At 39.8% G+C, this 144,179-nt stretch overlaps 1 long non-coding RNA gene across 1 annotated transcript; it reads right to left on the reverse strand.

Moving 5' to 3' along the window:
* Positions 1-125,406: 125,406 nt before the first annotated feature.
* On the reverse strand, positions 125,407-128,428 carry LOC107971298 (uncharacterized). Its single transcript, XR_001714248.1, has 3 exons — positions 128,359-128,428; positions 127,339-127,494; positions 125,407-125,576 (listed from the first exon to the last, which is right to left on the reverse strand). It is a non-coding gene; the product is annotated as an uncharacterized LOC107971298 (long non-coding RNA).
* Positions 128,429-144,179: the final 15,751 nt, after the last annotated feature.

Consider the following 144,179-nt stretch of genomic DNA (forward strand, 5'->3'; position numbering starts at 1 on the left):
CTTTTGCCTTGGCCCAGGCCACAAGGAGATTGTGACGTATTTCCTGAGCACAACACCGGTGTGAGGCCTCTCTACAGCTTTGTTACTGCACAGAATAGACATTGTGACATATATCTAGGCCAATTGCCTTGGTGAAGTGAGTCTCCCTTCTTGCCAAAGTCCTGCCCAGATAGGGAATTTTGATATGTCACTGAAATCCATGCGATGTAACTATTACAACAGGTTCCTGTCCCCTAGTTGAATTTGTGACATCTCACTGGACCCGGACCCACGTAGGCGATGGGACTTTCTTGTGTTTTTTCTGGCCACATACCAGAGACCTAAACAAAAGCCTAATAACAACTCACAAGACTGGAGCCTAGGACTTGTGCAGGATGGTGACTTTCAGTCTTAAGTCTTTCCACAAGTCTAATTGTGACATATACATTTGCCTAACTCCTGAGTGATTTAATAATTCTGCCTAGGTATAGCAAATGAAATTTTGACAGATAGATGGGCTGAGCACCTTTGTGATTTGACTGATGTATCTTAAAATGTCCTCAGGGGATATTGTAACATATTTCTGGATGCTTCATCTAGGTTACATGACTCTCCTCTCCTGACTGTACCCTGCTTCTGTTGGTGATTTTAGTATTTATAAACACTGCATCCAAATGATATGACCCTGTTGCCTGGGCCTTGTCAATAGGAAGCATTTTGACATAATTTTGGGCCCATCCTTTAGGTGATATTACTCTCTTCTCCTGCCTGGACACTGCCCACAAGGGGTATGGTGTCACAGAGCTTGACGTAGCATGTACATTATGTGATATTTCTAAGACAGCCCTGACTACAAAAAGCATATTTGAGTATTCTGACCCAGCATTTATGTGATGTGGCTGTTAGGCCTCCTTCTTAACCGCAGAGGGAATTGTAACGTATACCTATGCATGGTTCACAGCCATGATAATGACTGTCATATGTGGATTCAGTCAATAGAGAATATTTTGAATCTTAGAACTCAGTTTAGGGACATACATGGTGTCCTTTGTCTCTTTCTTGTACAAAGGTCAAAAATTATTACAAAACTCATACATATTTTACAAAGTCTTTGGGTTATACAGACAAAATCAAAGCAGGACTCAGCACATAGGTGAAATTGTGAGTCTTGTATGTACACCCAGCTGAAAGTAAGGACAACTTATCGCACATAGATGAAGGGATCTGTCACACATGAAAACAGGACATGTGTGGTATTGTAAATCTCATCTTTGGAATTTTCTGACAGTGTTATGATGACGTAAATTTTTGCTAAGCACCTGTGTAATTTGGTTCTCCGGACTTGTCCCTTCTTATATATGGGGTTATGATATCTACCTAGGCCAACCTCTACGTGATATGACTTTCCTGTCTTACTTGCCCTATCTCTCAGTAATGATTGTGACATATCACTGGATATAGCACCCAGGTAACGTTACATCCTTACTTGGGCCATGACCACCAAAATTATTGTAACATATTTCTGTGCTTACCTCATAGCTGATGTGAGTCTCCTCTCTGCAATGGGCACTGCACAACAGAAGAATAGTGACATATTGCAAGGACTGACACACAGGCAAATTTCCTCCTTATCCTGTGGATGACCAGCGGAGGGCAATGTGACATATCTCCAGGGCTATCATCTATGTTATGTGGCTCTTCTGCTAGGGTCCTTCCAACCTTGAAAGTGACATATTTCTAGGCCAGGCACACAGGTGATGGTACTCTTTTCCAGGGTTATGCTTCATACAGTACACTGTGACATATCTCTGGGCCTATCACCTAAATGTAGTGACTCTCTCCTTGGGTCCTAACCAGATGAAGGATTGTGTTATAAGCAAGTGACCTGCACCTAGTATGAAGTATCTCTCTTGCCTAGGTGTTGTGTTAAGAGAGACTTATGACATATCACAGGACCCAGCACCCAAGTGATATAGTGCTTCTACCTGGTTTCTGTCTACATGTTAAACTGTGACATATTCTGTGGGAAAAACATAGCTGATATTACTGTCCTCATCTACCTGAGCTCTGCCTACTGGGGGCATTGAGATGTATCTCTGAGCCCATGACCTAAGTAATGTGACTCTCTTTTTCTTCCTGGGCCTTCACAATAGGAGGATTTTGTCACTTTGCTGAGCCCAACACTCAGGATATGTGACTCTCCACTTTCTCCTGAACCATGCCCACAAAAAAGAAATCTGACATACAACGTTGCCCAGCACACAGATCATGTTACTCTTCTGCATGGGATCTGCATAAAGAGATAATTACGGCATATTGTATATAGCTGGGCCCAGCAACATTAAGATGTGATGTTTCTGCGTGTGCTGCTGATACTGAATGTATTTTGACATATATTGGGCCCATTATGTAGGCATTTTGACTCTCATAACTTGGCTGGGTTTTTTCCACATATGAAATTGTGTCATATTTCTGGGTCCAGCACCCAGTTAATATGATTCAATTTTGTACACCCTGCATAGAGAAGGTATTGTGACATATTGCCTAACACAACATCTAAGTGCTATTGCCCTTCTGCATAGTGTTCTGCCCACATATTTGATTATAACATATACTCTGCTTCAGTTCACAGCCATGATGATGAAACTCATATTGGGATTCAGCCAATAGAAAATATTTTGCTTTTCATTCTTAGGCTTGGGGAATAGGAAAGGTCCTAGGTTGCATATTTGTAGCAAGCTCACAGAAGCTTACACAACTAACTTATACTTTATAAACTCTTTTGTAGTAGAAATTTTCATAGCAGGGGCCAGCAAAAAGTTCAAATTGGGACTCTTGATTACACACCCAGGTGAAATTAAAAGTTGCTGCCATCCTACATTTAGAAAGCCAACAGTTGAGTCTTATTCCTAAACCTTTCCACAAGTGTAATTGTGACATATATTTTAGTTCAGTTCCTGAGTGACTTAATAATTCTGCCTAGATATAGCCCATGAATGAGATTTTGACAAATATCTGCATCAAGCACCTTGGTGATTTGACTGTGCTGTCTAAAACTCTCCTCAGGCAGAATAGTCACATATTTCTGGACCCATTATCAAAGGCATATAACTCTCCTCTTTGACCTGTACCCTGCTTCCTTTAGTAATTGTAGCATTTCTAATCACTACATTCAAAGGACATGACTCTCTTTTTTGGACCTCCTCAACAGGAGCCATTTTGATGTATGTTTGAACCCAGATTTTAGGTTATATGACTCTCCTCTCCTTCCTAGACACATCCCAAAATGAACACTGTGCAACAGAACTGGATTTGGCACACAAGTTATGTGATATTTCAGACAGCACCCTGCCTGAAAAAATAATAATGGAATATTTCTGGCCCAGCATTTAGGTGATGTGATTGTTTGGCCTGATTCATAACCACAGAGGAAATTGTAACAAATACCTAGGAATGGCTCACAGGAATAATAATGACTCTTATTAATATATGGACTCAGCCAATAGATGATATTTTGACTCTTATAACTCAGATTACAGACTTGTGGGATGTCCTGAATCACTTTCTTGAACAAATGTCACAGAAGATTACAACACTCACACATATTTTACAAAGTCTTTGGTTTACAATGAAAAAGTCAAACCAGGGTTCAACTCAAGTGAAATTGTGAGTCTTGTATGCACACCCAACTGACAGTAAGGACTGCCGTCATCTCTCATGGATGAAGTCAATTGTCACACATGAAAACAGGACATGTGTTGTACTGTAAACTCATCTTTGGAATTTTCTGATAGTGTGGTTGTGATATAAATCTTTGCCAAACACCAGTGTAATTTGACTCTCCAGACTTGTTCCAGTGCATATATGGGACTGTGATATCTACCTAGGCTAACCTTAAAGAGATGTGACTCTCCTGCCTGGGCCCTTCTCTCAGTAAGTATTGCACATATCACTGGATCTAGCATACTATTGATGTTGCATTCTTGCTTGTGCCATGCCAATCACAATTATTGTGACATATATTTGTGTGCACCTCATAGGTGATGTAAGTCTCATCTCTGGAATGGATCCTGCACAAACGAAGGATAGTGACATATTGTGAAGCCAGGCATACAGCTGTGGGTATTGTTTGCCAGAGTCATACCCAAACTAGGACATTGTGACACATCTCTATGCCTATCACTTAGGTTAGGTGGCTCTCCTGCTTGGGTGCTGACAACCTGGAGAGTAACATATTTCTAGGCAAGACACACAGGTGATGATACTTTTCTGCCAGGACTATGCTTCACAGAGGACTTTGTAACCTATCTCTTGGGCCTATCAACTAGTCGATGGGATTGAATGCTTTGGCCTCATGCACATAGAGCATTGTGACATAAAAGAGAAACCTACACCAAGGTGATGTAACTCTTTTGCCTTGGTTCTGTCCTAATGGGGACTTGTGACATATCTTAGGACCCAGCTCCCAGATGATGTGGCTCTTCTGCCTGGTTTCTGCTCACGTGTTGGATTAGGACTATACCTAAAGAAGCCTCTTCTGCCTGAGTTCTGCCTACTGGGACATTGGAACATATCTCTGAGCTGATGAACTAAGTGATATGACTTTCCTCCCCTGCCTCAGCCTTTAAAATGCTGAGAGTGTGACATATTTTTGAGACCAGGATTTAGGGTATGTGACTACTTTCTTTTTTCTAAACCATTTGCACAAGTGGAAATTTTGACCTATTGCAGTCAGATGATGTTACTCTTCTACAAGAGTCCTGAATAATGAGGGAGTTACTGCTTAATGGTGGGTCCAGCACCCTAATGATGCTACTGTCCTCTCAGTGCCAGAGCCATAAAGAGTATTTTGACACATTTTCAGTCCATTCTGTAAGTGTTGTGGCTTTCTTCCCTTGGATACGTTGTTGTACAATTAAAATTTCATCATATTGTTGGATCCAACACCTCGTTAATGTGACCCTCCTTTCTATATTCTGCCTAGAGAAGTCACTGTGACATGCTGCATGCCACATCACGTGCCACATCACCTACGTGATGTGACTCTTTTTTGCCGAGAAATGGGATTATGAAATATAGCTTGCTTCAGTTCACAGGTATGATGGTAAAACTTATATTTGATTCAGCCAATAGAAGATATTTTACCTCTCATCACAAGGCTTAAGGCAATAGGTAAAATCCTGGGTTGCATACTTGTACAAAGCTCACATAAGTATACAACAATAATCAATATTGTATAAACTCCTTGGGTGGTACACAGACTCTCCTCACAAGGCCCAGCAAAATGTTTAAGATTGTGACTCCCAATTACACAGGCAGGTGCAAATAAAAGTTGTCACCATCTCTCATTTACAAAGCCCATTTTTGAGATGCTGACTCTAACAAGTGAAAACAGTACAAAGATGGAATTGTGATTCTCATTTGGGGATTTTGCCACAGGCTCAATAGTGACTCATTTTTAGACCCATCTCACAGGCATAAAAATAAGTCTCATTCCTGAACTAAGCGTAAATGAGAGATGTTGACTATCATATCTGGGTTTAAGGCAATATACAAGATTCAGAGTTGATATGACCGTGTAGACCTCAGAGTAGTTAGCAAATCTCATGCATGTTGTATAAAACTTTCAGATGTTCTAGAGGGTATCATGTAATGGTTCAGCACACACGTGACAATGTGACTTATATACACACAAAGCTGACAGTTAAAGGTGTCATCTAAAAGATGAGGAGATTCTGTCATATCACTGGGCCTAGTATCCAGGTGTAAAAACTGACTTAATTGTTTGCCATGTGTGCATTGTGACATATCGTTAGGTCACAGTCATAATAATGTGACTCTTTTGCCTTAGTCCTGCAAGGTAGGGACATTATATATATCTGAGCCTGTCTGCTAGGTGATTTGTCTATTTTGCTTGTGCTTTTTCCCCAAAGAACATTGTGACATCACTGGGTGTAACATCTAGGAAATGTGACTCTTCTCTGTGGCCTAGGTCCTGCCCGCTAAAAGAATTGTGACATGATGCTGAATGCAAAATCTAGGTAATGCAGTTCTCCTCTTTATTCTAGATTCTGCCAAAATGGGGATTATTCCATATTGCTGAGCCCAGCATCTAGGTGGTGTGACTCTCCTCTATTTCTTTAACCTTGTTCACATTTGACATGGTGTCACATTACTTGAGGCTGTAATCAGGTGATGTGACTCTTCTGACTTGGCCCTGCCTGCAAAGGAGATTATAATGTATCCTGAGCTCACCTTCCAGGTGATGAGACTCTCCTGCCATGTTTCTGCCCACAGGTAAAAGTTTGACATACACCTGTGTTCACCTACCATGCACAAATATAACTATCATACCTGGCTCCAAAAACGAGACATATTTTGATGCTCCTACCCAGTCTTATAGCCATAAGTAAAGTAATGAGTCTCCTAGTGGTATAAAGTTCACACAGTATTATGACACTCCAGCATATCATATAAAGTGTGAGAGGCATACATAGTGTTATAACAGGGAACAGCAACCCAATGCTATTGGGATTATTGGATTCACACTCATCAGACACAATTTTCATTGCCTCACAAGAACATGGCCTCCAAATAAGGTACTAAATCTCACCAAAAGAGCAGTCAAAGTATGAAATTTTTCCTCTCATATGTTGATCTGACCTACAGGTGATTTGGGGATGCATAATTCAGTGCACATATGAGGCTGTGACTCTCCCACTTCACACTCATCTCCACTTGACAGTCATCAAGTGGGATTGCCATCTTTTACATGGATTATGCCCATTGTTGGGATTGTGTCTCCTCTGTTTTGACCCACCTCACAGGAGGTGTTTACTTATGTACACAAAGCCAGGACTTGTGTGGGATTGTGAAACTTATTTTTGAATATTTCCTGGTGTGTGATTAGGGCATAAAAGTTAGCCCAGCTCCTGAGTAAATTGACTGTCCTTCTTAGGCCATAACCTGAAATGAAATTGTTATATACGTGGACCAAACACCTAAGAAAAGGTACATGTTCCTGCCTACAAATGGCACTTTTACATATCACTGGGACAGGCACCCAGGTAATGTGAATTCTTTGCCTGATTCCTGCCTACATAAAGCATGTGGCTTATATCTAGGTCTATCACATAAGTGATGTGGCTTACTTCTACTGCCTTTGCCTGCAATTATGGTGAATTGTGACACATAACTGGGTATTACACCCAGGTAATATGACACTCAATTTTGTGTTCTACAAACAGAAAGCTTTGTAACATATCACTTGGCTCAGCACCTAGGTGATGTTTCTACCTTCTTGCCTTGCCCTGACCACAGGGGAGATTGTGACATATTGATAAACCCAGTGCCAAGGTGAGGTCACTTTCATACCTCAGTTCTGCACATAGCAGCCACTGTGACATATATCTAGGCCAATTGTCTAGGTAAAGTGATTCTCCTCACCTTAAGCCCTGCCCACAGAAGAAATTTTGATATATCACTAAAATCAACATCCAGGTGATGTACCTTTTATTCCAGGGTCCTGGCCACAAGAAAAAAAGTGACATCTCACAGGATGAGCACCCTCACAGGTGATGTGACATTTCTGCTTTCTCTCTGCCTATAGATTACATAGTGCCATATAGTTGACACCAAATGAGAGGACTAATCAAGATGCTTAAACCTGAAGCCAGGTCATATCCAAGATGGAGACTTCCATTCCTGGAGCTTTCCACCAGTGTTATTGTGACATATTTCATTTCCCATCTCTTGAGTGGCTTAATAATCCTGCCTAAATGTTGCCCACAAATGATATTTGGATATATTCCTCAGCTGAGCACCTTGACGATTTGACTCTCCTGTCTCAACAGTATCCTCAGGAAGGATTGTAACATGGCACTGGACTCATAATCCATCTAGTTATCTTACTCTCCTCTCCTGTCTGGACCCTCCTTCCACTGGGGATTATAGCGTTTCTAAGCATGCCATCCAAATGATATGACTCTCTCGCCTGATCCCTTTAACATGAGACATTGTGACATATCACTGGGCCTAGCATATAGGTGATATGAGTCTCTTCTTCTGTCTGGACACTGTGCCAAAAGGGGCATTGTGCCATATATATGGGTGTAACCCCCAGGTGATGCAACTTTTCTGCCAGGACTATGCCTACAAGGAGAATATTGTAACACATCACAGAGTAAATTGTTACATATACCTAGGCAGAACTTACAGGCATGATAATGACCGTTATATGTGGTACCCATAAATAGGAGTAATTTTGAGCTGTATAACTTGCTTCAGAAACACAATGGATTGAATCACTTTCTGGTAAAGAAGAAGACAAGGAAGGTTATAACAGCCTCATATTTTGTAAAGAACTTGGCTCATACAAAGAGTTTCAGAACAGAACCCAAGAGAAAGGTGAAACTGTGAGTCTTATATGTACACCCACCTGACAGTAATCACTGCCACTGTCTCACATATACGATGCAAACTGTCAATCATAAAAACAGGACATGTGTGGTATTGTACATCTCGTCCTGAGAATTTTCTGCCAGTGTGACTGTGACATAAATCTTTGCCAAACCCTTGAGTGATTTTACTCCCAGACTTGTTCCAGCCCACATATGCTATTGTGATATCTACGTGAGCAAAACTTTAGGTGATATGATGCTCCTGCCTGGGCCCTGCTCTCAGTAAGAGTCACTACATATCACTAGATCCAGTACCCAAGTCATGTTACATTTTTGCCTGAGCGATGCATACAGAAATCATTGGGACATACCACTGTGCCAACCACTTAGGCAACAAAACTCTCCCCATTAGAGTGGGTACTGCACACAGTGAGTGATAGTGATATATGACTGGGCCAGGCACAGAGGTGACAGTACTCATATGCTAGGACTATGTCCTAAAGAGGGCATTGTGACAAATCTCTTGGCCTATCACCTAGGTGATGTTGCTAATCTGCTTGGGTCCTGCTTACTCAGATAGTGACATATTGCTAGGCTATGCACACAGGTGATGGTACTCTTTCACCAGGGCCATGACTCAAGGTGGACATTGTGACATATATATATGGGTCAGTCACCTAGGTGATGTGACTCCCTGCTTGTGTCCTGTCCTTATGGAGCATTGTGACATTTTTCATACTTATTTTTTTTAACTCTGTTGCCTGTGTGCTGTCTTAAGGAAGCCATGTGACATAACTTAGGACCCAGCATCAAGATGAAGTGACTCTTCTGCCTGGTTTCCCCTCACATGTTAAATTGTGTCATATACCTAGGAAGCACCTAGGTGATATGACTCTTCTCTTCTGCATGAGCACTACCTACCTGGGACATCATGCCTTGTATCTGAGCCTGTGTCTTAAGTTAAGTGAACCTTTTCTTCTGCAAGAGGCTTTAGAATGGGGTGATGTGACATATTGCTAAGCCTAATACTTAGGTAATATGACTTCTTTTTTCCTGAACCATGACTATGAAAAGGAACTTTGGTTTATTGCTGGGCCCAGCATACAGATGATGTTTCTCCTCTAACTAGGTCCAACATAAAGAGAGAGTTATGGCATATTGCTGGGACTCCCACCCTGATTATGTAAATCTTCTGCCTGTTCCAGAGTAGCAGAAAGTATTTTTACATACCATGCGCCTATTCTGTAAATAATTTTGTTCTCATCATTTGTATGTGTTTGTTTTTCCTACATTTTCTATGTTTAGAGTTGTGTCATTCCACTGAGTCCAGCACCCAGTTATCATAACACAATTACTAGACCCTGCATGGAGGGGACATTGTGACATGTTTCTTGACACAGCATGTCAGTTTTCTACCTTTCTGAAAAGTTTTTTGTTTTCTACAAATGGTGTTATGAAATTTACATTGCTTCAATTCAGAAGCATCATGATCGAACTGAAATTGGAATTTCACCAATACTATATGTTTTGCCTTTCACTGCTACACTTAAAACAACAGGTAAGTTTATGAGGTGCAAGTTTGTAGAAAGTTCACAGAATGTTACAACAATAACATATAACCTATAAACTCCTTGCTTGGTACACAGAGTTTTATAACAGGGCCCAGCAAAAGTTAAGATCGTGACTCTTGATTACACATGAAGGTGAGAGCAAAAGTTGTCAACATCCCACATTCACAAAGCCCACTGTTGAAGCACTGAGTTTAACAAGTAAATAAAGTACAAAGATAGATTTGTGAATTTCACATATGGCTCTTGCTACAGGTGAGATGGTGACTTACTTCTGGACCCAAATCACAGGCATAATAATGGGTCTCCTGTCTGAACATAACCTGTAAAAGGGATGTTGATTATCATAACCAAGTTTAAAGCAATACATACCTTTGTGAGTCAATAGGAGCATGTAGTCCTCAGAATGGATTGCAACTCTCATGCATGTTGCTTAAAGCCTTTGTAGGTTGTAGAGTGTCATGGGATCAGCCAGAACACATGAGATTGTGACTCTTATATACTCACCAAGTAAAGATTCAAAGTTGTCACCCTAATACATAAAGAGATTGTTCCATGTCACTAGGACTAGTACCTCCAGGTGTTGAGAATTTTTGGCTTAAATTCTTTTCAATGGTTGTATTGTAAAATATCCCTGGGTTTGAATTACAATAATGAAACCCTTTTGCTTGAATCCTGACAGCAGGGGATATTATCACATGTCTTTAGGCCTATCAGCTAGGTTGTGTAGCTACTCTCCTGCCAGTGCCCTGCCCAAAGAGGACACTGTGACATATCGCTAGATGAAGCATCTAGGTAATGTGAATCTCCTCTCCTGCAGGATCCTGCCCACTGAAGAAATTGTGACATATGACTGAGTGTAAAATCTAGGTGATGTGACCCTCCTCTTTGTCCTGGACTCTGCCAATAGAGAAAATTATAACATATTACTGAGGCCAATCCCAAGAGAATGTGATTATCCACTACTTTTTCAACCCTGTATTTACAGTGGGCATAATGACATATTACTTAAGACTGTACCCAGGTGACATGACTCTTTGGACTGGATCCTGCCTATGAAGTAGATTAAAATGTATCCCTGGATCAGAGCCCAGATGATAGGACTCTTCTGTCTTGTCTCTGTCCAAAGGTGAGATTGTGACATATACCTGGATTCAGCTTATGTGCATAATAATAACTCTCAAAACTACTCCCAGCCTGGGAAGGTATTTCAACTCTCATATCGAGTCTTACAGCCATGAGAAAAGTCCTATACCACCCACCTGTAAGAATACACAGAAAAGTATCCCACTGAGGCATATCATATAAAGCCTGAGTGGTCCAAAGTGTGTCATAAGAGGCACCAGAAGCCAGGGTGTCTTGGATGTACACCCAGCTGACACAACTGTTTTTTTCACACATAAACAGATCCTACCAATGTGATACTAAATCTCACTCACATAGGCCATCAAAGCTTTAAATTGTTACTCTCATATATAAATCTGATCCGCAGGTGTTTGTTTGATGATGTTTGAACCACGATTAAGCAGAACTGTGGTGTCGTGTCTCTCTTATTGGAACACAATCTTCAAGTGGGATTGGGGTTCTTACACATTGACCTTCCCATTGTTGATTGTGAGTCCTGTACTCCGACCCAACTCACAGAACGTGTTAATTCTCATACCTGAAGCTAGGATTTGTGTGGACTGAAAATTATTTCTGAAACTTTCTGAAAGTGTGATTGGGTCAGGTAACTCTGCCCAGGACATGGGTAGTTTGATGAACTTTTCTAGGCCCAAACCACAGATGAAATTGTGCCATATGTGGAAAAAGCCCCAAATCAATACATAACATCATACTTTGTTCTGCCTACAAAGTGCAGTTTTATATATCACTGGGACCATCACCCAGATGATGTGATTTACCCACCTGAAAACTGCCTACAAAGAGAATTGTGTGTTATATTTAGGTCCATCACATAAATTACGTGACTCCCTTCTACTGTCTTGGCCCTCCAGTTACAGAGTATTGTGACACATAACAGGGTTGTGCACCCAGGAGATGTGATTTCTTTTTGGTGGGGGGGTTGCCAATAGGAAGCATTGTAACCTATAACTTCTCTCAGTACCAAGGTGATGTTTCTTTACTTTTCATTGTGCCCTGACCTCAGGGAGCATGTGACATACTGCTGGGCACAGCACCAAGGTGAGGTCACTCTTTAGCCTTATTCCTGCAGTTAATGGTCATTGTGACATATATCTAGGCCAATTGCCTAGATGAAGTGGGTCTCCTCTCATGCCAAAGTCCTTACCTCAGAGAATGGTTTTTATGTATCGCTGAAACCAGCATCCAAGTGATGTGACTCTTCTGGAAGGGCTTTGCCCACCAGGTGGATTGTAACATCTCACTGGACCCTCACCCATGTAGATGATATGAGTTTCTTGCCTTATCTCTGACCACAGGTGATATTATGCCATATAACTGAGACCAAAACAAAAGCCTAAGAAGAACTCATATGCCTAGAGCCAAGACATGTGCAGGATGGTGACTCTAATTCTTAAATCTTTCCACAAGTGAAATTGTGACACATATCTTTGCCCAGCTCCGGATAGATTTAATAATTCTCCGTAGGTATAGCCCACAAATGAGATTTTGACAAATACCTGACCAAGTAACTTGGTGATTTTATTGTGTTATCTTAACAATGTCTTCAGGGGACATTGTAACATATTTCTGAACACACCATCTAGGTTACATGACTCCTCTCCTGCCTGTACCCTGCTTCCTTTGGTAATTGTAACATTTCTAAACACTGCATCCAAATTATATGACTTTCTTTCCTGGGCTCTGTCAACAGGCAGCATTTTGACATATATATCAGCCCATCATTTAGGTGATATTACTCTCCTCTTCTGCCCAGACACTGCCCACAAGGGTCATTATGCCACAGACCTGGCCCTAGCACAAAACTTATGTGACATTTCTGACAGGACCCTGCCTACAAAGAGAATATTGAAATATTTTAGGCCCAGAATTTAGGTGATGAGGCTGTTCTGCCTGCTTTATAACCAAGATGGAATTGTAACATATACCTAGGCAGGGCTCACAGGAATGATAATGACTTTTATATGTGGACTCAGCAAATAGAGAATATTTAGGCTCTTATAACTAGGTGTAGTGACATGTGTGATGTCATGGATCACTTTCTTGTACAAAGGTCACAAAAGATTACAACACTCACACATACTTTATAAAGTATTTGGGTTATATAAGCAGAACTAACGTAGCACTCAGCACACAGGCAAAACTGTGAGTCTTGTATGAAAACCCAGCTGACAGAACTGTCATCGTTTCACATGGATGAAGCCAACTGTCACATATAAAACAGAACATGAGCGGTATTGTAAATCTCCCCTTTGACATTTTCTGACAGTGTTATTTTGATACACATATTTGCCAGGCACCTATGTAGTTTTACTTTGCAGAAAGGTCCGAGTTTATATATGAAATTGTGATATCTACCTAGTTCAACCTCGAGGGGATGTGACTCTCCTACCTGGGTGCTTCTCTCAGTGAGGGTTGTGACATATCACTGGATCTAGCAGCTTGGTGATGTTACATTCTTGCCAGTGCCATGTCCATCAAAATTACTGTGTCATATTTCTGTGCCCACCTCATAGGTGATGTAACTTTCATCTCTGCAGTGGGCCCTGCACAAAGGAAGGATAGCGGCATATAGCAAGGCCAATCAAGCATGTGAGGATACTCTTTTGCCAGAGCCAACCTGAAAGAAGGACATTATGACATATATCCGGGCCCATCACCTAGGCTATGTGGTTCTCCTGCTTGGGCCCTGCCAACCTTAAGAGTGACATATTTCTAAGCCAGGCATACAGGTGAGGGTACTCTTTAGCCAGGTCTATGCTTCACAGAGGACATTGTAACATGTCTCTTGGGCTGTCAGCTGACTGAAATGACTCCCTCTCTGGGACCTACACTCACGGAACATTGTGGAATAAACAGAGAATCTGCACATAGTTTATGTTACCCTCTGTGCTTGATGATATTCTAAGAAGGCCTTGTGACATATCTCAGGACCCAGCACCCAAGTGATGTGGTTCTTCTTCATGATTTCTGCAAACATGTTACTTTGTTCATATATGAAGGGAAGCACCTAGGATATGACTTTCCTCATCTCAATGAGACCTACCTAATGGAAACATTTGGACATATTTCTGAGCCCATAGTTTGAAAATATGACTCTACTTTTTGACTGGGCCTTCACAGTAAGAAGATTTTGGCACATAGCTGATCCCAGCACTCAGAATATGTAACTCTCCTCTTGTTTCTGAACATGCCCACAAAAAAGGAATTTTGACCAATTGCACGGACCAACATCCTGATGATGTTACTCTCCTGCCTTTGTTTTCCATAAAGAAGAAATTATGGCATATTGCATATTGCTAAGACCAGCATCCTTATGATATGACTTTTCGGCCTGTGTTGGAGCCACTGAAGGTATTTTGACATAGCTTCAGCCCATTATGTAGATGTTTTGGCTCTCATAACTTGGCTGGGTATTTTCCACATGTGGAATAGGGTCATATTACTGGGTCCAGCACCCAGTTAATGTGACCTTATATCCTATACCCTGCCTAGAAAAGGTATTTTGACATATTGGCTGGCACAGCATATAAGAGATATTTCCCTCCTGCATAGTTATTTGCCCACATATGGGATTAGGACATACACCTTGCTTTAGTTGACAGGCATAGATGATCAAATTTATGTTGGGATTCAGCCAATAGGAGATATCTTATCTCACATCATTAGGTTTAGAGCAATAGGTAAGGTCCTCTGTTACATATTTCTACCAATGTTACAGAAGCTTACAACACTGACTTATATTTTTCAAACTCCTTGGTGGTAGAGTGTTTCCTAACAGGGCCCAGCAAAAAGTTCAGATTGAGACTCATGTTTACATACCTAGGTGAATTTAAAATTGTCACCATCCAATATTTATAATGCCCAATGTTGAGGTCCCGAGTCTAACAAAGGAATACAGCACAAAGTTGGAGGTTTGACTTTTATATGTTAATCTGACAAGAATTGGGATGGTATCTCATTTGTGGATCCAGCTCATTGGCATAATAATGGATTTTTTTCTTAACCCTGCCTATAGGAAAGATGTTGACTATTAGATCTGAGTTTGGAGCGATATGTAAGATTGTGAGTCCATAGGAGCATGTAGACTTCAGAGAACTTTGCAACTCTCATACAGGTTTATAAAACCCTCAGCTCCTGTAGACAGTGTTATATATTGTCCTGCAACACATATAAGACTGTGACTCTAATATACTTTCTCAGGTAAAAGTTAAAGCTGTCACACTCAAAGATGTGGAGATCGGGTCATATGACTCATCCTGGTACCCAGGTGTTGAGACTTTTTGGCTCATATTCCTTCCCATGGGTTCATTGTTACATATTGATGGGTCAGAATCATAATAACATGACTCTTTTGCCTGGGCCCTGTCAATAGGGAGTACTATTACATATTTCTGGGCCTTTCAGGTAGGTGATGTGTCTCTGCAGCCTGTGTCCTTCACCCAGAGGACATTTTGAAATATCACTGAAACTAGCATCTACGTAATGTAACTCTGATCTCCTGCCTGGGTCTTGCTTATTGAAGGAATTATGACATATGGCTGAATGAAAAACCTAGGTGGTATGATGTCTCTCCTGTCTATTCAAGAGTTTATATCTGTGCTGCATTTTATTTCATTACTTTGGTGTTCTACCTTTATACTGGTAGCAAAGTCCTTTGTTACTGTAGGTTTGCTTAGTGTTTGGAAATTGTTATATGTAATGCTTCCAATATTTTTTTTCTTTTTTTTTAAGATTGTTGGACTTTTCATGGTTTCTTGGAATCTTATGTAATTTCATGGGTTTTTTCTATTTTGGAAAAGTAAAATTAAAAATTGAAAAATGTTGTGTTGCGGGTTTGTGTCACTTTGAGCAGCGTGGACATCTTCACAATATTTTATCTTCCAACCCTAGAAAAACAGCATGCTTAAAAGTGTGCTGTTGGCTGGGTGCAGTGGCTCATGCCTGTAAACCCAGCACTTCTGGAGGCTGAGTAGCATGCATAGAAAGATCAGGAGATACAGGTGGTCCTGGACAACATAATGAAACCCCATGTCTACTAAAATAAAAAAAAAAGTTCTGGGCTTGTTGTTGCACGCCTGTAGTCACAGCTACTCTGGAGGCTGAATCAGGAGAATCACTTGAACACCAAAGGTGAAGATTGCAGTGGAGCTGAGATTGTGCCACTGGACTCTAGCCTAGCTTCAGAGTGATACTCCATCAAAAGATAAATAAATAATAAATAAATAAATAAATAAATAAAAAATAAACAAACAAACTCTTGCTTATTTTTTATATTTTTGGGGTTTTTCTGCTCTTCTTTTGTTATTGAATTCTAGTTTCATTCAACCTGGGCTATAAATAATTTTCTGTAAAATTTCTACTAAAAATTATTAAGGCTTCATCTGTGGTGTCACAGATCATCCATCTAGGAAAATGTTTTATGAGCTATTGAAAAGAGTGTCTATTCTGTTGTCTGCATACATTTGTTAGGTGTAATTATTGTGTAGTGCATTCCAGTTTCTTGTTCCCTTATTGATATTCTGTCTTGCTTTATTTATTACTGAAAGTAAGATATTGATGTATACATCCATTATTATATTGCTGCCTATTTTTCATTCAATTCTGTCGATGTTGGTTTATGTGTTTGGAAGAACTGTCTTTATAGGTGTTCAGTGAATTAAACCTCTTACTATATTTGAATGTCTTACTTTGTCTATTGTGAATTTTGACTTAAAATAATTATAGAAAATATAACAGTTTTCAACTTAATAAATAATTACCTGTTCTAAATAGTTAGTTCTTGATACAGATTACGGTGTAGTCAGATTTGTTTTTTCATTTGGATGGCTACTTTTGGAGGCTATAGTATTCCTGCTTAGGCTTTTTTTTTTTTCAGTGTTTTAACTACATCATCTTATACCCTTCATGCCCAAAAGATTGACGTTCATAAATTTGTAGTAATCTGGCAGAAGCATACATACACATCTATTTTTTCTTCCTGAATTCCAGATTATCTTCTTGTCTGTGACTTTCACAACATTGCTTATATTTTGTCCATTAGAAATATCTTTCTGTTAACCTTAGTTAAAATTAGCTGAGCTTCTTGATTTTCTTAAACTTTTCTACTAATGTTGAAGTTCATATTAGCCTGTTTTTGTACTTCTACTCCACAATTTTTATTTATTTTGGGATTTTTATCTTTTTGTTGGTTTCTTTTCTTTTTTTATTTTTTCTTTATTTCCATTTTACTGATTAACATCATTGAGATGGCGATTTTAAATTTTAGCATAATTTATTTATTTCTTTTTAAAAATAAACCTAGAATTTAATCCAAATTGCCTCTGGTAATTTTTACATCTCTTTTTTCTTATAGTTGATTTCTGGATATTCATTTTTATCTTTGAGCCATATTATCTTGATGTTTTGTATATGTTGTTATCTTAGGTTGCAATTTGTATAATAAAAAACAACATTTCAAAATCTCCATTAAGTGGCTTTGTCTGGGGGAATATGGTACCAATTTATTAGGCTAGAGGTTCTTGGAGTCTCTCAAGCCTGTTCTTTGGATGCTTTCTCTGTTTTTTGTTTGTTTGTTTGTTTGTTAAAAAGATTTCCTCATTTTTTTTTCTTGTTTTCTTCTTTCCTTTATTTTTATTTTTTATTTTTGAGTTGGAGTTTCACTGTTGTTGCCCAGGCTGGAGTGCAATGGCATAAACTTGGCTGACTGCAACCTCCACATCCCAGATTCAAGCAATTCTCCTGCCTCTGCCTACTTAAGAGCTTGGATTACTGGTTTCTGCTGTGGCTAACTTTTGTATTTTCAGTAGAGACAGGGTTTCACCATGTTGACCTAGCTGGTCTTGAACTTTTGACCTCAGTTGATCCACCCTCCTCAGCCTCCAAAGTGCTGGAATTACAGGTGTGAATCAACGCTCCCAGTAATTCCCCATATTTCTCATTGAGATCCTGCAGTCAGCTGGATGCCCATTGTCTGTCTATGACACTGAAGATTTTTTCTTTTGATGGTCTTTTGTCTTTAGTCACAACTGCGCAAAACTGTCAAAGTTTACCACCTTTCCTTTAAACACTGTTGTGGAATATACAAATTAGTCTTTGATAAGGTCTCAGAAAGCCAGAAGCATGGACATAAGTACCACTATTTTATTTATTTTTGGAGGGTCAGATAGGAGTTATCAGTCTCTACATTTCTCAGGATAAAAAATGTCCGTGGTGTGTAAATATGAAATAGTTTTGTTACACTTCTATACGGTTCTTGGCATTTTGCTCACTTGGGGTGCTGCAAATGCTTAACTGATTCTTAGACTTCTCACAAAGGCATTTTGGTAAGTATATTACTGTTAAATTTATATGTCTGTAAAGGAATTAGGGACTATGGTATTCTATTGTCACTTTGTTAATGTGATTTGTATAATTACATTGTAAAATGTACTCACCTGAGTCTGATGAGGGAGAAATTTTTTTCTTTTGTCTTCAGTTGGCTCTTTTCATTTAACTGCAGAGATATTGACAGACCACAAAAGAAAAGATTCATTCCAAAAAGTGATTCTGATAAAATATGAAAGCTGTGACTTTACTGATTTTCATTTAAAGAAAGACTACCAAAGTGTGGGTAATTGCAAAGGGCAGAAAAGCAGTTTAATGGATTTCATCAATGTTTATCAACTATCCATAGCAAAACTTGTCAGTGTAATAAATGTGGCAAAGCTTTAGAGTTGTGCTCAAACTTCAGTGAGCATAAAAAAAATTTAGTGGAGAGAAATGCTACAAATGTGAAGAATGTGGCAAAGACTGTAAGTTGTTCTCAGATTTTACTATAAAAAAGATAATTCATATTGCAGATAAATCCTACAAATGTAAAGAATGTGACAAAGCTTTTAAAAAGTTTTCAAGCCTTACTGAACATAAAAGAGTCCATACTGGAGCAAAACCCTACAAATATAAAGAACGTGGCAAACATTTACATGCTCCTCAACCCTTATTTAAACACAAGAGAAATCATACTGCAGGTAAACCCTACAAATGTGAAGAATGTGGTAAAGCCTTTAAGTACTTCTCAGACCTTACTAATCATAAGAAAATTCAAACTGGAGGGAAACCCTACAAATGTGAAAAATGTGACAAATCATTGAGCTTGTTTTCACAGCTCATTAGACATAAGATAATTCATAGTAGAGAGAAGGTCCATAAGTGTTAAAAAAAAAGTGGACCTTTAACAAGTCCTCACATTGTGTTCAGCAACAGAGATTTAACACTGAACAAATGCAATATAAAGGTAATGACTGTTTAAGACCATTTAATTTGACATCTTGGAGGGTATCTGAGAACTTGCTTTATAATCCGGATGCTTTTGCATTGGATGTATATATAGCACTTTACTCTTATGGAATATTCTTTTTTGTCTTTTTTTAATCTATGTTAACTAAAAGCCTGTTGTACAAGAAACTATAATTGTAACCCCTGCTTTTTTTCTGCTTTCTATTTGCTTGGTAGAATGTTCTTTTTCCCTGTATTTTGAACTTATTTTAGATGGGTGTCTGGATTACAACATACCATTAAATATTAAACCTGCATTCAACTGTTTTTCAATTGGGGCATTTAGCCCATTTACATTTAGCATTACTATTTATGAGTGTGGATTTGATTCTGTCACTATGATCTTAACTGGTTATTTTGCACATTCATGTAGTTGCTTTAAAGTGCTAGCTATTTATGTACTTTAGTGTATATTTTTTTTTTTTTGTAGTGACTGCTAATAGTCTCTTATTTAATGCTTTTTTCGGAAGCTCTTGTAGGACAGGTCTTGTGGTAATAGATTTCCTCAGCTGTTGTTTATCCAAATAGGATTATATTTATTATTTATTTTGAAGCTTACTTTGGTAAGATATAAAATTCTGGTTTGGAATTCTTTTTTTTTTAAGAATGTTGAATATTGGCCCCAAGTCTCTTTTGACTTGTAGGATTTCAGCTGAAAGATTTGTTGTTGGATAATATCTGGAAATATGTATTTCAAGTTGTTTTCATTCTCCCCCTCACTTTCAGGCACTCTTTTTAACCATAGATTTGGTTTCATTACATAATCTTGCATTTCTTAGCGACTTTGTTCATTCCTCTTTATTTTCTTTCACTATTTTTCTCTGTTTTATCTCAGAAAGCCAGTCTTGAAGCTTTGAGATTCTTTTCACTACGTGGCCCATTTTTCTGTTAATACTTGTGATTACATTATAAAGTTTTGTATTTTGTGTTTTAGCTCTATCCAGTTGACCACATCTTCCTCCTGATTGGCTGCTTTTTCTAGCAGTTCCTACAATTTTTTCCCTTCATTGCATTGTGTTACAAGTTACATTTGTAGCTCAATAAAGTTTATTTCTATCCAAATTCTGAATTCTCCTTCTGTCATCTTTGGCCTTCTGTCATCTTGACCAAATTATGTAATTTTGGTCATTTGCATAAAAGAAGTCACTGTGGCTTTTTTTGTTTTCAACATTTTTGCAGTGATTTTTGCCTAATCTTTGTGGGCATAACTTTGAGGTTGCTGACCTTTGAATGGAGTATTCTTTTTTTGATCCTATTCAATTGTCTTTAATATTTGACTGTGGTATAAGGTGGATTAAGCCAACAGCCTTTGTTCCTGGAATATTTTTGTTTGTTTGTTTTTTGTTGGTGTGTTTGGCAATGCTCAGCTCACAACTCATAGGCTGCATGCTCTTGGGCAGTTGTATTTTTTTCCAACTGTCTTCTGTGGCTCCTTGATATTTGGAGTCCATCACTCTGTATGACTAACCTGCCACAGCTGCAGCAAAGTGCTAGTGGATATGGGTTTTCTGCCTGTCTTTGGGCATTTACCTTACTGGCAGGAGCAAAGAAGCTGGAAGGGGAACTGGAAGTTACCTTCTGGAGACTGTGTGTGCTGTTGCACTAATGGTGATGTTAGCTTGGGGCAGCATGCTGCCCAACAAATGTTGTGATGCCTTCTTTGTGCCCCACCAATAACACAGTGATGGTTCAGAGTGTGGGAGAATACACATTTCTCTTCACAGTGTTAGCACAAAGGCAGAGTTGTGGCTTTCTGCCCACCAAACTTCATCTATAATGGCAGCTGCTGTGGGTGGCAGGGGCATACTGCATTCTCATTTGCTGGTGGGGCAAGGAAAGCCAAACCCACCTTTGCAGACATGTGCCACCAAAGTAATATCAGGAGTTGCTATGGTCTCTGGAGAAGCTGCATATGGGGAGTATAAATGTGGGCTGGTGCAGTCATAGGGGCTGCCTTGCTGGAGCACAGAGGGCTGAGGCATGGCCCACCAATGCAGATGCTATGGTATGGTAAACTACTCTTCTAGGGGAGCTGAGACTACACTGTAAGCAGCTGCAGACAGACTGGGATCCTGGGAGAGCTGAGCAGACTTAAAAGTGCTCACTTGGAGCAGTTTCCTCTCATTTGTAAAAACATCCTGCAGAAGTTAGGTCCAACAGGTTCTCTAGGACTAAAGCCTTTTATGAGAGAAAGTTTAGCCTAGAGAAATTGCCATCACTGGCCACACTTTAATACAGATGCTCTTGTGCCAAACCCACTGGACACCACATAAGCTGGCTTGCAGCCCCACTTCTTTGCTTCTCTTCTGGGGGCTGAATCTCAGAGGGATGTAGGTCAGCAATCCCGCAGTGCAGTCAGCCCAGGATGGAGGATCTATGCTTTTGGCCAAGTTAGAGGTTCACTTCTGGTGAGCAGCTGTGAGTAGTGTGTGGAACCCATGGAGGATGGACTGTCCTCCTCTCCTTGGGTAAACTGCAGCTTGTTTAAATTGTGAATAAAGCACTTAGATTTTTGGGTTTTTCATTAACCTGAGGGAAGCAAGGACAGATCTACTGCAGAAGTAGTGGCAGAAATATATTCAGTTGGTGCTGGAGCCCCTGTCCAGGGAATTGCTAATTTTCTACTGGTTCAATAGCTCTGGCAATGATTGGCTAGTGGCCCAGTCCTGGAGAATCTTCCCAGTGAGAATATATGAGAACAGCTGCTTATGTAACAGTCTGACTACTTTCTGAAGGGCTGCTGCAGGATGCTGAGGGTGCACTACAGTTTCTAGTCACCTCAGATTTTCCAGTACCTGAAGTTATCAACAGTAAATGCTGCAAAGCAGCAACAATGGCAGCATGCCCTTTTTTCTGGGCACTCTATCCCAGGGAGGTATAGACCTGTTTCCAGGACAAAAGCACATATAGGAGGTAGCTAAAAACCTCTGTTGAAAGGTTTAGGCAGTGAGAATAATGTGATTGGGGACCCACTTAAAAAGCAGTTTAGCCACATTTTTGTAGGACAGCTTTGCTGGACAGAGGTACCACTTTTACACTCAGTTTATCTGGATTCTCAAAAGCCAGATGGCTGGAACAGCTAAGTCACACAAACAGCAAATGTGGCAGCTCACTCTTCCCTCCAGGAACTATATCCCAAATATGTTTCAAAATTCCATCTACAAAATAGCACAAGCGGTGGTAGCTGGACACGCTGGTTGGAAAGCAGTTTCCAGTGAGGAGGAATGAGATTGCAGACCTGCTTTAACAGGCAGTCTGACCATGTCTTTTTAGAGCACCTGTACCATGGTAGGAGATTCTTTCTGTTCCCAGTTGGCTTGGGCTCTTCTCAGCCTGAAGGCTGAAATGGCTAACTTGCACAGGCAACAAAGATGGCGGCCCAATTTTCTTTCTGGTAGCTCTATCACAAGAAGGTGAAATTCTGTTTCAATGGTTGGCTGGAATTCTAAGCCAGTAGGTCTTACGCTGTGAGGAATTGTGGAAGTGAGTTCTACAGACCATCACTGCTCAGCACCATGGATTCTGCCTCTTTCCTGTGGGTATGGAAAAGCATTTAACCTCCTGCTTTGCTGGAGTTGCAGCTAATTTTTCTGGGAAGCCTTGGAAGACAGATTATCTAAGACTCTTGAATCTCTGCACTAGCCTGAGTGGCTGATCTTCTGAGACTTTATGTAACTCTGTGTGTTAAATGGAAGGCTATGATGAAGTGGGTTCATGAGGGTATCTCGTTACCTGAGGGCTGCAAAGATCTGTGAGAGAATCACAGGTTGTTAGGGCCACATAAGCAATTACTGATTTACTGGGTGGGGAATTTCCCTTGGCTTCATGTTTTTCCTGGGTGGCCCATTTTCTTGCCTTGTTTTGTTCCATTTTCCATTAGATACATTGTTTCTTTGATTGATCCCAACATAAGTACCTGGATGTTTCGGTTGAATGTGCTGTATTTCTGAACATTTCACATTTCTCTCTGTGAGAACAACAGAGTCTAGAAGTTTCTAGTTGGCAGTCTTGATTACTTTTCTCTAAAAGAAACCTAATTAACTATTTTAAAAGAAATTAGGTCTGGCCCGTGGCTCACACCTGTAATCCCAGCAGTTTGGAATGCCCAGGACAGATCAGGAGGTCAAGAAATCCAGACCATCTTGTCCAACATGGTGAAACTCCATCTGTACTAAATATACAATAAAATTAGCTGGCCATAGTGGTGGGTGCCTGTATTCCCAGCTACATATGAGGCTGATGCAGAAAGATCCCTTGAACCCAGGAGGTGAAGGTTGCAGTTAGCTGAGATCGCACCTCTGCACTCCAGCCTGGTGACAGAGTGAGATTATGTCTCAAACAAAAATAAAAAATATAATGTAATTTTTAAAGCAATTATTGATGTAATTTAACTCATACATTTGATGATCTCTTAATTTATAGAATTTACATGAAAGAACATGTTCAATGATTGCTGTACCAGAGTTATGAGAGGTTTTCTATATTATATAGATAAATTTACATTCTTTTCTATGGAAGATTAAGGCAAGTGAAATCTAAGATACATGAAGAAAATCTAAGTAGAAATGTCACTTAGTGGTTGGTTTGCAGCAGTATTATAAGTGTCAGGATGACAGGAGTCTGTTAAGTGATCACGTTAATATACACAGTAAGAGAAACAATATGAATTTTAGAAGGAAATTGCTTTACCATTTGCAAATTAAGGTAATTAAAATACAGTTAATTTAAAAAGTCCTTTTTAATGACAAGTGTGAACTTAATTTGTTTTAATAAATCAAAATTGTTATTATTGTATTAAGGCTATTTAACATTGAATGTGTATCTTGCCACTGATGTTAACTTATCCCATTTTACCCAAGGTTGTAGGTAACAGATGGTAACAATGTACTATTGGGTGACAGTGGAATAACATCTCTAGTGATTACTTTGTTGTGGTCTTTAACTGAAAATAATGTGGAGAATATGGTTTCTACCACTTACATTTTTGTTTTCCTTGTAACTACAGATTATTATGATGGTTGCAATGAAGATTATGAATATAATGGAAATATATGTTTTGGGATTCTGAACAACTATTTACAAAATTTTATCCCAATTTTTTTTGGAAATACAACTTCTCTGGTCTGCTAAACATATACACATCTTCAGTTTTGGTTTACATGGATTTAAATATACAAATCTATCACTGTAAAATGAACTTTAGGTGTAACAGATTTATAAAGAATAATCATATTTTTTATGATCGTGTACCTAATTTTACAAGAAAAATATTATAATGAAACAATTTTACAAGCACTGATAAATTATCAGCAAACCAAAATCTTCAAAGATTTTGAAAGCAAATTTATTTTCTCTGCTTTGTATTAAATTTATTTATCTAAAATGTCATTGCTGCTGGCTTAGAAACATCTTGTGCAAATTCTTTTTTTATATCAGTTTGCATGTTGTTAACCACAAATATAATACACAATTTGGTGTTTGTTTAATTTTATAAAACATTATTTGTATAATTTCCTTGCAGATTATGAAAATAGCTTTGATAAAATTTAATGGTGTTCACAAAATAATTTTCATATATGAGTAATTTCACAGTGTATTACTGTATGTTATTTATTTAGTACATTTTATAAGTTGTTTCAATTAAAAATCCTATTAATCCATTTTTTGGTTAGTTATAATTCATTTTATTTTATAAAATTTATATAAATGAGTTTATTAAATGTAAAGGACCAATTCATTCAAGTGAATAGTTGAATGTTTTATAAGTCATACGGTCTTTTTGGCATATACATGAAGTAAAAAAAAACAAAATTAGCTATGTAATAGAAGCTACATAATTGGAAATAAATATTCTTTCTGAAATTAGCCTGTTGTCTCAGGTGAAAAATTAACAATAGCTGTAGTAAAGAAATGACATTAATTGTTCACAGGAAGAGTGCATAATTGAATTAAAAACTTGTATTTTTTTTTGGTTTATGTTTCTACATTTGAACATTTATGTTTCTACATTTGAACATTTACTAAGGAGGGCAGATGGTAAGCCTATGGAATGGCTGACACATGTTAAGGGTATTCAGAACAGATATTGAAACCTAAAATGTCCCGTAGTCTTTTCATTTAGATTAACAAAACATGGTATTAGTCTTCCCCCTCTATAATCTGGCTTAGACAGAATTATCACTCCATTTTTTTACATTTAACTCTAGGTTTTTTTTTTTTTTTCCTTTGAGATGGAGTCTCCATCTGTCACCCAGGCTGTAGTGCAATGGTACAATCTGCAACCTCTGTCTCCCAGGTTTGATTCTCCTGCCTCAGCATACTGAGTAGTTGAGAATACAGGCACCCTCCACAAAGCCCAGCTAATTCTTTGTATTTTTTTAATTGTTATTATTATACTTTAGGGTACATGTGCACAATGTGCAAGTTAGTTACATATGTATACATGTGCCATGCTGGTGTGATGCACCCATTAACTCATCATTTAGCATTAGGTATACCTCCTAATGCTATCCCTCCCCCCTCCCCCCACCCCACAACAGTCCCCAGAGTGTGATGTTCCCCTTCCTGTGTCCACGTGTTCTCATTGTTCAATTCCCACCTATGAGTGAGAACATGTGTTGTTTGGTTTTCTGTCCTTGTGATAGTTTACTGAGAATTATGATTTTCAATTTCATCCATGTCCCTACAAAGGACATGAACTCATCATTTTTTATGGCTGCATAGTATTCTATGGTGTATATGTGCCACATTTTCTTAATCCAGCCTATCATTGTTGGATATTTGGGTTGGTCCCAAGTCCTTGCTATTGTGAATAGTGCCACAATAAACATACGTGTGCATGTGTCCTTATAGCAGCATGATTTATAGTCCTTTGTGTATATACCCAGTAATGGGATGGCTGGGTCAAATGAGATTTCTAGTTCTAGATCCCTGAGGAATCACCACACTGACTTCCACAATGGGTGAACTAGTTTACAGTCCCACTAACAGTGTAAAAGTGTTCTTATTTCTCCACATCCTCTCCAGCACCTGTTGTTTCCTGACTTTTTAATGATTGCCATTCTAACCGGTGTGAGATGGTATCTCATTGTTGTTTTGATTTGCATTTCTCTGATGGCCAGATAGTAGAGATAAGGTTTCACCGTTTTAGGCAAGATGGTCTTGATCTCCTAACCTTGTGATCTGCCCACCTTGGCACCCTAAAGTGCTAAGATTACAGACATGAGCCACTACTCCTTGCCTCGATTGTAGATCTTGACACAGCACATCCTCAACTTATTGTCTCTGAGGATAGAAATACTGTGTGATATGGAAGAACAAAACCAAATAATTGTTATAACCCAAGGAGTCTTTATTTCTGCCCTACTCTCCTGGGCTCTTAGAAGTGTAGTTCTGGCAGACATTACTGGAAGGTCAATGTAGGCAACAAGCCTAAATGAAAATGGTTTTGTGTCTGAAAACTGTCTTTTTAGGAACTGGCAGAATTAGCCTTCAGTTCTGGGTAGATTTTGGGCAATTAAATAATATATAAAGAGTGGTTATGTTGTGTCAGGTCATTAAGAAAACATGCCTTCTGCCAGTAGTAAAACACAGTAAGAATGGTATTTTTAGAACTATGAATTGGGCAATTTTTTAAATATTATAAATAATCAGTTTTTTCTGTATATTTTTAATAATTCTTTCAGAAGAGTTGTTTGGCTTTATTTCTATACTGAAGCAGATTCTGAGCCTCTTAAAATCTGTTCATTATCAGATACTGAAAGATAAAGAGTAAGTAAATTAATCTGTTTCAGTTTTTTGTGGGTAATTTAGCCGGTCAACATAATCTCATTGCTGTAATCTTAAAGTTTTACTGATGAAGACAAGAATAGATTTTTTTCTTCTAAAATTTTGGAAACTATAAAAGCATGTTTATAATGCCACTTATGTAGATACTATCAATATCAATTGTCAAGTATATTGGTTTCTAAGAAAAAATATTTGAGAATTAAACTACTCAACATGTCTAATAAAATATTTTTATGTTGCCTATTTAAATCATCCCTCAATTTTGAACTGTGTACCTAGCTAAATTTTTTTAAGATTAAGGATAAGATGAAAAATAATTTATATAAGTAACATAAACTAAGTTTATTGAAATTATTTACTAATTTAAGAAATTTAATTACTTCTCAAATAAATTGTTGTCACTTTTTAGTATTTGTGTATCACATTCTTTAAATATTTGGCTCTAAATCAGGTAACAATTTGAACAAAGAAGAAAACAAAAATTAAATAAGTGTCATGAAAATAAATTTGAAGAAAATAAAAGGTTTGTTTGATGCCCTAATTAAAATAATGTAAAGGATAAACAACTTTCTTTTACACATTATTTGGCAAAAGTAATCTTGACAAAATAATGTGCAGAAAACATATTAATTATAGCCTTGAGACACTCTTACTGACTTTGGCAGTATGACAACCTCCAGCACAGTCTCAAGATTCCCTAGGAATTTCTTCTAGGGAAACACCCCTGGAAATGAAGCAGAAGGCCATGTCCACACACACACACTCACACACACACACACACATACACACATACACACAATCTCACCCCTCAGAAACCAGAGATTGCAATTTGCAGAAAGAGTAGGCCCTCCTTGGTGTTTCAGGAAGGGTCCATAGTTATCATCCTAGAAAAGGGAGCTGGACCTCCACTAAGGCCTCCTATCTGCAGGGACCTCAGAAGGCCCTGCGCGACTCCAGCCTAGGAGTTCGGTACTGTTCCTGGACCTTGAGTCCTGCCTCACTTGCTAGCTTTTTTGAAAAAGAAATCAGGATGACAACCCCAATTCAGTCCCACTAGAGGAAGGAGATTAAGAATATCAAGGCCCACACCCATCTTTTCCCATTAAGTGACTTATTGATTGATTAGTCAAGAAGTTAGAGAAGATTTATTAGTGAATAATTTAGTGCCTTCTAACCCCCTAAGATTACACTTTAAAAGAAAACCTGGGTGGCACCTGCATGAGGTTGTGCATTGGAGAAAGTATAGATAGTTCACCTGGGCTTCTGTGAGCACGTTCCCCTAGCCAATCAGTGAAGCCCTGGGCTTGGCAAAAGCAGACAATAAGGTTGGCATATAGCAGACATGCTCAGCTGTCATGTGGATATAAAGGGGCGGGCAGGAGTGCTCCCAGAGTGGGAGAACCCTCTCAGGGCTGTTAACTCAGCCCAGAGTTTCCCCAGCTTTTTGAAGCACAGGATGTACCTAGAGCTGCAGGGTGGGCACTCTGCAGTGGCCTGGTAAATGTGGGGTGAGCAGCCAGTCACCGAGGGGCTTTCATTGCCCATTTTTGGATGAGCAAATAGAGCCTCCAAAGACACAACACAGGAGGGGCAAAAGCAATGGCCTGAGGCATTACCTTTTTCCTTCACTGGCACCTGTACCCTTCAGATCTCTCTGGGCTTGCCTTGAGGAAGGAGATGCCTCTTCTTCATGAGTGTAGGCACAAAAGCAACCAGTCACTTGTGGTAGAGCCATCCACAGCCCCTTTTGTGGGCTGATTTGGGCCTCCTTAATCCACTGGCCTGTGAAACGCAACTGGAATTCCAGAGTCCAGAATTCACATTTGATTCTAGAACAAAAAAGTTTAGCACTCAGGCCAGAGCAGAAGTGGGCCTGTTAATTCCAAGACACAAGGCTCAAATCAGAGAACTGACTTGACTGTTCAGCAGCACCTAGGCAGTATGTGTACTGGTGTAAGCAGATTCCATTCTCTTCCTGTCTCCAATTATTTCATCTGCAACTTGTTATTTGTACCAACCATTTCTCTACCCCCCATATACGATTTTTTTTTATTTCTGTGAAGAATACATGAACTAAGTATTAAGGGTCACAGTGCTGTAGCCTACTCAAGCTGTGCCAGGAAGACAGTTCTCTCAACTTTTCTTGACACTTAGGAGTCATGAATAAATAGTACCACTCTATGAGGAGGGCTGTCACATACTCACTCTTTTCTGGTCTCCATACCAAAATAGTCCTTTCTGGTCTCCTTATCAAAAGATACACTGGAATGACAAGGAAAATAAGACACCAACTTTGCAGTTCTTTCTTTTAAAGGGCAGTCTCAGCCTGGTCACACTGAACCACAATTTCAGGGTCTGGTTCAGCATGTCCCACCTTGGAAAATAGTGGAATTGGGGCTCCAGAATGTCACGGTCCAATGAAAATCTGGAGAAGGTCACCTCAGCAACCTGTAAACACACAGTCACACCTGTAACAGACAGAAACTCTACCAACTAAGAAGTCATTGTATTAACTTATACAACTGTACCTGCAAAGTTCACACACATCAGGCCTTTTAGATAAACTCCTGTCAACTCAAAAATTCAAGTAAAAGCAAAAACTATTTTGAATCTAGAATCTCAGGAAGAAGAAACTCCACAGCCTGAACCAGCCTGTATGATGGACAAAACTGACAGGGTTGACTTGGGAATACCTGGATACTGACCCTGCATAAATAAATGCTTTTGATTGTTCATAGTTCCAATGCTAAAAAGTCTAGTTGTAGTCAACCTGGAGATTACTATTTATCTATAAGGAATGTCTGAGCATCTGTTCTGTCTCATCTTATGACATGGAACACAGGCCACACATGGAATTGAGGCTATTCCATTTTTATTAAATGAAGGCTGACAGGTGAAAGTTTCTTCAGGAAAAAAGTGCCAGATAAAAAGGCTATACAAACTGCAGACTTTTTGCAAGTGGGCACGGTTATTCAGTTAAGCCCATTGACACTGTACTTTCTGCCCTCTATAGAAGTTTCCACTAAAAGTCCATATCTCATGTACTGGTTCTGAGTCTCTTCTTTGGCATCTTGATCCTTGTGCCATTTCAATTGGTGTTGAGTTTGACACAACTTATCCCATAGTGAGGAAGAATTTCAGACTCTGCTCAATGTGCTTCACAGCTCAACAAGCTATCAGCTATAGAAGGATGCAGTTGTTCTTTTTACTACTTTCATCCAGGCCTCTTTTTATAGATGCACAATCAGTGGAATACCAAGAAAGATCAGTAAGAAACACATCACGGTCAGAAGCAAGATTAATGCCAAAATAAGCAGTGACCACTTGGGAAGTAAAAGGGAGCATTTTTTTCTTTATCCTCTGGGCAGCCCTCAACTTCTTTTATTACTTTTTTGTTTCAGTAATGGTTTTTAAGCTCCATTTTGCCTCTGGAGGAACCATAAGCCATGATTGTTAAACACCTTTACTTAATCCTGATGCAAGAAATCTTTCTATTGACAAATACGGCCTCTGTGATTGTGAGCTTATAAGAAATCTAAATAATGCACCACTTTAAAATTTACTAAAGGGAAATGAGTAAGTCTGAGGGAAACAATTTTCCTCAATTTCCGTTGGCAAGTTCGAAAAGTTGTGACAGCAGACAAATGTATAGAAGAGGACAGCATAGTATAACTCCTCATCGTGTGAGTATACAACCAAGAGTTTTTAATCCTAGCTGTAAGAACTCCAAGTAAAAACCAGAAGTTAACTCATTGCGTCTATCAATGATCAGTTAAACAACATTTTGTCTATCATACTGAGGATTCTTCATTGAGGATTTTCCCATTGAAAATATAGAGATAAAGACCAGAAAAAGTAAAATAGCAACACCATGAAATCATCAGATGAAATGTAGAAATGTCATCTCCTAACATCATTAGCATTTTTGCAGAAATTTGCATGTGTATCTACCAATAAAGCTGATATTTTCACAATAAACCAGTTATATGTCAAGTGAACATATATTAAAAAAAAATCAACTGGGAGTGGTGGCTCACACCTGTAATCCCAGCACTTTTGGAAGCCGAGAAGGATGGATCACTTGAAGTCAAGAGTTCAAAACAAGCCTGGCAAATGGTGAAGCACCATCTCTACTAAATATTTAAAAAAATGACAGGCACTTGTAATCCCAGGTGCTTGGGAGGCTGAGGCAGGAGAATCACTTGAATCCATGAGGCAGAGATTGCATTGAACAGACATCGTGTCATTGCACTCCAGCCTGAATCATAAAGCAATTATCTGTCCAAAAAAAAAAGATACTCTTTTTAAAAACACAAAGACACACTTATGGTCTAGATATGCCCTGATGTGGAGTGGAGTGGGTGTGACCCCGTTCTGGGAAAAAAGAAAGAACAGTCAGGATCCTGGATTATGTGTGGGGGATCCATTGAGACACAAACAAAGAGGCAGTCAGGGCTTTGGCCTAGCAACACTGAGGCTTGCAGGGGCCTTCTGAAAGCAGCGGAAATGACCCATGACACTGAATGCTAGATGGGCCTGTAGCAATGGAAGATCCGTCCAGGGATCTTAGCAGTCTTGCTAGGATGCCCTGATCATACTTTTCATTGAAGACTCCTAGGGTACAGTAGCTGTCAGAGAGCCACAGCAAACATGAGTCTTGACTGCTATGGCTGAGCCAATCTAAAATATCTCATCTCTTCTGTTTTACAAAGCAAAATATAGAAAAATACATAAGAAAAATCAAGAGAAATAAAATATAAAAATAAATTTAAAGTAAGTGAAAAATGTAAGGACAAATAAAATAAACTGAAATAAAATAGAGAAAAATAACGAGAAATGCAATTAAATCAGTGAAATAAAAATTAAGATTAAGATAAACAATAAATACAAAAAAGAAATAAACAGAAATGAAATAATTTGCAGTAAAAATTTTCAGAATAAAGAAAAAATAAAAATTAAATAATAAAAATTAATATGAAGGAATATGAAGAGAAATAAATAAAAGTAGCAATATAAAATTAAACTGCTACAAACAAGATACAACTTGGAGTATACTGGAGATGAAGAGAATAAACGAGAAATAATATAAACTAAATTAAATTAAATTAACAGAAAAAATGAAAATAAATAAAAATAAAGAGAAACAAAATAAAGATGACAAATGCACAAAGAAATAGAAATGTTGAACAGAGAAATAAGATGTTAAGTTTATCTACAAAACACTTTACCCAACAATAGCATAATACATAACACTACTAATTGCATATGACACCTTTTCTAAAATAGGCAAACTTCTAAGGTAGCATACTATTTTTAGCATATTTAAACAGATGGTATTCACAAAAAGTATTATTTCTGACTACAGTAAAATATAACTGGAAGTTAAAACAAAACTAGCGTGTTTGCATGTATTTGAAAAATAGATATATTCTTTACCATACTATTTTTCAAGAGTTAGAACATGCAAGATTTTTAGATGTTAATGATATACAAAGTGATCTACAGATCAGTGAGAACTCTTTAAAAATCATAATTTTTGCAGAAATACTAAATTATGATAAAATGTTTGAATCAATATTTACCTTTGTCACTCAGGCTAGAGTATAGTGTCATAATCATTGCTCACTGTATCCTTGAAGTCTAAAGTTCAATTGATTCTCCCACCACAGCTTCAGAAGTGCTGAAACTGCAGGTTCACGCCAGTAAGCTCAGAAAGTTTTTGTATTTTTTTTTTTTAAGAGACAGGGTTTCACTGTATTTCCCAGGCTGGTCTCAAACTCCTGGACTCAAGCAATCTACCTACCTTGGCTTCCCAAAGTTCTGGGTTTACAGGAGTGAGCCAACAAATATTGCCCTATAAACACTCAAAAAACCACAAGTAAGAAAACAACCTAAAAAAATCTCAGAGGAATAATTGTTTTGTATTTCCAAACATATTGCAAAGTTACATTAATCAAAATTGTGTGGTGCTGGCATAAAGACAGAAAAATAATTGTTGAAACCAATAAGAGAAGCCAGAAAGAAATCCACATGCTTATACTCAGCTTACCATAAATGAGGATTCACAATCCTCATTTTGCAGAACTTTCTCCTCACTTCAGCAAAATTGGGTTCTTCTCACATGACTATGGAAGATGAGGCTCAGGGATACTCTGAAGGATGAGGAGTAGAGTTGATTGGGTAAAAAGATTAAAAGAAGAAAACATAAACTGTCAACAAAGTGAGTGGGAGTCCTAGGAGGAGGCCCCACCTTCCAGATACACTAAACTGTAACACAAGAACTGCAGAGGCCAGTCTTCTCCTTGAACAAGAGTGAACACTCCGTGGCTCCATGGCTCCAATCACTTCCCCCATTGTGGAGGTGGACATTATTCAGAATGAATCAGTTGAAAAAAGGGTGGCTTCCTCCAGGAGAAGCAGTCTGATTTTTCAGTCATTATGGTGTTTTAGGCTTGAAGGTGGGGTTTCACCCAGGACCATTTGGCTGTTTTCTAACTCTGTAAGTTCCCCATATAAAGAGGTATATCTAACTGCCATTAGAATAAGGAGAAGTATCAGGACAAACACCACTTTTAAGAGCTTCCTGCTAACAGGGGGCACTGTTTTGGAAAACCAGCAGTCAGTTTTTCCTAAAAGCCCTATCTAAATGTCTCTAGTGAAAGGGGCCTTGTCTGAGCCTCTGGTGGCATGAGTGTCAGAAGTTTGGTAGCCTAAATGTGAGAAGAATCAAACTGGATTATTAAAAATCATGTATTAAAATGAAACAAGGAGAAGGTGTAAAGTACAGCGCAAAAATTCCAAGATATTTTTTCCAGTTTGCACAGGAAGAAGGGCAACGAAAGCACAACTTCAAAAGAAAAATTTTTTTTTTACCCTTTTGCAAGCATGTCTGGCTTCTGTGTTCTTCTGTCCTGAGTCCAATCCTAAGCTAAGCCAACCAGTCTAAGCTTTGGGAAATTAACTATTCCAAACTTCTAGGATGCATCTGAAGTGACTGTCTCGTAGTATAAAGACATGAATACCTGTCTATAAACAGAGGACAGAGGAGAAAAAAAGGTAAAAAGTAAGCACTTTTTCATAGGAGGCCCAAAATTTTAGGATGCATTTAAAAGGAATATAGACTGAAAATGAATGACTACACATCTAGAAAGAGAGAGAAGGTATTCTTGATTCCTTTATCTTTCTACCAAATATCCAGTGTATGTTGAGAGATAGAAGAAGGAAGAAGGAATGTTGTCTTTCCCCCTTGCATCCTTGTATCCTCAAATCCCAGTGATTGTGATAGGGTGCAACCCATGGATGTCAAAGCAGCTTTCACTCATGTTAACATGGACCCCTGTTGGGGGTGGAAATATCTGCTGTTACCTACATATGTCATATCTCCCCTGCTGTCAGTAGTTCTGGAGTTCACTAGATCTCATTTACGTAACAGATAGTATCATGACCTTTATCCATGAAATGTGAGGCTTGGCTTAATCCACTGGAATTAGTCATGCCCTCCTCCACTGTGAATTTTAACCCCCATAATCATCTACTTCTGGGTTTCTCAGCTCCAGTATACTTTCTTAGGACTTCAACTGGAGGCTAGGAATTGAGGTTGGGACAAAAATGTTTCTCAAGGGATTGCACGGACTCCTTATTAATAGCTGAATGCTAAGATAAAGTTGTGGAATTGAGTCCTCTTTCCACAGGAAGAGAAAATAAAAATGTCTTGTGACAAACCCAGATAACTAGTGACAATAGTTAAACTTGCTAAGATGTGGGTGGGCATCCTATTTATTTTCACTACCTGAAAAATTTGCAGGATAACTGCCCAGAACCAGAATATTAAACCAGACTTTTACATTACTCATCCCTTTTTGTTTCTTCTGAGCTGCAGTTGAAGATTGCAAGTTATTTCACAGGAACAAGCACGGTTGATCTAAAATGTGGGCAAAAATTCAAACTCATGGTTTTAAAATTTAATGACAAATGCATAGTAAGTTTTGATATATAATCTTTCTCTGTCCAGTCCTCTAATTTAAAAAGACAAATCACAATAGGACTGATTTGTTTGTGAAATAAACTTTAGTCTTATATAAGGCCTAATTATTTGCATAAAGTGCAGCAAGAATAATTTTGTATCCGTAGGTCTTTTATGTTAGATTTGATGGAACTCTGTTCCAGAAGAAATTTCAGATAGGACTTTCAAAATTCATGCCAAGCAATTGGCTTGTATCATCAATTAATTATGACTTGGGTAATCTCCTGCTATGATCCCAAGAGAAACTTGGAGCTACTGGGCCTGTCAGAAAGTTTCATTCTTTACTTACCACAGATCAGGAACCCTGTGCAAGGACTGTGAAGACAAGGTATAAGCCCAGTTCTTCCAAGGGACTTTCATTGGCTCTGCAAGTAGAACTTGACTCCTTAAAGGAAAGCAGACCATTTTAGTCATGGCTTTGGTAAAACAATCAGTTTTTTTAGTTGTGTCCTGTTGCAAAAGAAAAGTTATTATTATGGCACTGATGCAAATAGATACATTGTCTAAAGTTAAAAATAGTCACAACTATTTTTCAAATTGTGCAGAAGCCAGGCAGAGAGAGAAAAACATGCTCTAAATTGTGGTCACAAGAGTACAACTTAGTCAAACATTAAAGGCTATAAGAAACTCAAAATATGTTTCCTTGACTATGATAAACAATACAATGATCATTAATGGTACAAGCAAAAGTGAGAAAGATTATTTTGGTTCTCTATTCTTCCAGTCTATTCAGTTAACTCTTGTTTTGTTTCATAATCATGAACACTTTAGCTCTCCATGAGTCCTGTACATTTTTTCTGTTTTCTAATATCACAATCTTTAACTTTAACTTTAATTTTACTTTAACTTCAAATTTAATTAATTTAACTTTAACTTTAATTTAACTTTTATGTAAATCTACAAAGTTATCAGAAACCTGTATTTGAGAGCATCTGTGCAAAGTTCTATAGCTGATTCATCCCTTTTTTGAAAAAAATCAAAACAGGAAAAGAACTATCTGTGTATAACAAATGTCAAGGGTAATTACAGTAAGAAACATGATTGACAAAATATTTTGGCTATTTCTTTGACAAAAAAAATTATTTCTGTGGTTCCAACAACTTAACATAACAACTTTAATTGTGGTTGATAGCATATACTTCAGATATTAGAATTTTAGAAATCCCATACAGTTTTGAAACATGTACTAGCATTACTCACCAAAACATCATCTAAAGAATATTGAACACCATTTTGGCAATTTAATGTAACTAATCATGTCATATAATCCTGTTTGCCTCTCTTGTGGATACTCCATGGGCCCTCTGTATCATCTAAAAGCCAGAAATTCAGAATGACAATTTTATAACAAACATTGGTTTTGAGAAGCATGTTACATGTTAGTGGTTTAAAACACTTAATGTTATGAAATAAAATTCCAGATTATCATAAATAACTTATTTAACCAAAATGATGACTTAGAAATGTAAAAAGCAGAAACTTTTAATAATTCTTCAAAAATTATGCTAAAGAGCAGATTATTGCATTAAGACTACTGTGCTGTTTTTATTTCAATGTTTAATTTATAAAATCTCCATATAATACCTTTAGAATTTAATTAATGTTCACATGAAGAATTTCTTTGTCATCATTCAGTTTTACAATACTTCTACAATTTGTTTGAACTGTTAACTTCATCTTATCTATTTCAAAACAATTGTTCAAGCCTAGTCAAGAATTTATATTACCATGACTTCTTATAATCTAAGTCATTTGTAAATATATTTCCATTGGTTTTGATTACATGTTGTAATGGCAAATTCTAGTAATTTTAACTTTAATGTAATGCCAGGTAAATTGTTGTTATTATGTACTAAGTGCAGCCAAGGTTTTGTCTCCTTTCAGCTTAAGGGTGTGGTTAATTCCATTTGTTCTCAGGCCTTATCAATTGTAAAGCAAAGTTGAACTGTTCTCTAAAACCAAAAAATCAGTTTATAACCTTAAAATATTTAGCAAGCCTAGTATCTGACCTGCATAATTTAGTGCACCTACTCATACATTGATGACATTTGTGTTTTTTTTTTTTTTTTTATCATCTTTAAGGCTGTTTTTATGTCTCTAAGATGAAAATCATGTGAACTTAAAGGTATATAGCTTTTATCTTCCCGTCAGAAAATGTTTGATCCAAGGTCTTATCATTCTTTAAGTGAATTTATTAGAGCTCTTCTTTATAGATGTCACTCACATAGCACATATATAACTACATAGACTGGCAAACGAAAACCCAGTAGCCAATATGTTTTTTATTTGCGATTTTCCTGATAGAATTACTGGACTCTCATTTATGCAGGAGAGTGGCAAGCCCAAATAAAGAAAAATAATTCAGTTAGCTGAGAAAATTCCTTTCCCCAGCCAAACAAGAACCCAGAAGAGAAAAATATAAATGTCTTTTAACCATACCTATTATTTGGATATGTACTTTTAATTGAGTTGAGTACTGTTTAAGAAAATCCTTTTACATGCATATTACCTGATGCAAGAAGTACCAAGTAGCCAGTATTTCTGGCTTTCAAACTTTATCAGAGATACCTTACCAGGTGCTCAGAGAAAAAAAAGGTTAAGGTAGTTTGTGAAGGGGAAGAGAATCTGCAAATAGCAAAAGTCACATGCTGATGTGAAACCAGAAGAGACACATTCCCTAAGCCAGAATTAAACCTGGGCCACCATCATAAAACTGAAGAGGCCAAAATAAAACATTACAACCTGGTGACAGGTCATGTTTCTAAAGCATAAAACAAGATGGAGGCCTGCTGCAAAATTTTCTAACAATCATAGAGAATCACATAGAAAGCATACCAGATTGGCCACAGCTCAAGATCAACCTCAAAAATACCCTTTCACGATTAAAACACTACAAAGAATATAAGCAGTGATCGTTGGGGTCTTATCCCAGCAAAACATTTTCTATGAAGAAAAATTAAAAGACCCTTTTGTTTAAAAGGAAACTGCAGACAGTGTGAAGAAAAACAACAATAAGACAATACAAACAATAAAAGACACAAAAACTAAAATGAAAGGCTAAAGTGTAGGGGAGGGAAGAAAATATTCATTCTTTTGCAAATGGTTTTTATCAACAGAGAGAAAAACATAATTGTTTTTAGAGGAGACTGAATCCCTTGGCCAGTGAAGGGGTAGACAACATGAATGCTTGGCATTTTCCATCCCAGAGGAGATAAGGATAAGGGCCACCATACATGGGATGTGCCTGGGGCTTGTGGGGTGAGGTGGTGCAGTTTCCTCTAGCCTCAGGAGAAATCCAAGGATGAAAAGTCTTATAAACGAAATAGATTTTTTTTTTTTTCTTGGTATACCTATTACCCCTCCTCAAGCCCCACATCTAGACACTGAAATGTTTTACAAGTTTTTTTCTTTCTTTTCTTTATTTTGTTTTTTTTAATTATTATTTGTTTTTTGGAAAGCTAAAACCAGGATCTTGTCACATGATCAGGAGTGAATAGGCTAAAAGACACACTGAAGGGGGAAGAATAAAGTTCACTGGGCAAAAAGAAAAAAATACAAACAAACAAAGAGAAAGAAACCTGTCAGCAAAGTGAGTGGGACTCCTTTTAACAGGCCCCTTTTCACAGGTTGATGAATGCTAGTTCACCACATGCCAACGAAAGAGTCCAGGCTCCTGCCCTGCCAAAAGGTGTGAATTTAAATGTCTCCACTTCCTTTTCCCAATGTAGAGGTAGATATTACTCAGTGAGAAGAGATTAGAAAAGGGTGAGTGTGAAACAAGCTACCCAGTTTTTTAGGCTTCAGGCTGTTTTAAGCTTGAAGACGGAGTTTTGGCCAGTACCTGTGACTATTTCTTGTCTCCATCACTCAAAAAGAGAATAGGTCCCTTGGCTATCTCCTGTCTTCATCACTCAAAATAAAAATTTCCCTTGACTATCACATGTCTCCATTACTTAAAAGGAGAAAAGGCCCCTTGACTAGCTCCTGTCTCTATCACTTAAAATGAGAAAGAAACAGTCTTTTTACCAAATTGGTTGGAGCGAGAGTGCTGTAAGTCCGAATTACAACAAATAAAGTTGAACTGGTTGGGTGCGGTGGCTCACACATGTAATCCCAGCACTTTCAGAGGCTGAGGTGGGTGGCTCACGAAGTAAGGAGATCGAGACCATCCTGGCTAACTGGCGAAACCCTGTCTCTACTAAAAATACAAAAACATTAGGCAGGAGTGATGGTGAACACCTGTAGTCCCAGCTACTCAGGAGGATGAGGCAGGAGAGTGGCGTGAACCTGGGCAGTGGGGCTTCCAGTGAAGCGGAATCATGCCACTGCACTCCAGCCTGGGTGACAGAGAAAGACTCTGTCTCAAAAATAAATAAATAAACAAACAAACAAACAAAGGTGAACCTTTCCACAAACATAAAATTAAAATTAAGTAAAACATATATTATAGCTCTTCTAAATATTTTTTCTTTAATTTTTTTTCAGACGACTTATTGGTGGCATACCAAAATGCTTCTGCTGCAAGACTCTATCTCAAAAAAACCCTGTTTCTACTAATTTTTTTATGTTAATTTGGTATTCTGCCACTTCATCGAATTTTTTATTAATTCTCAAGATTTTTAGTGCAGTATTTTAGGTTTGCTATAGAGACAATCATATGATCTGCAAACAGAGAAATTTTGATGTTCTAATTTTTTATTTGGATGTGCTTTATTTCTTTATCTTGCATAAATGATCTTTCTTGGGCTTCCAGTACTCTGTTGAATACAAATTGTAAAAGTTGACATAATTGTCTTGTTTCAGATCTTCAGTAAAAAGCATTTTCCTTTCCCGTTTGCTGTGATAATATGAGACAGGACTAGTTGGATTTCCTAGGCTGATTAAGAAATTCCCAATCCTAGCTAGGGAAGGTGACTTCACCTACCTTTAAACATGGGGCTTGTAACTCAGCTCACACCTTACCAATCAATTAGTAAAGAGGGCTCACTAAAATGCCAATTAGGCAAAAGCAGGAGGTAAAGAAATAGTGAAATCATATATAACCTGAGAGCACAAGGGGATGGACAATTATTGGGATACAAACTAAGGCATTAGAGTGGGGGTGTCAATCCCCTTTGGGTCCTCTCCCACTGTAAGGGAGCTCTGTTTTCACTCTATTAAATCTTGCAAGTACACAGTCTTCTGGTCTGTTTTCTGGCTGGAGCTGAGCTTTTGCTCACCATCCACCACTACTGAATGCTATCATTGCATACCCACTGCTGAATCCCATCTCCCCAGATCTAGCAGGGTGTTCACGGCACTCCTGATCCAGTGAGGATCCCATTGCCACTCCTGATTGGGCCACAGGCTCATCATTGTTTCTGCATGGCTAAGTGCCTGGGTTCATCCTAATCTAGCTGAACACTAGTCACTGGGTCTGATGGTTCTCTTCCATGACCCATGGCTTCTAATAGAGCTATAAAACTCACCACATGGCCCAAAGTTCTGTTCCTTGGAATCTGTAAGGTCAACAAACCCAGGTCAGAGAACAAAAGGCTTGCTGTCATCTTGGCAGCAGTCTGCCCCATCTTGGCAGTGGCCCCCCACCATCCTGGGAACTCTATGAACAAAGACCCACTGGTAACATTTGGTGACCCATATGGGGCTTTTCCAAAGAGGCGAGTAATATCAGACCACTTTCACTTGCTGTTTTGTCCTATCCTTTCTTAGAATTGGAAGAAAATACTGGGCACCTCTTGGCTGGTTAGCGTAGCTGCCAGACTAAAGACTCAGGTGTGAGGCTTTTGGGGAAAAGGCTTTCTAATAACCCCCAACCCTTCTGCATTGGGAGCATTGGTCTGCCTGGAACCAGCTTCCACTTTCACAATTATCCTGGGGAAGCTGAGGATCAACTAGAGGCAGAAAACTGTCGTCCCAAACTCCTGGCATTGGTTGGTCAAGATCATTTCACATCCAGAAGTCTCTACTCAGCAGTCACCCATGCATGCACCCCTACCTCTCCTGACCCATACCTCCTGGGTCCTGACCATGATTTCTTGAAAATGTATCAGCAAAATTCTCATTACCTCTGAATCTATTTCCTCTGATCCCTGCCTCCTAGATACTAATGCTTCAGACTTTCACTTTCTTTCCCAAATTGAGTAATTAAAGGGTGGCACATATTCCTATAGTGGCAAATTGGAGCAACAAGCAACTGTACTTCTACTGTGTTTCCAAAATCCATCTGCAAAGAGAGAAAGGAGAGAGAGAGGAGAAAAGAGAGAGAGAAGAGAGATAGAAACAGAGAGGAATGAGAGAGAGACACAAAAAGAGATAGAGACAGAGAGTAGACAGAGAGATACAGAAAGGAGAGAGAGACAGATGAGAGAGAGAGACAAACAGAGTGGAAAGAGAGAGACAGAAAGAGAGATAGGAGAGAGAGAGAGACAAAGAGGGAGACAAAGGGAGAAAGAGAAAGATAGAAGTAGTAAAGAAAAAACAGTGTGCCCTATTTTAAAAGACAGGCTAAATTTAAAACCTATAATTGATAATAGAAGGTCTTCTCCATGACCCTATAACTCTCCAATTCTACCTTGTTGTCAGTATAAACGAGGGCATAGCTGGAAAACACTTAGACCACTGACAACCCGTAGCCTTCCTATCAAAATTCCTTAACCTAGTAATGTACGGATGGGCCAAATGCATTCAGCTGGTATAAGCAACTGCTTTGCTAAAAGTAGAAAAATAACCTTTAGAGCAAACCTCATTGTGAGAACACCTCACCAGTTCAGAGCTATCCTAAATCAAAAAAAAAAAAAAAAAAAGGCAAAAAGTTAACTTACTAACTCACAAATCTTAAAGTATGGGGCTATTCTGGTAGATAAAGGTGATTTAACATTAACCACTGAAAATTCTGTTAACCCAGCAGATTTTGTAACAGAGGATTTAAATTTTAATTACCTTACAAAGATCCGACCACATCTAGGAGGAACTCCCTTCAGGACAGGAAGATAGACAGTTCATCCCAGGTGTTTGAGAAAAAAAAAAACAAAAAACCACAATGGGTATTCAGTAATTGTGGAAACAGAGTTAGGAGAACTACCTAATAACTGGTCTGCTCAAACGTGCAAGCTGTTTGCACTCAGCCAAGTCTTAAAGTACTTACATAATCAAAAAACTCTATCTCAATCCTGACTCAAAAAGCTTACCTACACCCTCTCTGAAGTGAATTTCCATAATAACTGTTTATGGGAATGCATCTTGATTGGGCAACTGGGTTGTTGTAAAATACTCAGGAACTCAGCCTAGCTCTAGAACTCACCCCTGAGTACAAAGGCAATGTTGGGTATGCTGGCAAAGGACCACTAGAATCCAGCAGCCTGGTTCCCTTTCTCTGCAGTCAAGAAAGGCAGGAAAAGGGGTTCAGAACTTCTACATCAGTGAGCATAACTAATCTGATAAGCAGAGGTCCATGGGTGGTTACACACCGTGGATAGAAACTCACCTCTGAGCACAAAGGCAATGTTGGGCATGCTGGTTAAAGGACCGCTGGATTCCAGCAACCCAGACCCATTTCTTTGTGGTCAAGAAAGGTGGGAAAAGGGGTACAGTACTGCTACATCAGTGAGCATCACTAATCTGAGAAACAGAGGTCCATGTGTCATTATGCACCCTGTAAAGGAATAAGCATTAGGACCATAGAGGATGCTCTAGGAACTAACGCTTATCAGAAAATGACTAGGGGTGTTGGCATCCCTGTGTTCTTTTTTCTGATGAGAATCATTCCCCCCAAGTCAAAAATGCCCGTATGATATATACTGGAGAATTCGGCCCAGTCAGAGTATCTGTACCTTTTTCCCTTTCAGACTTAAAGCAAGTCAAAATAGACCTAGGCAAATTATCATATAACCCTGATGGCACTATTGATGTTTTATAAGGGTTAGGGCAATCCTTTGATCTTACATGGAGAGACATAATGTTACTACTAGATCAGGCACTCGCCCTAAATGAAAGAAGTGCCTCCATAGCAGCAGCCAGAGAGTTTGGTGACCTCTGGTATCTCAGTCAGGTCAATGATAGGATGATAACAGAGGAAAGAGAACAATTCCCCACAGGCCAGCAGGCAGTTCCTAGTGTAGATGCTCATTGGAATGCATAATCAGAACATGGAAAGTGGTGCCACAGACATTTGCTAGCTTGCATGTTAGAATAACTAAGGAAAACTAGGAAGAAGCCTGTGAATTATTCAGTGATGTCCACTATAACAAATGGAAAGGAAGAAAATCCTACTGCCTTTCTGGAGAGACTAATGGAGGCATTGAGCAATCATACTACTCTGTCACCTGACTCTATTGAAGGCCAACTAATCTTAAAGGATTAGTTTATCACTCAGTCAGTTGCAGATATTAGAAAAAAAACAAAAGCCTGCCTTAGGCCCAGAGCAGAACACAGAAACACTATTGAACTTGGCAACCTCTGTTTTTTTATAATAAAGATCAGGAGGAGCAGGCAGAATGGGACATACATGATTTAAATAAATAAATAAATAAATAAATAAATAAATAAATAAATAAATAAAAGGCCCCCACTTTAGTCATGGTCCTCAGGCAAGTGGACTTTGGAGGCTCTGGAACAGGGAAAGCCTGGGCAAATCAAATGCATAATAGGGTTTGCTTCCAGTGCAGTCTATGAGGACACTTTAATAAAGATTGTCCGAATAGAAATAAGCTCCCCCTCATCCAAGTGCCTTATGTCAAGGGAATCACTGGAAGACCACTGCCCCAGGTGACAAAGGTCCTCTGAGTCAGAAGACATTAACCAGATGATCTAGCAGCAGGACTGACGGTGCCTGGGGCAAGTGGAAGCCCATGCCGTCACCCTCACAGAGCTTTCACTTGTCTTTCGATTAGGTACACCATTTGTTGTACCTTACTTGAAGAAGGAATTAATCTTGAAGTCTGGGCAACAGAAGGACAAAAAGGACAAGCAAAGATTGTCCATCCCATTAAAGTTAAACGAAAAGATTCTGCCTCCTTTCCCTACCAAAGGCAGTAAGCCCTTAGACCCAAGGCTCAACAAGGACTCCAGAAGATGTTAAGGACCTAAAAGCCCAAGTCCTGGTAAAATCATGCAATAGTCCCAACAATGCTCCAATTTTAGGAGTAAAAAAACCAAATGGAGAGGGGAGGTTAGTGCAAGATCTCAGGATTATCAATAAGGCCATTGTCAATCTATACTCAGATGTATCTAACCCTTGTACTCTACTTTCCCAAATACCAGAGGAAGTGAGTGGTTTACAGTCCTGGATCTCAAGGATGCCTTTTTCTTCATCCCTGTACATCCTGACTCTCAATTTTTGTTTGCCTTTGAAGATCCTTTGAATCCAATGTCTCAACTAACCTGGACAGTTTTACCCGAGGTTTCAGGGATAGGCCCCATCTATTTGACAAGGCATTAACCCAAGACTTGAGACAGTTCTCATACTTGGACATTCTTGTCCTTCGGTATGTGGAAGATTTACTTTTAGCCACCCGTTCAGAAATCTTGTGCTATCAAGCCACCTACATGCTCTTGAACTTCCTTGCCACCTGTGGCTACAAGATTTCCAAACCAAAGACTCAGCTGTGTTTGCACCAGATTAAATACTCAGGGCTAAAATTTATCCAAAGGCACCAGGGTCCTCAGTGAGGAATCCATACAGCCTATACTTCCTTATGCTTATCCCAAAACCCTGGATCAATTAAGAGGGTTCCTTTGCATTATCAGGTTTCTGCTGAATATGGATTCCCAGGTACAGTGAAATAGCCAGGCCATTATACACACTAATTAAAGAAACTCAGAAAGCTAATACCCATTTAGTCCTCCATGCCCACGCAGCAATATGAAAAGAAAGGGAATTCCTAACTTCTAAGGGAATACCTATCAAACGTCAGAAAACCATTAGGAGATTATTATTGGCTGTACAGAAAACTAAAGAGGTGGCATTCTTACACTGCCAGGGTCATCAGAAAGGAAAGAAAAAGGAAATAGAAGGGGACTGCCATGCAGATATTGAAGGCAAAAGAGCCCCAATGTGGGACTTCATTAGAAATGTTTATAGAAGGACCCATAGTATGGGATAATCCCCTCTGGGAAATCAAGCCCCAGTATTTAGCAGAAGAAATACAATGGGGAACCTCATGACGACATAGTTTCTGCCCTTTAGGATGGCTAGCCACTGAAGAAGAAAAAATAATTTTGCCTGCAGCTAACCAATGGAAATTACTTCAGACCTTTCACCTAACCTTTCATTTAGGCATTGATAGCATCCATCTGATGACCAAATCATTATTTGCTGGACCAGGCCTTTTCAAAACTATCAGTTAGATAGTCAGGGCCTGTGAAGTGTACCTAAGAAACAATCCCCTGCACTTCAGGCCATACATTTCAATCCCTGTACCTTTAACCACCTTGTTAAGTTTTTCTCTTCCAGAATCGAAGCTGTAAAAACTACTAATCATTCTTCAAATGGAGTTCCAGATGCAGTCCGTGACTAAGATCTATCTTGGACCACTGAACTGGCCTGCTATCCCATGATCTGATGTTAATGACATTAAAGGCACCACTCCTGAGGAAATCTCAACTGTACAACCCCTACTACACCCCAATTCAACAGGAAGCAGTTAAGAGCCATCATTGTCCAACCTCCCCAACAGCACTTTGGTTTTCCTGTTTAGAGAGGGGACTGACAGATAGGACAAGCTGGATATCCTGGGCTGACTAAGAATTCCTAAGCCTAGCTGAGGAAGGTGACCACACCTACCTTTAAACATGGGGCTTGTAACTCAGCTCACACATGACCAATCAGATAGTAAAGAGGGTTAACTAAAATACAAATTAGTCAAAAGCTGGAGATAAAGAAATAGTCAAATCATATATCACCTGAGAACACAGACGGGAGGGACAATGATTGGGATATAAACCCTGGCATTAGAGCAGGAAGGGGCAACCATGTTTGGGTCCCTTCCCATTTTATGGTAGCTCTGTTTTCACTCTATTAAATCTTGCAACTGCACAGTCCTGTGGTCTGTATTTGTTCCTGCTGAAGCTGAGATTTTGCTCTCCGATAATCACTGCTAAATGCTGCCATGGCAGACCAGCCACTGACTTCCACTCCTCTGGATCCAGCAGGGTGTTCATGGTGCTCCTAATCCAGCTAGGCATCCATTGCCACGCCTGATTGGGCTACAGGCTCACCATTGTTCCTGCATGGCTAAGTGCCCAGGTTTGTCCTAATCGAGCCGAACACTATTTGCTGGCTTCCATGGTTCTCTTCCATGAACCACAGCCTCTAGTAGGGCTATAACACTCACCGCATGGCCCAAGATTCCATTCCTTGGAATCCCTGAGGCCAAGACCCCAGGTCAGAGAAGAAAAAGCTTGCTGTCATCTTCGGAGCTGTCTGCCTCATGTTGGGAGCAGCCTACTACCATCTTTGGAGCTCTGAGAATAAAGAAGACCCACCAGTAACAATAACTGCTATTGATTTGTCATATTTTGCTTTAGCTGTGTTGAAGTACATATCATCTATACCTAATTTGTTAACTTGTTTTAATTACAAAGGCATGTAAAATTTTCCAAATACTTTTTGTTTATCTAGAATAAAAAATAAAGGTGTGTAGAAGTAGACTTAATTAAAAAGAGAAAAAGTCTCTACACAATAAATTATAAAACATTGGTAAAAAAGTAAAAAAAATAGATATTTTTCTCATGAGTTATAAAAAATATAGGTAGGATAGCTATGCTACACAAGAAATCTACAGATTCTATGCAAACTCTCTAAAAATACCATGAATATTTTTGTATAGAAATGAAATAAAGAGGCACAAAATTTATGTGGAACCAAAACAAACAAACAAACAAACTCTTGAAATAGCTAAAGTAATCCTGTGAAAAAAGAACAAAGCTGACAACATCAAACCACCTGAATTCAAAACATACTGCAAAGCTATAACAAGCAAAACAGCATGATAATGGCATAGAAAACAGACACATAGACCAAAGTATCCAGTGATCCCAGTAATAAAATTCATAAACCTAGAGCCAAGTAATTTTTGAGTGGTTCAGAATACACATTTAAGAAAAGACAATCTTTTCAATGAATGGTATTGGGAAAATTGATTATTTAAATACAGAGGAATACAACTAGGTTCCTACCTGTTACCATATTAAAATAATTTAAATAAAAATAAGTAGAAGATTGAAATGTAAACTCAAATGTATAAAACTATTTGAATAAAACATAGAGAAATTCTTTACCAAATAGGACAGGAAAAAAAATTTAAATAAGACCTCAAAAGAACAGGCAAGAAAAACAAAAGCAGACAAATAAAATTACCAGATTCTAAAAAAAATAATAATAATTACATAGCAAAAATAAATTAACAGAGTGAAGGGACAACTTACAGTGTGGGAGAATATACTTGCAAAATATACATATGGCAATGGAAAAATATAAAGAATATATAAGAAACTTAAAGCAAAAATAACAGAAAATTTAGTAATAGGCAAGAGACACCAAGTAACATTTCTCCAAAGAAGACATGGAAATGGCCAAACGTGTGCAAAGATGCTCAACATTATTATTAGAAAAATGCAAATCAAAGCTACAATAAGACACAAAATGACTATAATTATAAATGATACCTGCCTAGCCCTTTCAACAGGTGGCATTGTAACATATCTGTGGGCCTATCATTTAGGTGATATGACTCTCTTCTTCTGCCTGACATTACCCACAAGAGACACTGTGCCATAGAGTTGGGCATAGACCCCAAAGTTATGCGATTTTTCTGTGAGGAACCTGCCTACAAAGAGAATATTGGAACATTTCGGTCTCAGCATTTAGGTTATGTGACTGTCATGCCTGTTTCATTACTACAGAGTAACATTTGACAAATAGCTAGGCACAGCTCACAGGCATGATAATGACTCATATGTGGACCCCTGAAATAGGAGTAAGTTTGACTCATGTAACTTGGTTTAGCAATGCAAGTGATGTCTCAGATATCTTTCTGGTAAAAAGTTCATAGAAGATTATAGCAGCCTGAGATATTTTACAACCTTTGGCTTGTGCAGATAATGCCATAACAAAACCCAGCCAAAAGATGAAATTGGGAGTCTCATATACATACCCAGCTGACAGGAAGTATTGTCTGCATCTCATAAATATGAAGCCTACTGTGAAACATGAAAACAGGACATGTATGTTATTGTAAATCTCATCTCTGCAATATCCTCCAAGTGTGAATGTCGTTCATATCTTTGCCAAGCATCTGTGTGATTTGACTCTCCAGACAGGTTCTAGCACATATATGGGATTATAATCTCTACCTCATCCTGATCCAATATCTAGGTGATGTGATTCTCCTGCCTGGTCCCTTTTCTCAGTAAGGATAATGACATATCACTGGATCTAAAATCCAGATGATGTTACATTCTTGCCTGGACCACACCCACAGATATCATTGTGACATATTACTGTGTTCACCACTTAGGTGATGTAACTCCTTTCTCTGGAAGGTGCCCTGAGCACAGAGGATGGGGTGACATATTGGTAGATCAGGAACACAGGTAATGATACTTTCTGCCAGGGCTATATTTCAAGGAGGTCCTTGTGACATATCTCTGGGCTTATCACCTAGGTGATGTGACTGAATACTTGGGCCTCACCTGTATAGATCATTGTGACATAAAAGTTAAACCTGCACCAAGGTAATATAACTCTTTCACTGCAGTTCTGTCCTGCCTATGCCAGAGCCACAGAGAGTATTTTGAAATATCTTTGGCTTATTCGTAAGTGTTTTGGCTCTCATCACTTTTTTATGTTTTTCACCATGTGGAATTGACATATTGCTGGTTCCAGCACCCAGTTAATGTGACCCTCCTTCCTAGATTCTGCCTAGAGGGAACACTGTGACGTGTTGATTGCCACATCACCTAAGTGATGTTACTCTTTTTCTAACTTTTTGCCCACTAATGGGATTATGGAACATACCCTGCTCAGTTCACAGGCATGATGATCAAACCTATATTGGGATTCAGCCAATAGAAGATATTTTGCCTCTCATCACTAGGCTTATGGCAATAGAAAAAATTCTGGGTTGCATATTTGTACAAAGCTCATGGAAGTTTACAAAAATAATTCATTTTTGTATAAACTTTATGGGTGGTACAGAGAGTTTCATAACAAGGCCCAGCAAAAAGTTAAAATTTTGACTCTCAGTTGCACACCCAGGTGAAAGTAAAATTGTCACCATCCCACAATTACAAAGTATACTGTTGAGTTACTAAGTTTAACACGAGAAAACAGTACAAAAATGGAACTGTGACTCTCACATGTGCATCTGGCCTCAGGTGCGATCGTGACTTATTTTTGGACCCACCTCACAGGCATAAAAATGGTTCTCCTTCCTGAATGTAGCCCAGATGAGAGATTTTGACTATTGTACCTGAATTTAAGGCAATATATAAGATTCTGAGTTCATACAAGCATATGGGCCTCAGAGAAGTTTGCAAATATAATTCATGCCATATGAAGCCCTTGGATGTTGTAGACAGTGTCATTTGGTGTCCCAGTACACATGTGACCGTGTGACTTTGTTATAGACCCCAAGCTAACAGTTAAAAGTGTCACTCTCAAAACTTAGGATATTGGGCTGAGTGTGGTGGCTCAGGCCTGTAATCCCAGCACTTTGGGAGGCCAAGGAGGGCAGATCACAATGTGAGGAGATCAAGGCTAACATGGTGAAACTCTGTCTCTACTAAAAATACAAAAACTTAGCCAGGCATGGTGGTGGGTGCCTGTAGTCCCAGCTACTCGGGAGGCTGAGGCAGGAGAATGGCATGAGCCCGGGATGCGGAGCTTGCAGTGAGCTGAGATCATGCCACTGCACTCCAGCCTGGGTGACAGAGCAAGACTCTGTCTCAAACAAACAAACAAACAAAAATTAGGATATTGTGTCATATCACTGGGCCAAGTACCCATGTGTTAAAACTTGTGCTTACATTGTTTCCCATGTGTGTATTTTGGCATATCATTGAGTAAGAGTCATAAAAATGTGACTTTTCTGCCTGGGCCCTGATAGCAAGGGATATTATCACATTTCTCTGAGCCTATCAGTTAGATGATTTGCATATTTTTCCTTTGCTTTTGCCCCAAGGCACATTGTGACATTGCTGGTCATAGCATCTAGGAAATGTGACTCTCATCTCTTGCCTAGGTTCTGCTCACAAAAGGAATTGTGACATACTACTGAGTGCAAAACCTAGGTAACGTAACTCTCCTCTTTATTCTGGAATCAGCCAAAAGAGGAAATTATTACATATTGCTGAGCTAAGCACCTACATGGTGTGACTTTTTTTTCTTCAACCATGTCTACAGTTGACATGGTGCCATATTCCTTGAGGTTGTTACAATTTGACATGACTCTTCTGACTTGGCTTGCATGTGAAGGAGATTATAATGTATTCTGTGCTCAGATTCCAGGTAACGTGACTATGCTGCTTTGTTTCTGCCCTCAGGGGAAACTTTGACATGCATCTGGGTTCAGCTTACAGGCACAAATTTAATTATCTTTCCATTACCCAGAAGGGAGCGATAATTTGACTCTCATAGTCAGCTTCATGGTCATAAGTAAAGAAATGAGTCACCTAATTGTATAAAGTTCACAAAGGATTATGACACTCAGGCATATCATATAAAGCCTGAGTGGTACAAAAACTGTCATAACAGGGAACGCTAACCAGGTGTGATTGTGACTCTTGGATACACACCTGGCTGGCATGATTGTCATTTTCTCACAAGAATATTATCTACAAATAAGGTACTAAATCTCACACAAATGAGCAATTTAAGGTTGAAATTATTTCTCTTATACACGGACCTGATTCATGAGTGATTTGGTTGTGCATGATTCTGCACACCTGTGAGGCTGTGACTCCCCTACTGGAACACAATCTTCAAGTGGGATTGGGCATCTTATACATGGATCTTGCCAGTTTTTGAGACTGGGACTCCTCTGCTTTGACCCAACTCACAGGAGGTGTTAACTCACATACACAAAGCCAGGAGTTGTGTGGGACTGTGAAACTTATTTCTGAATATCGTCTAGTGTGTGATTAGGACATAACAGTTATCCCAGCTCCTGAATAATCTGACTGGTTTTTTTAGGCCATGACCACAGATGAAATTGTGATCTACTTGGACCATACACCTAAGCATAGGTTCTTGGGCCTATATAAAAAAGGCCCTTTTACATGTCAACTAGGACCATCTCCCAGGTGATGTGAATTATTTGCCTAATCCCTGCCTATAAAAAGCACTGTGGCTTATGTCTGGGTTCATCATGTAAGTGATGTTATCCAATTCTAATCCCTTGGCCCTGCATTAATGGTGCATTGTTACACATAACAGGGTACTGCTGCCAAGTGATGTGACTGCATTTTGGGTTTTGCCATCAGAAAGCTTTGTAACACATAACTTGGCTCAGCACAGCACCTAGGTGATGTTTTTCCTCTCTTGCCCTGCGCTGACCACAAGGGAGATTGTGACATATGGCTAAATCCAGCACCAAGTTGTGATCTCTTCCAAACATTTGTCCTGCACACAGTGGCCATTGTGACACATATGTACACCAATTGCCTAGGTGAAGTGAGTCCCCTCTCCTTTCTAAGCCCAGCCCAAAAGGGGAATTTTGCTAAGTCAGTTAAACCAGCATCCAGGTGATGTGACCCTTCTTCCAGAATTCTGCCCACGATGATTGTGACATCTCACTGGACCAACATCCACCTAGGTGATGTGATATTTTGCTTCCTCTGCGCTCACAAGGGATATTGTCCCATATAACTGAGATCAGATAAGAGGACTAATCATGACTCTTAAACCTAGAGCCAGGTCATAGGCATGATGGTGACTCCTATTCCTGGAATTTTCCACTAGTGTTATAGTGACATATACTTTTGCCCATCCCCTGAGTGATTTAGTAATCCTGCCGAGGTGCAGCACACAATTGAGATTTGGACATATATCTCAGCTAAGCACTTTGGTGATTTGACTCTCCTGGCTTAACAGTATCTTCAGGAAGCTTTGTAACATGTCTCTGGACCCTCAATCTAGGTGCCTCACTAGCATGTCCCGCCTGGATTCTACTTCCACTGGAGATTGTAGTATTTCTAAGGACTGCATTTAAATGATATGATTTTCTTGCCTGGTCCTTTCAACAAGTTACCACTATAACTTATCTCTGAACCTACCATTTATTTAATATTTCTCTCCTCTTCTGTCAAACACTGCCCACAAGGGGTGTTGTCTCATACATTCGGGCGTAGCCCCAAAGTTATGTGATTTTTCTTCTAGAAATTTGCCAAAAAAGAATATTGGAAGATTTCTGCCACAGCATTTAGATTATATGGATCTCATGCCTGTTTCATTACCAGAGTAAATTGGGACATATACCTAAGAAAAGTTCACAGGCATGATAATGACTGTCATATGTAGACTCCCTCCACCAAATAGGAGTAATTTTGACTCTCTTAACTTGTTTTAGAAACACAAGTGATTAAATCTCTTTATGGTAAAAAGGTCATGGAAGATTATAACAGTATAAGTGATATGGAAAAGGCTTTGTCTTGTATAGAAAGTGTCATAACAGAACCTGTCAGAAAGGTAAATTGTGAGTCTCATATGAACACCCAACTGACAGTAAGGACTGTCACCATCTCACATATATAAAGCCAATTGTCACTAATGAAAACAGAACATGTGTGGTATTGTTCATCTTATCCTGGGAATTTTCTGCCAGTGTGATTGTGATGTAAATATTTTCTGAGCATTTGTCTGATTTGACTCTCTGACTCTTTCCAACCCAGTTACGTTATTTTGAAATCAATGTGGGACAATCTTTAGGTGATTCGACCCTCCTGCATGGGCCCTACTCTCAGTAAGAATTGCCTGAACCATGCCCACAGAAATCATTGTGACATATTTCTGTGTCAACCACCTAGGTGATGTAACTCTCCTCAGAATGGACCTTGCACACAGTGGGGAATAGTGACATATGGCTGGGCCAGGCACACAGATGACAGTACTCTTTGGCTAGGGCCATGTCATAAAGAGGGAAATGTGAAAAATCTGTGGGCCTATCACATAGGTGATATTGCTCTCCTGCTTGGGTCCTGCTTACCTAGATTGTGACATATTGCTAGGCTAAGCAAACAGGTAGTGATAGTCTTTCAGCCCTTCCTTGAGGCCATGCCTCAAGGACGACATTGTGACATATCTCTGGGCTTATCACCTAGGTGATGTGACTCCCTGCTTAGGCCCTATCCACATGTGGCATTGTTACATAAGGGCAGAACATGCACTTATTTGCTGTAACACTCTTGCCTGGGTACTGTCCTAAGGGAGCCTTGAGACATATCTTAGGTTCCACCATCAAGTTGATGTGACTCCTCTGCCTGGCTTCACCTCACATGTTAGATTTTTTCATATAAGGAGAGAAGGACTTAGGTGATATGACTCTTATTTTCTGCCTGAGCCCTACCTACTTGGGACATTAAGCCATATATGTGAGTCTGACTCATAAGTGATGTGACTCTTGTTCTGCCAGCCTTTGAAATGGAGTTATGTGACATATTGCTAAGCCCAATGCTTAGGTAATATGACACTGTTTTTTGTCCCAAGCAATGCCCAAGAAAATGAATTTTGATGCATTGCAGGGCCCAGCACTCAGATGATATTCCTTTTCTGCCTAGGTCAGGCATAAAGAGATAATTATGGCCTATTGCTGCCCACACCACAATCCTGATGATGTAACTGTCTTGCATGTGTCAGAGAAACAGCATTTTTATATACCCTGTGCACACTCTGTGAGTGATTGTGCTCTCATTATTTGGGTGGGTTTACTTTTTCTATATTTGGGATTTTGTCATATTGCTGGGCCAGTACCCAGTTAAGGTAACCCTCATTTCTAGAGAATGCATTGTTACATATTGCTTGACAAGTCCTAGATTTCCCACCTGTAGGAACTGACAGAAAAGTATGCTACCAGGCATACCATATAAAGCCTGAGGGATACAAAGAGTATCATTAGAGGCACCTGCAACCAGGTAGTATTCTGACTTTTGGATGTACACCTAGCTGACACAATTGTATTTCTTACACATGAACAGAGCCTACCAGTGAGGTACTAAATCTTACACACATAAGCAGTCAAATATTGAAGTTGTGATTCTCATACATAAATCTGATCCACAGGTGGTTTTGTGACATTTCAACCGTGATTCATCAGACGTTTGGTGATTTGACTCTTCTACTGGAACACAATCTTCAAGTAGGATTTGGGCTACGATACATGGATCTTGCTCATTGTTGAGACTGTGACTTCTGTTACCCTTCAAGCCAACTCATAGGACGTGTTAACTCTCATACCAAAAACCAGGACTTGTGTGGGACTGTGAAACTTATTTCTGAACGTTTTCAAGGATACAATTGAAAAGTATGACCTTACCCAGCATCTGAGTACTTTGACTATCATTTCTAGGCCCAGAACACAGTTGAAATTGTGACATAGGTGCACCAAGCACCTAAGCAAAAAATAACACTTTCTTTGGCAATGTGACAAAGGGCACTTTTACAGACCACTTAAACCAACACCCAGCTGATGTAAAATCTTGACCTTAACACTGATTCCAAAAAGCACTATGGCTTTTATCTAGGTCCATTACATAAATTATATGACTTTTTTCTACTGCCTTGGCCTTGCACTTAGGGTGCACTGTGACTCATAACTGGTTATTCAACACAGGTGATGTGACTCTTCTTGGAGAGGATTCTCCCAACAGAAAGCTTTGTAACATATCACTTGTCTTAGCACCTTGGTGATGTGTCTTCTATTTTTTCTGGGCCCTGACCAGCACAGAGATTGCGACATATTGCAGAACCAAGCACCCAGGTGAGATCGTTCTCCTGCCTTGGTCCTGCACATAGGGGCCACTCTGCAACATATCCTGACCAACAGCCTAGGTAGAGTTTGTCTCCTTCACTGCCTGAGTCCTACTCACAGGCAGGATTTAGATATATTACTGAAACCTGCATCCAGGTGATGTGAATCTTCTACCAATATCCTGCTCACAAGGAGAATTGTAACATTTCACTGTACCAGTACCCACTCAGGTGATGAGGCTTTCCTTTCTTCTTCCAACCCATGGGTTATATAGTGCCATATAGCTGAGACCAGATAAAAAGCCTAATAATGACTCTTGTACCTGGAGCCAGGATACGCAGGATGGTGACACTCATCTCTGAATCTTTCCACAGGGGTTATTGTGAGTTTACCTGTCCCCATATCCTGAGTGATTTAATAACCCTTCCTAGTTTCAGCCCCCACATGTCATTTTGACATAAACCTGGACAAAAAACCTCAGTGATTTGATTCTCATGTCTTAACACTGTCCTCAGATGGGATTTTAACATATCTCTGAATCAATAATCTTGGTTATGTGACTCTTCTCTCCTGCGTAAACCCTGCTTCCAGTGAATAATGTACCATTTCTAAGCCTTACATACAAATTACATGATCCTCTTGCCTAAGCCTTTTCAACAGGAGGCATTGTCATATATCTGTGGGCCATCCTTTATGTGGTATGTCTCTCCTCTCCTGCCTGGACACTTTCCACAAGGGACATTACACCTTAAAGCTATGCATAGCCCACAAGTTTTGTGATATTTCTCTTACGGCCCTGCCAACAAAGAGAATATTGAAATATTTGTGGCTTAGGATTTAGGTGATGTGTTTGTCCCGCCTGTTTTATAATCACAGCGGGGATGTGGCATATTCCTAGGCACAGTTAAGAGGCATGATAATGACTCCCATATGTTGACCCAGCCAATAAGGCCACTTTTATAACAAGGTTGAGGGACATGAGTGATGTCCAGGATCTCCTTCTGGTAAAAATGTCAAAGAAGATTAAAACACTCACACATATTTTATAACACTCTTGCATTGTATAGAGAGTGTCATAACAGGGTCTAGCACACAGAGAAAATTGTAAGTCTCTTATGCACACCCAGCTGACACTAAAGGCTTTCTCCATCACAGATGGATGAAGGCAATTCTCCTACATGAATATAGGACTTACATGGTATTATACATCTAAGCCCTAGAATTATCTTCCATTGTGACTGTGATATTTGCCAAACACCTGTGTGATTTCACTCTTCAGACAGGTGCGAGCCTACAAATGGAATTTTGATATTTAACTTGGTCAACCTTGAAGTGATGTGATTGTTCTTCTTGGGCCCTGCTCTCAGTAAGTATTGTGACATCACTGGATCCAGCACACAGGTGATGTTACATTCTTGGCTGCACCATTCCCACAGACATGATTGTGACATACCACTGTGTCCCTCAGTTATGAGACATAACTATTTTCTGGAATGGGCCCTGCACACAGGGCAAAATAGTGACATATTCCTAGGCCATACACACAGGTGATGATATTCTTTTGCAAGAGCCATTTCCAAGATATGACATTTTGACATATCACAGGGCATATCATGTAAGTTATATGGCTGTTCTGTTTTGGAATTTCCTACTTGAATAGTGGCATAATTCTACGCCAGGCACTGAGTTGATGGTACTCTTCTGACAGGGTCATGCTTTAAGGAAGGCTTTGTGACTTATCTCTGGGACTATCTCCTTGGTGACGTGACTTACGGCTTGGCCTTGCCTACATGAAGCATTGCGATATAAGGATGAATCCTGCTCTTTGGTGGCATAACTCTCTTGCCTGGGTAATTTTTTTAAGAGGGACTTGTGAATATCTCAGGTACCTGGGCCAGGTGATGTAGCTCTTCAGCCTGGTTTCTACCCACATATAAAATTGTGGCATATACCTAAATAAGCACCTAGGTGATATAACTCGTTTTTTCTGCCTGAGCCCTGCTTACTGCTAGCTTGGCCTTATGTCTGAGCCCATGACCTAAGTGATAAGACTCTCTTCTTCTATCTTAGCCTTTACAATGGCAGGACTGTAATATACTGAGGAGTCCAGCTGCAGCACTTAGGTAAACTGACACCTGTCTTGTTGCTGAACAATGCCCACAAACAGGACTTTTGCTGTATATTTCAGCGCCCAGAATCCAGATGCTGTTTCTTTTCTGCCTTGGTCATTAATAAAGAGGGAATTATGGCATATTGCTTCACCCTGCTCCCTAATGATGTGACTCTTTGGCTTGTGCCAGAGCCACAAAAGGTATTTTGAAATATCTTTGGCCCATTCTGTAGGTTTTTTGGCTGTCATCAATTTGTTGGGTTTCTTCCTCGTGTGGTTTTTATTGCATTGTTGGCTGAAGACCCCAGTGTCTCTCCTGCCAGTGTACTACCTACAGGGAACACTATGACATATCGATAGATGTAGCATCTAGGTAATGTGACTCTCCTCTCCTGCCTGGATTCTGCCTGCTGAAGAAATTGTGACATGCCACTGAGTGCAAATCCTAGGTGACATGACTCTACTCTTTTTCCTTGACGCTGCCCAGAAAGAGAACTATTACATACTGCTGAGCCCAGCACCCAGGTGTTGTGATTCTGCTTTTTTTTTTTAATCTTAAAATCTGTTTACATTGGGTATGGTGACACATTACATCAGGATGCACCCAGGTGTTGTAGCTTTTCTGTCTGTTTCTACCCACTCATGAGATTGTGACATGTATCTAGGGAAGCACCTAGGCAATATGACTTTCCTTTTCTGCCTGGAACCTTCCTATAGGGGACACTGGGATATATCTATGAGCCCATGATATTAGTGAAGTTACTCTTTTCTCCTACCTGGTCTTTACAATGGGAGGATTGTGACATATTGCTGAGCCTAGCACTCAGTTTATTTGATTCACCTTTTTTTTTTCTCAAACCATGCCCACAAACACAAGTTTTCATGTATTGGAGGGCTCAGCATGCAGTGTTACTCTTTTATCTGCATCCTGCACATAGAGAAAATTAGGGCATATTACTGGGCTCAGCAACCTGAAAATGTGATGCTCATGCCTGTGCAGGAGCCACAGATGGTATTTTGTTATATCTTAGGCCCATTACATAGTATTTTGGCTCTGATAACTTAGCAGTTTTTTTCCACATGTGGGATGGTGTCATATTGCTGAGTCCATCACCCAGTTAATGTGACTCTAATTCCTATACTCTGCCTCAAGAGGGCATTGTGACACACTGCTTGGTACACCACCCAAGTGATAGTACCCTCCTGCCTAGTTTTTTGCCCACATATGGGACTATTACCTATACTTGACTTCCGTTCACAGTAATGATGGTCAAACTTAACCTGGGATTCAGCCAGCAGGGGACATTTTTGCCTTCATCATTAGACTTAGCACAATAGTTAATGTCCTGATTTGCATATTGCTACAAAGCTCACAGGACTTTACAGCACTAACTCATAATTTATAACCTCCTTTGGTGGTACAGACAGTTTCATGACAGGGACCAGCAAAATATAACATATTAATATAACATATAAGGTAACATATATATAGGCATGGCTCACAAGCATGATAATGACTCTCATACGTGGGGTTAACCAATAGAGGATATTTTGACTCTTACAACTAAGTTTAGGGACATATGTGATGTCCTTCATCACCTTCATGTACAAAGTCATGAAATAATATAACATTCATACATATTTTACAAAGTCTTTGGTTTATACAGACAGAGTCAAAGCAAGGCTCAGCACACATTTAAAATTCTGAGTCTTGTTTGTAAACCCAGCTCACAGTAAGTACAGTCATCATTTCACATGCATAAAACCAACTGTCACACATACAAACAGGATACGTGTGGTACTGTAAATCTCATCTTTGGAATTTTCTGATAATGTGATTGTGATATAAATCTTTGCCAAGAGCCTGTGTAATTTAACTCTCCAGATTTATTCCAGCTCATATATGGGATTGTGATATCTACCTTTGCCAACCTTGAGGTTATGTGACTTTCCTACCTGGGCTTTTCTAACAGTAAGTATTGTGACATAACCCTGGATCTAACATCCAATTGATGTTACATTCTTGCTGTTCCATGCCTTCAAAAATTATTGAGACTTATTTCTGTGTTCCCCTCATAGGTGTTGTTACTCTCCTCTCTGGAATGGGCCCTACACAGATAAAGGATAGTGACATATTACAAGGTCAGGCAAACAGATGATAGTATTCTTTCACCAGAGCCATACCCAAAGGAGGACATTATAACATATCTCTGGGCCTATCACGTAGGTTTTTCACTTTCCTGCTTCAGCCTCGCCAACCTGAAGAGTGGCAAAATTCTGGGCCGGGGCAAAGGTGATGGTACTCATTTGCCAGTACTATGCTTCATAGAAAACATTTTGACATATATCTGGGCCTATCACCTAGGTGAAGGGACTCCCTCCTTGGACTCTACCCACATGTATTATTGTGGTTTAAGCAGAGAACCTGCACTGAGGTAATGTAATTCTCTTGTCTGGGCTTTTCCTAAGAGTGGCTTGTGACATATCTCAGGACCCAGCCCCCAAGTGATGTGGGTCTTCTGCCTGGATTCTGCCCTCATATTACACTGTGACATATTTCTAGGAAGCACCTAGGTGATATGACTCTCCTTGTTGACCTGATTCTTGCCTACTGGGGACGCTGATATGTAACTCTGAGTACATAACCTAAGAGAAGTGACTCTCTTTTACTGTCTGGGCCTTCACAATAGAAGGATTTTGACACATTGTTGAACCCAGCATTCAGGGTATGTGAGTCTCATCTTTCTCCCTAATAATGACCACAAAAAAGTAATTTTGATGTATTACAGGGCCAAACACCCAGATTATGTTACTCTTCCACCTGGATTCTGCATAAAGAGGAAATTATGGCATATTGCATATTGCTGAGTGCAGCATATTTTTGATGTGACTGCCCTGTTTATGCTGGAGCCAGGAAACATATTTTGACATATCTTGGGCCCATTATGTAGGTGTTTTGGCTCTCATAACTTGGCTTGAATATTTTCCCCACGTGGAATGATGTTATATTAGTGTGTTAAGAATCAAGTTAATGTAACCCAATGTCCTATACACTGCCTGGAGAAGGCATTGTGATTGATATATTGCTTGGCAAAACATCTAAATGATGTTACGCTCCTTCCTAATATTTCTACCTACAATGGGATTATGACATATACCTGTCTTCAGTTCACAGGCATGATAATCAAACTTGTATTGGGATTCAACCAATAAAAGAAATTTTGCCTCTCATTGTTAGGCTTAGGGCATTTGATAAGATCCTGGGTTGCGTATTTGTAACATGTTCACAGAATCTTTCTACATTAACTTATATTGTATAAGCCCTTTGGTGGTAGAAAGGGCCTTTAGAGAAAGCAGGGCCCAGCAACAAGTTTAGATTGGGACACTCAGTTACATGTACATGCAAAATTAAAGGTTGTCATCGTCTGACATTTACCATGCCCACTGTTGAGGTCCTGAGTCTAACAAGGGGATACAGCACAAAGTTGGAATTGTGACTATTGCCTTGGTTCCATGCACTTACAGCATATTGTGAAATATAACTGGGCAAAGCACCCAGGTGATATGATTCTCCTTTTACGTTCTGCCAACAGGAAGCATTATATAATATATCACTTGACTCAGCTCTTACAAGATGTTTCTTCCCTTTTGCCTGTATTGTGACAACAGGAAGATTTTGATTTATTGCTGTGCCCAGCACCAATGTGAGGTCACGCTCCAGGCTTGGTACTGCACATAAAAGTCATTGTCACTTATATCTAGGCCAATTCCCTGGGTGAAGTTAGTCTCCTTTTGTGTCAAATTTCTGCCCAGAGAAAGCGTTTTGATTTGCCACATAGATGATGTAACTTTCTTGCCTTCTCTCTGGTCACAAGTGATATTATGCTGTATATCTGAGACCATAAGACAAGCCTAGAAACAACTCATATGCCTGGAGCCAGAGTAAGTGCAGAATGGTGACTCTTATTCTGAAACCTTTCCACAAGTGTAATTGTGCCATACACCTTTGCCCAGTTCTTGAATGATTTAATAATACTGCCTAGGTGTAGCCCACAAATGAGATTTTGACAAATACCTGGGACAAGCATATTGGTGATTTAACTGTGTTATTATAAAAAGGTGCCTAGGTGGGATTTTAACATACTTCTGGACCAATCGTTTAGGTTACATGGCTCTCCTCTCTTGCCTGCACCCAGCTTTCTTTGGAAGTGGTAGCATTTATAAACACTGCATCTAAATGTTATGACACTCTTGCCTGGGCCCTGTCAACAAGAAGCATTTTGACACATTTTTGGACCAAGATTTTAGGTTATGTGACTCCCCTCTTCTGCCTAGACACTGCCCACAGGGGACATTTTGCCACATAGCTGGACCTAGCACACAAGTTATGTGACTTTCTGAAGAGACCTTGCCTACAAAGAGAATATTGGAATATTTATGGCCCAGCATTTAGGTAATGTGGCAGTTCTGCCTGCTTCATAATCACAGATGGAATTGTAACATATATCTAGGCACAGCTCATAGGCATGATAACGACTCTCATATATGGACTCAAACAATAAAGGATATTTTGACTCTTATAACTAGGTTTAGGAACATGCGTGATGTCGTGGATCACATTCTTGTTCAAAGGTTACAAAATATTACAAGACTCACACATCTTTTACAGCCTTTGGGTTATACAGACAGAGTCAAAGCAGGGATCAGTAAACAGTTAAAATTGTGAGTCTTGTATGCATACCCAGTTGACAGTAAGAATGGTCATGATCTCACATGGATAAAATTAATGGTCACATTTGAAAACAGGACATGCATGGTATTGTAAATCTTATCTTTTGAATTTTCTGACAGTGTAATTGTGATATAAATCTTTGCAAAGCACCTCTGTAACTTGACTGTCCAGATTTGTTTCAGGCCATATATGGCTTGTGATAGCTACCTAGGCCAACCGTGAGGTGGTGTGACTCTCCTGGATGGGCACTTCTCTCAGTAGGAATTGTGATATGTCACTGGATCTAGCACCCAGGTGATGTTACATTCTTGCCTGCTCCATTTCCACCACAATTATTGTGACATATTTCTGTGTCCACTTCATAGGTGATGTAACTCTTCTCTCTGGAATGGGGCCCACACTAAGGAATGATAGTGACATATTGCAAGGCCAGGCACACAGATGAGGGTACTCTTTTGCCAGAGCCATGCACAATGGCAGGCTCTGTGACATACTCTGGGCCTACTACCTAGATTATGTGGCTCTACAGTTTGGGCCCTGTCAACCTAGAAAGTGACATATTTCTATGCCATGCACACAGGTTATGGTAGTCTTTTGCCTGGGCTATGCTTCATAGAGAACATTTTGACATATCTGTGGACCTATCACCTTGGTAAACTGGCTCCCTCCTTGTGCCCTACTCACAAGGAGCATTGTGATATAAGCAAAGAACCTGCACATAGGTTATGTAACCCTCTGGCCTGGGTGATGTCATAAGAGAGTCTTATGAAATATCTCAGAACCAAGCTCCCAAGAGATATGGCTTTTCTGCCTGGTTTCTGTAAACATGTTAAATTGTGACATATTCCTAGGGAAGCACGTATGTGATATGACTCTCCTCATGTGGCTACACTCTGCCTACTGGTGATATTGGGACATATCTCTGAGTCCTTGACATGTTTTGACTCCCTTTTTCTCTCTGTGTATTCGTGGTAGAAGGATTTTGACACCTTACTGAGCTGAGCTCTTAGAATATGTGACTCTCCTGTTTTCAAATCATGTCCACTAAAAAGGTATTTTGACCATTGCAAGGTGCATAATCCAGATGTTACTCTTCTGCCTGGGTTCTGCATAAAGACTAAATTATGGCATATTGCCTATTGCTGCACACAGCTACCTTAATATGACCCTCCTGGCTGTGCTGGAGCCACTGAAGGTATTCTGATATATCTTGTGCTCATTATGTAGGTGTTTTGGCTCACATAAATTGGCTGGTTTTTTTCCACATGTGGGATTGGTTTCATATTGCTGGGTCCAACACCTAGTTAATGTGACTCAATTTCTTATACCTTGCCTAGAGAAGGTATTGTGACATATTGCTTGGCACAGCACCTAAGTGATGGTACCTTCCTGCCTACTTTTTTGCCCACAAATGGGATTATGACATATACCTTGCTTCAGTTCACAGGCATAACGATCAAACTTCTATTGGGATGCAATGAATAGGAGGTATTTTGCCTTGCATAGTTAAGTTTAGGGCAATAGATAAAGTCCTGCATTGCATATTTGTACCAAGATCATAGAAGCTTACAACACTAACTTAGTGTGTAAACTCTTTGGTGGTAGAGAGTTTCTTAACAGTGCCCAGCAAAATGTTCAGATTGGGACTCTCAGTTTAAAGTCAAGTTAAAATTGTCCACCATCCCCCATTTACAATGAGCACTGTTGAGGTCCTAAATCCAGCAAGGGAATACAGCCCAAAGTTGGAATTGTGACTTTTATGCCCGGATTGGGCAACAAGGTGGATGCTGACTCATTTTGGTGCCCAGCCCACATACAAAATAATGGGTATTCTTCCTTAACCTTGATATTGGGAGATATTTTTACTATAAACCTGGGTTTAGGGCAACATGTAAGATTGTGGGTCCATACCAGCATGAAGGCCTCAGAGATGTTTGGAAGTCTCATGCATGTTTTATAAACCACTCAGATGTTGTACAGAGTACCATACATTTACCCAGCACACAAGTGAGATTTTAACTCTAATGTACATGCTCAGCTATAAGTTAAAGGTGTCAATCTACAAAATGAAGAGACTGTGTCATATCACTGGGCCTAGTACCCAGGTATTGAGACTTTTTAACTCAAATACTTTCCCACAGGTGCATTTTTACTAAAGAAGCACCCAGGTGATATGACTCTGTTTTCCTGCATGGGCCTGCCTACTGGGGACACTGAGATAAATCGCTGAGCCCATGACCTAAGTGTAGTGACTCTTTTTCTGCCTGGTCTTTACAATGGAGAGATTGTGGCATATTGCGGAGCCCAGCATTCAGGTTATTTGGCACTCCTTTTTCTCCTAAACCATGCTGACAATCAGAAATTTTGGTCTATCACAGGGCCCAGCACCCATACAATGTTACTCTTTCACCTGAGTCCTGTATATACAGAAAATTATGGCATATTCTAGGCCCATTCTCTGATAATGTTACTTTCATTACTGTACCAGAGCCACATGAGGCATTTTGACATATCCTTGGCCCACTATGTAGGTATTTTAGCTCTCATCTTTTGGCTGTTTTTTTTTTACCCCACATATGGGATTGTGTCATATTAGTGCATCTAGTATCAAGTTAATGTGACTCTAATTTCTATATCCTAACTAGAGAGGGCATTGTGACATGTTGCTTGGCACATCACCTAAGTGATGTTATTCTTTGGTCAATTTTTTTGCCCACAAATGAGACTATAACAAATATCTTACTTCAGTTTTAAGTCATGATGGTTAAACTTATACTGGGATTCAGCAAATAAGAGATATTTTGCCTTTCATTTCTAGGCTTAGGTCAATAGGTAAGGTCCAGTAATTCATATTTATACCAAACTCACTGAACTTTACAACACTTACTCACAAAGTATCAACTCCTTGGGTGGTACTGAGAGTTTTGTAGGAGATCTATCAGGGTGGTGGAAAAATTATAGGAAAAACGCAAACGTTCTTGGAAGGCTGGGAGATATTCCAAACTCTTCAGAAAATAATTTGGGCTGAAAACAGACAAATTCTCTTACCCAGAACCTGAAAGCAAATATTAGATAACAAGGAAATATAAAGAAAGTTATCTAGATAATTTGGTGTATTTATGTTTCCAGAAACCAATCTTTTTTTCATTCACATGAATGAACAAAGAATGCTGTCTAGTCAGGGAGTCAAAAATCTTACTACCCAAAAATTTTGTTTGTGTCAAGCCTTTGTCATTAATTCTGTACTACCTAAATGCAAGTGTTACTGGCTTCTGGGGGCTGCACTCTTGCTGTTGTTATGCTGCACTCTTGGCAGCTGCTACACTGTATCAGTGGCTACTGCATTCTCTTTGTGGTGGCTGCACTCTTGGCTCCTGCTGCTGCTGCAGTCGTTGTTGTTGTTGTTGCTGCTGCTGCTGCATGCTTGCCAGTGATGCTGAGCATGCAGTCCCTTTGTGGAGCTCTCAGGTAAAATACCTGTGTCAGCAAACTTCTTTCATCCATTGCTCAGCCAGAGTCCATGAGACAGACTCAGCAGATGGTGCCCTGTGTGAGGAATGCTGCAACAAATCATGATGAAACCCTCAAAAATGAAGGTGAAGATACTGTGCCGTGAGTAAGTCATTGATACCTGCTTGGGATTTCCAAATTTGAGGGAATTGTTCAGGCTAGGGTTTCATCATGGGACATCAGTTATTAGCTCAACAGCAACAGTATATAAAAATAGTGAAACAGCTGCTTAAAGCTATTGGAGCCTCAGTTTCAAAGTCTTAATTAAGGAACCTAATGCAAACTGTTTTTTTTTTTGTTGTTGTTGTTTCATAACCGATTGTTCCCAGAAGGCACACTAAACATAGACCTCTGGGAATGAGTTGGCAGAAATCTTAAATAACATCAGGCACAAGAGTAACAGTTTCCAGTAACATCTTTAATGTTATGAGCCTTAGTTAGGACTGATTTTGTCTCACTCTACACAGAAGAGAATAAGAAGAGAAGGGAGGAAGAATCATCACCTACCTTACAACCTCCTCCTCCTCCCTCAGTTCCACTATTTGAGAGTAAAAGTACCACAGAGAAAATGGAGGTTTTCCCCTGAGCTCCCTCCTCCAATAAATTAGAGAAAGGACAAGGAATATGCTACAGATATGGGACCCTGTCTTAGGCAAGTGGCATTAGAAGGGGAAATCTTGTCCTGCCCAAAAATCAACAAGGCAATCATGTACATAAAGAAATAAGAAAAAGCATTAGAAAAAATGTAACCACTAGCCCATTTATGAGAGGGTTAATCAAGGTCATTTTACAGACCTCTTTCTGATAATGGGCACTGTTATTCCTCCCCTTCCCCGGACATGGCTCTCTTAAAATGCTATTTGGGGAGAACAGAAGCTTTTAAAGGGAGAGAAGTTACAACAAGCCCATGAATAAGCTGAGGAGCAATCAGAAGCTGGCTATATAAAGCCATCAAACAGCCCTCGGAATTTGCCCTTTTTCTTCATTCAAAAAATGTCTCACAAATGGAGATTGTGCATGATTTATGGCCTATCAATGCTAATTTGCACACCCCTTCAACAGGAGATCTTTCCACCCGTGGCAATTCCTCAAGATTGGTCTATGGTCATTATTGACTTAAAAGGCTGCTTTTATACTATTCCCATTGAAGAACAGAACATAATAATTTGCATTTACCATAGCAGCTAGCAATAATGAAAGGTCAGCTCACAGATTTAATTAGAAAGTACTTCCTCAAGGGATGCTCAGCAGTCCTACTGAGAGAAAAGGCTAGCTGGATTTCCTAGACCAACTAGGAATTCTAAGCCCGGCTGGGGAACGTGACCACACCCACCTTTAATCCCGGGGCTTGTAACTCAGCTCACACCCAACAAATCAGGTAGGAAAGAGAGCTCCCTAAAGTACCAATTAGGCTGAAAGCAGGAGGTAAAGAAATAATCAAATCATATATCACCTGACAGCACAATGGGAGGGACAATTATTGGGATATATACCCAGGCATTTGTCCCGGCAGAGGCAACCCGCTTTGTGTCCTCTCTCATTGTATGGGACCTCTGTTTTCACTCTATTAAATCTTAAAACTGCACACTCTTCTGGTCCATGTTTGTTCCAGCTTGAGCTGAGCTTTTGTTTGCCATCCACCAGTGCTGGTCACCACCATCACAGACTCGCCACTGACTTCAGATTCATCCTAATAGAGCTGAACACTAGTTGCTGGGTTCCACCATTCTCTTCCATGACCTACATCTAATAGCTCTATTAGAAAATAGAGCTATAACATCCACCACATGGTAAAAAAATTTCAATCCTTTGAAACCATGAGGCCAAGAACACTTGGTCAGAGAACAAAAGGCTTGCCACCATCTTGGAAGTTGCCTGCCACCATCTTGGGAGCTCTGAGAACAAAGACCCACCAGTAACACTACTGTGTGACAGTTATCATGTAAAGCAGGCTTTGATCCTCAGTAAAAAAGGATTGCCTAATTGCAAAATTATTCTGGCATATGTCATCTCACAATCGACACAATTTTTTCATATATGGAGTGTCCTACATTCCACAGGCATCCCATATAAACCCCAAGGACAGAATATGTCCATTGCTCTCTTAAATATAGCCTCAGAAAACAAAGAAGAAGGAATATGAGTAAAGACCCTGCAACACTACTAGTACAAGTTTTATTTACCCTTAATTTCTTAAATTTAGATGACAAATTTCAGCTATATAAAAGAACTTTGCTAAAACCTCTCAAGACATAAAACCCACAGTTTTATAGAAAGATTTGGTTAGTCATGTATGGTATGGTCCAAATAATTTGCTAACGTGGTAAGAGGGTATGCTTATGTTCACACCTCCTCAGGCCCTCTTTGAATTCCAATACAATACATCAAACCTAAACATAGCATAGCTAAAATGCAACCCTGTACCAGAAATAAAGGAAATGACCATGCAAACCCCACAGTCCCCCCAAAATGTGGCTTATTTATACAACTCATGCCCCTAGACATTACCAGAGGGGGGCTGAAGAAGACAATTCAGAAGGCTGAGTGAATCCTGCTCTGGACACAGACACGATTCACTCCAGAAAATTTGTTCCTTGTTATGTTTTATTAACCTTTCTTATTTTCTTACTTTGCCTGCATCCCATATCTCCTACACTCTATTAGGCACATCTTTTAAATCAGCCTTTCTACTGTCCTGTTACTTAGAAAGAAGCCCCCTTCCCAGCTTCTAACAATGCAACTGCTTGGATAGAAAGTGTTAAAATACCCCCAGTGGGATTCGTTAGTAACAGCACACATTGAACTGAGGTGCCAATTAACACTACATGCCACTCCTTGATTGGAATAGAATGTTTATGATCATATTCATGTTTGTCTTCTGTTATTTAGTAATTCTAGGATGCAAAGCCAGAATACCACTTATAACCACTGTATCTGACAATCCTGTTGCTGCAGACATCTGTAGTCTTCAGTAAACAAAACTTGATGAAAAAAAAAGAAAGAAAAGAGGGAGATGTAGGACATCAGTCAGGGTGTGATGGAAAAAATGATAGGAAATATGCAAATTTTCCTGGAACACCAGGACATCTTGCAAAACTTTGGAAAAGAATTTTGTCTGAAGGCATCCAAACTCTCTTACTCAGAGCCTGAGAGTAAAGGGAAGATAATGAGGGAATGCAAAGGGGCTTATCTACATACATTGGTTTACATATGTCTCCAGAAACCAACCTTTGATCACTTGCATGCAGGACTGCTCTCTAATCGAGAAGTGGAAAATGTTTATTAAACACAAACTGGGTTTGCTCCAAGCTTTTGTTATTAAATCTCTACTAAATAAATTTGAGCATCACTGGATGTTCGCCGCTGCACTCTCAGCTACTGCTGCTCTACACACTTTGCTGCTGTTGCGATTATACTCTCTCAGCAGCTGCTGAATCCTTTTGGTGGCTCCTGCACTCTCTTCATAGTGGCTACAGTCTCAGCTACTCCTTCTCCTGATGCTGTTGCTGCACTCTCATCGACAGTGTTAAACATACAGTCAGCTAACCACACTCTCAGGAAAAATACATGTGTCAGTGATATTCTTTAATCCATCACTTGGGCTGTTTCTGTGGGGCAGACTTGGCAGGGTTTTATGAAAAAGACCAGCATAAAGCTCACATTGGGACTATTGATTACACATCCAGGTAAAAGCAGATGTTGACACCATCCCATGTGTCCAAAACACACTGTTAAGGTCCTGATTCTAACAAGTGAATTCAGTACAAGTTGGTATTGTGCCCATATATGGACCTGGCCACAGGTGAGATGGTGGCTCATTTCTGGATCCAGCTCATAGGCATAATAATGGTTTTCATACCTGGACCCAGCCTACAGCAGAGATACTGACTATGATTTGTGGTTTTAGGGCAGTATGTAAGATTGTGAATCCGTAGGAGTATGTAGTTCTCCAAATGGTTTGCAAATCTCATGCATGCTGTATAAAGCCTTAATATGTAGTACATATTAAGGTTCATACAACAACCCAGGAAACACATGAGATTGTGACTCTCATATACACATTCAGCTCAGAGTTAATGGTGTCACCCTCAAAGACAAGAAGATTTGGCATGTAACTAGGCCTAGTACCTAGGTGTTGATAATTTTTGGTTTAAATTTCTTCTCTTGGGTGCATTGTGGCATATCTCTGAGTTAGAATCATAATAATGTGACTCTTCTGTGTGGAACCTGCCAACAGGATATATTGTCACATATCTCTTGGACAATAAGTTAGGTTATCTGTCTCTCCTGCCTGTGTCCTGCCGCCAGAGGAAACTGTGAAATATGATTTGACTTAAAAACTTGGTAAAGTGACTCTCCCCTCCTGCCTGGGTCCCGCTTACCAAATAAATTGTGACATACCTCTGATTGCAAAACCTAAGTGATGTTACTTTCCTTCATATTCTATACTTTGCCAAGAGGAAAGTTTATTACATACTGCTGACCCCAGCATCTAGGTGGAGTGATTCTCTCTCTCTCTTTTTATTTATTTACTTTTATAAGACAAAGTCTCTCACTCTTGCCTGGCCTGGAGTGCAGTGGTGCAATCTCAGCGTACTGCAACCTCTGCAACACAGATTAAAGCAATTTGCTTTCCTCAGCCTCCCATGTAGCTGAGATTACAGGCACCAGCATCATGCCCTGCAATATTGCTCTATCTATGTATCTATGTATCTATCTATCTATGTATCTATCTATCTATGTATCTATCTATCTATCTATCTATCTATCTATCTATCTATCTATCTATCTATCTATATAGTGTTTTTAGTAGAGATGAGGTTTTACTATGTTGGGCAGGCTGTTCTCTAACTCCTCTCCTCATGATCTCCCCACTTTGGCCTCCCATAGTGCTGGGATTACAGGCATGAGCCACCACACCTGGCTGACTCTTCTTTTTTTCTTCTTCACTGTCTATAGCAGGCTTGGTGAAATACTATTTGAGGCTGTAACCAGGTGAAGTGACTCTTGTTATTAGGCCCAGCTTAGTAATGAGATTATAGTGTATCACTGACTCAGCACCGAGTTGATGTGACTCCCTTGCCTTGTCTCTGCTCACGGGTGAATTGTGACGTATGCCTTGGTTAAGCACAGATGCACTACATTAAATTTCATCTCTGGACCCAGCCAATAGAGATATTTTGACTCTTATAGCCATTCTTATTGATAAAGAAAAAGTCCTGGGTTTTTAACTTGTATAAAGTTCACAAAGGATTATAACAGTCAGGTATGTCATCTAAACCGTGTATGGTACAAACAGTGTCATAACAGAGACCAGCAATCAGTTAAGAATGTGACTTGTATGCACACCTAACTGATACAATTGTGATTCTCACATATGAACAGGGCCTAGTAATGAGGCACTAAACCTCACACATAAAAGCTGTCAAAGATTGAAATAATTACTCTTATACATGGATTAAATTCACAGGTGTTTTGGTCATATTTGAACCATGATTCAGCCTGTCTCTGGTGCTGTGAGTCCCCTACTGGAACACAATCTTGAAATTGGATTGCAACTCCTGTGCCTGCATCTTGCCCATTGTTGAGATTGTGACCCATAGTTCCACCAAACTCATAAAAAGTATTGACCCACATACAGGAAACCAGAACTTATGTGGAATGTGAAACTTATTTGTGAACTTTTCTGAAAGTGTGACTGGGACAGGCAACTTTTACCAGCACATGAATGATATGACTCTTTTTCTAGGCCCAGACCACAGATGAAATTATGCCATAAGTATAACAAACACCTATGCAATATATAGCATTTATCACGGTTCTGCCTACAAAGGGAATTTTTATATATCACTCATATTGTTACCCAGGTTATGTAAATTATCTGCCCAAAACCTGGTTACAAAGAGAATTTATGTTTTATATCTAGATCCATCACATAAGTAATGTGACTCTCTTCTATTGCCTTGGCCCTGCACTTACAGTGCATTGTGACACATAACACTGTACCCAGGTGATGTGATTCTTTCTCAAGGGCTCTGCAAACAGAAAACATTGTAACATATCGCTTGGCTGAGCACCTAGCTGATGTTTGCCCACTTTTACCTGTACGCTGACCACAGGGAGTTTGTGACATATTGCTGGTCCCAGCACAAATGTGAGGTCACTCTGCAGCTTTGGTACAGCACAGAACAGACATTGTGACATATATCTAGGCCAATTGCCCAGGTGAAGTAAGTCTCTTTCTTGCCAAAGTCTTGGCCACAGATGGTGTTTTCATATGTCACTGAAATCAGCATTCAGGTGATGTGACTTTTCTGCCTGTGTCCTGTCCAAAATGTAAATTGTGACATCACACTGGAGCCATACCCACATAAGTAATGTGAATTTCTTGCCTTCTCTCTGGCCAGGTGACATTGTGCCATATACCAGAGACCACAGCAAAAGCCTAATAACGGCTCATAGGAGTGGAGCCAGGACCTATACAGGTTGGTGACCTTTATTCTTAAACCTTTACAGAAGTGTAATTGTGACTTATACATTTACCCAGCTCTTAAGTGATTTAATAATTCTGCATAAGTGTAGCCTACAAATGAGATTTTTCACAAGAACCTGAGCCAAGTAACTTGGTGATTTGACTGTGCTATCTTAACAATGTCCTCAAGGGGATTTGTAACATATTTCTGGACCCATCATCTAGGTTACACAACTCTCCTCTCCTGCCTGTACCTTGCTTCCTTTAGTAATTGTAGCATTTCTAAACACTGTGTCTAAATGATATGACTCTCTTGCCTGGGCCCTGCCAACAGTAGGCATTGTGACATATTTTGGGGCCCATCTTTTTGATGATAGACTCTCCTCTCCTGCCTGGACACTGCCCAAAAGAAACATTAGGACACAGAGCTGGACCTAGCACACAAGTATGATATTTCTGACAGAACCCTGACTACAAATAGAATATGGAATACTTCTGGCCCAGAACTTAGATGATGTGGCTGTTCTGCCTGTTTCATAAATGCAGAGGGAATTGAAATCTATACCTAGGCATGGCTAAGAGGGATGATAATGACTGTCATATGTGGACTCAGGCAAAGATGCAATTTTGACTTCTATATCTAGTTTTAGGGACATGCCTGATGCCCTGGATCACCTTTTATAGAAAGGTCACAAAAGATTACAACACTCATACATATTTTACAAAGTTTTTGGGTTATACAGAAGGAGTCAAAGCTGGGATCAGCACACAGGTGATATTGTTAGTCTTGTATGCACATGCATCTCACAGTAAGCACTGTCATTACCTCACATGGATGAAGTCAACTGTCAAAGATGAAAACAGCACATGTTTGGTATAGTAAATCTCAACTTTGGAATATTCTGGCAGTGTGATTTTGATATAAATTATTGCCAAGCACTTGTGTAATTTGACTCTCTAGACTTCTTTCAGCCCATATATGTGATTGTGATATCTACCTAGGCCAACCTCAAAGTTTTGTGACTCTCTTGCCTGGGTCCATCTCTCGGTAAGGATTGTGTCTTATCACTGCTTTTAGCACCCAGGTGATGTTTATTTTTCCCTCTGCCATGACCACAAAAATTATTGTGATATATCTTTCTATTCACCCCACAGGTGATATAACTCTTCTCTCTGAAATGGGCCCTGCACAAAGGAAGTAGAGTGACATATTGCAAGGCCAAACACACAGATGAGAGAATTATTTTGCCAGAGTCATTCCCAAAGAAATGCATTGTGACATATCTCTGGACCTGTCACCTAGGTTATGTGGGACTCTTGCTTGGGTCCTGTGAACCTGGAGAGTGACATATTTCTAGGCCAGGTACACAGGCCTAGTTTCCAGTGCTATGCTTCATAGAGGACATTGTGACACATCTTTGTGCGTATCCTCTAGGAGATGTGAGTCCCTTCTTGGGTCCTACCCACATGGGGCAGTCTGACACAAGAAGAGAACCTTCAGCTAGGTGATGTAACTCTCTTTGTTGTGTGTTTTGTTAAGAGATCCTTGTGAAATACCTCAGGAACTAGCACTTGAGTGATGTGGCCCCTCCGCCTGGATGCTGCCCTCATATTGCACTGTAACACACTCCTAGGGCAGCACCTAGGTGATATGATTCTCCTCATCTGCCTGAGCCCTGCCTACTTGGGACACTTGGAAATATCTCTGAGCCCCTGACCTAAGTGATGTGACTGTCTTTTTCAACCTGGGCCTTCAAAATAGGAGAATTTTGACATATTGCTGAGCCCAGCAGTCAGGACATTGACCCTCCTATTTTTCTGGAATTATAACCAGAAAGAAGGAATTCTGACCTATTGTGTGGCCCAATACCATGTAATTTTTTCTCTTCTTCCTAGATTGTGCATAAAGATAAATTATGGCATATTGCATATTGGTGGGCCCAGCAAACTTATGATGTGACTCTTCTGCCCATGACAGAGCCACTGAATATACATCGACATATCTTTGGCCCATTATGTAAGTGTTTTGTGTCTTATAATTTGGCTTGATATTTTCCACATGTGGGATGTTGTTCAATGCTGAATCTAGCACCAAGTTACTGTGATCCAATTTTTTTATACCCTACCTAGAGGAGGCATTGTGACATATTGCTTAGTACACCGTCTATGTAATGTTAACCTCCTGTCTTGTTTTTTTGCTCACATATGGAATTATGACATATACCTTGCTTCAGTTCCCAGGCATGAAGATGAAACTTACATTGGGATACAGCCAACAGGAGATATTTTTCCTCTCATTATTTGTCTTAAGGCAATATGTAAGGTCCTGGGTTGCATATTTGTACCAAGCTCACATTAGCTTACAACACTAACTTATATTGTATAAACTGTTTGGTGGTAAAGAGTTTCATAACAGGGTCCAGAAAAAGGTTCAGAATGGAACTTTTGGTTACACACCATAGTGAAATTAAGAGTTGTCACCATTCCACATTTGCAGTGCCCACTATTGAGGTCCTGAGCCTGACAAAAGAATACAGCACACAGTTAAAACTGTGACATTTTTATGTGGATTTGGCCACAGGGGCGATGGTGACTCATTCTGGACCCAGCCCACAGGCACAATAATGGATCTTCTCCCTTAACCCTGCCTATAGATGTTGACAATACAACCTGGTTTAGAGCAATATATAATAATGTGTTGGTCACTTTAAATAGCATGGACATATTCACAACATTAGGTCTTCCAATCATTATAAAACAACATGACAAAAAGGGCGCTGTAGCTGGGTGTAGAGTCTCATGTCTCTAACCCAGCACTTTGGAAGGCCAGGGAGGGCACAGGGCTAGTTCAGGAGATTGAGACAATCCTGGCCAACATGATGCAACACTGTCTCTACTAAAATACATAAAATTGGCTGGGCAAGATGGTGCATGCCTGTAATCCCAGCTACTTAGGAGGCTGAGGCAGAAGAATCACTTGAACCTAGGAAGTGAAACTTGCAGTGAGCTGATATTGCTCCACTGCATTTCAGCCTAGTGAAAGAGTGATACTCCATCTCAACAAAACTAAACAAAACAAAATAGGAAACTGTGTTGTTTAATCTTTATAAGTTTTGAATTTTTCAGCTTTTCTGCTGTTACTGTGTTCTAGTTTCTTTCCTCTTGGGCTATAAATAATTGTAAATTTTTAGTTAAAAAATTATTAAGGCTTCTTATGTCATGTCACATGTGGTCCATCTAGAACAATGTTTTATAAGCTATTGAAAAGAATGTGTATTCTGTTGTCTGTATACATTTGTTAGGTGTAACTATTGTATAATGCATTCAAATTTTTCATTCCTTCATTGATATTCTGTCATGCTTTATTTATTACTTAGAGTGAAATATTGATGTATTATTCCATTATTATATTGCTGTCTATTTTGGTTTCAATTCTGTCAATGTTTGCTTTATGTGTTTGGGAAAATTGTCAGATATTTATAAGTTCTTAGTGAATGAACCCTCTTGTTATAATTGAATGTCCTACTTTGTCTCTTGTAAATTATGACTTAAAGTAAATTATATGAATTATGGAAGTTTTCACCTTAATAAATTGCTGCCTCTTCACCTCTCATTTGGTTAACACTTGCGTGAAATGTATTTTTATCCTGCCATTTTTCGTCTTTTTTTATTAGATATGAGTGAGTCTTTTTGAAGACATGACATAGTTAGTTGTTAATATAGATCATATTATATTTAGAGTTTTTCTTTTCATTTTGAAGGATACTGTTGCAAAATATAGTATTTTTGCTTACACCTTTTTCTTTCAGGGTTTTAACTATGTCATCCTACTGCCTTCTTGCTTGAAAGATTTATGTTCATAAATTTACTGGTAATCTTGCAGAAGCGTGAATATAAATAATGCATCTGTTTTTTTTCTTCCTGCATTTCTCATTCTCTTTTCTGTGACTTTCAAAACTTGTGTCTTGTAAATCTCTCTTACATTAATTTTATTTGAAATTTGCTGAGCTTACTGATTTTCTCATATTTTTTCTAATGTTGAAGGGAATATTAATCTTTTTTGTACTTCCACTCTACGATTTTTATTTCTTTTTGAGCTTTATATTTTTTTGTTGGTTTAATTTATGTTATTTCATTTATTTCCATTTTCTTAATTTCTTTATTTCCATTTTATTCATTGAGCATCATTGAGATGGTAATGCTAACTTTTAAGGGTAATTTATTTTTTTTTCTTTTTAAAAATGTATCTGGACTTTAACTAAATTGTCTCTGGTAATTTTTACATCATCTTTTTTTAGTTGATTTCTGGATATATATTTTTATATTTGAATGAACCATATTATCTTGATGTTTTGAATATGTTGTAATCTTAGGTTGCAATTTGTATAATAAAAAGTGGCATCAAAATCTTTATTAAGTTTTTTGTTGTCTGGGGGAATATAATACAAATTTTTTAGGCTAGATATTCTTGGGTCTCTGAAGCCTATTCTATGGATGCTTTGTCTGAGTTTGTGTGTTTTTTAGTTTAAAAAATTTTCCCTTGGGAGGCTGAGGTGAGTGAATCATCTGAGGTCAGGAGTTCGAGACCAGCATGGCCAACATGGTGAAACCCCATCTCTACTAAAAATACAAAAATGAGCCAAGTGTGGGGGTGGGCTCCTGTAATCCCAGCTACTGGGGAGACTGAGGCAGGAGAATCACTTGAACATGGGAGGCAGAAGTTGCAGTGAGCCAAGCTGCCTTCCAGCCTGGGCAATAAGAGCAAGGCTCCATCTCAAAAAAAAAAAAAAAAAAAAAAAAGGTTTCCATGTTTTTTCTTCTTTTCTTTTCTTTTCTTTTCTTTTCTTTTCTTTTCTTTTCTTTTCTTTTCTCTCTCTCTCTCTCTCTCTCTCTCTCTCTCTCTCTCTCTCTCTCTCTCTCTCTCTCTCTCTCTCTCTCTCTCTCTCTCTCTTATTTTTGAGTGGGAGCTTCACTCCTGTTACACAGGCTGGAGAGTAATGGCACAGTCTGGGCTCACTGCAACCTCCAACTCCTTGGTTAAAGCGGTTTGCCTGCCTCAGCCTCCCGAGTAGCAGGAATTACAGAAACCTGCCACCACGCCCATCTAATTTTTGTATTTTTAGTAGAGACAAGGTTTAACCATGTTTACCTTGCTAGTCTTGAACTTTTCACCTCTGGTGATCTGCCTGCCTCAGCCTCCCAAAGTGCCAATATTACAGGTGTGGGCAACCACTCCCAGCATTCCCCATGTTTCTTATTGAAATCCTGTTGTCAGTTGCTGTACCCATTGTCTGTCTTTGATACTAAAGTCTTTCTTCACTTGTAACAGTCATTTATCTTTGATCTTAGATATCCAAAACTGTCAGTTACCAACTTTCCTTTCAACGCTACCATGGAATATAGAAATTAGCCTATGGTAAGGTCTCAGAAACCCAGAAGCATGGACAGAGGTGTCAATACTTTATTGTTGGATGGGGGAGATGGAAGCTGGGAGTCTATATTTAAAGTCATCATAGGATGAAGAATGGTTGTTGTGGGTACATACGAAACACTTTTTTTAAACTACTATGTGGTTTTTTGCATTTTGCTCACTTAGGGTGCTGCAAACTTATATCTGATTCTTAGAGTTCTCACAAAGGCATTTGGATCAATATATTACTGTTAAGTATAAATTTATATAAAAGAATTAGAGCCTGTAATATTTTATCATCACCTTATTAATGTGCTTTGGTTAATTATATATTTGCAAAGTGTATTCACCTGGGTCTAATGAGGGAGAAATTTGTAGTTCTTTTTTTTTTTAGCTGGCTCTTTTTATCTTACTGTAGATATATTGCTGGAGTATGACATAAAAGAATCATTTCAAAAACTGATCCTGATAAAATATGGAAGATATGACCTTCATAGTTTAAACTTAAAGAAGGACTACCAAAGTGTGGGTAATTCCAAGGTGTAGAAAAGCAGTTATAATGGCCCTCATCAATGTTTGTCAACTACCCACAGCAAAACCTGCCAATCTAATAAATATGGCAAAGCTTTTGAGTTTTGCTCAATCTTCACTGAACATAAAAAAAGCCTTAGCAGACAGAAATGCTGCAAATGTGAAGAATGTGGCAAAAACTGTCGGCTGTTCTCAGATTTTACTATAAAAAATTCATACACAGATGGTGCAAATGTGAAGAATGTGGCAAAGACTTTAAAAGTTTTCAAAACTTTCTGAACATAAGAGAGTTTAAACAGGAGATAAACCCTACAAATGAAAAGGATGTGATAAAACCTTTTCCTGCTCCTCAACTCTTATTAAACACAAGAGAAATTATACTGGAGACAGAACCTACAGATGCAAAGAAAGTGGAAAAGCCTTTAAGTGCTTCTGAAACCTTATTAATTATAATAGAATTCATACTACTGAGAAACCCTACAAGAGTGAAGAATGTAACAAAGCCAATCGATAGTTCTCAGAACTTCATGAACATAAGATAACTCATACTAAAGAGAAACTCTACAAAGGTGAAGAATGTAATAAAGCCTATAAGTGGTTCTCAGACCTTACTAAACATAAGATAATTCATACTAGAGAGAAACTCTACAAATACAATGAACATGGAAGAGCCATTATGTAGTTATCTCTCCTTATAAACATTAAATAATTCATTCTGGAGAGAAACCCTATATCTGTGAAGAATGTGGCAAAGCCTTTACCTACTCCTTAAACCTTACTAGCCACAAAATAATTCACATGGAAGATAGACCTTACAAATATGAAGAATGTGGCAAAGCCCTTAAGTGCTTATCAGACCATACCAATCATAAGATAATTCACACTGGAGAGAAACCCTACAATTGTGGAGAATGTGGCAAAGCATTGAGCTCATTCTCACATCTCATTAGACATAAGATAATTCATACTAGAGAGAAGCTCCACAAGTGTTCAAAATGTGGAAAAGTCTTCAACAAGTCCTCATTTTGTGTTCAACATCAGAGACTTTATACTGAACCAATGTAACATAAAGGTAATGGCTGTTGAAGAACATTTAACTTATGATCTACGAGGGTCTCTAAGAAGTTGCTTTATAATCTGAGTGCTTTTTTTGGGGTGTGTGTGTATATGTAGACCTTTACTATTATGTAATGTCCTTCTTTGTCTTTTTTTAAAACCTATATTTATGTAAAGTCTGTTTTGCCAGAAACTAGGATTGCAACCTCTACTTTTATTCTGTTTTCTATTTGCTTAGAAGATTTTTCTTTTTCTCTTTTCGTTTGAGGTTATTTGAGATGGGTGTCTTGATTACAGCATACCATTAGATCTTGTCTGTTTGTTCAGCTTGTCACTCTGTTTTATTTTTTTGTTTTGTTTTGTTTGAGACAGAGTCTTGCTCTGTTTCCCAGACTGGAGTGCAGTGGTGCAATCTCAGCTCACTGGAAGCTCCTCCTCCTGGGTTCATGCCATCCTCCTCCATCAGCCTCCTGAGTAGCTGGGACTACAGGCACACACTGCCACACCTGGCTAATTTTCATGGCTAATTTTTTGTATTTTTAGTAGAGATGGGGTTTCACCGTGTTAGCCAGGGTGGTCTTGATCTCCTGACCCTGTGATCTGCCCACCTTGGCCTCCCAAAGTGCTGGGATTACAGGTGTGAGCCACCGTGCCTGGCACCACTTTGTTTTTTAATTGGAGAATTTAGCCCATTTTCATTCAAGTTTAGTATTCATGTGTATGGATTTCATTTTGTCACTATGATCTTTGCTATTTTCAAATTTATGTGGTTGCTTTATAGTGTCAGCAATTTATGTATTTTAGTGTGTTTTTGTAGTGACTGGTTATAGCCTCTTTCTTATTTAATGTTTTCTTTAGAAGCTCTTAAAAGGCAGGTCTTGTGGTAAAAGATTTCCTCAGCATTTGCTTAACTGAATAGGATCATATATATTTTTTTATTTCTGAAGCTTACTTTTATCAGATATAAATTTTGGTTTAAAATTCTTGTTTAAGAATGTTGAATATTGGCCCCAATCTCTTTGACAAGTAGAATTTCAACTGAAAGATTTATTATTTGTTTGATGTCCTTCATTTAGAGGTGACTTGGCTTTCCATGGATGATATCTAGAAATATGTATTTCAAGTGGTTTTCATTCTCTCCATCCCCTTCAGGTACTCTTTTTAACCATAGATTTGGATTCATTACATAAATCTTATATCTTAGATGTTTTGTTCATTCCTCCTTATTATTATTATTATTGTTATTGTTTTCACTCTTCTTGTCTAATTTAAGAAAGCCAGTATTGAAGCTCTGAGATTCTTTCCTCTGCTTAGCCTATTCTACTGTTTATATTTGTGATTAAATTATAAAGTTTTTGTATTGTGTTGTTTCAGCTCTATCAGATTGGTCATATTTTCCTCCTAAATGGCTGTTTTTTTCTATCCATTCCTGCATTTTTTCCCCTTCATTGCAATGGGTTGAAAGTTAAATTTGTAGCTCAATGAAGTTCCTTATTCTGAATTCTACTTCTGTCATCTTAGGCCTCACTGGAAATGTAATTTCATCATTTGGATGAAAGAACTCACTATGGCTTTTTGTGTTTTCAAAATTTTTGTACTGATTTTGTCTAATGTTTCCATATATATCTTTGAGTTTGCTGAGCTTTGAATTTTTTTATCCCATTTAATGGTCTGGAATATTTGATGTGGAATAAGGTGTTTGCAACCAACAAGCTTTGTTCCTGGGAGATTTTTTTCTTGGTGGTGGAGGGGCTATGCTCAGCTCACAATTCAGAGGCTGCATACTCTGGGGAAATTGTATTGAGCTCCAACTGTCTTTTCCGGCTCCTTGATATTTGGAGTCCACCACTCTTTGTGACTAAGGTGTCACAGCTTTAGAAGAGAGTTAGTGGATATGGGGTTTCTCCCTGTCTTTGGGCATTCACCTCAGTGGCAGAAACAAAGCAGCTGAGACTGAGTCACCAGTACCTGCTGGAGACTGTGTGGTCTGTTGCACTAAAGGTGGTGTTGGCTTGGGCAGGATGCGGGGCAGTGAAGGTTATGATGCCTTATTTTTGCCCCCCCCATGAAGTAATAATTGTTCAGAGTGTGGGAGAATACACTCTTTGTTACACAGTGTTAGCAGAAAAGCAGGGATGAGGCTCTCTGGCTTTCTGCCTACCAAAGTTTTATCTACTGTAGAAGTTCCTGAGGGTAGTAGAAGCATACTGCATTCCCATTTGCTGGTGGGGCAAGCAAAGTCAAACCCATCTTTGCAGACATGTGCCAGCAAAGTAACATGGGGAATTGCCATGGTGTCAGGGGAAGCTGCAGTATGGGAAAGATGCATGTAGGCTGCAGAATGGGGAAGATACATGTAAGCTGCAATGATAGTGTCTGCCTTCCTGGAGCTCTTCAGGGGCCAAGCATTGATTACCAGGCTGATGCTATGGTATGGGCTTCTAGGGTACCTGAGACTGCGCTGTAAGAAGCTTTAGCTAGACTGCGACCCTGGGAGAGGCCAGGTGGCAAAAGAGTCCTCAGTTGGACCACCCCCTTCTGATTTGCAACATCATCCTGTAGAAATTAGTTCCAACAGTTCCCCTCAGGCTAAAATCTCTTATAGGAGAAAGTTCAGCCTAGAGAACTGGCCATCACTGGCCATATTTTGCTATAGATGCTCTTGTACCAAACCCTTAGAAATCAACAAGCTGGCTTGCTGCCCCACCTGTTTGCCAGTCTTCTGAAGGGCTGCAACTAAGAGAGATGTAGGTGATCAATCCCTCAGTGCAGTCAGCCCTGGATGGAAAATCTGTGCTTTTGGCCACGTTAGGGGCTCACTGTCTGGTGAGGAGCACTGGGGAGTCTGTGGGACCCGTGGAGGATGGACTGACCTCCTTTCCTTTGGTATGCTGCAGCTTGTTTGAGGTGTGAATAAGGAACTTAGGGTTTTGGATTTTTCATTAGTTTCAGGACAGCAAGGACAATTCTACTGCAGAGACAGTGAATAAATATATGCAGTTGCCCCCAGAAGTTCTGTCCATGGAGTTCTTATGTTGTTACTTGCTCAATAGCTGTGGCAATGATTGGCTAGTGGCCCAGTCCTGAAGAACCTGCCCAGCGAAAATATATAAGAACAGGAACACATGTAACAGTCTGTCCACTTTTGTGAAGAGCTGCTGCAACTGCAATAGGCTGGGTGTCCACTGCAGTATCTAGTCACCTCAGAATTTCCAGCATCTGAAGTTATCACCAGTGAATGTGCAAAAAAGTAACAATGGCAGCATGCCCTTTTCTCTGGGACCTCCATCCCAGGGAGGTATAAACCTGTTTTCAGTCCAAAAGCACCTGTAGGATGTAGCTGGAAATGCCTCTTGAAAGGTATTCCCCAGTGAAAAGAAAGTGATTGGGGATCCACTTAAGAAAGCAGTCTGCTGGGTGCAGCAGCTCATGCTTGTAATCTCAACACTTTGGGAGGCTGAGGTGGGCAGATCAACCAGAGCCGGGAGTTAGAGACCAGCGTGACCAACATAGTGAAACTGAATCTCTACTAAAAATACACAATTATCCAGGCGTGGTGGCACATGCCTGTAATCCCAGCTAGTCAGAAGGGTGAGGTAGGAGAATTTCTTGAACCCAGCAGACAGAGGTTGTGGTAATCTGAGATTGCCCCAGTGCACTCCAGCCTGGGCAACAGGGGGAATACTCTATCTCGAAAGAAAGAAGGAAGAAAGAGAGAAAGAAAGAAAGAAAGAAAGAAAGAAAGAAAGAAAGAAAGAAAGAAAGAAAGGAAGGAAGGAAAAGGAAAGGAAAGGAAAGGAAAGGAAAGGAAAGGAAAGGAAAGGAAAGGAAAGGAAAGGAAAGGAAAGGAAAGTCTAGCCACATTTTTGTAGAACAGCTCTGCTTTGCAGAGGTACCACTTCCATCCACAGTTTATTTGGATCCTCCAAAGCCAGGAGGCAGGAACAGCTAAGTCACACAAACAGGAAAAAATGGCAGCTCACTCTTTGCTCTAGGAACTATAGCCAAAAAAGATTTCAAAATTCCAGTGATGTTAGCTGGAGATATTCATTGGGAAGTACTTTTCAGTGAGGAAGAAGGAGATTGGGGACCTGCTTTAACAGGCAGTCTGGCCATGTCTTTTTAGAGCACCTGTACTGTGCTGAGAGATCCTTTGTGCTTCTAGTAAGCTTGGGCTCCACGAAGTCTGAAGGCTGGAATGGCTAAGTTTATCAAGCAGCAAAGATTGTGGCCAACTCCTTTTTCTGATTGCTTGATCCCAGGGAGGTGCAGTGCTTCTACCGATCATTGGCTGGAATTCAAAGCCAGTACATCTGTCAGGCACTGAGAAAATATTTCCTACAGACCATCACTGCTAAGCCCCCTGGATTCTGCCTTTTTCCTATGAGTATGTACAGGGTTGTAGCATCCTTCTTTTCTGGAGTTGCAGCTACTTTTTCTGGGAAGCCTAGAAACATATCGTATCTAAGGCTTTTGAATCACTGCACAATCCTGAGCGGCTGCCCTGCTGAGACTTCATGTAGCTATGTGTCCTATACAGAAGGCCTTGATGAAGTGGGTTTATGAGGGGATCACCTCACCAGAGGGTTGCAAAGATCTGTGGAAGAATCATGGGTTCCCAGGATCTCACATTCACATTCTGCCTTACTGGGTGTGACTGTTTCCCTGAATCCATGTTGTTTTCAAGAGTCCCAGTGTCCTGTCTTGCTTTACTCCATTCTCTTTATGTTAAGTTGCTTCTTTGATTAGTCCTGATGGAAATAACTGGAAGTTTCCACTGAAAGTTATGTATTTATGCACACCTTGCGTTCCTGTCTATGGGCACTCCGCAGTCTAGCTGCCTCTTTCTAGTCAGCAATCTAGATCACTTTCCCCTAAAGGGAATCTATATTTATATTAAAATAATTTAATATTTTTTGAAAATAATAAGTATTTTCAAAAACAAATATTGATGTAATTTATCTCTTACTTTAATGTTATATCTTTATTTCTGGAATGTATGTGAAAGAACATGGTCAATAGTTGCTGCACCAGAGTTATGAGAGATTCTTCTATATTAGAAGGACAGATTTATATACTTTTCCATGGAAGATGAGGAAAACCAAATCTAATATACTTGAAGAATTTATATGTGCAGAGGCAACTTAGTGGATGGTTTAATTGGGTATCATAAATGACAGTATGATAAGAGTGTGGTAAGGGCAACATTCTGCATAGTAAGAGAAACAATTTGATTTTTAGTTGGAAATTGCTTTACCATTTGCAAATTAAGGTAATCAAAATAAAGTGAATTCTAAAATGCCTTTTTAATGACAATGTGTGGACTCTATTTGTTTTAATAAACCAATATTGTTGTTATCATGTTAAAGCTATTGTACATTGAATGTGTATCTTGCCACTGATGTTAAGTTATCCCATATTAACCAAGGCTGTAGGTAACAGATGGTAACAATATGCTACTTGGGGACAGGGGAATAACATCTCTAGTAATGTTTTTGTGTTGTCAGTGTTTTTTAACTTAAAATAATTTGGAAAGTATATTTCTTAAAACTTATATTTTTGTTTTTTTTGTAACTACAGCTTATTATGATGGTAGTAATGAAGATATAAATTAGTATAATGGAGCTATATGTTTCTGAATACTAAACAACTATTTACAAATTTTAACCTACTTTTGTTCTATTAAATATATGACATTTCTGCTCTGATAAACACATACAGAACTTTAGTTTTGATTTTCATGAATTTAAATATAAGAAGCATATTACTGTAAAATAAACTTTAGGCGTGTAATAAATTGATAGAAAATAATCATATTTGTTTATCATTGGTTACATTGAGAAGAAAAGAAAAATATTAGAATAAAACAGATAATTTTACAAGTGTTCATATCTTACCAACAAACCAGAAACTTCAAAGATTTTCAAAGCAAATCTATTTTATCTGCTTTGTATTAAACTCCATGATGTAAAATGTTATTGCTAGTGGCTTAGAATAATCTTCTGCAAATTTTTCTTTTTTTTGTATGTTTGCCTGTTGCTCACCCTAAACATAATATATAATTTTTTCATCTAATTTCATAAAACACTCTTTGGGCTGGACTTGGTGGCTCATGCCTGAAATTCCAGCACTTTGGGCAGCCAAGCCAGGTAGATCTCCAGAGATCAAGAGTTTGAGACCAGCCTGGCCAACATGATGAAACGTTGTCTCTACGAAAATTACAAAAATTATCTGGCCATGATGTTGGGCTCCTGTAATCCCAGCTACTCAGGGGGCTGAGTAAGGAAGAATCACTTTAACTCAGGGGACAAACATTAAAGTGATCCAAGATGGTGCCATTGCACTCCAGCCTGGGCAATGAAGTGAAACTTCATCTCAAAAAACAAACAAACAAATAAACAAACAAAAAGGCATTCTTTCTACACTCCCCTCAGAAATTATGGAAGTGACTTAGATAAAATTTAATGCTTTTTGGAAAATAATTTTGACATGTGAGTAATTTTATAGTGTGTATATGTTATTTAGTTTGTACATTTTACATTTTTCAATTATAGAATTCTATTTAATCCAATAAGCCAATATTTGTTTAGTTGTTGTCTATTTTACTCTATAAAAATGACATAATTGAGTTTATTAATTTTATTGGCCCAATATATTCAAGTAAACAATAGAATGCTTAATAAGTCATGAGGTTTTTTTGACATGTACATGAAGTAAACAAAGATAATACTAACTATGTAAAGGAAGCTACATAATTATAAATAAGTGTTCTTTTTAAAATTAGACTGTGGTCTCAAGTGAAACATTTAAAATATCTATAGTAAAAAATGACATTAATTTTGCATATGAAGAGAGCATAATTGTACCAATGCTGCAAGACCACATCTCAAAGTTGAAACAAGATTAAGAGATGGACATTTTAGCAAAACTAAATGAAATCATCCTAAAATTTTCAGATTATGTTTCTACATTTAAACATCTATGGAGAGAGGTAGTGCACAAGTCTATCCAGTCAAACTTCAAATGGCTGACACATGTTAATATTATTTACCACATGCATGGTCAGAATTCTATTCATTTTGATTAACAAAGTATAGTTTTTGTCTTCCTTCTCTAAATTCTGGCTTAGACAGAATTATCAATCCTTTTCATGTAGACTTGATTCTAGATTTATTTATTTACTTACTTTTTGATATAGAATCTCACTATGTCCCCAGGCTGGAGCACAGTGGCATGATCTTGGCTCACTGAAATCTCTACCTCCTGGGTTCAAGTGACTCCCCTGGGTCAGCCTCCCAAGTAGCTGGGACTACAGGAAGGGGTTTTCATTCCTGACTACATTTTTGTATGTTTAGTAGAGATGAGGTTTTACCATGTGAGTCAGCATGGTTTGGATATATTGACCTTGTGATCTTCCTGCCTTGACCTCACAAAATGCTGGCATTACAGGCATGAGCCACCATTCCCAGACTTGATTTTATATCTTGACACAACACATTTTCAACTTATTGTTTCTGAGGACAGAAAAGCTGTGTTATATGGAAGAACAAACCAAACATTTGTTATAATTCAAGGAGATTTTACTTGTGCCCTGCTGTCCTGGATTCTCAGAAGTGTAGGGCTGACAGACATTACTAGAAGGTAGAAGTGGGAAACAATCTTAATGGAAAATTGTGTGTGTGTCAAGATTGTCTTCTTAGGAACTGACAGGATCAGCCTTAAATTCTGGGTTTATTATGGGCAATTGGGTGATATATAAAAAGTGGCTATGGTCCATCATGTTCTATGCCAACACACCTTCTGCAAGTAGTAAAACTCAGTAAGACTAGTGTTTGTTTGAAGTATGAATTTTGTGATTTTTATTTTTATTTTTATTATTTATTTATTGTTATATTTTAAGTTCTAGGGTACTTGTGCACAACGTGCAGGTTTGGTACGTATGTACACATGTGCAATTTTGGTCTGCTGCACCCAATAACTCATCATTTACATTAGGTATATCTCCTAATGCTATCTCTCCCCCTTCCCCTCATCCCACAACAGGCCCCAGTTGTGATGTTTCCCTTCCTGTGTCCAAATGTTCTCATTTTTTCAATTCCCACCTATGAGTGAGAATATCTGGTGTTTGGTTTTTTGTCCTTGCAATAGTTTGCTGAGAATGATGGTTTCCAGCTTCATCCACGTCCCTACAAAGGACACACACTCATCATTTTTTAGGCTGAATAGTATTCCATGGTGTATATGTGACACATTTTCTTAATCCAGACTATCATTGATGGACATTTTGATTGGTTCCAAGTCTTTGCTATTGTGAATAGTGTCACAATAAATGTTAAGTGTGCATATGTCTTTGCAGCAGCATGATTTATAATCCTTTGGGTATATACCCAGTAATGGGATGGCTGGGTCAAATGGTATTCCTAGTTCTAGATCCTTGAGGAATCACCACACTGTCTTCCACAATGGTTGAACCAGTTTCCAGTCTCACCAACAGTGTAAAACTGTTCCTATTTTTCCACATCCTCTCCAGCACATGTTGTTTCCTCACTTTTCAATAATAACCATTCTAACTGGTGTGAGATGGTATCTCATTGTGGTTTTGATTTGCATTTATCTGATGGCCAGTGATGATGAGCATTTTTTTTCATGTGTCTGTTGGCTGCATAAATGTCTTCTTTTGAGAAGTGTCTGTTCATATCCTTCACCCACTTTTTTATGGGGTTCTTTGTTTTTTTCTTATAAATTTGTTTGTGTTCTTTGTAGATTCTGGATATTGCCCTTTGTCAGATGAGTAGAATGCAAAATTTTTCTTCCATTCTTTATGCTGCCTGTTCACTCTGATGGTAGTTTCTTTTGCTGTGCAGAAGCACTTTAGTTTAATGAGATCCCATTTGTCAATTTTGGCTTTTGTTGCCATTGATTTTGGTGTTTTAGACATGAAGTCCTTTCCCATGCCTATGTTGTGAATGTTATTGCCTAGGTTTTCCTCTAGGGTTTTCATGGTTTTAGGTCTAACATTTAAGTCCTTAATACATCTTGAACTAGTTTTTTATAAGATGTAAGGAAGGGACACAGTTTCAGCTTTCTACATATGGCTAGCCAGTTTTCTCGGCACATTTATTTAACGGGGAATCTTTTCCCCATTTCTTGTTTATGTCAGGTTTGTCTAAGATCAGATGGTTGTAGATGTGTGGTATTATTTCTGATGGCTCTGTTCTGTTCCATTGGTCTATATCTCTGTTTTGGTACTGGTACCAAGCTGTTTTGGTTACTGTAGCCTTGTAGTATAGTTTGATGTCAGGTAGCATGATGCCTCCAGCTTTGTTCCTTTTCCTTAGGATTATCTTGGCAATATGGGCTCTTTTTTGGTTCCATATGAACTTTAAAGTAGTTTTTTCCAATTCTGTGAAGAAAGTCCTTAGTAGGTTGATGGGGATGGAATTGAATCTATAAATTACCTTGGGCAGTATGGACATTTTCATGATATTGATTCTTCCTATCCATGAGCATGGAACGTTCGACCACTTTTTGTGTCCTCTTTTATTTCATTGGGCAGTGGTTTGTAGTTCTCCTTAAAGAGGTCCTCCATTTCCTTTGTAAGTTGGATTCCTAGGTATTTTCTTCTCTTTGAAGCAATTGTGACTGGGATTTCACTCATGATTTGGCTCTCTGTTTGTCTGTTCTTGATGTATAAGAATGCTTGTGATTTTTGCATATTGACTTTGTATCCTGAGATGTTGCTGAAGTTGCTTATCAGCTTAAAGAGATTTTGGGCTGAGACAAAGGGTTTTTCTAAATATTCAATCACGTCATCTGCAAACAGGGAAAATTTGACTTCTTCTTTTTCTAATTGAATACCCTTTATTTCTTTCTCCTGCCTTATTGCCCTGGCCAGAACTTCCAACACTACGTTGAATAGGAGTGGGGAGAGAGGGCATCCCTGTCGTGTGCCAGTTTTCAAAGGGAATGCTTCCAGTTTTTGCTCATTCAGTATGATATTGGCTGTGTGTTTGTTATAAATAGCTCTTATTATTTTGAGATATATCCCATCAATATCTAATTAATTGAGAGATTTTAGCATGAAGGGCTGTTGAATTTTGTCAAAGGTCTTATCTGCATCTATTGAGACATTGTGGTTTTTGTCTTTGGTTCTGTTTATATGCTGTATTATGTTTATTTATTTGCATATGTTGAAGTAGCCTTGCATCCCAGGGATGAAGCCCACTTGATCATCGTGGATAAGCTTTTTGATGTGCTGCTGGATTCAGCTTGCCTGTACTTAATTGAGGATTTTCGCATCAATTTTCATCAGGGATATTGGTCTAAAATTCTTTCTTTGTTGTGTCTCTGCCTGGCTTTGGTATCAGGATGATGCTGGCCTCATAAACTGAGTTAGGGAGGATTCCCTCCTTTTCCATTGATGGTAATAGTTTCAGAAAGAATGGTACTAGCTCCTCCTTGTACGTCTCATAGAATTTGGCTGTGAATCCATCTGGTCCTGGACTTCTTTTGGTTGATAGGCAATTAATTATTGCCTCAATTTCAGACCCTGTTGGTGGTCTATTCAGGGATTCAACTTCTTCCTGTTTTAGTCTTGAGAGGGTGTATGTGTCCAGGAATTTATCCATTTCTTCTAGATTTTCTAGTTTACTTGCATCAAACCAGAATTTCATATCCAGCCAAACTAAGCTTCGCAAGTGAAAGAGAAATAAAATCCTTTAAAGAGAAACAAATGCTGAGATATTTTGTTACCACCAGGCCTACCTACAGGACCTCCTTAAGGAAGTACTAATCATGGAAAGGAACAACTGGTACCAGCCACTGCAAAAAACATGCCAAATTATAAAGACCATTGATGCTGGGAAGAAACTGCATCAACTAATGAACAAAATTACCAGCTAACGTCATAATGAAAGGATCAAATTCACACATAACAATATTATCCTTAAATGTAAATCAGCTAAATGCTCCAACTAAAAGACACAGACTGGCAAATTGGATAAAGAGTCAAGACCCATCAATGTGCTGTATTCAGGAGACCCATCTCATGTGCAGAGACACACATGGGCTCAAAATAAAGAGATGAAGGAATATCTACCAAGCAAATGGAAAACAAAAATGGCAGGGTTGCAATCCTAGTCTCTGATAAAACAGACTCTAAACCAACAAAGATCAAAAGAGACAAAGAAGGTCATTACATAATGGTAAAGGAATCAATTCAACAAGAAGAGCTAACCATTCTAAATATATATGCACCCAATACAGGACCACCCAGATTCATGAAGCAAGTCCCTAGAGAACTACAAAGAGACTTAGACTCCCACATAATAATAATGGGAGACTTTAACACCCCACTGTCAACGTTAGACAGATCAACGAGACAGAAAGTTAAAAAGGATATCCAGGAATTGAACTCAGCTCTGCCCCAAATGGACCTAATAGACATCTACAGAACTCTCCACCCCAAATGAACAGAATATACATTCTTCTCAGCACCACACCACACCTATTCCAAAATTGACCACATAGTTGGAAGTAAAGCACTCTTCAGCAATGTAAAAGAATAGAAATTATAACAAACTCTTTCTCAGACCACAGAGAAATAAAACTAGAACTCAGGATTAAGAAATTCACTCAAAACTGCTCAACTATATGGAAACTGATCAGCCTGCTCCTGAATGACTGCTGGGTACATAATGAAATGAAGGCCAAAATAAAGATGTTCTATGAAACCAATGAGAACAAAGACAAAATATACCAGAATATCTGGGACACATTTAAAGTAGTGTGTAGAGGGAAATTTATAGCACTCAATGCCCACAAGAGAAAACAGGAAAGATCTAAAATTGACACCCTAGCATCACAATTAAAAGAACTAGAGAATGAAGAGCAAACACATTCCAAAGCTAGCAGAAGGCAAGTAATGACTAAGATCAGAGCAGAACTGAAGGAGACAGAGACACAAAAATCCCTTCAAAAAATCAATGAATCCATGGGCTTGTTTTTTTGAAAAGATCAACAAAATTGATAGACTGGTAGCAAGACTAATAAACAAGAAGAGAGATAAGAATCAAATTGATGCAATAAAAAATGATAAAGGGGATATCACCACCGATCCCACAGAAATACAAACTACCATCAGAGAACACTATAAAGACCTCTATGCGAATTTGGTGATATTTAAAAATAATATACATGATAGGTTTTTCTGTATATTTTAAATGATTCTTTCACAAGAGCTGGTTGGCCTTATTTCTTTACTCAAGCAGATTCTTAATTGTTGTACCCAAGCAAGTTAAAAAATACACCACACTTTGAGATGAATTAAGAGTCCTTTATTAAGCTGGGCGCCAAAGAGATGGCTAATGCTCCAAATTCTCTCGGCCCTGAGGAAGGGGCTTGATTAACTTTTATACCTAGGTTTAGGAAGAGGAGGGGGACTCAAATGCAATAATTCTACAGAAGTAAAAACATGCAAGAATCAAAAGAAGCAAACTGGTTACAGAGAAATAAACAACTTAAAAGACAAATGGTTACAAGAAGAGCAATGGTACCAGGTGCAAGGTTCTAAATCTTTCATTATAACTAGATATAGGGTCTATGCCAGACATGAACTCCAGGTTTTATGGTGTCATCTCTTTGAGAAAAATCCTGGGAACTTCATACATTGTTGGTGTTAGTACCTTGTCAGTTACTTGGGCTCTTTTGAAATGCTGAGGATCTGTTTACCCAGGCCAACTCCTTACAAAAGGGGATTGGGTAAGGAGCCCTTAGTGTCTTATAAATTAAGGGGTCAGTTGGAGTTGGTCCGGCCTTCTCAGCTACAGAGAGTCTTATTTACATGAGAAGCAAGGATAGGTGATTAAAGAGACAAGCAGGACAAAATTCAAAGTAATGAGTTAGAGTAAAAACAAGGTTAGGCATTTCATTTCCCCACTTGTGTTTTAGGGGAATTAAATCATTGATTCTTTAGTTACAGCAAGGGGGTTATATTGAGTTCTTAGATACATAAGTTTGACAGAGTCTATGCGTTGCTTTACAAAATTAAGGAACCAGTTTAATATACAAGGCCCAAAAATCAAACTCAATAACATGATGATGATGGGTCCAGCTTACCCAGTGATTAAAGTAGTTAGCCAAGGGTTCCAGTTGAACATGCTTTGATACCAGGGTGTGTTATTTTCTCATTCTTGTTGGCACCTATCTAGATTGTCTTGAACTTTTTGGAGTTTATCTTTTATGAGTCCAGATTCATTGGTGTAAAAACAACAGCTTTCTCCTAGAGCTGCACATAATCCTCCCTGAGAGAGGAACAGCAGATCTAGACCTCGGCAGTTTTGAAGTACTACTTCAGCTAGAGACTCTACCTGAGAATGTAGTATATCTATGGCAGACTGAAGGTTATTTAAATCAGGATCTACCTGTTGAGACAAGGACATTAGTCCAGTTTCTCCTTGAACCAGGGCAGCCATGCCAAGGTCTGCTGATCCAGCTATGCTGAGACCAGCTAATAGAGGAAACAGTAGTGGGGCAGCTTGGTGTAGCCTGGGATGTAATTCCAGGGAAGCGATGAGGAGTTGTCCTTCTGATCCACTGTACACATATACCTGGGGAAGAACATGAACCAGAACACACAAGAGAGGTCCTGGTTCAGTTCCATTAATGCAGCGAGTGAGACCTGAGGTGCAGGCCAGCCAGGTTTTGTTAGGCGCTTGGTAAGAGACTGAGATCCTCATGGGAGTAAGCAGAGACTGATTACAAACATCCTGAAAAGGAGAAATAGATAAGTCATACCCAGTACTAATTAGACAAGAAGCATTTCCAGACACATCTCCTAATGTGAAAGCACGAGGTCATGTGTGACAGGATAAAGGACCACTTTTAAGTGTGACCTCTACTCCTAATCCTACAGAAGAAGGGGGTTTTGCTTTTAAACATAGCCAACAATCCCGGGCTAGTTTAGTCTGGGTGAGGTTAAGGAAATTATGTACTCTACCAAGTATAGACATCAGACTGGGTTGGAGTTGTTGTCTTTGCAGCTGGGTCTTAGGAACTGAGAATGGTGGAGGAACAATTAAATCAACTTTGTCAGGGCATTTTTGGAACATAGGGTCACCTAGATCAGTGAAAGGCCTGAGTGGCTTAGGTGGGCTTCAGGAAACAAAAATTTTCTTTTGGATGGTGAACATAGTTCCAACATCGAATCCTGGGATGTAAAGTCTTAATCCCCATGACATACCATAATATCATTGAGCTAAATTAGGTTCATGGACAATTATGTTAAGAGGATTACAATTATTTTTAGAACATGATTTGGGATGAGAAGCACGACTTATTGAAAGAGTTGGAGATCTAGTTGATCCCACAGAGTAGGTGGCTAAAGTTACACATGTCCAATCTGGGCAGAAGAACTGGTAAGTATCTCGACAGCTAGCATCAGGGTGATTTCGAGGACAGAGGTAAAAGTCAAATTTTGGAGTCCTTTTTCAGCACCTTTGCAGCTTCCACATCCGGCTTGGCTCCCAGAGTGTCAAAATCCTGCTGCAAGGTCGACACTTCCTGCTCCCATGACTGGCAGGTTGTTATGCTCTTTGTGGGTATGAGCCAGTTGTGGGAACAGTATACATAAGTCATCTGCAAAGATGACTTCCTTGGAGGTACCAGACTTCCAAGTAGCATTGGCGAAAACACGTCCTGTTGTGAAAGAGGTGAGGAGGAAGGAGTAGGAAGGCACAGAAGACATTACAGGCAAGGATAAACAGAAGTAAATAAAAAGAATTAATTTAACAGTTTCACCCAACTCAGGTGCAGTTTTAAGGGCCCTGACCCAGGCTTGGGGACCCATGTTTCTGTTTGGGCTTTGTTTTCCTTTTTGATGTGGGACTGATGAATCCAAGCAGGAATTCCATCCACCTTCAGAGCTGTTGGCGTCATGAGGACGACGGTGTGAGGTCCCTTCCAAGCAGGAGTTAGTCCTTCTCTCTGGAACTTTTTAACAAACACTAGGTCACTGGGCTGGAACGAATGGCAGAGCCCCGTCTGGTGAGGAACTGGACTGGGATGGGCTTCTTGAACAAGTGGCAGAAGATCTCTTGTACCTGTTGGAGAGACTGTACGTACTGCAATAAATTAGCTTGTGATATTTCTGCTAAATGGGCATCTTTTAGCTCAGGCAGGATAGGTGGTGCCTGCCCATACATAATTTCAAAAGATCAGAACCCAGCCTGATAAAGGGTGCACCTTACTCTAAATAGGGCTAAAGGAAGAGACTTACCCAATTTTCACCGGTCTCTAGAATTAATTTTGTAAGAATGTTTTTTAGGGTGCGGTTCATGCTTTCTACCTGTCTAGAGCTCTGGGGTCGATAGGCACCATGGAGCTTCCACTGAATGTTCAATGCCTTACTGACTGACTGTGCTATGGATGAGGTGAAAGCAGGTCTATTATCAGACCCTATGGCAGCAGGCAGCCCATATTGGGGGATGATTTCATTGAGTAAGAACTTAACTACTGTGTTAGCAGTCTCATTCTTGGTAGCGAATGCCTCAGTCCATCCGGAGAAGGTGTCTATTAATACTAAAAGGTATTTGTAGTCAGCCCCGTGTAGATTTACTTCAGTAAAGTCAATTTCCCACTTTTCTCCTGGTGAGTTTCCTTGGAGACGGTGACCTGGGCTGGGTTTAGGACCTTGCTTGGCATTTACCTGGGCACAGGCTGTGCACCAGAGAACTGCTTGATTTGTTAGGCTTTGTAGATGAGGGATCTTAAAACAGCTCTGGAGGAGGTGGGCTAATTTTGCCCCACCTAAATGGGTGGTATAATGTAGATGACTGACTAAAGTTTCTCCAAGAGCTTGGGGTATGAAGATTCTAGAGTCAGGAAGAATCCACCAACCTTTCTGATTTTTATTTGCTCTAAGGTGTGCAGCCAATTTTTCTTCTTCTGTTGAGTATGCAGGGTTGTCAGGCAGATCTGGCTGTGGAAAAGAAACTGCTGGCAGCAGGTTTATGGGCCAAACTGAAGACCGTGCCACTTCCTGAGGTGCTGAATCAGCTTTTTGGTTACTGCGGGCAATGGCCGTGTTTTCTTTTTGATGTCCTTTACAATGGATTACAGCCACCTGCTGAGGGAACCACATGGCTTCAAGCAGGGCTAGAATTTCCTCTTTGTTCTTGATAATTTTTCCGGCTGAAGTGAGTAACCCGCGTTCTTGGTAGATGGCTCCAGGTACATGCACAGTAGCAACAGCATGCCTGCTGTCAGTGTAAATGTTAATACGTTTATTCTTACCCCATCGGAGAGCCTGAGTAAGGGTGATTAATTCAGCTTTCTGCGCTGAGGTGTTCGCTGTGGTAACAGCTGCACTGGCTTTTTGTATCCCCTGCTCGAGGGAACTTCTGCTGTCCGTGAACACGGTGGCGTCCGCCTTTTTCAGGGGTACATCTTGAAGATCTGGCCTGCCAGTTTTGATAGTTTCTAACAGCTCCTGACAGTCATGGACAGGAATATTAGAATCTGGATCTGAGAGTAGTGTAGCAGGATTTAAACACCTTGTGGGAGAGAAAGTCAAGTGAGGCTGATCCAACAGTAAACTCTGATATTGTAAAATGCGAGTATTTGACATACATTTACCTGAAGCACTTTGTAGTAAAATCTCTACAGCATGAGGAGCCATAAGGGTTAAATTCTGGCCTAGAGTTAACTTATCAGTTTCTTTGACTAGGCTTGCTGTAGCCACTATGTCTTGCAAGCAACTTGGCCATCCTGAGGCCACAGGATCCAGCTTCTTAGATAAATAAGCCACTGGGCGTCTCCAAGGTCCTAAAGTCTGAATAAGCAACCCCTTAGCAACTCCCTGGCTCTCATGGACAAACAAATGAAAAGGCTTTGAGATATTTGGGAGGGCTAAAGCAGGGGCTGCAGTTAAAGCCTTTTTCAGATTTTGAAAACCCTGTTCCTCAGTGTCTGTCCAAATCAGTGGGCCATTACCTCTTGTAGCAGTATACAAAGGCTTTGCAAACTCTGCAAACCTCAATATACAGAGATGACATTATCCCATGGCTCCCAGTAATTCACGTACCCGTCTCTTGGTGGTGGGAGTGGGGATTTGCAGGATGGCTTCTTTCCGGGCACTGGTGAGTGCCCTGTTTCCTTGGTTTATCTCGTACCCCAGGTAGGACACTCTGGCAAGACAAAGTTGGGCCTTTTTGGCTGAGACTCGATACCCGAGCCCCTGAAGGAGGTAGAGCAGATCCCTTGTGTGTTGTAGACAACTGTCCATAGTTTCAGTAGCTATTAAAATATCATCTACATACTGAAGAAGAGTACAGTTAGGGTGACTAGCTCGGAAGGGTATAAGATCTTGCCGAAGAGCCTCCCCAAAAAGGGTGGGGAGATTTTTAAAACCCTGAGGTAACTGAGTCCAAGTCAGCTGGGTAGTGTCTCCTGATCTTGGATCTGTCCATCCAAAAGCAAAAATCAGCTGGCTTTTGGGGGCCAGAGGAAAAGCAAAGAAAGCATCTTTCAGGTCAAGAACAGTACATACTGTATGTTCTGGTGGGAGCAGGCTGAGTAGAGTATAAGGATTAGGGATGGTTGGATGGACAGTAACAGTCCATTTATTAACTTCCCTCAAGTATTGTACTGGCTGGTAATCATTTGTCCCAGGTTTCTGGACCGGCAAAAATGGTGTGTTCCAGGCCGACTGACATGGTGTAAGTATGCCAGCTTGTAACAGTCATTGAATGTGGGGATTAATCACCTCTCTAGCCTGCTGACTCATGGGGTATTGCTTTACCTGGACCAGTATGGCAGTAGCCAAGAGTTCTACAACCTCTGGCAGATGGTGTTTAGCCAGTCTGGGAGGGTTTGACTCAGCCCAAACTTGGGGAAAAAGTGTCTGTATGTCCAACAAAAGAGTATTACTATTTTCCTCCGGTGATTGTGATGGTAAAACCAGAAGGTATTCTTCTGACAGATGGGTAGTTAGCAAGAGTTGGGCAGTTGGGGAAGTTGCATTTCCTAGTGTGAGATGAGCATGCTGAGCTGAAAACGAGATTGAGGCCTGTAACTTATGGAGCAGGTCTCGTCCAAGGATAAAGGAAAAGGACACTCTGGAACCACCAGAAAAGAGTGTGTCACTCTTTTCTGTCCCAAGTTTACTTCTCGGGAGTGTGTGACAGGATACTCTTGAATAGCTCCAGTTGCCCTTGTACAGTTATTTTTTTTATTTGAGACACTGCCCAAGGGAGTCTGCAGTACTGAGTGTTCTGCCCCAGTGTCTACTAGGAAACGTACAGGCTGGTCCCCCACTGTAGCAGTTACCATGGGATCCTGGGGGCCAAGAGTGAGGGAGCCCTGGCCCCATCAATTATCAGGCTCCTCTGTTGCAGGCAGGGTGAGAATCTTTTTGTTTTCTGACTTTTCTTTTGGCAGCAGGAGGCACTCCTTTTTCCAATGCCCAGTCTGCTTGCAATAGGCATATTGGTCTTTTCCTAGAGGGGCCTGTTCACCTACCTTTTATTTTTCTGGTGGGAACCTGAGGGTCCTTGGCCAATTTTCTGGAATAGGAGCCTTTCCTTTTTGCCCTCTTGGATAGCTGTTTCCAAGATTTTTGCTTGTCTTTTATATGGCTTATCGGCGGCTTTTTCAGTTGCCTGTGTTGCTTGTTTTTGTTTTTCAAATTATTGGTTTTCAATAACTTTCTGGGCTATTTCTAAAAGCTGACTGATGTTCATCCCAGCAAATCCTTCCAGTTTTTGGAGTTTTCTCCTAATATCTGGGGCTGCCTGAGCCACAAATGCCAAATTAAGAGCACAGCTATTCTCGGGAGCCATGGGGTCAAAAGGGGTATAAATTCAATAAGCCTCCTGGAGACATTCTAAAAACACTCCTGGTGACTCATCAGGCCCCTGGACAGCTTCAGTTGTCTTAGACAAGTTTATGGGCTTCCAAGTGTCTCTTTTAATACCCGCAAGGAGATACCAGTGAAAATCGTCCAAAGCTCTCCTTCCACCTGAGGAATGTGTGTCCCAATTAGGCTGGGTGGAGGGAAAGACCTCCTCCAGGAGGTCTCTGGCTTCCTCCTCAGGCCTGCCGGCTGATGCAAGGAAGTGCTTTCTGGTCTTTCTTTGGATATGCTCCCTCTCCTCAGAGATAAAGAGAGTTAAAAGGAGCTGTTGGCAGTCAACCTAGGTGGGTCGATGGGTCTGGAGTACGGACTCCTTCAGTGAGGTCAAAGCCTGAGGCTTTTCGGAGAAGGGAGGATTATGATTTTTCTAATTATACAAGTCAGAAGTAGAAAAAGGGGCATAAACCAGGGAGGGGGCTGAGTGCTCATCCCTTGGAGGGACTTGTGCCTCTCTCAGTGGCAGTAGAGGGGCTGCTTCCTCCTGCTGCAGTCACAGCTGAGAGGCAAAGGGTGGTGAGCCCACAGGGGATGTCGTGGAAGAGACATGGGACAATGCTAGAGGGGCAGGTTGGTTATAAGGTGGTGGAACTGGGTGAGGGAGACTCTCCTCTTCTTCACAGGGAGGCAAAACAGGGGGAGCTGAACCAGCTGAGGGTCGAGGCGAAAATGCGTCCTGGCTCAGGAGGATTTTGGAGGTGGAGTTGTGAATGGCACATGAACAGAGCCATGGAGGAGGATTTTTAACCAAACTTATGCATTGATCTATATATGGAAACTGATCAGGGTCGCTGGGAGTTCTGGTAACAACTCGCCACATGCCTTGAACAATGATAGGATTTAATGACCCTTCAGAGGGCCATCCAAATCCAAACTTTGGCCATTCTAGTTCACAGAGTGTCTGGAGCTTGCCTTTTCTAAGGCGGACTCCATAGTCCTCTGAGAAACCAAGAGAAAAATTTTTCAGCATACCCTGGAGAGGGCTCCAAACTTTATAGGGCTGGGAGGAAATGTTTCCAATTTTATTATTATTTTTATTATTTAAAGGCAATTTAGCAAAGTCTGGAGCAGGGATATCAGATCCAACACGGGCAGAGAAACTCTTTCCCTGGGGGGCTGGAGTGTCGGAAAAACAGAATTAACATGACCAGGAAGAACAACAGAAAAACCACAAAAGCTAATACTACTTGCCAAATTTCTGTAGCTTTTAGATTGAGGGAGGCGGATTAGGGGTCAACCCAAGGTTTCCTGGGACGGTTCGAGCTAGGCATTCTCCCTCTTCCTCTTCCTCTAGACCTATATCCTAAATATTTTTGATGTCTCCACGATTCAAAAGCAAACAGTTCAAATTCAGCTTTTTCCCTTAAGGGTTCAAGGAATGAGAGCAGAGCCAACTCTTGGAGATGCTGAACTTGCTGTCACACTAGAAAACAAGATGCATGGGGTAGGGGGCAAGGACGAGGGGGAAAAGGACCACTCAGATCATCCTTAAGATGAGAGCGTAGCCACAGGGGAACAGAATAGGAGTCTAAACTAAGTAAAGCATGACGGACGTAGGTTTCCCTACACAAGGTCTTATTCAAGGGCACAGGAAAAGTTACAAAATGACAAAAGAGATCAGCAAGAAGGTCTGCAAGGTGGCTGTTTTGAACCCACCACCAGTTCAGTTTAGAAGAGGACCAATCACTAGGACGTGGGGTATGACAATCTAAATACCTGCAACCTAAATGGTGCCAGAAATTCCAATCAGGTGAATGTTCTCCACACTCTTTTCCGTAACAACACCTTACTTGTTTATGCCAGAAAAGACAAGACTGTGGTGGCCAGCCTAAATGATTGATGAGAAATGTAACCTCTTGTGACAAAATAGCAGCACTAAGGTCCTTGAAGAAATTTTTACCCAGACCTCATGGACAATATAGATGTCCTGACATATAACACCTTGACAACTATTAAACAAGACAATAGACACTGAACAAAACAATAAACATAAAACAAACAATTGACCCTAGGGCATGAAAACAATTATGACAGTTTTCCCTTTTTTACCTTCTTTATTAGACAGACAAGGGAAGGAGTTCCCGTGATGCGGTCATTCAGATGCCCGCCTGGCTGATCCCCCAGAGGGTACTTGGGCTCCTCTTAGCATCGACAGGCTGGTATAAACCCCTGGCTCAGATCGAGCTATGCCCGATGCTGCCTTAAGCCTTAGGAGGTCGCCACGGAACCGCAGGTGAGGGCCCACTTGAACTCTGTAGCTTTCACCATGGAGCTACAAACTGGAAGACAAATGCAACCCCTTGTCCTCCCACAGTCACACACCATTTACACAGAGTTTATAACAATTTTTTTCTCTTTTTTTCTTCCTTTTCTTTCCCAGAGATTGTCCAAGAAACCTGAACAACAGAAGGATGTAAGATAGACAAGAGAGAAAGAGAGAGAGAGATCGAGAGTCCAGTCTTCTGGAAACCAAGGCTTAGCTCCCGCCTCCTGGGCCCTGAGCTAAGTCAGTGGAGGGTCCTTGTCAGGACCACTTCCTACCCAAACCAAGATACAAAAGCACCTACCAGAAAACCAAGGCTCAACCCACTAGTGTCCTAGAGTAACAGGCTGAGTCAAAAGAGGGACGCCCTCATCAGGGCCACTCCCCTCTCACCAGAAACGAAGTCAAATCTGACTTACCTGACCCCGGGGTCAGAAGCTGAGGACTCAGATGTTGAATTTTAGGGCAATGACACGGTGGTCGATCCGCTCTCCTCCGGAAGGCAGTTACACTTCTGGGACCTCAAAAATTATTTCCTCAGGTGGCGCCCCCCATCCAAGCCAGCCGTCCTTCCTGGGGAGCCCAGAGTGAGACCGGCTCTCACCCAGTGGAGTTAATTTCTCACTGGGACCTCCATTATGCTGTATCCAAGCGAGTTAAAAAAATATGCCACACTTTGAGACGAATTAAGAGTCCTTTATTAAGCTGGCGGCCAAAGAGATGGCTAATGCTCAAAATTCTCTCGGCCCCGAGGAAAGGGCTTGATTAACTTTTATACCTAGGTTTAGGAAGGGGAGGGGGACTCAAATGCAATAATTCTACAGAAGTAAAAACATGCAAGAATCAAAAGAAGCAAAATGGTTACAGAGAGATAAACCACTTAAAAGACAAATGGTTACAAGAAAAGCAATGGTACCAGGTGCAAGGTTCTAAATCTTTCATTATAATTAGATATAGAGTCTATAGAGGACATGAACTCAAGGTTTTATGTTGTTATCTCTTTGAGAAAAATCCTGGGAACTTCATACATTGTTGGTGTTAGTACCTTATCAGTTAATTGGACTCCTTTGAAATGCTGAGGATCTGTTTACCCAGGCCAACTCCTTACAAAAGGGGGTTGGGAAAGGAGCCCTTAGTGTCTTGTAAATTAAGGGGTCAGTTGGAGTTTGTCCGGCCTTCCCAGCTACAGAGAGTCTTATTTACATGAGAAGCAAGGATAGGTGATTAAAGAGACAAGCAGGACAAAATTCAAAGTAATGAGTTAGAGTAAAAACAAGGTTAGGCATTTCATTAATGTCATAAAATCTGCTCATTATGAGATACTGAAAGATAAAGTGAATGAATCTGTTTCAGTTTTTCTGGTTAATTAAACTACCATCAGAGAATACTAGAAACACCTCTACGCAAATTTTGTGATATTTAAAAACAACATACATGATAGGTTTGTTCCGTATATTTTTAATGATTCTTTCACAAGAGCTGGTTGGCCTTATTTCTTTACTCAAGCAGATTCTTAATGTCATAACATCAGCTAATTATCAGATACTGAAAGATAAAGTGAATGAATGTGTTTCAGTTTTTCTGGTTAATTCAGTTTTTCTGGTATATTTAATCTTATTTGTATAATCTTTAAGTTTTACTGAGGAAGACTAGAATACTTTTTTTAATTTTTGTCAAGTATAAAAGCATATTCATAATGTCACTTTTATAGACACTAAGGATATCAATTGTCAAGTGTGTTGATTTCTAAGATAAAATATTTGAGAATTACATTACCCAACATGTCCAAAAAATGTTTTTAAGTTGTCTGTTTACAAAATCTGTTAATTTTGATTTGCTTACCAGGATAACTTTTTTTTAAGATTGAGGATAAGGTAGAAAATAATTTATACTAATACTGCAAACTAAGTTCACTGAAATTATTTACTTATTTAAGAAACTTAATTACATTCTAAATAAATTGCTGTCACCTGTTAGTATTTTTGTAGCATATATTTTTAAGATTTTGCCTCTAAAACAGGTAACAATTTGAACAAAGGAGGAAACAAAAATTCAGTGATTGGCATAAAAAATAAATTTCAGAAAAATAAAAGTTTTGTATGATGATCTAATTAAAATGAGGGAAAGGATAAAAATTGTAATATTTCATTTTTCACATTCTGTGGCAAAATCAACTATGAGATAGCAATGTGCAGAAAATGCTAGTAATTATATTTTTGAAAACTTCTTACTGACTTTGGCTGTTAGGTAACCTTCAGCACAGGCTCAGGATTCCCTGTGCATTTCTTCCAGGAGAACATCCAATGGAAATGAAGGACAAGATCAAATCCAAAAAGATAAATGGATGCTCACCACCTACAGAGCAGTGGGTGCAGGTTGCAGATAGAGTAAACCATTCTTAGAAGCCCAGAAAAGGGATATGGGCACTGACTTAGAAAAGGGGCCTGGAAATACACTGAGACCTCCTACCTAGGTGCTCTGTCCTGTCTGTCCCAGGCCCTTGTGTTCTGCCTCACCTGCTGGCTATTTCCACAAAGAAATCAGGATGGCAACCCCCAATAAAGTCCTACTAGAGGAAAGAGATCAAGAGTATCAAGGCCCACACCCACCTTGGCACATTAAGGGAACTATAGATTTACTAGTCAATAAGTTGGAGAAGAATGTGCTGTTGTTACCCCCTGAGATCATAATCTAGGAGGAAATCTGGATGACAGCTCCCTGAGGCTGTGCATGGGAGGAAAGATGGACAGGCCACATGGACTTCAGTGAGCATGTGCCCCTTGCCAACCCAGGAAGACATGGGCTTGACAAGAGCAGGTAATAAGGGTGGCATATAGCAGACATGCTGAGCTATCCAGTGCACACAGAGGTGTTGGCATGAGTGATCCCTGTGGGGGAGAACCCTCTCAGGGCCCTGAACTCATCCCAGAAATCCCCCAGCATGTTGAAGCACAGGCTATACCTGGAGCTGTAGGGTGGGTACTGTGTGGTGGCCTGGTAAAAGTGGGGTGAACAGCCAGTCACTGAGGGGCTTTCATTGTTCATTTTTCTGATGATCATATTGAGCCCCCAAAGCCAGAAGCCAGGATAGGCAAAAGCACTGGGCTGAGGCATGAACTATTTTCTTCACTGGCTCCCATAAGCCTGACACCTGCCTGGGCTTGTATTAAAATTCCCTAGGATTGCCTTGAGGAAGAAGATCCCTCTTCCTTGTGAGTGTAGGCACAGACACAACCAGTTACGTGTGGTAAGCCCACCCACAGCCACATTTGTTGGCCTACCTGGGCCTCCTCACTCTATTGGCCTGTGAGACCGAACAGGCCAGAACTTACATTTGGTTCTAGAACCAAAGAGTTCAGCACCGGGGCCAGAGCAGAAGTGGGCCTGTTAATTCCTTGGTACACAGCCAAAATCAGAGAACTGGCTTGGCTGTTCAGCTGCATGCAAATAGTACGTATACTGTTCCAAACAGGTTCCGTTATCTTCTTGCCTCCAATTATTTCACTTGCAACTTGCCATTTATACCAGTTCTTTCTCTAACCCCCACATCCTATGGTTTTTGAAATTCCTCTGAAGTGTTGCAGGAGCTGAGCTAACAGTGCTCTATCCTACACAGGCTGCACCAGGAAGATAGATCTGTCAACCTACCTTGACACTTAAGTATCATGTATAAATAGTCCCAACTGTAGGAAGAGTTCTGTCACATATTCACATTCTTTTCTGTTCTCCATACCAAAAGATATGTTAGAATGACAAGTAAAATAAGAAATAAACCAAGCAGTTCTGTTTTTAAAAGGGCAACCTCAGCCGGTTCACCTGAACCACAATTTAAGGGTCTCGTTGAGCATGTCCCACCATGGAAAATAGTTGAACTGGGGCCCCAGAATGTCATGCCTCAGTAAAAATCTGGTAAAGGGGCACCTCAGCAGCCTGTATACACTTGCAGCTGAAAGAGACGCTGCCAACTAAGAAGCCATCTCATTAATTTAGACAACCATACAGCAATGTGCACACACATAAGACCTTTTAGATAAACTCCTGTCAAACCAACTATTCAAGAAACAGCAAAAACTTTTTTGAATCTAGAGTCTCAGGAAGAAGAAGATCCATTGCCTGAACCGGCCTGTGTGGTGGATGCAACTGACAGTGTTAACTTGACTTTAGCATAGCTGAAGACTGATACTATATAAAAAATTCATCTTAGTGTTCAAGTTCCAACCTAAAAAATCTGGCAGTGGCCTGGCCATGTGCAGTGGCTCATGCCTGTAATCCCAGAACTTTGGGAGGCCAGGGTGGGTGGATCACCTGAGGCTGGGGTTTCACCAGCCTGACCAACATGGTAATGCTGCCTCTCTTAATAATACAAAATTAGCCGGGTGTGGTGGCACATGCTTTTAATTCCAGCTACTTAGAAGGCTGAGGCAAGAGAATCAATTGAACATGGTGGGCAGGGTTTGTGGTGAGTTGAGATTGGGCCATTGAACTCCAGCCTGGGCAACAAGAATGAAACTCTGTCTCATTCACTGGTTCTGAGTTTCTTCTTCTGACATATTAAACCTGGTACCATTTACATCAGTGTCAAATTTGACACAACTTATCCAAAAGTGAGGAAGAATTCAGGCTCTGCTCAATGTGCTTCAAAGCTCACTAAGGCATAATATATAGAAAAATGCTGTTACTGTCTTTACTACTCTCATCCAGGTCTCTTTTCATTGGACGCACATTTAGTGGAATACCAAGAAAGATGAACAAGAAACACATCATGATCAGATGCAAGTTTAATATCAGGATAAGCAGTGACCACTTGTAAAGTGAAAGGAAGCACTTTGCTTTTTCCTGTGGGTAGCCCTTAACTTCTCTCTTCACTTTCTGGCTTCAGTAATAGTTTTTGAGCTTCATCCTGCTTCTAAAGGAACCCTGAGCCATGGGTAGTAAACGCCTTCACATAATCCTTGTGCAACAGAGCTTTATCTTGACAAATATGATCTCTGTGATCATGATCTTATAAGAAATATGAAAAATGCACAACATAAAAACCTATGAAAGGGAGATGGGTAGGTCTCAGGGAAACAATTTTCTACTCTATTCATTGGCAAGTTGAAACAACTCTGACTATAAACAAATGTGCAGAAAAGGATAGCATAGTATAACTCCTCATCATGTGAGTTTAGAACCAAGAGTTTTCAATCCTAGCTTTGAGAGCACCCAATTAAAACCAGAAGTTACTTCACTGTGCACCTATCAATGATTGGTTGAACAACATTCTTTCAATCATACTGAGGAGTATTCAATGAGGATTTTCCCATTGAACATATGTGATACTCCTGTCTTGGCTGTTCTCTCAGTAAGGATTGTGACATATCCCTGCATCTAAAACCCAAGTGATGATACATTCTTGCCTGGGCCACACCCACAGAAATAATTATGACATCTCTGGAATGGGTCCTGAAAACAGTGGGTGGTAGTGACGTATTGCTAGGCTGGCACTAAGATTATAGCACTCTTTTGCCAGGGCAATATTTCAGGGAGGAGATTGTGACATATTTCTGGTCCTATCAAGTAAGTGATGTAGCTCAATGCTTTGGCCTCTTCCACATAGGACATTGTGAAACGAATGTTATACTTGCATCAAGGCAATTAACTCTTTCAACTTGGTTCATCCTAAGGGAACTTGCAACATATATCAGGACCCAGCACCCAGGTGCTCTGGCTCTTCTGCCTGATTTCTGCCCATGTGTTATATTGTGACATATAATTAAAGAACCACCTAGGTGATATGACTCTTATTTTCTGCCTGAGTCCTGCCTACTGGTGATATTGGTACATGTCTCTGAGCCATGACCTAAGTGATATGACTCTTTTATGCTGCCTGGGCCTTTAATATGGTGGGATAGTGGCATATTGGTGAGCTCAGCATTTTGGTCTTTTGACTCTACTCTTTTCTATGAACCATGCCCAGAAAGGGAAATTTTGACCTATTGCACACAGATGATGTTACTCTTCTGCCAGAGACCTCAATAAAGTGAGAATTATTGCATACTGGGAGGCCTATCACCCTGATGATGATACTGTCCTGCCTGTGCCAGAGGAACAGAGAGTATTTTTGACATATATTTGGCTCATTCTGTAGGTGTTTTAGCTTTAATCTCTTGGCTGACTGTTGAGATTGTGACTCCTCTGCTTCAACCCAACTCACAGGAGGTGTCGACTCACATACAAAAAGCCAGGACATTTGTGGAACTGGAAGCACATTTCTAAATATTCAATTTGGTTTGATTAGAATATAAAAGTTATTCCAGCTTCTGAATAATTTGGCTTTCCATTTTAGGCCATGATGACAGAGGAAATTGTGACATATGTGGGCCGTGCACATAAGCAAAGTTGTCTGAGACTGCCTAAAAAGAGCACTTTTACATATCACTGTGACCAGCACCCAGGTGATGTGAATTATTTGCCTTACCCCTGCATATAAAAAGCATTCTGGCTTACATTTAGGTTCATTTTGTAAGTGACATGACTCCATTTTTCTGCCTCGAGACTGCACTTATAGTTCATTGTGACACATAACTGGGTACTGTACCCAGGTAATGTGACTCTGTTTTGGGTCCTGCCAACAGAAAGCTTTGTTAACATATCACTTGGGCTCAGAACCTAGGTGATGTTTCTCCACTGTTGCCTCCCCCTGATCACAGAGAAGATTGTGGCATATTGTTAAACCATTGGTAAGGTGATGTTACTTTCATACTTTTGTTTTGCACATAGTGGCCATTGTGATATACTTTTATGGCATGTTGCTGGGACCCCAACCCTGATGATATAACTCTCTGGCCTGTGCCGGAGAAACAAAAAAAAAATGGCATTGTGACATATTGCTTGGCACAACAACAAAGTTGTCCTGCCCTCCTGACAAGCTTTTTTCTTACAAATGCGATTGTGAAATTTACATTGCTTGAATTCAGAAGCATGCTAATCAAACTTAAATTGGTATGCCACATATAGTAGATATTTTGCCTCTCATCACTACACTTAGGGCAATAGGTACTGTTATGAGTTGCATATTGGAATAAAGCTCACAGAAAGTTACAACATTAACTCATATTCTAAAAACTCCTCGGGTGGTACACAGTTTTATAACAGGGCCCAGGAAAAGGTAAGGATTCTGACCTTGATTACCAAGCCAGGTGATAGCAAAATGTGTCACCCTCCCACATTTAGCAAACCCAGTGTTGAAGTCCTGAGTCTAACATGTAAATAAAGAACACAGATGGAATTGTGACTTTCATATGTGAATCTTGCTATAGGTGAGATGGTAACTCATTTCTGGACCCAAATCACAGATGTAATAGTGGGTCTCGTATCTGAACTTAGCCTATAAGAGACATGTTGACCGTCCTATCTGGCTTTAAATAAATATGTAAGATTGTGAGTCAATATAAGCATGTAGGCCTCAGAGTGGTTTGCAACTCTCCTGCATGTTGCATAAAGCCTTCGGATGTTGTAGTGTGTCATACAATGACTCAGAACACACATGAGATTGTGACTTTTATATACACACCAAGCTAACAGTTAAAGGTGTCACTTGAAAGATGATAAAGTTATTTTATTTCACAAGGCCAATATCCCTAGGAGTTGAGAATTTTTAGCTTAAATTCTTTTCCATGGGTGCAATTTAAATTATTGTTAGGTTGGATTCATAATACTGTGACTCTTCTGCTTGGACTCAGCCAACAGGGGATATTATCATATATTTCTGGGCCTATCAGCTGGATGATGTAGCTCTCCTCCCAGTGCCCTGCCCACAGGTTACACTGTGATATATCACTATATGTAGCAAATAGGTAATGTGACTCTTTGCTCTTGCCTGGATCCTCACCACTGAAGACATTGTGACATACAATTGTGTGCAAAACCTAGGTGAATTGACTCTCCCCTTTGTCCTGGACTCTACCAAAAAAGGGAATAATAACATATTGCTGAGCGCAGCACCTAGTAGGGGTGACTACCCAACATTTTTTTCAATGCTGTATACAGTGGGCATGATGACATATTATTTGAGATTGTACACAGATGAAAACACTATCTGACTGGGTCCTGACAACAGAGGAGATTATAATGTACCCCTCACTAAGCATGCAGATGATGTGACTCTTCTGTCTTGTCTTTGTCCAAAGGTGAGATTGTGATATATAACTGGATTCAGCTCATATGCATAGTAATAACTCTCATACCTAGACCCAGCCAGGGTTGATATTTTGACTCTCATAGCCAGTCTTACAGCCATGGAAAAAATCCTAGATCCCTCACCAGTAAGAATTTACAGAAAAGTATGCTGCTCAGGCATATTATACCAAGCCTGAGTGGTACAAACTGTGTCATAATAGACACCAACAACCAGGTGATATTGTGACTCTTGGATGCTGCCCCAGCAGACACCATTGTCATTCTCACACATAAACAGAGCCTACAAATGAGGTACTAAATCTCTCACACATAAGCAGTCGAAGATTGAAATTGTTCTCATATATGAATCTGACCCACAGGTGGTTTGGTGATATTTGAACCATGATTCACAAGTCCTGTAGTGCTTTGATTCTCCTACTGGAATACAATCTTCAAGTGGGACTGGGGATCTTCTAACTGAATCTTGGCTATTGTTGAGATTGTGACAACTGAACTTCAATCCAACTCATAGAAGGTGTTCGCTCTCAAACACAAAGCCAGGACTTTTGTGGTACTGTGAAACTTATTTCTGAATATTTTTGAGTTTGTGATTGACAATTATGACTTGCCTACCATCTGAGTGTTTTCAGTCTCCTACCAAGGCCCAGAGCACAGTTGAAATTGTGACACATGAACACCAAGCATCTAAGCAATGTATAACACCTTCTATGGCCATGTGCCAAAAGACACATTTACATGTCACTTGGACAAGCACCCAGCTGATGTGAAATCTTAGCCTGAACACTGCCTACAACTAGCATTTTGGCTTTTATCTAGGTCAATCATGTAAGTGCAGTGATTTACTTCTACTGCCTTGGCCCTGTACTTCTGGTGCATTGTGACACATAACTGGTTATTGCACCCAAGTTGTTTGGTGTTTTTTTGAGGGGGGTTCTCCCAATGAAAAGCTTTGTAACTTACCACTTGGTTCAGCAACTATGTAATCTTTCTTTTCTCTTGCCTGAGACCTGTCCAGCACACAGATTGTGACATATTGGTAACTCAGCATCAAGGTGAGGTTACTCTCCTGCTTTGATCCTTCACACGGGTCATTGTGACATATATTCAGGACAAATGAAGAGGTGAAGTTTATCTTGTCTCTTGCCTAAACCCTCCCCACAGGGAGGATTTGGATATATCACTGAAACCAACATCCAGTTGATGTGACTCTTCTTCTAGAGTCCTTCCCACAAGGAAGATTGTGACATTTCACTGGTCCTGAACCCACTCAGGTGAAGTGACTTTGCTTTCTTCTGCTTGCCAACAGGTGATGTGGTGCCAAATACCTGAGACCAAATCAAAGGCCTTATGATGACTCTTGTACCTGGAGCCAGGAGGAGCAGGCTGGTGACTCTCATCCCTGATTATTTCCATGGGTGTTATTGTGACATTTACCTTTGCCCACCTGTTGAGTGATTTGATAATTTTTCGTAGTAATAGCCCACAGATGACATTTTAAATTATACCTGGGTCAAAAACCTCACTTATTTTACTCTTGTGTCTTAACAGTGTCTCAAATAGGATTCTAACATATCTTTGGACCCATCATCTAGGTTATGTGACTCTCCTCTCCTGCATGAACACTGCTTCCAGTGAAGAGTGTAGAGTTTGTAAGCACTGAATCCAAATGGCCTGATTTTATTGTCTAGGCCTTTCAACAGAAGGCAATGTGACATACGTCTGGCACCATCATTTAGGTGATATGACTCTCTTCTCCTGCCTGGACAGTCTCCACAAGAAGCATTATGCCATACAGCTGGGCCCAGTGCCCAAGTTTTGTGACTTTTCTATTACATGTCTGTAAAGAAAATATTGGAATATTTCTGGCTTAGAATTTATGTGATGTGTTTGTCTTGCTTGTTTAAGAACCACAGAGGTGAAGTTGACATATACCTATGCACAGCTAACAGGCATGATAATGACTGTCATGTGGATCAAGCCAATAGAAATTTTGCCTTTGCCAAGCACCTGTGTGATTTCGCTCTTCAGACTGGATGCTGCTGTATATGAGACTTTGATATCTACTTGGACCAAACTTGGAGTGATGTGACACTTCTGCCTGGGCCCTGCTCTCAGTAAGTATTGCGACATCACTGGATCTAGCACCCATGTGAAAACACATTCTTGCCTGAAACCTGATCACAGACATCATTACGACATATCACTTTTTCCACTAGTTAGAAATTTCAACTCTCCTCCCTGGAATAAGCCCTGAAGTAAAAGCAGGATAGTCACATATTCTTAGGTCAGGCACAATGATGATGATACTATTTTGCCAGTTCCATGCCCAAAAGAGAGGATTTTTACATATCACAGGGCCTATCTCATACGTGATATGGCTCTTTTGTTTGGGACCTGCCCACTTGAATAGTGAAATAATGCTAGGTCAGGCACAAAAGTGATGGTTCTCTTATGCTAGGGTCATGCTTTAAGCAAGGCTTTGTGACATATCTCTGGGTCTATCACCTAGGTGATGTGAGTTATGATTTGGCCCTGCCCACATGGAGCATGGTGACATAAGAGTGAAACCTGCAATATGTCACCCTCCAATACAAGGAGATTTGGCGTATTACTAGGGCTAGTACCCAGTTGTTGAGACATCTTGGCTTAAATTCCTTCCCATGGCTGCATTGTGACGTATCAGTGGGATAGAATATTAATAATATGACCCTTCTGCTTGGGCCCTGCCAACAAGGGATATTATCACATATCTCTGGGCCTGTAAGGTAGATGATTTTTTTTTCTCCTGCCTCTGCTCTGCTCCCACAGGACATTGTAAAATATCGTTTGACTTAACATCTACGCAATATGACTCTCTTCTCCTGTCTGTGTCCTGCTCACCCAAGAAATTGTAACATAGTAGTCATTTTGAAATCTGTGTGATATGACTCTCTTTTATATTCTAGAGTCTGCCAAGAGAGGGGCTAATTACATATTGCAGATCCCAGCACTTAGATGGAGTGACTCTCCCCTTTTCTTCTACCCTGTATATAGTGTGCTTGATGATATACTATTTGAGATGGTACCCAGGCAATGCGGCTCTTCTGAATAGGTCCAGCATATGACTGAGATTATACTGTATTACTGGCTCAGCTTCCAAGTAATGAGACTCTCCTCCCTTGTTTCTGCTTACAGTGGAAATTGTGACATATAGCTGAGTTAAGCACACATGTGCAAAAATAACTCTCATACCTACACCTAGCCACTAGAGATATTCTGACTATCATATTCAGTCTCACTGTCATGGGTGAAGTCTTAAATTTTTAACTTGTATAAAATTCACAAAGAATTATAACACTCAGATATATCATATAAAGCCTTAATGATACAAAGAGTATCATAACAGAGACCAGCAACCAAGTAAGAATGTGATTCTTGTATGCACACCTAGATGATACAATTATCATTCTCACACATGAAGAGAGTCTAGAAATGAGGTGCTAAATGAAACACATAAAAAAGAGTTGAAGGCTGTAAAAATTACTCTCATACATGGATCTGATTCACAGGTGGTTTGGAAACATTTGAACTATGATTCAGCACAACTGTGGTGCTGTGACTTCCCTACTGGAACAGTCTTAAAGTGGAATTGGGGCTCATATACATGGATCTTGCCCATTTTTTAGATTGTGACTGCTCTATCTCGACCCAACTCATAGAGAGTGAAATTACATACATGAAACCAGGACTTCTGTAGGATATTTCTGAAACTTTCTGAGAGTGTGATTGGGACTGGTAACTTTGCCTAGCACATGGATAATTTGACCCTCTTTTCTAGGCCCAGACCACAGATAAAATTGGGCCATATGTGTAACAAGCAACTAAGCAATGTGTAACAACTTCCCTGGCTCTGCCTAAAATGGCACTTTTTAAATATAATAGGGGCCATTTCCTAAGTGATGTGAATTATCTCCCTGAAATCTGTGTACAAAGAGAATTATGTTTTACACCTGGATCCATCATGTAAGTGATGTGAATCCCTTCCACTGCCTTGGCCCTGCACTTGCAGTGCCATTGTAACATATAAGTGGGTACTCCATCTAGTTAAAGTGATTCCCCTCTTTGAGTTCTGCCAAGAGGAAGCATTATAACATATCACTTGGCTCAACACCTAGGTGATGTTTCTTCACTTTGGTCTGGGCCCTGACCACAGGGAGATTGTGACATATTGCTGAGACCAGCACCAATATGAGGTGACTCTCCAGCCTTGATACTATACATAAGGTGCATTTTGACATATATCTAGGACAATTGCCTAGGTGATGTGTGTCTCATTTCTGCCAAATTCTACCCACAGAATCAGTTTTGATATGACACTGAAATCAGCATCTAGGTGATGTGACTGTTTAGCCAGGGTCCTACCCACAAGGTGGATTATGATATCTCTCTAGACCTGCACCCACATATGTGATGTGACTTTCTTGCCTTCTTTCTGGCCACAGATGATATTGTGTCCATATACCTGAGACCATAATAAAAGCATAATAACAACTCATGTGCCTGGAGCCAGGACATGTGCAAGATGGTGACTCTTATTTTAAACTTTTACACAGTGAAATTTTGACATATACCTATGCTCAGCCCCTGGATAATTTAATAAGTCTGTCTAGGTATAGACCACAAATGAGATTTTGACAAATACTTGGGCCAGAAACTTTGGTGATTTGACTGTGCTATCTTAACAATGTCCTCAAGGGGGAATGCAACATATTTCTGGACCCATCATCTAGGTTACATGACTCTCCTTTTCTGCCTGTACCCTGCTTCCTTTGCTAATTTCATCATTTGTAAGAACTGGTACCATATGATATGACTCTCTTGCCTGGACTCTGTCAACAGAAGGCATTGTGACATATTTTTGCTCCCATCATTTATGTGATATGACTCACCTCTCCTGACTAAACACTGCCAACAATGGACATTGTGCCCTTAGTTGGACCTATCTTAGACGTTATGTGACATTCTTGACAGAACAGTGCCTACAAAGAGATATTTGGAATATTTCTGGTCCAGCATTTAGGTGACATGGCTGCTCTGCCTCCTTCATAAACACAGAAGAAATTGTAACATATCTCTAGGCATGGCTCACAGCCATCATCATGGCTGTAATATATAGACTCAGCCAATAAAAGATATTTTGACTCGTCACTAGGTTTAGGGACATGCATGATGTCCTGGGTCACCTTGTCATACAAAGCCCACAAAAGATTACAACATTCACACATATTTTACAAAGTCTTTGGGTTATACAGAAAGAGTCAAAGCAGGGTTCATAACTGGTGAAATTGTGAATCTTGTATGCACACCCAGCTCACAGTGAGCACTGTCATCATCTCAAATGGATGAAGCCAACTATCACGCATGAAAACAGGACATGTGTGGTATTCTTATTTAGAATTTTCTGACAGTGTGATTGTGATATAAATATTTGTGAAGCACCTGTGTAATTTGACTCTCCAGACTGTTTTCAGTCCATATATGGGAGTGTGATATTTATGTAGGCTAACCTCCAGGTGATGTGACTCTCATGCCTGGGCATTTCTCTTAGGATTGTGACATATCACTGGATCTAGCACCTATGTGATGTTACATGCCGGTCTGCCCAATGCCCACCAAAATTATTGTGACATATTTCTGTGCCCACCTCACAGTTGCTGTAACTCTCCTCTATGGAATGGACCCTGCACAAAGGAAGTATAGTAACATATTGCAAGGCCAGGCACATGGGTAGGGTTATTCTTTGGCCAGAGCCATGCCCAAAAGAGGGTACTGTGATATACCTCTGGGTCTATTACCTAGGTTATGTGGCTTTTCTACTTTGGCCCAGCCAACTTGGAGAGTGACATAATTCTAGGCTAGGCACACAGGCGATGGTGCTCCTTTGCCAAGACTATGCTTCACAGGGGACATTTTGACATATATCTGGGCCTATCACCTAGATGAAGTGAGTCCCTCCTTAGGCCCTCCTGACATGGAGCATTGTGGCATAAGCAGAGAACCTGCACCAAGGTGATGTAATTCTTTTGCTTGGGTGTTGTCCTAAGAGAGCCTTGTGATATATCTCAGGATCCAGCATTCAAGTGCTGTGGCTCTCCTGCCTGGTTTCTGCCAATGTGTTACACTATGACTTTCCTAGGGAAGCATCTAGGTGATATGGCTCTCCTCCTCTTTCTGAGCTTTGCCTTCTGGGGACATTTGAACATATCTCTGAACCCATGACCTAAGTGTAGTGACTCTCTTTTTCTGCCAAGCCTTCACAATAGGAGGATTTTGACACATTGTTGAGACCAGCACTCAGGACATGTGACTCTTCTCTTTTTCTGCAACCAAGCCCACACAAAGAAATTTTGACCTATTGCAGGGTCCAACATCCAGATGATGTTACTCTTCTTCCTGGGTTCTGCAGAAAGGAGAAATTATGGCATATAGCATACTGCATATTGCTGTGTCATGTACATTTATGATGAGACTTTCCTGCCTGTGCAGGAGCCAGCCAAGATATTGTGACATATCCTGGACTCACTATGTATGTGATTTGGCTCCCTTAACATGGCTGCTTTTTTTTTTTTCCACATATGGAATGCTGTCGTATTGCTGGGTCCAGAACCCAGTTAATGTGACCCAATTTTATGCACCCTGCCTAGAGAAGACATAGGGACATATTGCTTGGCACAATACCTAAGTAGATATTATGCTCCTGCCCAAAGTTTGCCCGTAAATGGGATTATGACATATACCTTGCTTCAGTTCACAGTTCACATGTATGATGATCAAACTTATATTGGGTTACAGCCAACAGGAGATATTTTGCTTTTTATCATTGAGCTAAGGGCAATAGTTAAGGTCCTGGTTTGCATACTTGTACCAATCTCACAGAAGTTTACAACACTAACTTGTACTGTGTAAATTCTTTGGTGGTAGGGAGGGCCTTTAGAGGTATCAGGGCCCAACAAAAGTTCAGATTGTGATTCTTGACTACACATTCAGGTGAAATTAAAAGTTGTTACCATCCTACATTTACAATATCCACTGTTGAGGTCCTGAGTCTAACAATGGAATACAGCACAAAGTTGGAATTGTGACTTTTTTTTTTTTAAATGGAGTCTTGCTGTGTCACCCAGGCTAGAGTGCAGTGGCACCATCTCAGCTCACTGCAAGTTCCGCCTCCTGGGTTCACACCATTCTCCTGCCTCAGCCTCCCAAGTAGCTGGGATTACAGGCTCCCACTACCACACCCGGCTAATTTTTTCTATATGTATTTTTAGTAGAGATGGGGTTTCATGGTGTTAACCAGGATGGTCTCGATCTCCTGATATCGTGATCTGCCTGCCTCGGCCTCCCAAAGTACTGGGATTTCAGGCGTGAGCCACCACGACTGGCCCAGATCATAGGCATAATAATGGCTCTTTTCCCTTAACCCTGCCTATAGGAGACATGTTTACTATCAAACCTGGGTTTAGAGTAATATATAAGATCGTAATTTTATATGAGTTTGTAGGCCTCTGAAAGATTTGTAACTCTCACGCAGATTTTACAAAGCCCTTGGATATTGTAGGGAATTTCATACATTGGCCCAGGACACACATGAGACTGTGACTCTACTATACATGCTCAGCTAAAAGTTAAAGGTGTCTCCTTCAAAGATGAGGAGTTTGTGTCATATCACTGGAGCTATTACCTGGGTGTTGAGGCTTTTTGGCCTGCATCCTTTCCCATAGGTGACTTGTTACATATTGCTGGGTCAGAATAATAATAATTTGACTTTTCTGCTTGTACCCAGACAACAAAGAATATAATCACATATTTCTGTGCCTATGAGCTAGGTGATGTGTTTCTCCTGCCAGTGCCCTTCCCACAGGTAACATTGTGACATATCACTAGATACAGCACCTAGGTAATGTGAATCTCCTTTCCGTCCAGGATACTGCCCACTGAAAAAATTATGACATAACACAGTGCAAAAGCTAAGCAATGTGACTTTTCCCTTTGTTCTGGACTGTGCCAAGACAGGGAATTATAACACATTGCTGATCCCAGCAAGTAGAAAATGTGACTATCTATAATTTTTCAACCCTGTGTATTGTGGGAAGGATGACATATTTTTTGAGGCTGTAACCAGAGAATATGACTCTTCTGACGGGGTCCTGATTACAAAGGAGATTACAAAGTAACCTTGGCTAAGAACGAGATGATGTGATTCTTCTGTATTGTCTCTGTCCAAAAGTGAAATTGTGCCATATACATGGATTCAGCACATATACACAATAATAACTAATACATGGGCCCAGCCAAGGGAAATATTTCCACTCTCATGGCCAGTCCTATGGCCATGAGTAAAGTCCTAGATCTCCCACTTGTAAGAATTCACAGAAAAGTATGCAACTCTGTCATACTCTACAAAGCCTGAGTGGCACAAAGAATGTCATAACAGGCACCAGTGTTATTGTGACTGTTGGATGCACAACAAGCTGACATGACTGTCATTCTTACATATGAACAAAGCCTATGAATGAGGTACTAAATCTCACACACATAAGCAACATAAGCTTGATTTTGTTACTCTCATACATGAGTGTGATCCATGGACACTTTGGTGACATTTCAACCATGATTCAGCAGACCCATGGTTCTTCCACTCTTCCTCTGGAACACAATCTTCAAGTGGGATTGGGGTTTTTACATGGATCCTGTGCATTGTTAAGAATGTGACTCATGTATTTTGACACAATCCATAGGAGGTGTTGACTCTCATACCCGAATCCAGGACTTGTGTGGGATTGTGAAACTTATTTCTGAATATTTTTGGGTGTCTGATGGACAAGTATAACTTTGACCAGCATCTGAGTTTTTGCCTCTGCTTTCTTGATCCGGAGCACAGTTGAAATTGTGACATGTGCACCAGCACCTAAACAATATCTAACAACTTCTTTGGCAATGTTCAAAGGGAACTTTTGCATATCACTTTGACCAGCACCCAGCTGATGTAAAATCTTGGCCTGAAACCTGCCTACAAAAGGCACTGTGGCTTTTATCTAGGTCAATCATGTAAGTGCTGTGACTTCCTTCTACCTCCCTGGCCCTGCACTTATGGTGCATCGTGAGACATAACTGGCTACTGCACCTGGGTGATGTGACTATTTTCTGGGGTAGGGATATTCTGCCAACAGGAAGCTTTGTAACATATCACTTGGTTCAGCACCTAGGTGATGTTTCTTCTCTCTTGCCTGGGCTCTGACCAGCACAGAGATTGCTAAATCAGACATATTGCTGAAGCCAGCACCAAGGTGAGCTTACTCTCCTGCCTTCGTCCTGCACACAGGGGCCATTGTGACATACATCCAGGCCGATTGCCTAGGTGAAGATTGTCTCCAGTCCTGTCTAAGCCCTGACCATAGGAGGTATTCCAATATATAACAGAAACTAGCACCCAGTTAATTTGGCTCCAGAGTCCTGTCCACGAGGAGGATTGTGACATTTCTCTGGACCAGAACCCACTCAGTTAATGTGACTTTCCTTACTTCTCCCTGCCCACAGGTGATATTTTACCATATACCTGAGACCACAACAAAGGCATAATAATGACTCTTGTACCTGGAGCCAGGACATACTCAGGATTTTGACTCTCATCTATCAACCTTCTCACAGGTGTTATTGGGATATTTACCTTAGCCCAGCTCCACAGTGATTTAATAACCTTTTTCTAGTTATAGCCCACAGATGACAGTTTGACATATACCTGGGTCAAGAACTGTGGTGATTTGACTCTTGTGTCCTATCAATGTCCTCAAAATGGATCATAACATATCTTTGGACCCATCCTCCATGTTATGTGTCTCTCTTCTGCTGCCTGAACCCTCCTTTCAGTGAAGAGTGTAGCATTCCTTAGTATGACATCCAGATGGCATGCCTCTCTTGCCTGGCCTTTTTAACAGGAGGCATTGTGACATATCTTTGGGCCAATTATTTAGGTTATATGACTCTCCTCTCCTGTCAGGACAATCTCCACAAGGATGATTATGCCATAGACCTGAGCCTAGACTCAAGTTTGTGACTTTTGTTAGGGCCCTATCTGCAAAGAAAATATTGAAATATTTCTGGCTTAGGATTTAGCTAACGTGGTTGTCCTGCCTGTTTAATAACCACAGAGAGGATGGTGACACATACCTAGGCACAGCTCACAGACATGATAATGACTAATATATGTGGACCCAGCCACATATAAACTAGGTTTAGGGACATGAGAGATGTCCATGATTACCTTCTGGTAAAAAAAAGGCACCAAAGTTTACAACAATGACAAATGTTTTATAAAACCGTTGGGTTGAATAGAGAGTGTCATAATAGTGGTTAGCAAACAGAGGAAATTGTAAGTCTTATATGCACACTTGGCTGACAGTAAGGACTTTCATCATCACAGATGAATGCAGGCAACTGTCCTACATGAAAAAAAGACATGTGTGGTATTGTAAATCTAATCCATAGGGGTTTTTGACATCTACTTGGGCCAACCTGTAAAAGATATGACTCTTCTGACTGGGCTCTGCCCTCAGTAAGAATTGTGACATCACTGGATCTAGAATGCAAGTGACATTACATTCCTGCCTGCCCATTCTCACAGACATCATAGTGATATATCACTGGGTCCATGACTTAGAAGAAGACATAACTCTAATCTCTAAAATGGGCCCTGCACACATGGCAGGATAGTGACATCTTCCTAGGCCAGTCACATATGAGATGATACATTCTTCCAGGGCCATGCTGAAAAGAAGGCATTTTGACATAGCACAGGGCATATGACATAGGTAGTATGGCTCCTCTCCTTGGTACCTGCACACTTGAATAGTGACATATTGCTAGACCAGGTACAAAGGTGATTGTACTATTTTGCCAGGGCCATGCTTTCAGGAAGGCTTCGTGACATGTCTCTGGGTATATCATCTAGGTGATGTGACTTTCTGCTTAGTCCTGTACACATGAAGCACTGTGACATAAGGGTGGAACGGGCTCCTAAGTGATGTAACTCTCTTGCCTGAGTTGTTTTCTAAGGGGACTTGTGAATATCTCAGAACTCAGAACCAGATGATGTGGCAATTCATCCTGGTTTCTGTAAAAATATTAAATTGTGACATACACCTAAAGAAGCACCTAAGTAAAATGACCCTCTTTTTCTGCCTGAGGCCAGCCTACTGGTGACATTGGGCCATATTTCTGAGCCTATGACTCAAGTGATGTGACTCTCTATTTCAGCCTGGGACTTTTCAGTGAGAAGATTGTGACAAATTGATGAGCCCAACACTTAGGTAATGTGACTCTTGTCTTGTAACTGAACAATGTGCACAAAGAGGACTTTTGCTGTATTTCCTGGCCCTGCACCTGGATGGTGTTACTCTTCTTTCTACCTCATGCATAAAGAGAAAATTATGGCATATTTCTCGGGCCAGCACCATAATCATGTGACTCTCCTGCCTTTACCAGAGCCACAGAAGGTATATGGACATATCTTTGGCCCATTCTGTACGTGTTTTGGCTCTCATCATTTCCCTGTGTTTCTTCCATATGTGGTTGTATCATATTGTTGGCTGCAGCCCTTGCTTTATGTGATGCTCTTTGCTAGCCCCTGCCTAAAGGAGGTATTGTGATATATTGTTTGGCCTAACTCAAAAGTGATGTTAACATTCTCTTCGGTTTTTTGCTCACAAATGGGATTATGACATGTACCTAGTTTCGGATCAAAGCATGCTGATCAAGCTTATATTGGGATACAGTGAATAGGAGATATTGTACCTGTCACCACTTTGTTTACATCAAAAGGTAATGTCCTTCATTTCATATTTGTACAGAGATCACAGAAGTTTACAATATTAACTCATATCATAAAATATTTTGGGAGGTACAGGGAATTTTATAACAGGGCCCAGGAAAAATTTAAGATTGACTCTTGACTACATATTCAGGTGAAAGTAAATATTGTTACCATCCTACATTTACAAAGCCCATTGTTAAGGTCATGAGTCTATCAGGGAAATAAAGAATAAACTTGGAATTGTAAATTTCACAAGTGAATCTGGCCACAGATGGGAGGGTGACCCATTTCCAGAACCATATCACAGGCATAATCATTGTCTCATTTCTAAAGCAAGCCTATAGGAGAAATGTCAGTTGTCATGTCTGTGTTTAGGGTAATATGTAAGATCGTGAGTACATATATGCATGTAGGCCTCAGAGAGGTTTGCAACACTTATGCTTCTCATACAAAATTTTCAGATGTGGTAGGGAGTTTCATATTATAACCAGGACACATGTTAGATTGTGACTCTCATATATACCATAGCTAAGAGTTAACGATGTCACCTTTAAAGGTGAGGAGCTTGTGTCAATTCCCTTGGCCTACTACCCTGGTGTTGAAACTTTCTGGTTTAAGTTCCTTTCCATAAAAGCATTGTTACCTATCAATGGGTCAGAATCATGCAGTTTGACTCTTCTGCCTGGACCCTGCAAATAGGGGATATTTTCACATATCTTCAGGCCTTTTAACTAGATGATATGTCTTTTCTGCCAGTGCCCTGCCAACAGGGTACACTGTGACATATTGCAAGATATAGCATCTAGGTAATGTGACTCTCCTGTCCTGTCTGGATCCTGCTCACTGAAAAAATTGTGACATACCACTGAGTGAAAAGCTTAGGCAACTTGACTCTCCTATTTGTCCTGTAATCTGCCAGGGGAGGGAATTATGACATATTAATGAGCCCAGAGCCCTGGTTATGTGATTTTTTTTTCTTTAAACCTGTCTAAGTTATGCATAGTAACCGGTTACTTGAGGCTGTACCCAGGTGGTGTGGCTCTTGTGCCTGGTTTCTGCCCACATGTAAGATTGTGACATAAAACTAGGGAAGTACATAGATAATATGTCTCTCTTTTTGGCCTGGGCTCTGCCTACTGGGGACACTAGAGTATAACTCCAAGTCTATGCCGAAGTGAAATGACTCTCTTCTTCTGCCTGATTTTTACAGTGGTGGGATTATGACATATTGCTCACCCCAGCACTCTGATTATTTGACTCTCCTTTTTTTCTCAAACCATGCCCACAAACAGAAATTTTGACATATCGCAGGGCCCAGCATGCAGATTGTAACTGTTTTCCTTGAGTTCTGGATATAAAGATAATTATGGCATATTGCTGAACCCAGCTCCCTGATAACGTGACTCTCATGTTTCTGAAAGAGCCACAGAAGGTATTTTGACTTCTGCTGGCCGTATTATGTAAGTGTTTTATCTCCCATAAATTGGCTAAGTCTTTTCACAAGTGGGATTGCGTCATATTGCTGAGTCCAGTACCTACTTAATGTTATTCTAATTCCTATACTCTGCCTAGGGAGGGCATTGTGATATGTTGCTTGGTGTAGCACCAAAGAGATGTTACCATTCTGTGTAGTTTTTTTTTTTTTTTTTTTTTTTTTGCCAACAAATGGGACGGTGGCATATAACTTACTTCAGATCACAGGCGTGATGATCAAACTTATATTCTAATTCAACCAATTGGAGATATTTTGCCTTTCATCACTAGGCTTGGGGCAATAGGATAGGTCCTGGGTTTCATATTTGTATGAAGCTCACAGAACTTTACAACACTAGCTCATAACATATGACCTCCTTCGGTGGTACAGAGAGTTTCATGACACGAAAGAGCAAAAAGTTCAGATTGGGACTCTGAATTTCACACTCAGTTGTAAGCAAATGTTGTCAGCATCCCACATGTCCAAAGTCCACTGTTAGAGTCCTGAGTCTAACAAGTAAATACAGTACAAAGCTGCATTTGTGGCCTTCATATGCGGATATGGTCACGGGTGAGATGGTGACTCATTTCTGGATCCAGCTCATGGGCAAAATAATGTGTTTCATCCCTGAACCCAGCCTGCAGAAGAGATGTTGACTATTATACATAGGTTTAGGGCAATATGTGAGATTATAAATTCATATGGGCATGTAGGCATCAGATGGGTTTGCAATTCTGATGCATGCAGTATAAAGCCTTTGAATGTTGAAGAGTATCATACAATGACCCAGGAAACATGTGAGATGGTGAATCTCATATAGGCACCAAGGTCACAGTTAATGGTTTCACGCTCAAAGACAAAAAGATTGGGCATATTGCTAGTCCTATTACCCAGGTATTGAGACTTTTTGGCTTAAATTTCTTCCTAAGGTTGCATTGTGACATATCGTTGGGTTACAATTACAATGAAGTGATTCTTCTGCCTGGACCTTGGCAACAGGTGATATTATCACATATTTCTGGGCCTATAAACTAGGTGATTTTTCCCTCTTACCTGTGCTCTGTCCCCAGAGGACATTGTAATATATCACTTGAGTTAATATCTAGGTAATGTGACTCTTCCATCCTGCCTGGGCCCTATCCATCAAACAAATTATGACATAGCACTGATTGCAAAACCTAGGTGATGTGACTCTCCTTCTTATCCTAGACTGCCAAGAGAAGGGATTACTGAATATTGCAGAGCCCAGCACCTAGGTGGAGTGACTCTCCACCTTTTCTTCTTTCCTGTATAGAGAGGGCTTTTGCCATATTATATGAAGCTGTACCCAAGTTATGTGACTCTTCTGATTAGACATAGCCTGCAAATGAGATAATACTGTATCACTCACTCAGCACAGAGATGAGGCTACTCTCCTGTCTTATCCTTGCTCACAGGTGAAATTGTGACACATATCTGGGTTAAGCACATATGCACAATAATAATTATCATGTCTGGTCCCAGCCAGTAGAGATATTTTGACTCTCATAGCCAATCTCGCAGCCATGGGTAAAGTCTTCGGTTTGTTGCTTCTAAGCTTAATGAAGGATTGTAACACTCAGATATATCATACAAAGTCTTAATGGTACAAAGAGTGTCAAAAAAGAGACCAGAATGAGCTTACATGTGATTCTTGTATGCACACCTAGCTGACACGATTGTCATTCTCACACATGAACAAGGCTTAGGAGTGAGGTACTAAATCTCACACATAAAAACAGAACCTGTGTGATATTGTAAATCTCACCTTTAGAATTTTCTTACAGTGTGATATTCTTATAAATTTTTGACAAACACCTCTGTAATTTGACTATCCAGACTTGTTCCCGCCCATATATGGAATTGTGATAGGTACCTAGGCTAACCTGAGGTGTTGTGACTATCTTGCCTAAGCCCCTCTCAGAAAAGATTGTGACATATTACTGGATCTAGCATGCAGGTGATGTTACATTCTTGCCTGCACCATGCCCACCAAAATTGTTGTGAGATATTTATGTGTCCACCTCATAAGTAACATAACTCTCCTCTTTAAAATGTGCCCTGCACAAAGGAAGAATAGTGACATTATGCAATGCTAGGGGCACAGGTGAGGATACTCTTCTGCCAGGGCTAAGCTCAATGAAGGGCATTATAACATATCTCTGGACCTATCACCTAGGTTATGTGGCTCTCTTGCTTGGGCTCTGCCAACCTGGACCGTGACATATTTCTAGTCCAGGCACACAGGTGATGATACTGTTTTGCTAGGGCTATGGTTTCTAGAGGACATTGTGACAAATCTCTGGGCCTGTTACCTAGGTGAAGTGACTCCCTCCTTGGGCTCTACCCACATTGAGCATTGAGGCATAAGCAGAAAACCTGCACCTAGGTGGTGTAAGTCTCTAGCCTAGGTGCTGTCATAAGAGAAACTTGTGACATATCTCACAAGTCAGAACCCAAGTGTTAACGACTTTTCTGCTTGGTTTCTGCCAAAATGTTACACTGTGACATATTTCTAGGGAGTTACCTAGGTGATATGTTATCAATGTCTGCCTTATCCCTTCATACTGGGAACATTGGGACATATCTTAGAGCTCATGACCTGTGTGATATGACTCTCTTCTTTTTCTGTCTGGGCCTTTGAAAAGGTGGGATGGTGAAATATTGCTGACCCCAGTGTTTAGGTCCTGGGACTATACAATTTTTTTCTGAACCATACCCACAAAGAGAAATTTTGACCTATTGCACTCAAATGATATTACTCTTCTGCCATTTTCCTAAATAAAGAGAAAATTATTGCATACTGGTGTCTCTGGCACCGTCATGATGCTACTGTTCTGCTTGTGCCAGAGCCTCAGTGGGTATTTTGACATACCTTTGGCCCATTCTGTAGGTGTTTTGGCTCTCATCCCTTCACTAAATTTTTACATGTGTAGTTGTGTCATATTGCTGAGCTCAGCAACCAGTTAATGTGACACTCCTTCCTAGGTTCTGCCTAGAGAGAGCATTGTGACATGTTGCTGGCCACATCACCTAAGCGATGTTACTCTCCCCGCCCCTCTTTTTTTGGCCAACAAACAGGAAGATGACGTATAACTTGCTTCAATTCACAGGCATGGTGGTGAAACTTATATTGGGATTCAGCCAATAAAAGATATTTTGGCTCTCTTTACTAGGTTTAGAGGAGTAGGTAAAATCCTAGATTGCATATCTCTACAAAGCTCACAGAAGTTTAGAACACTAGTTTATATAATATAAACTCCTGGGTAGTAAAGAGCATTTCCTACTGTGTAAAACACTTGGATGTGGTAGAGGGTGTCATACAATGGCCCAGCACACACACGTGGCATTGTGACTCATATGCACACCAAGCTAGAAGTTAAAGGTGTCACCCTCAAAAATGAGAAGATTGTGTCATATCACTGGGCTTAGTACCCATGTGCTAAAACTTTTGGTTACATTGTTTTCAAAGCATGCATTTTTGACAAATTACTGGGTTAGAATCATAATAATATGACCATTCTCCCTGAGCTCTGCAAACAAGGGATATTGTCACATATCTCTGAGCCTGTCAGAGGTAATTTGTCTACTTTGCCTGCACTTTTCTCTCAAGGAATATTGTGACATCGTTGCAAGTAGCATCTAAGAAATGTGGCTCTTCTGCAAAGATCCTACCCACTAAACAAATTCTGTCATACCGCTGAGTTCAAAACCCAGGTAATGAAACTCTCCTCTTTATTCTGTCAAAAGAGAGGTTTACTACATATTGCTGAGCCAAATACCTATGTGTTGTGACTCTTCTCTCTTTCCTCAATCCTGTTAGAGTGGACATGGTGCCATATTACTTGTGTCTGTATCCAGGTTATGTGACTCTTCTGACTTGGCCCTGCCTGCAAAGGAGATTGTAATATATCCTGAGCTCAGAATCCAGGCAATGAAACTCTTCTGCCTTGGTTCTGCCAACAGTTGAAATTGTGACATATACTTGGTTTCAGCTCACATGCAGAAATAAAACCATCATAACTGGACTCAGAAATTAGAGCTATTTTGACTCTCAAAGCCAGTCATGGCAATAAGTAAAGTAATGGGTCTCCTAATTGTATAAAGTTCACAGAAGATTATGACACTCAGGCATATTATGTAAAGCCTGAGTGGTACAAAGAGTGTCATAACAGGGAAAAGCAACCAGGTGCTTTTGTGACTCTTGGATGCACACCAAGCTGATCCAATTTTCATTCTCTCACAAGAACAGGGCCTAAAATTAAGTTACTAAATCTCACACATAAGAGCAGTCAAAGGTTGAAAATGTTCCCCTCATACATGGATCTTATTCATGTGTCATTTGCTGATGCATGATTCTACACACCTGTGACGATGTGACTCCTCTAGTGGAACACAATCTTCAAGTGAGATTGGGCATCTTATACATGGATGTTACCCATTGTTATTGTTGAGATTGTGACTTCTCTGCTTTAACCTAACTCACAGGAGGTGTTGACTCACATGCAAGAAGCCAGGACTTCTGCAGGACTATGAATCTTACTTCTGAATATTGTCTAGTGTGTGATTAGGACAAAAAGGTAGCACAGATCCTGAATAACTTGACTTTCCTTTTTAGGTTATGACTAGTGATGAAATTGTGATATACATGGATCATACACCTAAGTGAAGATGTCTGGGCAGGCCTATAAAGGGCACTTTTAAGTATCACTGGGATCAGCTCCCAGGTGATGTGAATTCTTTGCCTGATTCTTGCCTATAAAAGGCAATATATCTAGATATATGTGGCTTATATCCAGGTCCATTGTGTAAGTGATGTGACTCTCTTCTACTGCCTTGGCCCTGAACTTATCATGCATTATGACACATAACTGGGTACTGCAAGCAGGTGATGTGACTCTCTTTTTTGGGCTCTGCCAACAGAAACACTTGGCTCAGAATCTAAATATTTTTTTCTCTCATGTCTTGCCCTGACCACAGAGGAGATTGTGACATATTGCTAAACCCATGGCCAAGGTGAGGCCACTTTCATACCTTGGTTTAGCACATAGCAGCCATTGAGACATATATCTAGGCCAATTGCAAAAGTAACATGAGTCTTCTCACCTTCCTAATCCCTGTTAACAGGGGGAATCTTGATAAATCACTAAAATCGGCATCCTGGTGATTTGACTCTTCTTCCAGTGTCCTGCCCACAAGAAGGATTGTGACATCTTACTGGACCAGCACCCACCTAGGTAATGTTACCTTCCTGCTTGCCCTCTGCCCACAAGTAATACTGTGCCATATAACTGAGACCAGATATGAGGACTAATTATGACTCTTAAACCTGGAGACATGTCATATGCAAGACGGTGACTCCCATTCCTGTAATTTTCACCCCGTATTATTGTAACATATACCTTTGCCCATCTCCTGAGTTATTTAATAATCCTGCTTAGGTATAGCCCACAAATGAGATTTGGATGTATATCATAGCTGATCACCACAGTGATTTGACACTCCTGTCTTAACAATAACCTCAGGAAGGATTGTTGCATGTCTCTGGACCCATCATCTAGTTACCTGACTGTCTTCTCCTGCCCTGACCCTCCTTCCAATGGGGATTGTCACATTCCTAAGCACTGCATCTAAATGATGTGACTCTCTTACCTCGTCCTTTCAACAGGATACATTGTGACATATTCTGGGCTTGTCATTTAGGTGATATGAGTCTCTTCTTCTGTCCGGACACTGCCCACAATGGGCAATGTGCCATATTCCTGGGTTTAACCCCCAAGTTATGCAACTTTTCTGCCAGGAACATACCTACAAGGAGAATATTGGCACATTTCTCTCTCAGAATTTAGGTTACTTCACTGTCATGTCTATTTCATCAACACAGAGTAAATTCTTACATATATAGGCACAGTTCACAGGCATGATAATGACTCTTATATGTGCATCCCACAAATAGGTGTAATTTTGACTCTTATAACTTGTTTTAGAAAAAGCAGTGATTAAATATCTTTCTGGTAAAAAAAAAAGCTCAAAGAAGCTTATAACAGCCTCAGATATTTTATGTAGCACTTGGCTTGGACAGAGAGTGTCATAGCAGAACCCAGCAGAAAGGTGAAATTATCTCATATTCACACCAGATGACAGTAAGCGCTGTCACTATCTTACATATATGAAGCCAACTGTTGCTCATGATAAAAGGACATGTGTGGTATTGTAAATCTCATCCAGGGAATTTTTTGCCAGTGTGATTGTGATATAAATCTCTGCCAAACACCTGTGTGATCTGACTCTCCAGACTGGTTCCAGACCACATATGTTACTGTTATATCTACCTTGGCCAACCTCTAGGTAATGTGACTTTCCTGCCTGGGTCCTGCTCTCAGTAAGAAGAGTGATATATCACTAGATCCAGCACGGAGGTCATGTTACATTTTTGCCTAAGCCATGCCCACAGAAGTCATTGTGACATATCACTGTATCAACCAGTTAGGTTGTACAACTCTCCTCTTTAGAATGGGCTGTACTCACACTAGGGGATAGTAGCACATGGCTGGGCCTGGCACACTGGTGATGGTACTCTTTTTCTAGGGTAATGTCCAAAAAAGGGGATTGTGACAAATACCTTGGCCTATCAGGTGCTTATTTCTGCTGTCCTGCTTGGGTCTGGCTTACCTGGATAGTGACATATTGCTAGGCAAGGCACACAGATGGTGGTAGAGTTTCCCCAGAATCATGTCTCAAGGAGGACATTGTGACATATATCTGGGCCTGTTACCTAGGTGATATGACTACCTGCTTGAGCCTTGCCCATATGAAGCATTACAACATAAAGGTAGAACATGTACCTATTTGTTGAAACTCTCTTACCTGCGTCTTGTCCTAAGGGAAGGTTGTGACATATGTCTGGACCCAGCCTCAAGGTAATGTGACTCTTCTGCATGGTACCACCTCACATGAGGGTTTCCCTCACCTTTTAGAAGAGTTTGTGTTTCTTTTTTAAGGGCATGACTCCCTTACCTTTATGAATTAGTCTTTCTCTGTCCTACATCTTGCTTTTCCTGCTCAAGTCCTCCCTGGGAAAAAGGGGCTCCAGGGTTGTCAACATGTGGGCATGCCCTGCTCACCCTTCTGCATAAGGTAGGTTGAAAAGAAAAAGATGAGCTGTCCCTAGCAGGTCTTTTTGGTGGATGTGATTATTTTGGTGATCTTATAATTCTGAAATTTTTAGCATCCGTTATTGGCATGCGGGCATGGCTAAATTTCACCACTCATCAGATTTTACAAATTATTAAAAAGAAGCAAATTACCATATACTTCTACTAAGCAGAAGAGGGGGGAAAAGGAAGATGAAACAAGTGGCCTTTCTTTTCAGTTATTGTTGAGTTTGGAACTGTATTGGATTTTTAAAAATTATTTTGTTTAATCATGCATGGTGTGTGTGTGTGTGTGTGTGTGTGTGTAAGTGTGTGTGTCCCTCTTAGCTGCCATCATCTGTTGAGAATATTTTTTTCCTCTGCTTAGAGAATGGCCTTGATGAAAGCACTCAGCAATCAAATGGATAAAAATTGAACGCATACTTCAGGATATTTTTCATTGTTCTTCCTTACATGTTCATTTTCTGAACAACAACAACAACAACAACAAAAAAACCCTATGAAATATTAAGGCTTTTTTTTAAACCTTGAAGTGGCATCCTTGAATAGTTGCCTTACATTATTTGTTTGAGCAGATTTCAAAGGTGACTGCCAAAATTCCCCAAGTGTTTCAAAAAATAGAAAGAACCTTAATTGTGTTCACTGAGATACCTCCCTTTTCCTTACTGGGACTGTCTGCTTCAAATTCATTCCCCTCTGTCTCTCTCCTTGTTGTTTTATTATAATGAATCATTGTGATGGGAAGCAAATTAGAAGAGTGGGGAGATGGCTGGAATAAGAATCGTGGGGACTGGCACACAGTTTTCTCTCCAAAGTTAATTTGTCAGTCACTGAATATGTCTGAGCTTCAGTTTCCTTCAAATGAAGCAGGGGCTGACAAACTTTCTGTAAAGGGAAAGATGGTGAATATTTTGGGCTTTGCTGGTGATGTGGTCTCTGTTATAACTACTCAAATCTGCAAAAGCTTTTGTAGTGCCAAAGCAGCCATGGACAATATGCACAATATAGTGGGCATGGCTATATTCCAATAAAACTTTATTTACAAAACCAGGCACTGGGCTGGTCTTGGCCTGTGGCCCATAGTTTGTCCAATGCTGACAAACTGTGTTCTAAAAGATCAGAGTAAAACATATTGCTTTTTTTTTTTCTTGAGACAGAGTCTTGCTGCATTGCCCAGGCTGGAGTGCAGAGGCATGATCTCATCTCACTGCAAGCTCCACCTCCCAAGTTCACTCCATTCTCCTGCCTCAGCCTCCCGAGTAGCTGGTACTACAGGTGTCTGCCACCATATCTGGCTAATTTCTTTGTATTTTTAGTAGAGATGGGGTTTCACCATGTTAGCCAGGATGGTCTCCATCTCCTTACCTCGTGATCCACCTGCCTTGGCCTCCCAAAGTACTAGGATTACAGGCGTGACCCAGTGTGCCTGGCCCTGCCATCTTTTTCTTATCAGTTTATGTGGTGGAAATTAATTATGACAATGAAAGCACTTTGAAAAATATAAAGCAGAGATTTGTTTCTAGCTAGGATTGGGTAGTCTGAGGCAAACTAACGATCCCAAGAAGAAGTACCATATAAATTACAGAAAGCACCATTCTGTTTAAAGACATGTTGGAACATGAGGAGTAGGGGGGCTAAAATATCAAAAAGAAGAGAGCTGAGGAGAGATGAGCTGATGGTCTGTAGCTACTTTATTTATGGGGGATTTCTAATTCTGGGTGGTGACAAAATAATGTGGACCTGGGCTTTGTTTAGATGGAGTGTTGCAGCTCTGAGAAAAATAAACCTAGTATTCTCTTGGGACTGGGGTTGAGAGACAAAATTGGAGACTCGAGGAACCTGAAATTCACAGTTGGCTTTCCCTTCAAGACAGTTGCCCAATTCTGGACTACATGGGATGAGAAGTTCAAAAGATAACCAGAATCCCTCTGGAAAGCAGAAGTGGTGTTCAGTAATCTTCTGGTGCTGAGAAAATAAGGATTACAGTTTAGGACTTGCTTTTGGAGGTTGCAAGGGGTGGGGGCATCACAGACACACCAGGCTCTCAATGAAGGCCAGGACAGCTAAGTCCTAGCCAAGGGCATAAGCTAGGAGCAGCCTGAGTCTTGTAAGAGTTCCTGATTGGTTTAGATCATCAGCCAGCACCCCCCTCCCCAACTCTATCTTCCTGGCAGAAGAAAGGAGAGCAAACTTTTGGGGAAGAAAACTTCATCAAAATCTTTTCAACTTTCTAATACATGATTAGAAATACCTGATGTCTGGTATTCAATAAAAAAAAAATTACTCAGTGTGTCAATGTGACCATCCCCCCAAAATGAGAGAAAAACAAATGATAGAAACAGATCCACAGATGATCCAGAGTGAATAGAATTAAATTTAGCAAAAAAAAAGGGGGATTTTAAAATAACGAATTAATATGTTCAAGAAAATAAATTTTTAATGGAGGAATTAGATGAAAATATGAAAAATTTAAACAGAGAATTGGAATCTATAGATAATCAAATAGGCTTTTGTTACTTGGAAAAGATATCTGCAATTAAGAACTCAATGGATATGGTTTTAACAGATCATATAAGCAGGAAACAAGCATAGTGACCTGGATGAAAGGTTAATAGAAACGATTTATGCTGAAGTGCACAGAGAGAAAAATTGAACATATAGAAAAAGCATAAGAGACATGTGAGACACAATGAAAAGTCTAAAATATGTGTAATTGGAGTCTCAGAAGGAGCAGAGTGGGAGGCAGTGAGACAAAAGCAATGTTTTAGGCTAAGAATTTCCCCAGATTTGTAAGAGAGATCAATCCATAGATTCAAGAAGTTGTACATACTCCAAGCATAATAAAAGAAAAAGAAAATGCACAGAGTAGTGAATGGGTAAACATGTTATTCAGAAACAAACAATGCACTGGCATTGTAGATTTCTGTCTCTAGTGGATAAGACCCATTACAGTGTGAGGCTCTAGCTTCATGCTTCTTGGGTTTCCTTCCCTGAACCCTTGTGTATACTTCAACCGTAACTCTTTGCTCGCTGTCTCTTGCATTCTTCTGCTTCTTTACTTTTGTTAAGCTCAATTCATAACACCAGCCCTTGGTGTTTCTCGTTTTTTAGTCACCTTTATCTTTGGCCTTATCATTGTTACTGTTAACATCTGCAAGTTGCAGTTTAAAGGTCAAACAAGAGCTTCACCCATTGAGGTAGTATATTCATTTCCTGAGGCTGCTGTCTGTAACAAATACCACACATGTGGTGGTTTAAAGCAATAGATATGTAGTCTTTGGGAGCATTTGAGGCCAGAAGTCTGAAATCAAGGTGTCAACACAGTCTCACCCCCTCTCGAGGCTCTAAAGGGAAAATATATTCCTTGCTTCTTCCAGCATCTGATAACCATCTGCATTCATTGGCTCATAGCCTCAGCTCTCTGCTCTGTCTTCATATCACCTTCTGCTCCATATGCCTATGTCGTCTCCTGTGTGTCTGTCTCAAAACTCTCTGTGCCTCTCTGTTATAAGGATCCCTGTGACTGCATTTAGGGACCACTTGTATAAAACAGGATAAGCACCTCTTCCCAAGGTCTTTAACTTAATCACATCCTTTGTTATATAAGGTAATATTCACAGGATCTAGGGATTAGGACATGGACACATCCTTTGGGGGAACCTATTAAAGGTGATGCTGCTGTTAAAATAATAATAGTAAGGACTTAACAACAGTAGTTATGTGCCAAGAAGCATGCTAAGTTCATTCTGTTAATTGTCTCATTTAATCCTTGTACTGTCTCTATAAATCAGATTCCCTTATTACCACAGTTGTACAGAAGAGGACTGTGAGGCTTGGTGAGGTTTAGGGACTTGCCAAGGTCACTCAACTAGTAAGTGGCAGAGCCAGGATTGGAACCCAAGCATCTGAGATTCAGACCTCCTTGCCTTACGTGCTATGAGTGAGCAGGCTGGATTTCTGGTTGGACTGCTTCCAGGAGCTGGCTTTTAGACTGTTGGCCTTGGATGGTACTTCCTAGCTCTAAAGTTCCATGGTCCAGTAAGTTGTTGTCACAAAAGAAAACCTCAACCTGGATTATTGAGAGTATAACAAATTTTAATCTGCCAGATAGTGGAGAGAATTTGCTTACACTGCTTATAGATAAAACCGATAGGAGTTTGCTGTTGTGCATTTTGGTATTTGCTGATGGTTTAAGGGTGTGTATACCAGAAGGAAAAATTAGTTGTGGACACACAGGCCAAAACTACAGCATCTGAATGAATTGAAATAATTACTCAGATTATTTGGACTCTGCCTACCATATAATTGAGGTAAATGGGGTTATTGATTTGAAGTAGCTAGGTAATTTGGTCTACCTCCCTTTGATAATGTGAACATGGTCATATCATGTAATTGTATAATTGGCTGAAAGGGCTCTATTCTTTCTCTTGAAGCATCTACTATTGTCTGTGGCCAGGCCATTGGGTTATAGTGTGATAGTGTGTTCAATTGTTATGGACAAACCCTAAGTTCTTGGTGTGGGTTTCCTAGCGGAAAATTCATACATATATGTGTGTGTATTTATGTATGTGCATATATTTTAATTAAAAATGGAATTATAAAAAGTATTTTTAATGTATGATTATTCTTGATTATTCATGTAAGAGTTTTAAAGAACTATGTGCTTCCAACTTAAACCACCTCAGAATCTATTTGAGGAGACAGACTCCTTTGTGAAAAGTTTTTTTATTTTTATTTTTAATTAAGCTCCACTGTAATGTCTATATTTGAATTGCCTAGGAAACTCATTATAGCAGACCTTATTCCTTGTCAAAGATGGTCAACAGAAAATTAGATTCAGTTTATTAGCTTCTACCTAAGCCTTACTTAAAGGGGCCCATGTTGTGGTTTTGTTACTGGATCACAAACATTTAACTTGATCCTTCCTATTCCTGTCACTGGCCCATATTGTCACAGAAGCTGTGCTGCCCAAGGGTGTCTGTGGCATGGCCTTTTCAATTCACTCTCCAAAATGGCTGAGTAGTGCATTCTGAGACTCCATTTTACATTGGGACCAAGCCTGTTTTGTCTGCCGTTTGTTGAAGAAGTCTGGCTAGCCTCAAGTAGGGAGATTACATTATGAAGGGCAAGAAATTCTGCGGTGGGTAGGTGGGAGAGAGTGGGCCACATCACAGCTAATGGACACATGTCTCAGATTTTCTGGAATCATCTGGCTTTAAAATATCCTCTATGGTTTTAGACCATAAATCCTGAATTTTTGCATGGAAAATGAGGCTCAAGTGACATCTGCTCATGTGTCTCTCACATTAGTTGTCTGTGTAACAGGCCTCTTACATGATATTTCTACCCTTAACAAAAAAGGAGAAAATGAGAAGATTTAGGTACACACACACACACACACACACGCACACACACACACATATATATATATTCCCCACCTAGCCTCTGTCTGAAATGTTTGGTTTTGGTTTGGGACAGCAGCATTCATTGTTGACATCATTGATCCAATTATTTTATTTCCCACTTCACTTCACTTGCCCAGATGTGGTCCAAAGAGTATAGGGCTGTTAAGATAAAACCAGGCTCAGGAAATTCAAATGAAATGTCTACTTGAACCTCCTCAAGTCTTCCCCGTGGGCTGTGTATTTATTTATAAGCCTGCTGGGCTTCGGCAGCAGAAAAAATGAAGAGAGGAGAAATTTGTTTCTAAAATGAAAATGAAATTTAGTTAATTTAAATGCTACCAATGTGCAACTCACCCTGCCAGCTCCCAATAAATGTACAAATATCAAAATAACACAACAGATAAAAATCACAGTGGAAAAAGAAATTGAGACACTTCTGTATTTTGCAGGGCCAGAATAATCCACACAATTTACTCCTTCCACCAGGCATATTTTACATATTACCTTATTATCTGATTTCACATAATACTTACATTGTGATTTCTGAATCAACTCTAAAATTCATAAAAATTTGCAATAAAGCTATGTCCACTCAAAGTGTTGAAATAAGTAAATAATATGGAAAATTCATGTTCTTAAAAATGCCTTGGCTTCAGTTACCACATTTAATTTTCTTAGTTTTCTAGTTTAGTTTACAAATGTCAAATAACTAAAAGTTATAGGAACCAAAGAATGATAAACTTCTCTCAAAAGTTATTGTACATAAATCTTAGAGTTTTTTTTCTAGCATTTAAATAAACAACAATGCATAATAACTCTATATGTTCCTTTTTCAACTTTTTTTCTATAGCATGATGATATTGACTAGATATAAGTGACAGCTTATTTAAAGCCAGTGAGTTTTGCACATGGACTAGAATTTTTAAGAAAAATTAAAAATTTTTAATGTAGAGTTGAGTTTCATTTTAAACATTTATTTATTTACTTATTATTATTTTAGAAACAGGGTGTCGCTCTGTCACCCAGACTGAGTGCAGTGGCACGATCACAGCTCACTGTAGCCTTGAACCCTTGAGCTTCAGCAATGCCCCCACCTAAGCCTCCCAAGCAGCTGGGATACAGGCACACACGTCCGTATCTGACTAAATTTTAAATTTTTAAAGGAGAAGCTACTGCTTCAGCCTCCTAAAGTGCTAGGATTTGTAATTTTCAATGTTTTGAGATAGGAGAAAATTAAAAATAGTTTTTCACTAGGTCATGTAACTCTTCATGTAAGAGTTTAGGTGTCTGATATACTTTGTGGATATTACTTAGTCCTTTCTGGTTTTGTTAAAACTAATTTCCTTCAGAAAACACAGCAGTGGCTAGGCACAGTGGCTCATACCTGTAATTCCAGCACTTTGTGACGCTAAGGAGAGTGGATTGTCTGAGCCCAGGGGTTCAAGACTAGCCGAAGCAACATGGCGAAACCTTGTCTCTACAATAAATACAAAAAAAAAAAACAAACAAACAAAAAAAAAACAGCTGGATGTGGTGGTGCACGCCTGTGGTCCCAGCTACTCAGGAGGCTAGAGAGGGGGAATCACCTGAGCCTGGGAGATGAAGGCTGCAGTGATCTGTGATGGCATCACTGCACTCCAGCCTGGTGACACAGTAAGACCCTGTTAGAAAGAAAAGAAAAGAAAAGGAAAGGAGAGGGGAGGGGAGGGGAGGAAAGGGAAAGGGAAAGAGAAAGGGAAAGGGAAAGGGAGGAAAATCTACTAGTGCTGGGTTGTAACTTTTAGGGAATTCATCAAGCTGAGCACCATGTTTTCAAATGCCTCCCCTGATTTTTGTACTTCTAATCTGCTAGAAAAACAGATGAGCAGACTCATTATAAATGTGTATTTAAAAAGAACAGCTATATGGCCTGAAGGACTGCACAAAGGGGACTGAAGTTTATTGAAAGTATTATGGTTTTGAGAATTATTTGGCTTCTTGATGTTTTGTGGATCTGAGTTTTTAGTTGCTGGAATTCGACATCTAAATAAGAGGCTGTTGCTATGATATGTAAATAGAGTGTGTCATTATGCATGTTGAAAGGACAATTTACAATTTACAAAGATGGAAAAGCTCAATAAAGATCTACTATTGAAAAGATACTGCAAAGGCAAAGCTATAGATAGATGGGCTTCTTGAAGGTGAACAGAATTAATGACAAGTGAAGGAAAAATTCACATCACAAGGAGGGAAAATGTCTTCCAGATGTCAGTGAGGGGAACACTATTCCTTTTCCTTTAGGCTGTATCCTGGGAATATCACCCATTACCTGAAACCCCAGCATGCTGAGCATACCAGGACCTGAGTAATACAGCAGTACACATTCTATATCAATGTGTTTCCACACTTTCCCCTGCTGGCTTTGTAAACCTCCATTGGTTAATGATCTTGTCTTGTTTCCTTTTATCTTCCTGGTACCTAGCACAAGCATGGCACATAGTAGGTGCTCAGTAAATGTCTGCCTTAGTCCACTTTGTGTTGTTGAAACAAAATACCCAAGACTGGGTAATTTATAAAGAACAGAGTTTTTTGTTTGTTTGTTTGCTTGCTTGCTTGCTTGCTTGCAGTTCTGGAGGCTAAGAAGTCAAAGATCAAGTTGCTGACAGGTTTGTTGTCTGGTAAGGGCTGATCTCCACTTCCAAGATGGTGCCTTGTTTCTGTGTCCTCCAGAGGAGAGGAATGCTGTGTCCTCACATGGTGGAAGGCAGAAGGCAAAAGGGACCAAACTCTGTCTGTGAAACCATTTATAATGATATTAATCCACATATAAAGGCTGAGCCCTCCTGACCTAAGCACCTCTGAAAAGGACCCACCACTCAACACTATTGCATTGAGGATTTAGTTCCCAACACATGAATTTTGAGGAGACATACTCAGACCACAGCAATGTCTATCGAATTAAGTCTTAATGGTAAAATATCTTCTTTGTCTAACAGTTGTGTGTACAATTATTCCCCACACCCCCATAAGATTAATAATGTAATTTTTGTTTCAGTCAGCAGTAGCCACTTTGAATCAGCAGGACTGAAACAAAAAATAAAAATTTTATTACTTAAAATTTATAGATCTACATGAATGGTATTTTAGGTAAGTTTGTAATGCTTATAGTTCTGAAATTTCAGCATAAAACTGTATTGAGACTTTTGGGATGCCTTGTATATCGTAAAAGAAGGTATAATGATAACTGGCATTTATTGAATACTACTATGTCCTAGAAATGTAAGCCTTCATAGGTTTCCTGTGAAGATCCTACCAGGTAAATATTGTTATTGTCCCTTTTTATACTTGGAGGAAGATTAAGAACTCACCCAAGGTCATTTGGCAAGAACACAAGTCAGGATTTGAACCCAGGAAGTCTAAATCCAGAGCCTGGGCCCTTAACCACTGAGTTAAACTGCTTCTTAAGGTGACTTGCCTGCCTGCAGTGTTTGCTGAAGGGAATGGATTTACCCAGACAGGCCTGGCCCTTGGTAGAAACACTGGACAGCTCGGTGTAGAAGCAGTGAGTCATCTGTACTTGCAGAGGCTGTAAAACAAATGTGGTGAACTGTAAAAGATTAAAGAGCCAGTTTTCCTGCCAGCTACCAGAAAGCTTTACATATACTTATTAAAGTTCTTATAGTGCTGGCACCTATTAGTTTAAAAAAAACTTTTCACTGACATGTAATAAACAGAATGTTTGTTTTTATGACAGAAGTAGTTCTTGAAAGAGTTACATCTCTAGAACTCTAACACACTTCTGTGTCAACCAGACATGACGCTGGTCCAGTGGTTCTCAGAGTGTGATCTGGGGACCCCTGGGAGGTCACAAATATTTTCAAAATGATACTAAGATCTTTGTTCGCCTTTTTCACTCTTCTTCTCTGACAAGTGCACAATGGAGTTTTCCATTGGTTACATGACACATAATGGCATCATCACGAATTAACATGTGTGCTTGGATATTCTTATTTTTAAAATGTCTTAGTTTTAAGTGTTCTAATTTGATGAATATAAATAGATGTAACCCACATAAACAAAAGTTCTTAGGGGCGACCTCAGGAATTTTTCAAAGTGGAAAGTGGTTCTGTAATCCTTTTCTAAGAGTTTGGTCAGTGGAGGGTGTTTATTGCTTTTTAATAGAAATTTATTCCTAACATACCAGAGTTTGCAATCACCTTCCAATATGTAAGGAGTTGAGTGAGATGAAATTAGAAAGACAAACCATTCAGAAAGATAAACCATTCTCCTTGAGCTTCCTCTCATCTTTCAGGATGCTCCCAAAGCCCAGAGTAACTTATTTTCTAAAAGGAGGGGTATTCTTTCTACCTCAGATATCCAAAGATGGGGTATTATTCTAACTTGCAAGGCATTCTTTTGAAAAGAACTGTCCTAGTTACTGTAATTGTTAATAAGGCAGCCTGTCAAGTCTCAGAATCCATTCTTCTGTGTGATCAGAAGCTGGCTGCATACCTCCTTCCTTATGTTTAATCCACTCTGCTTTGAGGTCTTAAGAATTAGCTGTTCTTGGATGAAGTGCCCTTAATCAGCTCGTTTTACATTACAATGCAAAGTTTCTCCTTTTCTACAGAGAACTTAATTTTCATTTGCTGTCCATGATCACAGAATAGTAAGTGGATTCCTAAGAAATTTCATGAAGTGAAATGATTATGCAGAGATGGGGGGAGGTGGTGGGGGATGTAAAGCTAATTGATTAGTTTAGAATCTTCTAATTTTCGTAAGGAATATAGGAGCCCAATTTGTATTTCTTCCTCTTGGCATCATGTTCTCACAGCTTGTCTGATGTTTCATTATCATCTTGACAGAACAGCAGATGAAGAATTTGTTGACTAGCATATCCGTTGAGTTTTTGCCATGTGCATCAGTAGTCCGCAATTAGTTTATTTTGACTCTACTAGTTGATTATCTGAGAGCTTGAAGAGTTAAGAGGAGAGCGGCTCTGAGTCCTAAGTTTTCAGTTCCACTGTCCTTTGAACACTGCAGACAACTACACCCCCAACACCAATATACTGGGCTTTGAGAACCATAAAAGACTGGTGTTAATGTCCTCTCATAATGACATTTGTGGGCAGAATGCTTCCCTATTTAGAATTTTCCTAATCGTTACATATGGCTGACCTCAGTGTTTTCATCTGTCAGCACTGGTCATTTGCATGGTTTCAGTGTTAATTTGTACACTTGTCATCCTAGGGTTGTGTTTTCCTGCCACCAACCTGTTTTTGGAGTCTCTTCCCAGTGGATTTGAAAACTCCTGGCTACTAGAGTGAGGATTTTCACATACTCACACAAAGTGGAAGTGAGCAGATTGTGGCTTTTGCCAAATAAGCCTCTTTGATATTCCCCACCCCCTAAAAATAACATCATTTCTCCAAGTAATCGTTATAAAGAAACACCACAGAGCAAGTTTTTCTAACAAACACACACCATCTAAACAAGCTGGGCAGGCCACATGCTGCTGCTGTTGCAGCTGTTTGCTGATCACAGGGTCTAGCTCCTGTGAGCAAGGAGGTGTTTTTGGCCTAGATATAAAGCCTGGCTGCAGTGAGGAGGTTGCTGGCCACCAGTCCTCATTTATCAGCTTTTTTTTCCTTACCCTTGGAAGACCTGAGATCTTTATGGGAGACAGCATGGTGGAGAGTAGGAGGCTGGGTTTTGCTGTCTTGTCCTTCTTAGTAACTGGTTCTGTATTTGCTCTATCCTTTGTTTTTGTTTCTCAATCATGTATTAATTTGATAAGGATTTATTGACTTCTAGTTATGTACTAGGCAAAAAACTAGTTGTGAGGAGAACAAAATGAACAAGAAAAAGTCTCTGACTTCACTGAAAGACATTCTAGAAAACTGTGATAGTGAGTACTAGATCTAGATAGTGCCTTGACACAAGGAGGGAGGCCTTGGCTTGTGGGTTGAAGAAGTCTCTTCTAGAAAGGTTTATGAAGGATGAGTAGGAGTTCTCTAGGCAGTCTGGGAATGAGGAGGGGAGAAGAAGGAAAGATTGGTGTCTTAAATATCCATCTACCCTGATTCCCCCACTCCTGCCACCTTGCAGACCTTATGAATTGATTGGGAACTGTTTCTCAGTGAGCTCACCCTTGGCTTCACAGTGTTTTTTTTTTTTTAAACGTGGCTCTAGACTGCCTCTCACAGAATCATCTTCAGACTTGAGTGAGCAAACAAGTCAATAAGCATGGTTGTTGAAATGCTGGTCTGATTGAGTAGGTCTGTGGTACAGCCTGGGATGCTCATTCCTAATATGAACACATTCTTCCCACCCCCAGGTGATCCTGATGCAGGTGTGCTCAGCAGCTGCCACTTTGCTGAGAAGTCAATATGGCATGGTCTCATTCCATAGATGGATTATGAATTGATAAGAGCAATGTGGGGCAATTTGGCAATTGCCCCTGTAAAGATATATAAGAGTGGGATTTTAGAAAAGTATCATTGTGATAGAAACTATTAGGATCTATGGAAATGATTCTCATTAGGAAAGCAGAGAGGTGACTAAGGAGACCTGGTTGCAGTGGCAGTCTTTTCATCCAAGGAAGCACAGATCAGATGGAGCTCATACTCCTCAGAGAGGTCTGGCATAATGCCTTGTTCACCTCTACCTTAGACTTCTGTCCTCTGCCTTCTATTTCTGCACTGTGGGCAGGAAGTCCTGGGACATGGAGAAGGTCAGTAACATGTTATTTGCATTTTGCTTTCCTTAATTATGTCACTCTCTCTTTATAAATGTCTTTGAATAACATTTTTAAAATTTAAACTGAAAAGTTGAATTTGCTTTTCAAATATTTACTTTGGTTATTTTCTTTCATCGTACCCTGAAATTAAGCATGTCTGGCTTATACTGGATATTTATAATCACTGTGGGTCAGAGTGTGTTTGCAGACTCAGCACCTGATACCCATCAAAGGTTCTCCTTTAGTGGGATCCTGTGCCTTCAAGACACTTTTCTGAGAAGATATCAGAGCAATCATACTCTTAGTTGAAACTGAGACTCCTCAAAAGTGCCTTTAAAGACGCGTTATTTTTCTTATATGTTTTCTCTAAGAGCTTGGCTGTAGCAGCATTGTTTTTGGTACTGTTTATTTCTGCATAGTAAGTCCTCACTTAACATTGTCAGTAGGTTCTTGGAAACTGCAACTGTAAATGAAACAATGTATCATGAAACCAATTTTACCATAGGCTAATTAAGAAAATCAAGACTTAAATTCCTATGGCATATTTCTGTTCACAAAAACATTACCAAACTTCTCCATAAAGGCCAAAATGTTTCTAGTACTAAACATGGAAATAAATGTGAGCTGTACATATAGTAAAGAAAGATTAATAAAAACAAATAAGATAATGACTTACCCAATTTTTTGTAAAACAGTGAGTGATAGTGGTTGTAGCGGTAGTGGGTGAAATCAGGGAATAAATGTTTGCAAAGTGAAATTCGTAAGAAGCACTTCCCCCCACCAGGAAGTTAAAAAACAATAACAAATCCGATGGGCTCACCAAGTGCTTTCATCCCACATTGTTAATGGTTGTGCATCTGTGTGATTATCATGGACTGTACACATTTTTATTTTACAATTATTTGTATTCATTCCTTCATTCATTTTCCAACTGATGTATTCCAGTTCAGCTTCTTGGATGGCTGGAGGCTGTGCCAGAAGGTTAGGATGCAAGGCAGGCACCAGCCCTGGACAGGATGTCATTTAATTGCAGGAGTAGTCTCTCACACACTCTCACACTCCCTCAGACTGGGACAATGTAGACATGCCTGTTAACCTAACGTGGACACCTTTGGGATGTGGGAGGAAGCTGGAGTGCCTGGAAAAAAACCCGTAAGGACATGAAGAAATTAAGTCTTGAGACTTTATAATTGAAAATCCAGACAGGATTTATATGACAAATCATTTTGCATTGTAAATACAGTAGTTTAATTTTTATATTATTTGTACATATTCATTAGTGGCTGTCTTTGATGCCATCAGTGCAATGTACTCTCAAAATGAGAAGAACTACCAAGAATGTCAGCTATCATACTCATTAGGAAAATGGCTTAAAACATTCATAATATCCTTTCTTCTGAGTCACAAAAAGCTCCTCTTGGATTTGGTATGGGTGAGATTGGTTACCAGTTCTGAATAACTGGTGATCCTTTGTGTCTTTTCTGACAGAAGTACTTTTAAATGTATGAAATACTTTATTAATACTCCAGGTTCCATTTCTAGCTGGTTGCTTTTAATATTTGAGTACCCACTACTAAATCTAAGCATCAGGGCACCTGGTGTTTCTTAAAAAGTGTTCTTGATATATCTTAACCTGTGTCTTCTCTGACAAAATGGACTAGTGAGGTGAGCAATAATGCCATCTTCTGAGTTTTATTAATAGATACTGTCAATAGAAATTATTGAGGCAGCGTCATTACAAATACCTGGACACTGAATTTTTACAGCAGAGTGGGGTGTGTGTATGTGTGCATGTGTGTGTGTGTAATTTACTGACTATGTGTGATTCTCTGAAATGAGAAGCAAAGCAATAACAACTTACCTTTCCCCCTCTCTCATTGTCATGGCAGTCTGATGCTTAACAGTCACTTGTGGTCCGACAGCCTGCAACTTAACTCATTTGATCAGGCATCTGTTGCTTTGCCAGTTACTCTCTGACTGACCTGCAGAATCTTAGGTTTATATAAGCTTAAAGAAATTATTTTAATCTTACTGAGATTCCACTGTGTGTTCATCCATGGTTTAATTAAATTATTAAGAACAGTGTTTCAGAACTCACTCAGCTCAATAGGAAAACCACAAATAACACAACTTGAAAAATGGGCAGATGCCCTGAATAGACATATCACCAAAGGAGATATAACAGTGGCCCACACATGTAGGAAAGAATGCTTATTAACTAACTGATTATCAGGGAAATGCAAATCAAAACCATAGTGAGATATCAGTTAACACGTATTAGGATGGCTACTATAAAAAATACAAGAGATAACAAGTGCTGGTGAGAATGTGGAGAATAAAAGAAACCTTGCACACGGTTGGTGGGAATGTAAACTAGTACAGTCATTATGGAAGACAATATGGAGGTTCATCAAAAAGGAAAAATAGAAATACCATATGATCTAGCAACCCCATTACTGGGTATTTCTCCAAAGGAAATGAAATCAGTATGTTAAAGGGATATCTGCACTCCATCTTATTTGCAGCATTATTCATAATAGCCAGTATATGGAAACAATATCTGCACTCCATCTTATTTGCAGCATTATTCATAATAGCCAGTATAGGGAAACAATCTACATGTCCATCAAGAGATGATTGGATAAATAAACTATGGTATATATACACAATGGAATATTATTCAGCTTTAAAAAAGAAGGTGATCCTCCATTTTCAATAGCATGGGTGAACCTAGAGGACATTCTGCTAAGTGAAATAAGCCAGACACAGAAGGAAAAATACTACATAATCTCACATATATGTGCAATCAAACTAAAAATCAAATACACAGAAACAGAGAGTAGAACTGTAGTTTGGGGGGCTGGTCAGGGAGATGGGGAGATGTAGGTGAAAGGTACAAAGTTGCAGTTATGTATGATAAGTCAATCTAGAGATCTAATAGACATCATGGGGACTGATCTAATGTACAACATGGGGAATATAGCTAATAATATTATATACTGGAAATCTGCTAAAAGAATAGATTTTAGGTACTCTTCCCACACACGAAAAAGAAAACTAACTTTGTGATGTGATTGTTATGTTGGCTTCCTTGAGTGTAGTAATCATTTGACTAAGTATGTGTACATCAAAGCATCAGGTTGTACACCTTAAATGTACACAAAAAATCAATTAAAATAGAATTTTTAAAAAGAATAGTTTTTTATGAAAGCATAT

Source organism: Pan troglodytes, chromosome Y (genome assembly GCF_028858775.2).
Source record: "Pan troglodytes isolate AG18354 chromosome Y, NHGRI_mPanTro3-v2.0_pri, whole genome shotgun sequence".
Classification (NCBI taxonomy): Eukaryota; Metazoa; Chordata; class Mammalia; order Primates; family Hominidae; genus Pan; species Pan troglodytes.